Source organism: Notolepis coatsorum (genome assembly GCF_963971535.1).
Source record: "Notolepis coatsorum genome assembly, chromosome: 7".
NCBI lineage: Eukaryota > Metazoa > Chordata > Actinopteri > Aulopiformes > Paralepididae > Notolepis > Notolepis coatsorum.
In genome coordinates this window covers 102,968,714-103,098,641 of record NC_140171.1, presented here as the reverse complement: position 1 = coordinate 103,098,641, position 129,928 = coordinate 102,968,714, and the positions used below count along the sequence as shown (strand labels likewise).

General features: G+C 42.8%; 1 protein-coding gene across 1 annotated transcript; it reads right to left on the bottom strand.

The window, feature by feature from the left end:
* Positions 1-16,788: 16,788 nt before the first annotated feature.
* LOC311231868 (transcription factor AP-4-like) lies at positions 16,789-94,539 on the bottom strand. Its single transcript, XM_084318493.1, has 7 exons — positions 94,417-94,539; positions 73,457-73,658; positions 43,207-43,305; positions 28,790-28,960; positions 26,531-26,683; positions 25,293-25,457; positions 16,789-17,195 (listed from the first exon to the last, which is right to left on the bottom strand). The coding sequence occupies exons 1-7, from the start codon at positions 94,503-94,505 to the stop codon at positions 17,040-17,042; spliced, it is 1,035 nt and encodes a 344-aa protein (XP_084174619.1). The 5' UTR covers positions 94,506-94,539; the 3' UTR covers positions 16,789-17,039.
* Between the last annotated feature and the right edge of the window lie 35,389 nt (positions 94,540-129,928).

Genomic DNA, 129,928 nt, shown 5'->3' with positions numbered 1-129,928 from the left:
TGTTGTAATGTAACATTATGTAACTTAATAACTGCAGAAGAGTGCTTAATAAGCATTACTTAACCATAATTAAGGGGCGACAGTGGCTCGGGAGGTAGAGCAGTTGTCTGGTAATCGGGAGGTTCCCGGTTCAATTCCCACTCCTCCCGGGCAGCATGTCGAAGTGTCCTTGAGCAAGACACTTAACCCCTAATTGCTCCTGATAAGCAGATTGGCACCTTGCATGGTTACCTCCGCCGTCGGTGTGTGAATGTGTGAGTGAATGGGTAAAGTGTGAGGAACAAATTGTAAAGCGTTTTGGATAAAAAGCGCTATATAAATGCAGCCATTTGCCATTTTCCATATAATTAGCCACTTTTGGGGACAGAGCCCCCACCCTCTTGAACTCTCTCCTGGCTGAGATTCGCTCTGCCAAATCCGTGGACTCTTTTAGAACAGCTGTGGAAACCCACCTGGCCTCTAGTCGTCTCCCTGTCCTTCATTGTTATTACTATTTCTTCTACTTGCGTTTTATTTGTCTTTTAGTTGATTTGTAAAGCATCCTTGTGTTTCATGAAATGCACTATATAAATCTGAGCTATAATTATTATTATTATTAATGATGAATGCTCTTTGTGATACTTATTGTAAAGTTGAAAACATGTACAGCATAGAAATGCTTAATACGCATTCACTGCATTCGGACTCGGAAGGTGCAAACGAGGACTCTGACTTGTTAATTGATAAATACAGTTTTCTTTTTTTGCCCTAATCATTTGGCATACGATATTGATGGCTAGTGCATTTGTTTGGCTATTGTGTCACAAAGTAAATAAACTCCCTTTGAAATGGTGACCACTGTGTCATTTATGTTTAATGTAGACCCTTTTTATTTGTATGTCAGCTCTTTGACTGCCAGAGTGGAGTGGACTCAACCTTGATGACTCGGACTCAGACTCGGACTAGCGTAATGGGGACTTGAGACTCGACTCTGAGATTTAGTGACTCGACTACAACACTGGCCACAAGCATTTTTGCCCATTCACCTGGTCTTTTAAACGAGGACCACAATGGAAATATGTTTTTGAAACTTTACTGTGTTATCCTCAAAGACTTTTTTAAAGAACCAGTATAATGTTAATTCAGTCAGAACAAGCGTATTGTGTTATGTTAATGTTATGAGTGTCGTTCTGTTATGGAAAATATTAAAGGACAAAAGATGAGCCGTTGTATAAATCATTCTGAGTCGAGTTATTAAAAAATAGAAAGCATAGTTTAATTATTTCCTCTGTGGCCACAGCAGAAAGGACAGTTTACAATCAGAGACAACATGTTCACACACAAGCGTCTGACCATAAAGTGACCCAAGTCAAGTCAAGTCAAGAGTTTTATTTGTCACGGCATACGAGTATACAATGAAATGCGGGTGGTCTTGCCCGCAACGATGTGCAATACAGTGGTACAACATATAATAGAATCCAATAAAAAAAACATTGTGCAATAACAGGTAACAGGTAACAGGTAACATGGTGTGACATCTCGGTATTTGTACATAGTTATTTACAGAGCATATAGGACATGCTAGGTAGCTTTGGTAGTGCAATACACTGTTACTGTTGCTAATACTAATTTAAAGTGGCCTTTCCTTTTGGCAATAAGTGTGGGTGTGTGCGGCATGAGTGTGTGCCCGCTCATGTTAAAGTGTTAAAGTGGCTGCTAGTGTGTGAGCGTGCACAGCGTGCGTGTCGTGTGTGTGCTCATGTGTGCTTATGTGTGGATAGTTCAGTGTTCTGTGGTACTCAATGTTCATTGTTCAAGACTCTGATGGCCTGGGGGAAGAAGCTGAGCCTAAGCCTCTCTGTCCTAGTAGCTGGGGTTCGCAGGCGTCTGCCTGACCTCAGCAGCTGAAACAGGCTGGTCTGGTCTGGTCAGCACGTACATTATACACACTTGCAAGACGTAACATTATACATCAGATATGATGATGAATAGTAAATAAAAATGGTTCCCAGTTACGGGAAGTAATAACACAACCTTGCTTTGGCTGGCTGGGAAGATAACCTTGGTAGAAGAGGAAAAGATTTATGTCAAAAGTCATCCTCTCTCAGTGTCCTTAAAGGAACAGTCGAATATGTATTTTCACACAGATGTATAGATAATATTTCCACGACAGTTCTTTCAGCCTCCGATGCTCATTTGATTTGTTATTATTATTAAGTGTTTTAGTGCTGAACACAGCACCAACTCTAAGTAGGTTGAGGGGGCGTGGCCTCTGTTCATTGAAAGGAGATGTCAAGTTAAGTATCAATACATGAAGCTTTCAGATGTAAACAAATTCATGGGACCAGTGTTATCGGTTACTACGGGAGATTAACACTGGCCAACTGTGCTAGCAGGTGATACATAAATTGTCACAGTTGCTGTGGATGTTTTTGAACCACTAAAATATTACTAAATTATGGCAATTTCATTGTCCATAGTTCACTTGTTTGTAGACTAGCTTGCTGATATCCTTTACAACTACTGACAACTGACAGGACTGATGGGCCAATGAGGGTAACATGATACTCAGGTATTCAGAGAACAAGATATCTAAAAAAGCAATGGCTAATTTACCAGCAACCCGCTCCCCCCCGCCCTCCTGGTGCAGCTGTCTGCCCCCCACAGCTCGACGACCCACCCCTCCCCCGAACACCTGAGACCCCACAGTGTGGCTTTCTGCAGGCCAGGTGAATAAACAGCTGAGCAAAATGGCATCCAATGTAATCAAAAAAGTCAACCAATGAACTATATTCTTGTACCGGATCTCCTCCTAAAAACAAAATTACATACATCACAAAACAAACTGGTCAGACTACTGCTTGACCTTACTACTAGAACCCACCTCACCCCTGCCCACTTTGACAACCTAGGATGGCTTAAGAGTAGACGACAGAGTACAGCAACTTGCAATGGGCCTGGTCTATAAGATACACTACACCACTAAGGTACCCATGTACATGTCAAAATACTTCCCAACGGCCAGTGAATACCACGACCACAACACCAGAGGGAGCTCCACAAATCATGTTAAACCCAGATTCGGTTCAAACAAGGGACTAAACACGTTTCGCAATTATGCCACAACAATGTGGAACGCCCTACCCACAGCTGGGAATGTGAATCACTACCCACCTTCAAAACCTCTCTCTTACAAGTTTTGTACAAGAAGACAGCAGTAAGGGTACAACTCTATCAGCTGAGTAACAATGTTCATCTATAGGTCATGTTAAAATTGTATGTGGTCCAGTTATGCTGCTCTGATTGTGTCCTCTGCGAAAGTATATAATCTTCATACATGTTTGCCATGTTTTGTATGCTAAATCCTTTTCTTCAAAGTAACTAGTAACTGATGGGTTCAGATAAATGTAGTGGAGTAAAAAGTACAATAATTCTCCTTTGAAATGTAGTGGAGTAAAAGTATAAAGTTGCCTAAAATGAAAATACTCACGTAAAGTACAAGTAGCTCGCAAATTGTACTTAAGTACTGTACTTGAGTACAAATACTTAAGTTACTTTTCACCACTGTTTAATATTGAAACACATAGTAACTACATGTAGATGAGCTTTGGTTGGGTTTTCCCTGCTCACCTTAGGGAGAGATGGGGACACTGAGGGGGGGGCTTTAGCCCTCTTGGCTCTCACCAAGGTGTGAGATTTAACCCATTGTTGGGACAAACAGAGGGATTCCTCCAGGTGGAAATGATGGACAGGCAGGCAGGCTGAGATCCGTTCAGAGCACCTACGGGAGACTGCAATTCGAAACTGGCCCCTTAATGGAGTAGGGGATATCTGCAGAGCCACAGAGCCCAGGTGTGGACGGGTTTGAGGTGGGGCTTCATGGCGTAGACAAGTATTAGTGGCCTGGACAAGTATTTGCACTACTGCGCATGCGGATGAGGGGGGGGGGGGGGGGGGGGGGGGGGGGGTTTCTCTGTATAAGAAAAATGACATAGAATAGAATAGAATAGAATAGATCTTTATTTGTCATTGTTGGTACAACGAAATTTGTTAGGAACATCACCACTGGCATGTGACATGTGAAGTATGTTGTGTGCCAGGTTAATGTACTCTACTATTTTTGATTGAAAAACTGATTTTATATGTCTGAGGAGAAGACTGGTACTCATCATCTTCGTCTCCACAAAAAGAAAAATGACATGTGAAGTATGTTGTGTGCCAGGTTCAAACAGTGCTGTATATGTAGTTTATTCCTACTCCTATCCAAGCTCCGGGAGGGTCATCAAAGAGAAGTCGCCTATTCTCAGTCCTTGCCCCACAATGGTGGAATGAACTACCCACCCCAGTTAGGACAGCCGAAACCCGTCCAATCTTTCGCCGTCGACTAAAGACGCACTTCTTCAACCATTATCTGAATAAAAAAAAAAAAAAAAATCTAACCCTAACTAACCTTACTGTCATGCACTTGTCCTAATAAACTAACCTACACTGTAGCACTCAACACTTTATGAACATTGTTACTCAGCTGATAGAGTTGTGCCCTTCCTGATGACTTGTCGTACAGAACTTGTAAGTCGCTTTGGATAAAAGCGTCAGCTAAATGACTAAATGTAAATGTAAATGTTTCCCCCTCAAATGTATATACTCTATTATTACTATATTTTTGTATCACAAACAGTGCTGTATATTTGTAGATCTGGTATGTCATAAATGTCTAGATGTTACATTACTGTCTATGTAAACGAGACGAAAGTTAAGTTGAAAATGGGGAACCCTGATGTAAACGAGACGAAAGTTAAGTTGTGTATGTGTGTCGTAAACGAGAGAGGGAGCGAGCGAGAGAGCCCCCCCCCCCCCCCCCCCTCATCCGCATGCGCAGTAGTGCAAATACTTGTCCAGGCCACTAATACTTGTCTACGCCACGAAGCCCCGCCTCAAACCCGTCCACGCCTGGGCTCTGTGGCTCTGCAGATATCCCCTATTGCCTTAATGTCCAAACCCAACCCCCCCCGCCTACCCCCCCCCCCCACACACAACCACCTCCAATGTATAATAACATTTTCAATCAACCAATCAAAAAGCAAAATACAGGCAGAGTCCGAATGCAGTCAATGACTTACTTGACTTTACGAAGACTTACTTTACTTACTTATCCTCTTTACCCCGTTGGGGGGCAGGCGTCCACCAGAACTCTCCATCTCACTCTCTTCTGGGCCAGGGCCTTTGCTTCTGCTTGCAGTCAATGCTCGAGTCCAAGTCCGAGTCATCAGTACTCAAGTCCAAGTTTGATTGATTGATTGAAAACTTTATTAACAGATTGCAGAATGGGTACAGTACAGTACAGCTCAATACATACAATTGTTAAGGGGATGCAGACCAGAGAAAGACTTTCGTCTTGTTTACATCAGGGCAGACCAGGCTGCAGAAACAAATGAGTGGGGGGGCATAAAATGTTCTCGGGGGGGCACAATAGTTTTTCAACACAGGTTCCCTTTTATATGTTTCAGCTGGGACAACGGCGCTGTGGCTTGCTTGGCACTGCCCACGGTGCTGAACTAAACAGCAGAGAGGCAATTGAAAAATCGAATTTCTCTCTATCTTAAGAACATTCACTTATACAAAAACAGACTGAACGGATATATATAACAGACCTGCTGGGGCAGCGGACTGAGAGCAGGGGACACAAACAGGCTGGATAAGATGGTCAGGAAGGCCAGTAGCGTGGTTGGGGTGGAGCTGGACTCTAGCGAGGGTGGCGGAGAGGAGGGACCTTGCTAAGCTCCAGGCCATCAGGGAAATCCCCTCCCACCCACTATACACAGACTTGGCTGACAGGAGGAGCATGTTATAGGCTCACACTACCTAAATGCAGCACTGAACGGCACAGGAAGTCCTTCATTCCGACAGCCATCAGACTATACAATGCATCACTGTGCCTCACTGCATCACTGAGCACAGAGTGACAGTTACGATCTTCCTGGACTCTTACTTTCTAAACAGCACTGTGCAATATTACACCTACTGTAGACTTCAGTATATTTTTACTGTATTTATTTACTGTATCTTTTATTCTATTTTTATTCTATTTCATTTTATTCTATTCTTAGGCCATTTGTTTTGTTATTCTTATTCGTGGCTTGTTCTGTCTAAATGTTTAATGTTGAGTGATTTGTAATGTCAAATTTCCCTCAGGATAATACATTTCTATTCTATTCTATTCTATATCTTTGAGAAGTCTCCATTTATTCAACACTTCTGAATTCACTGACAAATTGAACTGAACTGACAAAAATAAGGTGCATAAAAAAGCAAAAAAAATCCTCCACAGGCTACTCACCATCATTAGTAGAGCGGCAAGCGGCGTTTGGGGACAGAGTGAAATCTTCTTAAAACACTGCCCCTCCACTCATTCCTGAACTTTTTTGTTAAGTCCTTCTCAAATGCCAACTGAATTAAATTGGCCTTGCGTCGATGTTCTGTAAAGACGTTCTTGAGGGTAGAAAACGAATTCTCACAGAGTGCCGTGCTAGCTTCAGTAGTGTTGTTGTTGACATCAGTGCCCACTAGGGCTGTCCCCGACTAAGGATTTGGATAGTTGACTTTGATTGACAAAAAAAAAAAAAAAAAAAGGGCACAGCTGACTCAGTGGGCGGGCCCGGCCCCCTAATGCCCGCCCGCGGCCCCCCTAATGCCCGGGTCTGCATCAGGGTCCCCCATTTTAAATTCATCATAAGTTTAACATATATGACATACATGACATACAGATACAGTACTGCTACATCTATACATTTATGACATATCAGATTTGCAAATACAGTACTGTTTGTGATACCAAAAGAGTCCAGAAAAGAGAGTATATACATTTGACGTAGAAACTGTACATTGGAGGGTAGGTGGGGGGGTGGGGGGGCTGTACATTGGAGGAGGTTGGGTGGGTGGGGTGGGACACTGTACACCTGTACAAGCAAAACTGTACATTGAAATATTGACAAAACCCTACTTGGTCATTTACTGTACATTGGGTTGGGTTAGGACATTTACAGGGGCCAGTTTAGAATTGCAGTCTCCCGTAGGTGTTATTTGAGAGTGGTTTTGAAAGTGGGTAGTGATTCACATTCCTTAACAGCTTTGGGTAGGACGTTCCACATTGATGTGGCATAATTGCGAAACGTGTTTAGTCCCTTGTTTGAGCCGAATCTGGGTTTAACATGATTTGTGGAGCTCCCTCTGGTGTTGTGATCGTGGTATTCACTGACCTTTGGGAAGTATTTTGACATGTACATGGGTACCTTGGTCGTGTAGTGTATCTTGTAGACCAGGCCCATTGCAAGTTGCTGTACTCTGTCGTCTACTCTAAGCCATCCTAGGTTGTCAAAGTGGGCAGGGGTGAGGTGGGTTCTAGGAGTAAGGTCAAGCAGTAGTCTGACCAGTTTGTTTTGAGATGTTTGTAATTTTGTTGTGCTTTGGTACCATGAGGTGCAAGCATAGTTGTAGTACCCTTGAATGAGTGCTCCTGCCAGAGTCTTCAGGGTATTCTAGTTTACCAGAGAGGAGATCCGGTACAAGAATCGTGTTTGTTGGTTGACTTGTTTTATTACATTGGATGCCATTTTGTCACAGGAAAGATTTGCCTCTAGGATGGAACCCAGGTAGGTAATTTCTTCTTTCCTTGTGACAATATTGTCACCCACTGTAACTGAGAAGCCGTCGGTCTTGCTGAGTTTGTTATTTGAGCCGAAGAGAATGGACTCTGTTTTGCCCATGTGTAATGATAGTTTGTTATTAGCGAGCCATATGCAGATTTTGCCTAGTTCCGAGCTGAGGGTATTTTCAACCTGTAACTTGTTCTTGTCAGAGACCAGCAGGGCTGAGTCATCCGCAAACAGGAACAACTTGCAGTCACAAGCTGACGACATGTCATTTGCATAAATTAGGACCAGTAGCGGTCCTAGTATGCTTCCTTGTGGAACACCACAGCTCACTGTGAGGGGGGGGGGGATAGGGTACCGTTTACCTCCACCATCTGTTCTCTCCCCTCCAGGTAGGATTGCATCCAGCTCACTGATAGACTATCAAAACCAATCGCTTTTAGCTTGTCAATCAGAATGGTGTGATTGACAGTGTCGAAGGCCTTTTGTAGGTCCAGCATGACCATGCCGCAGTATTTGCCCACGTCCACCTCTTGTTTGATGTGGTCGTTTAAATAGAGAAGGCATGTGTCAGTGGAGTGGGATGTTCTGAAGCCAGATTGGAATTCGTAGATTTTTTTCCGCGAGGTACTTTTCGACCTGTTCGAAAAGTGAATGGGTAGTTGAAGTAAGTGGGTAGTTGAAGTGAATGGGTAGTTGAAGTGAATGGGTAGTTGAAGTGAATGGGTAGTTGAAGTAAGTGGGTAGTTGAAGTGAGTGGGTAGTTAAAGTAAGTGGGTAGTTGGAGTGAATGGGTAGTTGGAGTGAATGGGTAGTTGAAGTGAGTGGGAAGTTGAAATGAGTGGGTAGTTGGAGTGAATGGGTAGTTGAAGTGAATGGGTAGTTGAAGTAAGTGGGTAGTACTAGTTGGAGTGAATGGGTAGTTGGAGTAAGTGGGTAGTTGAAGTGAATGGGTAGTTGAAGTGAGTGGGTAGTTGAAGTGAGTGGGTAGTTGCAGTGAGTGGGTAGTTGCAGTGAGTGGGTAGTTAAAGTAAGTGGGTAGCTGGAGTGAATGGTTAGCTGAAGTGAATGGGTAGTTGGAGTTAATGTATTGGATAGTTGAAGTAAGTGGGTAGTTGAAGTGAATGGGTAGTTGAAGTAAATGGGTAGTTGGACGTTTTAGAGAAAAGGGGTATAAAGAATTGCAGTAACTACAAAATCACTGGATACATTTCACTGGCATTTCTCTCAGTTACAGTTTGCATAGTTACTGCAGTATCGTCCACAAGCCTTTCAGGTTATCGTCAACTATTTGTATGCACTAAAGTTGCAATGCAACCCAGTTCTATGTAGCATCATGTCGGACTGACTGAGCTGTCATCACCTCATAACTCTCCATCTGGAGGTCAAGATCACAGCAGCACACAGGCTGACAGAGACCAGGTGGCAAGCACACGTTACACCAATTTTAAACTGCATGCACTGGTTGCCAGTTACGTTTTAGATTTTCTTTTTAAATAAATGACAATGCACCTGCCTATTTATCTAAAATGCTTTTGAGGTATGCGCCCAGCAGAACCCCTAGTTCCTCGGACGCTGGTCTCCTAACTCCTAACAGTGAAACCCCCCGCATTTCACTGTATGCTTGTATGCCGTGACAAATAAAACTCTTGACTTGACTTGGTCCACAGGCTGGAGCACAAAGGCATGGAGAAGCAGCTTTTAGCCATTATGGTCCTATAGCCTTTGGAACAGTCTGCCAGAGGATCTACGAGGATCTCCTGAATCTGTGGAATTTTCTTTTAAGAAATCTTTTATTTATTTGTATTATTATTTGTTTGTTCGTTTCTTGCCTTTCTTTTAAATTATTCTTTGCACTTATTTTCTGTGAAGTACATTGAGTTGCACTGATTGTATGAAATGTGCAATACAAATAAAGTTTGATTTATTGATACATCTGAAATATGAACCCGGGGAAAAAAAGTGAGGTAATTCCAGAAGATCAAGCGTCACCTAACTGATGTGGCAGTAACGGTTGCTTTGATCTCTGTTGGTGAACGTTATGCTCCATCCTACACCCAGCGTGGGCACAATCACAAGACACAAATAGCTAGCATGCATTAGACTAGCATACTTTAGCTGCCTTGCTTTGGTTAGGGGTTTCCTGTTATTCTAACTACAATCATAGTAATCATAATAATCACAACTACCTACCTCTGTGTGATAGCATGTAAAATAGTGCTGTATATTTACACATGTAAATAAACATAAAGTTTGGAAATTTGTGTTGTAGATTATTTCTCTGTTGTAACAATGCTTCTTGGCAATACATTTTATACCGTTCGAAAGCCTGTTTATTTACCTTTTAAATGGTGCCCCATTTGTAAGGAACATGCATTTGTGGGATGAGCAGCACAGCTGAGTATGTGGGTGGCACCCATGAAAAATGTGACAAATCTTATTCAAACAGCTTATGCTGCTGTTGCTATTGACTCTTGTTTGGTGGATTGGATGATTGAAGTCCATCAGTAACAAGGAAGAAATGAGACATATTGGCAATTTTACAATTTGTTAATTTAACAGTCAGGAGCCTCAGTAGCGTGTGGAAGAACCATACACAGCAGCCTGGCACCTCCTCATGCTGGACACCAGCGTGGTCACACACTGCTGTGGGATGGCATTCCACTCCTCAACCAGGATTTGTCACAACTCTCAAGTCAGCCAACATGGTTGTATTGGTCACCCTAGCACGCCTAAGCTGATCCCACAAGTGTTCAATTGGGTTGAGGTCAGGACTGTTGGCAGGCCATTCCATTCTCTCTACTCCCAAAGTCTGGAGGTAGTCTCTGATAAACCCCGCTCTGTGGGGGCGAGCAGTGTTATCCTGGAGGATGAAGTTCGGTCCCAGACTGGAGATATGGGGTTGCCACTGGTAGGGGGTAGGTGTGGAAAAGTGCCCATAGCTCAGCGTAGGAAGGTCAGACCGAGGTCCATATCTGAGGCTGTTGTGACCGTGTATGGTTCTTCCACACGCTGAGGTTTCTGACTGTTTATTAAATTAATAAATTGTAAAATTGCCAACATGTCTTGTATCTTCCTAGTTACTGATAGACTTCAATCATCCAATCCACCAAACAAGAGTCAATAGCAATAAGCCGTTTGAATAAGATTTGTCACATTTTTCTTTGGCGCAACCCATAACCTCATCTGGTCTTTCCAGTTCGTTTTTAGAGGAGTTTGATAGTATTTACTGAGGATGGCCAGATAATGTTGATATTTAAACTTAAAAAATAATTATACAGAGAGAAGCTTCAGCAAGTACAAAACGCTGCTGACGACAAAAAAGAGAATCCACAAAGGCCTAACCATCATGTATCACAATGGTGATGTCAGCCAGAGATGGGGAGGACATCTCTTTGAAAGAAATTACATTTGAGTTTTTTTATGATTTCTTTTAAACAAATGATTATTTAACTATTTAATTATTATTTAGTTATTGCACTGCACTGGCAGTTGAACTGCATTGCAAAAAATAAACCTCATAACTGAATTGGCACTGTTTGCAGATGTACTGTTATTAAAGTTAGTTAAAAACATAATTTTGTAGTTTTTTTTTGTTAAATCCAAAAGGAAAAAATATAAAATCAGAGAAATCCGAAAACGGGAAAAGATAAAAACGGATTTCATAGGGCAAGGCGAGTTAATACATTCACTCTGAAAATCTGCTCCGCTCTGATAAACTGACTCTTTGGTCAGAGCGTCCAGTGTGCACTCTGAGCCCTCAGAATTTCCGCACAATTTGAGTATGCTCGCTCTGACACTGGTTGTAAATAGTTGTGTTGTATGTGCCTCCCTATATTGTAAATAGTTGATGTGTGTTGTCACTACTGTATGTAGTGGACTGAGAGCGGGGGACGCCAACAGGCTGGATAAGCTGGTCAGGAAGGCCAGCAGCGTGGTTGGGGTGGAGCTGGACTCTCTAGCGGTGGTGGTGGAGAGGAGGAGCCTTGCTAAGCTCCAGGCAATCAGGGACAACCCCTCCCACCCACTATACACAGACTTGGCTGACAGGAGGAGCATGTTCAGTGTTAGACTCCCAAGATGTAGTACTGAACGGCACAGGAAGTGCTTCATTCCAACAGCAATCAGACTTTACAATGCATCACTGTTTACTGTGAGCGATTTGTAGTGCCAAATTTCCCTCAGGATGATTAAAGTATTTCTATTCTATTCTATGTATAATTGTAAATAAGTTAATTTGTGTTGTAAATAAATATTGTTAATATTTACCTAATTTGTATGCAATCGTTTCTGTGTAGAGAAATGCACCGATACTAACAACCGCCTTACTGCGAGCGTCAACACTGTTGACACCATGCATCTGTGACACGCGTGCAGCGCGACAACAATAGTAGTTTCGGGGGGCCTACCACTCCCCCTGAAAAAAATCCTAGGGGAAACACTGTTACCCAGAAGAATAAGACATCACCCAAAAAGGGCATCAAACAGTAAACATACCAAGCATGGTGGATAAACAGGCAAGCAGAAGAATGATTCGACAGACATCGGCTTTAACCAAGCAGAAAAACTCCCGTCACGGCTGTGTTATAAAAACAAAGTACAAATTTTATTTTTTGTCTGTCCTTACAAAGGCCTGATTACCCAAGTTTTTTTTCTTTTTTTTTTTTTTATATAAACAAAATATAAACAGCTTCTCAACAACCTGGACTGATGAAGAAAATAAAAAAATAAAAAGGAAATATAAAATGTTTTGTTGTTAAAAATGCGACAACAGGACAGATAAGGATGAAAAGGAAAAACACAGCTGTTCGGTTTAAGTCACAGCAAAAGAGCAATAAAAAAAGGCAAAAAATCTTCCATATAATTGATTCAGGCAGTACAGAACAGCAAGTGCTTAATATAATCAATTATCTCTTCCATATTCCACCAATAGACAGCAGTGCTGTGATACAATGTACACAATTTTGGGGCCTTGGGTTTCTCTGACTAATATGGAGCCTGAACCTCGACAGAAACACACACGCACACACAAAGGAAAATAAGGAAAACAACCTGTTCTACTACAATCATCTAAGGCTAGGCATAGTATGTCAGTGAAACTTCCAACGCTCGATAAAAATAAAACGCTTTACATACAAAACATGTAAAAATAGCCTCCCGTTGCGGTCGGCCAGGAGTAGAGAAAAACTGAAAAAAAAAAAAATATTCTATCGTTCTCAAGTACAGAGTGAAGAGCATCCTCTTAACACACATAAAACAGGCATATTTCATGTCGGATGATTAGCCATGCGAAACCTGTATAGAAAAAACAAGAAAAAGAAAATCCTGTAAGAAAAAAGAAAGAAAAAAAAAACACACAAATTACTCTGAGAAAGAACATCGCAATCAAATAACACACGTCAATTGGCAACAGAACATTTATAAAAAAAGAAAAAGAAAAGACGAGAAAATTATGAAATAAAAAGCGTACAAGTCCAAACAAATGGAATGTTTTACAGCATCAAGTCAGTATGGAGACGGAGCGGGAGAAACAGAAGAGGCGCTCCGTGTGGGGATTCCAGTCCCGTTCCCAAGACAAACAGAAGCAAGTTCATGTGGAGGGTACAAGCTCGGTATAGAGGAGGGGGGTGGGATCTAGTTCAGTTCAGTGCATTTACACCTGGCTTTCGGTCACACCACAAAACATCGCATGGCATTTGATGAATTTAAAGTGTACAGCAAAGTTAAAAAGGTAATGGTTTAGTTGTAACACCATTTCTAAAACGACACTCCTATTTGTACCTTTTCTCTTTTGATCACTAGTGTTTATCTCTGCGATAATAATAATAATAATTACAGAAAAAGGTTACAGAGGTTAAAATGATGAGGTCTGGGGGGCGGGGGGCAAGTTCCCTGCTAGGCAGAAGAGCTCCGGGTTGGCAAACGAGCACCTTTTAAAAAAAAAAACTTGAAGATTACATTCTTTGATGTAAGTAAGCATGTCAACTTAAAGTTACATTATGGGTGTTACGTCGCGCTCGTTAATGGTGCATAGATGACCTCTCCATTCCACCTTATTTAACAAAAAAAAGATAACAATACACAAGCATATATACTGAGGATGGAATTGCATAAATACCAAAGTGCATAGTCACTGAAATGAACAGAAGTGAGACTAGGAGTCTTTGGGACAAAGTTGAAGCCTTCGGACATACAGAGAGAAGTCCATTAAAAAAAATGCACAGACTATGATTTTGGATCCCTCGTTCCCGACATTAACCCTTTCACTACCACACGACAAAGGGTTAACCATTTCACAACCACACTACAGACGGTTGTAGTGTGTGGAAACACCAAGCCACCACTGGGGTTGGTGATTGAAGGGCGCTACGTAACGGCCCAATGGCTAGGTGCTGCCCATATTTGGGTGTCCGCTTCCAGGCGCACCTGCCGCTAGAAGGCCATCAAGACCAGCTAGCGAATTACGACGTGATGCGCGTGTTGAGGAGAGTCAACAAAATGGGCCCCAAGGACACACGCTCACTCCCTCATATCAGGGCGAGGACAGAGACCGGTAAGCGGAAAAGCCGCCCGGCAGACAGTCTAAGTTGAAGTCAGAGAGTAGGGAGAACCGTGAAATGTTTTGTTTGATTAGATAATAAAAGAGAAAGTATTATTTTGGGAAACAACTTGTCTGTCTGTTGTTTTATTCTGCCACCCCTACACGTGGTATTGCCACAGTGGTGGAAAATGCGGGCAACTATAATAAGACCGGCAATAAGGGGCGCAGAATAAAAAAAAAACAGTTGAGAAAAAGCATGGAGGCTCTTGTTCAGCAGCTGGTACAGGCGATTCTGGATCAACAGGCCCGGCATGAGGAGGCAATACAAGAGCAGAGGAAACAGACAGCGTTGATTCAAGCGGAGATCCATGAGGATGTAGAATCCCATCTCCAAGCATTTGAGCGAACCGCCAACCGAGAGGGCTGGCCCAGAGGAGAACTGGGACACACACACACACTACTGGCCCCCTTCCTGTCAGGTAACGGCAAAAAGCCTACCAGGACCGACCACCGGAGCAAGCAGACAACTATACCAGGCTAAAACGCTTTTAGCCGCTATGGCAGTGCCTTGCGCAATGCTTCCATGACTGGGCACATGAGCCCCAGGCCTCCCCGTGCGACTTGTCAAGAGTAGGCCAAGCCTGGTTAATAACTGACCCTGGGGGCCCACTGTCTTGGAAATAATTGTTATGAACCGCTTCGTTAGAGCCCTCCCTTATGACACAAAAGAAATATGCGAGAGCAGCTGGTTAACATTGTGGAGGCGCACCAAGTTACGTGGAGAAAAACTGGAGAGACTGAAAACAAGGAGGGGCCACGACGAGCCAAGCCCAAGGGGCCGGGTAGAGGGCGCAGGTGATCCGAAACTACTCCGGAGAAGGCCACTGTTTGACCGGGACCAAAGGCGCTGTTATGACTGTGGCGAGCCAAGGCACTACTCGTGGGCCTGTCCAGGCAAAGATATGTCAATGCTATCGGCTTCAGCTGCTTTTTAAATAGCAACAATGACAGAGATAACCTTCCCTGTCTACAAAGCTGATGCTATAGTAACCTTTTTCCACATATGTGCTCACTCACTGGTCAAGCCGCTGAACATTTAGGCAAAAATTACATCACCCTCATATACATTTATTGTACACACACATGTATTGCAGCTGGTGTATGGTTTCCAGCGCTCTGGCCGGTGGTAAGAGAACATAATTATGCAACAGGCCCAAGATGCACAGAAGTGCATTTATGATCGGGGTGCACAGCTGTGGGAGTTTAATGTGGGAGACCGGGTCCTCATACTTGTTCCGACCGCGGAGTGCAAATTCCTAGAGAAATGGCAGGGCCATGCTGGTTTACACAAGGTGTGACCAATCCATCCCCACTTCAGTCTCCGGATCTGGCTCTCTACTTGGTCCTGGCTCCCTCTCTGCCACAGCTCCTTATTGCACCGGATTCTGAAGATGCGCCTCAAGACAGAATGTCTGGATCTTCTGCAACGTCTTTTTTGTCATTCTCCATGTCTTTGCAACTCGTCTGTCTGTTGTTTTATTCTGCCACCCCTACACCAGGAATTGCCACATGTGGTAGTGAAAGGTTAACCTTCTGTAGTGTGGTAGTGAAAGGGTTAAGGACTAAATTACATGCTTATTCAACATGGCCCTCGTTTCACAATTGAAAATCTTAGTGCATCTTTTAGTTTTCAGATGAGTGACTTTTTTTTGTTGCCCAAATCTCATTGTCTTTTAAGACTGTAAACTTTGAGCGTTGTGTGTAAATTCATAATTTAAGACAGTGATGTTGGAACATTCACACAATAAACTACAATTACGTTGGCGATTTGAAAACGAGCTTCGTAACTTCGAAAACAAGGACTTAACATGTTTTTAGTCTTGGGCTTCAGTTTCCTCTTGTAAATCCTGGCAGAAACCTCCCAACTTTAAAAAAAATAACAAAAAAAGGTTAATCTTCTACATTCAGTAACCCTGACACAAAAACTAAACCAAAAAGAAAACAGCAAGTTTAAAAACCAGAGAACAATCCATTGTTTTCCAAATAAACCGAGGAAAGCTTATATTCACACTTAGAGCCGTATATGAATTTGGCTGTAGCCAGGTGACCGGCCATTGGAACCTAAGAATGTAGCCTAACCGACAGGGGGTAATGTTCAAATCGGTAGAAATAGGTTAGAAGTGTACCTAACCGTTTGCCAAAAAGTTGTTTTGCTTTTTGCATACTCACTTTCAACTCTCAGTTACATCGATGCCTTATAAATTTCCAATACAAATAATACTGTCAGTGTGCACATAATTGGGGATGACCATGATTGTATGAAGCACACAAATAAAAAAAAGAATTTAAAACAAGGGAGGGACGGACAAGATGGCGATAAGTTTTACATGCAGAGACTTTCAAGTTTCTGGTTTCGTCCCCCAACAACAGGGACTGTGTTCCAATGTGTGCACTAACACGCGACAGATGGAGCTCTTTCGCGCTGGACTCGTGTCGGAACAGAGCCTGTCCCGCTATAGCCTACACCGTGCATGTTCGTTATCCCAGGGTCATCGACCCACACCCGATTTTACAGTACATGATTGACAGAGAGCTTAACCACTGGATTGGGGATTAGGGATAATGCCGAATAAAACATTTCTATAAAAAAAAAAAAAAAAAGAGAGTAGTCGGGCTCCTGGAGGGAATCATTCTTTTACAGTGGGTAGGTATTGGCAATGTGTGCGTGTGTGTGTGTGTGTGTGTCGTCTGTGAGATTGAGGTCTTGATGGAGCACAAGTCTTTTAACCTTTCTCTCTGACTTGTTAGGATGCATCTATTGTGTGTGTGTGTGTGTGTTTGTGTGTGTGTGTGTGTGTGAGAGAGATGGATTAGTTCATGGAGCAGTCCTCTCCCTCTGTGTCGGTGTCTGTGTCCGAGCACGCGGTATCCATGGCGACGTGGGCGGGGCTAACGATGACGGCTCGTCTCTGCTCCTCCTCGGCGCTGGCCCGCCTCTCCTGAGTGCGCTCGATGTGCTGGATGGCCTGCAGAGGGGGGACAACACACCACGTTAACACTAGGGCTGACCTTCGAAGCTTTTTTTGGCAATCGAAGCTTCGGGGCCAAGCTTCGATTTTAATTCAAAGCTTAAAAAAAATTAAAAAAAACATACTTATTTTATTTAATTTTTTTATCTTATGTTGTGGGATTTGTACAGCACTTTGCTAAACTTTGTTGTTTTAAATGTGCTCTATAAATAAAGTGGATTGGATTAATTAATTAAGTAGCCCCTTTCGTGACTGTGACGCAGCCAACAAGGTTTCACTCGGCTGCCCTGCCTGGGTGCAGTGGGGCTTTTCTCACAGCCAACGACATGACATTACATAATTATGTTGCAACCTTCGTCTATCAAGCAAACAATTATATAAATATTTATATGTAGTTGATAGAGACAAAGGCAGAATTCGACTTAATTAAGCACGTTTTATTAAGACATATTTTTATATGGGTCTGGACACTTTAAAAAAGCAGCACAATGAACACAAATCTGTCCGACAGTCTTAAATAACAAACGGCATTGCTTCGCTTCTTCGTCGACATGTCTGCTGCACATGTCCTTGTTGTTTTCAACACAGATAATCTCCATGTGCTTGTTGTAGAGAGGTGGAGTCGAGGCGCCGCTTACTTTCGTTTCATTGGAATGGAGGCGGGAAGGCGCCGCTTACTTTCATTTCATTGGAATGGAGGCGCAAGATTTGAGGCAAAAAATTATAATTAATTTTTATTTTTTATTTTTTTAAACTTCGATCTTTTTTCTTATGTTCGAAGCTTGTGCCATCGAACAAAGCTTCGAAGTATTTAAGACAGCCCTAGTTAACACTCACTCAGTCCAATAGACCAGAGGGGGGACAACACACCACGTTAACACTCACTCAGTCCAATAGACCAGAGGGGGGACAACACACCACGTTAACACTCAGGCCATGGTTACACTGGGCTAAAACAGCAACGTTTTGTTGCTGAATGATTACGTTTGCATGTCCAAGTTAAAAAGAAACACAGTTTTGGCAGGAAAGCGCGTTTCCCTAGCGGGAACGCTGAAAAGGTGTTTTCGTTTTGGAAACTCGCCGACAATGGTGCCATGTAATCTGCGCAAGCCGGATACGGAGCCGTTCTGCCCAATGCCCATGCGCAGTAGAGACCCGCACGGTTATTTCCAGTGTTTACAGCAGAGCTGTACCAAGTAGCTGCGGCTACCAACGTGTTGTCAAGTTATTGTTATAAGGAGCCCAGTCCAAGAACAGTCTGCATTCCCTTAACAATTGTTTGTATTGAGCCGTATTGTATTGTACCCATTCTGCAATCTGTTAAATAAAGTTTACATCCATTCATTCTGCTAGCGTTAACGTTACCAAGCTGCTAGCCACAATGCTATACCGTTATAATGGCATATCCCAATCACGTTAGCACGTAAGCTAACAAAATCGGCGATATTTTTGTGAGACTAAACTCCGCTCTTGGTGGTCAATTGTGTTGTCAAGTTATTGTTATAAGGAGCCCAGTCCAAGCTACAACAGTCTGCATTCCCTTAACAATTGTTTGTATTTAGCCGTATTGTACCCATTCTGCAATCTGTTAAATAAAGTTTACATCCATTCATTCTGCTAGCATTAACGTCACTACGCTGCTAGCCACAATGCTATACTGTTATAATGGCATATCCCAATCACGTTAGCATGTAAGCTAACAAAATCTGCGATATTTATGTGAGACTAAACTCCGCTCTTGGTGGTCAATTGTGTTGATGTTAGTTTTGTTTCATCAACAAATCATCAACAAATGAGGCAGAACACAATGTGAATGTATCAGTTTTTGTTTATTGCACTTTATTTCTGGCTCATGCGAGGTATAAAGATGGTGGCTCTCTGAGATTTTGAGCAGGATGTGGAGTGACGCGTTCAACCTTTTCTGATTGGTTGAAAATGGCCTTCATGTTTGAACTACATCGCCACCTACTGCTTTGGCATTGTACTACATGTATATAGTAGATGTGACAAAACGACGTCTAACTTAACGCTTAGTTGCCTGCCAATACGCAGCGTTCTCAAAAGCGAAATGAAACTAAATGAAATGGCCCTAGTGTAACCGCAGCCTCAGTCCAATAGACCAGAGGGGGGGCAACACACCACGTTAACACTCACTCAGTCCAATAGACCAGAGGGGGGGCAACACACCACATTAACACTCACTCAGTCCAATAGACCAGAGGGGGGACAACACACCACGTTAACACTCACTCAGTGTGAGTCTTTCACCTTTTAGATATCTAGCTTTGGCATGGATTGATTGTTTAGATCGCTAGCATGGCTAAAAAATGCAAATATATTGTAGTCTGCCCCGTTGTTCTGACCAGGATTACGTTCCTTTCTGACGTGGACAGCGAACAGGTTTATAAGAGGATGATGACACAGTGAGGGGCGACTAGTGGCTTGAGAGCAGTCGTCTGGTAATCCGGAGGTTCCCGGTTTGATTCCCGCTCCTCCCGGACACCGTGTCGAAGTGTCCTTGAGCGAGACACTTAACCCCTAATTGCTCCCGATGAGCAGGTCGGCACCTTGCATGGTCGGCTTGGTCGCCACCGCCGTCGGTGTGTGAATCTGTGAGTGACTGGGTAAAATGTGAGGAACAAATTGTAAAGCGCTTTGGACAAAAGCTGCTATATAAATGCAGCCATTTATGATCGATGGGACGGCAACTGACTAGATGGCGGATAGTGTGGATTTGTTCCTAAACTCTACGCTGACAAACGGGACCATCGGAGCGGTCAGAAGTAGGAAGAATGTGAATAAATGTGATAAAAACTTGAGTAATAAAGAAAGGTCGGGGTGCTCCAGTAGCACACCATGTTACCGCGCTGCGTCGCGGGACTCCGTGCTGCGTCACGGATCTGGTTGACTCCGAGTTCGATTCCCGGACTCGCCGTCATTTGCCGAATGTCTCCCCCTGCTCTCTCTCCCGTTTCACCCTACAACTGTCGGTCATGCTTGACCAGAAAAGCGATAAACGCTAAAAAATAAAGTAAAAAAAAATAAAAAAAAAAAATAAAGAAAGGTCCCCTCTTTGCGATATATGGTCACAATATAGTTAACATTATTAGTCATTATTAATTAACATTATTAGTCTATGTCCTGTACATAGACACAGGATGATCTGTTGCAACTTTGCCTTCACACCATGCCTTTTGCCTTGGTTTTGCAATGTCCAATGAAACAAAAGATTGTATCATTAATCGATGCTTGTAATCTGTCTCAGATGATCTCTCAACCAACCAGAGTCTTCACTAACAGTGCTGGCCATACTTCTGCCACTTGCATAGACCATATTTACACAAATATTCCTGAATGCTGCATTAAACCGGTTTCTCGATCTGTGGGCTTTAGTGACCATAATATTATAGCAATTACCAGGAAAACAAAAATTCCTAAATGCAAGGTCAATATAATACATAAAAGGATGTTCAAGAAATTCATTCCTGACAGTTTTTTGGCAGATGTTGGTGATATTGACTGGGCTGATGTGTATACTGCTGAGGAGCCTGAGGCCTCCTTAAATATCTTTATGGAACGCTTCATGAAGATTGTTGATAAGCATGCCCCTATGAGAAAGTGTATTGTAAAGGTTAGACCAGCTCCATGGCTGAATGAGACTCTAAAGAGGCTCATGAAGGAAAGAAATGAAGCAAAATCTACATTAGTAATGTCTGGATTAGTGGAGTTAATGTACAGTCAACTGAGAAACCAGGTTACGAAATTGAATAGATCAATGAAAAAAGAATATTACATGCAAAGAATAAATGCTGTAAAGCAAGATAGTAAAAAGCTCTGGAAAACCCTTAATGAAATAATGGGGAGAAGGACAACTGGTGGGGTTTCCTTTGTGGAATCAGAAGGCACGTTTCTGACAAAACCATCTGATATAGCAAATTATTTTAATGATTTCTTCATAAATAAGGTCTATGCACTAATGCAGAAGATGGACAATACTGATTATGATTATCTAAAGCTCATAAAAAAGAATGTGATGTTAGACAAGAGTTGCACTTTTAAGTTTAATTGTGTAGATGAGCGGGAAGTAAGGAAGCTGTTGAAGTCCCTTCCTGAACATAGCTCAGTAGGTACTGACATGCTAGATAGTAAGGTACTTGGTCTGGCAGCTGACTATGTTTATGGTCCGATATGTCATATATTAAATGCATGCTTAATGAAAGGTGTTTATCCCACTGTCTGGAAAGATGGTAAAATTATTCCCTTACCTAAAGATGGCAGACTAGCACTGACTGGGAAGAACAGTAGACCCCTCGCTATTCTCCCAGTTCTCAGTAAACTGATGGAGAGAATAGTCCACTCACAAATACAGGATTACTTTGACTGTAATGGATTGAACACAAGTTTTCAACATGCTTACAAACCTAATCATTCCACTTGTTCTGCCCTTACAGTAATGACAGATGACTGGCTCAAGGAAATTGATAACTCAAAGATGACTGGTGCAGTATTACTTCATTTTAGTGCTGCATTCGATGTCATAGACCATGATCTGCTCATCGGTAAACTAGAATGCTATGGGTTTTGTCCAACAGCCATCATATTTATGAAGAGTTATCTCACAAGTAGGACACAAAGGGTTTATTACACTGGCAGTAGGCTTGGGCGGTATCCTTTTTTTCACACCGTTATACCTTTATCACATCATACCCCGGTGCACGGTATTTGACGGTATGACTTTCATTTTCATCAGCGGGGGGGGGGGGGGGGGGGGGGGCAACGCGTGTTACCAAGTAAACAAATCATCGTCAGCTCTCAGATTGGTAGTCAGAAGCCTGCACCGTTAGCGTTACTGCGTTAGCATCTAGCCTTGGCAGACTATTTGATTCGTTAAGGGCTCGAAATTGCATGAGTTTTGGTCATATGCTCCCGAAATGCTCCCGTTGTTTGGCTACTTCTATGTGCAGTGAAAACGACTCGAATGCTTTATAACCTAGTCATTGATTTAGTTCAGGGTAATCTAAGATTAGCCGCAGAGCTAACGCTAGTTAGCGTGAGCTAACGCTATCTAATCAAGCTCAGTATCTCACAGAGAGAGATAAACAGCTGACAGCGGATAGTACAGGACGATACAAATACAATAAAAAGGCGGGTGGGGGCTGTTGTGTAAACCTTGTACTCTTTAGTTCACATATAATAAGAGACGGAGTATTTGCTTGCTCCACCAGCGCACCACTCCACAACAACACACATCAACTCTCGTCACAACGCTTTACGGTATTTTCACAGCACTGTCGCAACATTACCGTAAAACGTGAACACCGTTGTGACCCACTCGCTCCACTAGACTGGTCTCGCCCTCTGCTGGCGCGTGTGTGCACTACACTCAGTGTGTGCACTACACTCAAAACTCAGTTTCACTGTAATAGAAGCTGAAGCGCATCTGTGATTTTGACGGTGACGGACGGTATTGATTTTCAATACCGTCTGTATTTCTAAATACCCCGGTATATTGTAATACCGTCATACCGCCCAAGCCTAACTGGCAGCTGGTCTCACTCTAAGGTCTTAGACTGCGGGGTCCCGCAAGGGAGCTGCCTAGGACCACTCCTATACGCCATCTTCACAAACGACTTACCATCAGTTCTGTGTAAAGCAACTGTACAAATGTATGCTGATGATTCCACATTGTACTATGCTGCAAAAACTGTCAGTGAACTGGACAATGTTTTATCAGTTGAGTTAAATATGGTGTTTGATTGGATAAAACGGAATAAGTTGGTACTAAACATCTCAAAAACCAAATCAATTATCTTGGGTTCGAGTCATAAATTGTCATCAATACCAAAAATGAGTTTGAACGTGTCTGACGAACCCATAGAACAGGTAAATAAAGTAAAATTACTGGGCATAATAATTGATAGCCAGCTGTCGTGGGCAGAACACATTGATACCATAGTGAATAAGATGGGGAGTGGTATCTCCATTGTGAGGAAATGTCTTTCTTATGTCCCTACATATATTGTGGGACAGGTGGCGAAATCTTTAATTTTATGTCACCTAGATTATTGTGCACCAGTATGGTCCTCTGCATCCAAAGGTCAACTAAAGAAATTGCAAACTGCCCAGAACAGAGCTGCAAGGTTAGTCTTACATTGCTCCATGAGAACAAACACTATAACTATGCACCGGCAACTCTCATGGTTAACAGTAGAGAATAGGCTGGTTTTCAACACAGTTAAATTTTTCGGGAACACTGTCTTTTCGTCTCAACCTGTTTTCTTATACAAACAAATTGTCAGATGCAGGCAGGTTCATTCTTATTTTACTAGGTCAGCTGATGATGGACAGATTATGTTACCACGTCCAAAATCAAATGCTTTAAAGAGGACTGTTGTTTATCGTGCCATCAATCATTGGAATAACTGCCCACTGAACATAAGTAAATTGAATAGTAAAGTGACTTTCAAATACCACCTGAGAATGCACTACTTAAATATGTGAGCAAAATATTCCGATTCTAATGATGTCTACAATGTTTTACCGTTTTTAGATTATCATTGTTAATTGTGATTGTCATATGTATCTCATGTTGTTAGGTTTTGTGTTTTCTGTTGTCTTTCTGTGTGGACCCCAGGAAGACTAGCTCGCCACTTAGGTGACAGCTAATGGGGATCCTTTTAAACAATAAAGAACAATAAACAATAAACACCAAGGTGCAAGGTCTGTAAACGGCAAGGGAGAACAATTCAGCTACTCTTGGAGAATGATGGGATGTTCAAAGATAATCTTTGTTTCGTACAATTACAGGGCATCTGCAAGTTACATTTAAGACCTTTTTACTATCACTTAGAGCTAAATCTAATACCAGTTTCACAACCATGCTAGCAAAAAGAAAACAACTCAGAGACACTGAACTAGTGGCTGCACTTGTGCACTAATTTAAATCCTTGCACGTTCCATACAAGCTCTCACTAGCTCCCGTTAGCCCCGCAAAAAACAACGACTGGGCCCCCCCCCCCCCCCCCGATTTTTTTTTAAAACCTATGTAAATTAAATGTAAGACTTTTAAATACCTTTTAACTCAATGGAGGCCAAACCCGAGATAAGTCAGGTTATCTCGCCATGCATTGAGCGCCAAGACCTCCGAAAACCCGAGATATCTCAGGTTTTGGTCGTTTATTCTTTTATTAGATATTTGTATTCATTATTCATCCGGGGACCTCAGTGTTACCATAGGGAATGAGTCCGAGATCGACAAAGTGCAATACCAGCCGCATCCAGCTAGACGGTGGTATTGAGCACCCTTTGAAACCTTGTATCTTGGCCTGTGCGTCGATCAAATGTCTCCGGGCGGACTTTTCTTTGTCGGGCGAGTGGAGCGGTTATAGCGATCGGATTGAGAAGCGTCAAATGCTCCCGATGCATGATGTGTGGTGGATTATGTTGGCGACACGATGGACATCAATACTTGGAATCGCGATCAGATAATTGGAATATTCTTTTTGGGGTACATCCTAGTGAAGGTAAGGGCTATATGATATCAATCCTGCTTTGATCCAACTATGACTTCACCTCGATCGCAACATGTGTGTGTAACGTTACTCCACAACGTATGCCGTAAGCATAAAAAAACTACCCCCCCTTTCATGCATTCATGATGAAACATAATACCTATTATATAGATTTGATTTGAGAATAGTAGCATGTCAAGGCAAGAAACGGCAACGGTTATAGTAGAATTGACGTATAAGGCTATAATTCAGCATTTCGGGAATTACCCCAGACCACCCTAAAAATATACTTATATTCACCACGGTATAACACAGGAACGTATGGATGAAGAAATTAATTATTTTTCACATATTGAACGATAGATAGTTGATGTCAAATGGGCCATAGTATTGTATCCATAGCTATAATATAGAATAGTTATAGCTCTACAAACAAGGTGACGCACTCCTATCTTTTAAAGCGCGGCCTAGCTACAACGGGCCCCGTCTAATGGCTGGCGCTGAATGAGTTAAGGCCTTTAAACTGAGAATTATGAATGTAATACTTTTTAATACCCTGAAAACACACAAGACACGCACATACCTGTACGATGGTGTCCAGGTTCTGCCGGGACGTGGACACTGTGCTGGCGTTAATGGCTGGACTCATGGTGACCACCGTGACGTGATGGTGCTGGGTCAGTGCGGGGGCGGGCACGATGACCGTGGGGTGGTGGGTGGGGGCGGGTGGTGTGGTTGGAGCAAGCACCTGGGGGACGAGACACAGACCAGAGCAAACGGGGTCAACCGGGTACACATTCCTTACCTGAACATTGATAAAGTATCAGTAATCGAATTACCTATATCTGACCATCACTGTTAACCTAAACTTAACAGAGACAAAAAAAAGGTAACCGTTGTAAAGCGAAGAGTACTAGATGACATCACAGAAGAGAAGTTCTCAAACATCATGAGACAAACTGAACCATCCATTCCAGCCTCTACTGTTCTTTAAACTGCATGGCTGAAAATCTCAACAACAACCGGCCTATCATATACACTGGATGCTGTCGCTCCATTAAAGGTAAAAAAAACAAGTCCAAGTGACTAAATCTCCCTGTGGTTAAATAATAGCAGTGTTGGTCAGACAAAGAGAATCTGTAGAGCTGCTGAACAAAAATGGAGGAAAACCAAGCTCACAGTCCACTGCGATATATATAAGGAAGCCATGACTGCCTATAACAAAGAAATACGAGTGGCAAGAAAGGACTATTTTTCTAATATTATCACAGAGAATGTTGGAAATTCTAGAATATTATTCTGAGCCATCGACCAGCTACTCAACACTGCCCCCACCCCTCCACAGTCATCTGCATCAAAATGTGAAGAACTAGCATTATTCTTCAATAACAAAATAACTTCAATTAGAGCCAGCATTAGTCCTGATACAAACATGGACACCATCAGCAACCATCTACGTTTACATCTAGATATTCCACTTCTACATCTAGATATATTCCACTTCTACATTTACATCTAAATATTCCACTTCGACATCTAGATATATTCCACTTCTACGTTTACATCTAGATATTCCACTTCTACATCTAGATATATTCCACTTCTACGTTTACATCTAGATATATTCCACTTCTACGTTTACATCTAGATATATTCCACTTCTACGTTTACATCTAGCTTTTATGCTTTTCACTGCTCTGCAGCTGCCTGCGAGTGAGTGACCACCGAACAAGAGCACTGTGTTGAATTGCGGGAAGAAACCCTGAATGACGTCACAAATGAATGGATACAAAAATAAATTATCGGAAATGTGCGTCTAACCTGTGTGCTCTGTGTGTGTCTGTCGGTGGCCTTCTCGTGGATCTGCTGCAGTCGTAACAGAGTCTGATTCTGGAGGTGGGCCTGCTCTTCCTGCACCTGCTGGGTGATCACCTTCAGGCGTTCTGGGTGTAGATGGCTGTCCAGAGCACGCACCTGGATACACACACGAGGAAGCGTTTAGAAATTTTAAGACATAATTCTCCAATATTTACTTTACCTATTAACTCATTCAGTGCCATCCACGTAATATTACGTGTTTGCTCGCCATGTGTTGGGTGCCAATCACGTAATATTACGTTTTTGGATCATTTGATCTTTTTACTTTGATCCCCGCTCTACAGACTTGCCCGGAGCGATCTGAATCACTTTGGCACATCCACATACACTAGAACTAAACTGGAATGGCTTGGTATTGATACGCGGCCTCCTCTTTTTTTCTTTTCTTGGTAGGGGCCCCTCCTCCTGCTTGAACATAGATTCACATTGATCGCCTCGAAATTCCGTTGCCTAAGCGTATTTTACCATTGAAACGTGTATAGACATATACACTGGTAATCATGATGGCGATGCGATCACTTGGAATTATTCTTTTTGGAATACCTTCTGGCTAAGGTAAGGTATATTCTATGTTTTTTTTTTAAATCTTTTTTTCCCCTCCTTTTTCCGTTGTTTTTTTTCTCCCCTCCCAATGTTAGTCGTTATGCCATTTCCCAATCCCCTTCCTGGTCGTTGCGCACTCTACCCCCTACCGTCGGTCTGGGAGGGCGGAGACTATCACATGCTTCCTCCGACACATGTGTACCCAGCCCACCGCTTCTTTTCACCTGGCAGCGCGGACTCTCACTGGGAGAGTGTAACTTGTGGAAGGTCACACTACCTCTCTTAGATCTTTCCCTCGCTGTGCAGGCGCCCCGACCGAACTGTAGGAGTCGCTGTCCACAACGACCCAGACCCACCCACCGGCTTCCCTCCCGCTGACTCTGCCAATCAAGCCAGTATGACGGCCGGCCAAGCCGGAAGCAACGCTGACAGCTGGATTCGATACCAGGGTATCTTGCGAGCGCCTTGTCCGCTGCGCCACCCAGCCGCCCTAATTCTATGTCTATTTGACCGAATCTGAAACGTGTTTTTCTACCGATCACAGTTTTGTGATCGTTTTGTGTGTTTCACCAGACGAAAAACATGCTTGGCAAAAATATATATATAAAATACTTGTAACCATCTTAGCCGATTTTCTATTCCTAAACCGTGTCTTCTTTTGTAAGCTCGTTGTCGCTGTAAATTAGGGTAAACTCAGTGTCTTACGAGTTGAAATAAAGGTTTGAAATTTCTGTCCCTCCACCATGATAATAACCTTCTCTCTGCTAGTTCCATGGTTCTCTCTCTCACCTGTCCCTCCATCATAATGATAACAACAACCTTCTCTCTGCTAGTTCCATGGTTCTTTCTCTCTGCTAGTTCCATGCTTCTTTCTCTCACCTGTCCCTCCACCATGATAACAACAACAGTCTCTCTGCTAGTTCCATGCTTCTTTCTCTCACCTGTCCCTCCACCATGATAACAACAACCTTCTCTCTGCTAGTTCCATGGTTCTCTCTCTCACCTGTCCCTCCACCATGACAACATTCTCTCTGCTAGTTCCATGGTTCTCTCTCTCACCTGTCCCTCCACCATGACAACAACCTTCTCTCTGCTAGTTCCATGGTTCTTTCTCTCACCTGTCCCTCCACCATGATAACAACAACCTTCTCTCTGCTAGTTCCATGGTTCTCTCTCTCACCTGTCCCTCCACCATGACAACAACCTTCTCTCTGCTAGTTCCATGGTTCTCTCTCTCACCTGTCCCTCCACCATGACAACAACCTTCTCTCTGCTAGTTCCATGGTTCTCTCTCTCACCTGTCCCTCCACCATGACAACAACCTTCTCTCTGCTAGTTCCATGGTTCTTTCTCTCACCTGTCCCTTCACCATGACAACAACCTTCTCTCTGCTAGTTCCATGGTTCTCTCTCTCACCCGTCTCTCCACCATGATAACACCAACCTTCTCTCTGCTAGTTCCATGGTTATTTCTCTCTGCTAGTTCCATGCTTCTTTCTCTCACCTGTCCCTCCACCATGACAACAACCTTCTCTCTGCTAGTTCCATGGTTCTTTCTCTCACCTGTCCCTCCACCATGACAACAACCTTCTCTCTGCTAGTTCCATGGTTCTTTCTCTCACCTGTCCCTCCACCATGACTTTCATCTCATCTCTCTCACCTGCTCCTCCAGGATGATACGTGCCGCACGCTCCTTGTCCAGCTGCTGACGGAGTTCCAGCATCTCCCTCCTCAGCTCCTCTCCCTTCTCCTCCTCCAGGGCATCCGGGGAGCCGATGCCTTCATCCTTCTCCTCCGCTCTCCTCCTCTTGGGTGATGAGCCACTGAACTCCTGGAAGGCAGAGAGGGTGTTGCTGCTCAGAATAACAGGCTCCACATTTACATTGTCATTTAGCTGACGCTTTTATCCAAAGCGACTTACCGGTACAAGTCAGCAAGAAGGGTACAACTCTTACAGCTAAGTAACAATGTTCATGAAAGTGTTCAAACTTGAGTGCTACAGCGTATGTTAGTATATTACGAAGAGTGCATGACAGTAGAGGACAGTAAGAAGGTTATTTCCCCCCCCATTTCAGATATTGATTGAATATGTGTTGAATATAACTTATTTTATTAACACTTTCTCTGCCAAGGACGCCTAAACTCGTCATTCCCCCGCCATGCTAATTCTGCCAATGACGCCGTAACACGTCATTGAGATCAATATTTCAAAAATCTGTGATCGCAATCATATTTCTCCCCCGGAGACTTGAGATCTACTGTTGATCCCCTCTCAACTCTCCAACGGTTCAAGAGCGCCATCTGGTGGCCGATCGGTGGATCGCCCAAACCGGAAACTGGTGCTCATCCAAATTCGGTCCGATCACTCGCTATAGGTGCCGGGACTCGAGCGCGACACAATGGATAGTGATCCGTTACCAATAACTCGATAAACAACATGATTTGGACGTATATACTATTATACAACCTGTAAATGGATCGCATATTTCAACATCCCATAATAGGAATATTTTTGCTCCACGCTCATCGCCCAACGCTACGAGGAAGCTGCGGTGAGTTTCAGGCAGCGTTTTTTTTTTTACCGTGTTCGATACAAACTGCTCTAATGATCATATCACCCACACTAGATGAATCATCTAACGTTGGCCACGGAATTATAAACGACCCCCCCCCATCCGGTCAACATCAGATGATAAGTAGTAACTTTTAGAAGCACGTCCATTTGAAATTTTTTATCTCGCGCAGATCGCTATCAAACTGTATTTGATCATCAATATAATGCATTTAGGGCTATAAATCACGTTCTGGAGAATGCTGCAGAAAACGATAAAAACATATTTATACTTTAGACCGTATTTTAGTATGAATATGTGAATGAAAAAGTATAACGTTCCTACGTCCTGAACGATAGATAATTGACGTTGAATGGGCCATAGTAATGTCCATTTAGCAATACAATTTACATTTTTTTTTTTTTTTTTGATCCACTTTTTCTCCCATTTTCTATATTTTCTCTTATCCCAATTTCGTATCATCCAATTCAACCCTCCCCTGTCACGAACGCTGTTTCTTGCCTCCCACAAGCCGGCTGCAATGTGGACTAAGTCATACATAGCACAAGTCCCCTCCGGTACTTGAGGTAACAGCAGTCGCATCTTTTCACCTGCGCAGCTCGATCTCTCAGTGGCGAGGAGTAACGCGTGGGAGGCTCACGCTGCCCCCGACACTTCCTGATTCTACTGCGCAGGCGCACCAACCGACCTGTAGGAGTCGCTGTCCACAACGCCCGATCCCCACCCATCAGTTTCCCACCCCCTAATACGGCCAATGTGTATTAGTATGAACGACCAGCTAAACTGAAAGCAATGTGGAGCGCGGGGCTCGAACAGGCGAGCCCAGCGTCTCCGCATTCGTGGCGAGCGCCTTGCCCACTACGCCACGTAGCCGCCCTACAATTTAAAAAGTTATAGCCCTGCAAAGAAGGGGAACTTCTCCATAGACAAATAGAGCTGGCAGAGGATGGTATAATTATGTACATAAGCCTGGCGAAGAAAGTGTTAACAGGACAACGTTTCGATCGCAATCTTTTTTTTTTTATTCAACAAACATGACCATGTTCACGTCTTAAACTCATACTGATGCCTTAGTTTTGGTTTTAAATTGCATATCATCATTCATTTATTTATTGTCACAGAGCAGAAGAATTTTGCCAAAACAAACCAATAGTATCCAGCTGCAGAACGGCAGACCAGCCAAAATCTCAGACCCAATTTTTTTAATTTTTTTTAATCCCAATTTCTCACATTACATTCACCCTGAATGTTGACGTTATCCAGGTGAAAAGTTAACTTCATTCAAGCGAGGCATTGCAATCCTTGACATAAATCATTTACGTATAATTAAATCAAAGGAAATGCGTTTGGGTCTGAGAGTGTGGCTTGTCTGCCGTTCTGCAGCTGGATATATATATATATATATATATATATATATATATTTTTTTTTTAGAATAAAGTTTCATGGAAATCTTAGTCAAACCTTTAGTATTATGGATATTAAACATGCTGGCAGAGTACATGCATCCATGTTACTGTGAACATTTTAATTAAATAAAGAAATTCCCCATCCATAGTCGCCGTGGGAAAGAATAAAATAAAAAAATTTAATAAAATAAATTCCCTACCTACCCATGCCTTAACTGACAACCAACAGGAAACAAACAATTTTTTTTTATGCCTAGAGACAATTCAAGATGAGCTTGGAGTAACAACGAAACGGTTCCAACAAGATGAGTACACGGTGGAACAGTACTTATGCTGGAAAGCCTCTTTGCTCAAAAGCGAACCTTGGCTACATACAGCGCAGATCATGATCATTCACTTCAAACCAGTGGATGTTAACACTTTGGATGCCAACGACGCTATAAGTCGTTAGTTCATGCCGCCAGTTGAGTGCCGCCAACGACATATAGCGTTTGTTTGTCGTATTTTTTTTATTGGCGATTTGAATTCATATTTCATCAATCGAGCCTCACGATAGTGTTGCAGAGTCTCTCTGAGCTCAATTGGGAAGATACCGCCCCCTATCGTCTCTCCCTGTGTAACTGCACCCCATTAGTTTAGACTGATGAAGGGGGGGGGGGGGGGGGCAGTTTCCTCATTTTACTTTTCCGTCAAGCCAACTGAAGAGACCAAGTGATCGCCGGCCCTCATAAATGTGTGGATTATGTATTTCCAGCACCCAACGCTGAATCAATAAACGCGATCGATATTTGGAATGGCGATCAGGAATTGGAATAATCTTTTTGGATAACATCTGATCTGAGGTAAGGAATCTATTTTACCAGTCTTGGGATAATCAGAGCTTTTTTCACAGATATATCAACGTGTCCCATATGTGTGTGTGTGTGTGCGATCAGGAAATGAGATAATCGATATTTCAGCCCGCTTCTATAGCGTGCATAAGTACACATCGATAATCTAGCGTTTATTTGAAAACAATTCATAAATAGGCCGAAAAATGACAACGTTTTTGTGTATGCCCGAATATTCCAGTAAATGCCGTTTATCACGGAATCTATATATTTTCCTGAAAAACGAGGGCTTTTCAAAATGCTATAAAACGGAAATGAACAGATTAAAAAACAATCCGTTTCGACAATGTTGACTGCAAACAAGTCAATGATAAGCGACGGGCAGATTAGACACATAGCCATAATTTAAGACAGAGATTATGCGTTCACAACGCTATCATTGAAGTGGGTGCTGGCATTTAACGGGGTTTTACCATGTTCACCAGTGGTAATCAAAGTGTTAATAGAGAACATTCACTCCATTCTTGCCCCACTTTTTTCTCCCAATTTTTTCCTATTTTTCTCCCATCCCAATTTCGTGTTTCCAATTCATCCCTCCCCTGTCTTGAACGTTTCTAGACTATGCCTCCCACTGGTAGGCTGTAGTGAGGATAGAAGCCTTGCATCACGCATCCCCTCCGGTACACAAGGAGGCAGCCTGTCGCATCTTTTCACCGCAGCAGCTCGAACTCTGTGGCGAGGAGTAACGCGTGGGAGGCTCACTCTGCCCCCGATATTTCCTGTTTCCGCCGCACCGGCGTCACACACAACGTCCAATCCCCACCCACCGGCTTTCCCACCCTCTAACACTGCCAATTGTGTTAGTATGACGGCCGGCCAAGCCGGTAGCAACGCCGAGAGCTGGGCTCGATACCAGCATCTCCTGCGTTAGTGGCAAGCGCCTTGCCCACTGCGCCACTCAGCCGCCTTCATTCTTGCCCCATTTGAACAGCTAACTAGAGAGATTAACTCATCTGACGCATCGGTGGCAGACGTCGTCCCTTTAATTGCGGCTCTAAAGCGTCTTCTAAGGAAAGAGGTTGAAACGGACCGCGGAGTAAAAACTATGAAAAGTACACTCTTGGAGTCTGTCAACACACGTTTTGCTGATATCTACTCTGATCCCCTGTACTGTATCGCGACTGTACTTGACCCATGATATAAAGATCATTATTTTGATGGAGGGAAAAAGCAAAGCGCACGAGACATGATCCAGGCTGTGTTGGAGGAGAACCCACTTGGAGAGGAGGCTGCTGCGCACAGCACAGGAGACGTGACGCAGACCACAGAAAAAAGGGCTCGTCTGTCTACAGCAGAGGCAGAGGAGGAGGAAGAGGAGAGAGGGGAACCACCCTCGTTGTCTGATATGTTCAACGAGATCATGGAAGAGAATAGTACCCCAAATAGGTAGGCTACTCTGTTGTGACTTGGTTACTTACTGTACTATGTAGGGCTGTACCGAATGCTTCGATCATAATGTTGACATTTGAATTCTAAATCAACATTCGAATTTTTAATACATTTTATTTTAAATTTTTTATTATTATTATTATTATTTTCTATCTGTTTAACCCAATGGGGGTTTGGCTACACTATTATTATAATATTATACATAAGACGTCACCATCACTTTCATACCAACCGTGCCCTTATTGGATTATTTATGTTGATGAAACTGGAGTTATATTCATTAAAGAAAGTTGATTTAATAAAAGAAAAATACTCATTTAATCAGATTAATCACTTTATAAAAATTGAGGATTTAGTTTAAAGTAATTTTTTTTTAATAGACATTCGAAGCTTCGTTCCAATACTTCAATCGAAGCTTCGAATGTTAAAAAATGACATTCGTTACAGCCCTAGTACTATGTGCTACTGAATGTGAGATTTATTAGTACTGTATGTGCTGCTATGTAATATGCTCCAAATCTTGTAAATTTCTTTTACATGTCAGATGATTACATTTTTCTGCCAAGTGATCTGGCATGCGTAAATACATTTGACTAAATCTTCATTATGCACTGTCCCTATTTTAAATAAAATCTTAAATCCTTCTCTCAAACGCCAGGCTGGTGACGAGCTCAACCGCTCAACAGTTAGATGATTATCTCTCAGAAGTACCCATCCCCAGAAGCGAGAACCCTCTTGGATACTGGAGAAACAAACAAGACCGCTTTCCTGACCTGGCCAAGGTGGCACGCAAGTATTTGAATGCTCCATGCACAAGCACTGACAGCGAGAGACTGTTCAGCGCTGCCTCTCATGTGCTTGATGAGAAGAGGAACAGACTTATGGCTGATAAAGCAGAGAAGCTACTCAGTGTTCATTAAAAAGAACCTCCCACTTTTCCTTAATAAGTAGACAAGGCTGGCTTACCATAGGTTTATCATAAGCTTATCTAGTTCTACATGTCTACTCTATACCCACTTTCCTGAACAATTTTCATTGTGAGCTATAGAGCTGCAACGATTAGTCGACATAATCGACAGCGGCGATCATAAAAAATCGCAGACGGGGAATTTTTGCGTCGTATAAAACAAATCTTAGATGCAAATGTTCATTTGTAACTGCAATGCACTACAGGAAGTGCTGGGGGCAGTATCGTTTCCATTGTCTGACTGCATTCTGTAGTAATGGCCCGGGTAAGAAGAAGAAAGAATGCACGCACCCCGGAGCTTCGGAACATGGGTAGATAGTTAGCCATAGTATTGTATTTTTTACGTTAGCTTACATGTTGGAAAACAGAACGTCTCATGGATATGGATAATGCTTGCTAAGCGAACTCTATTGCTGGGGCTTATAGAGGCTGCGGTATGTTGTTGTTGTATGTAACATTAAACAGCGCCAAGCTACAGCGTTGCTGCACGCTATTTCAGTTATACCGAGGCTGCGGTATGACATGTTGTATGTAACGTAACGTTAGCTAAACAACAGCGCCAAGCTTACAGCATTGCTGCTTTTATATACACATATACTCAATGTGGCAGTGTGTGGCACAATCTTACTTAGCTAGTCAGTCTGCAAAAACACGACACTCTGTGCTAACGTGAGCTGTCTGTAGCCTAGCCAGCCAAGTTCCAACTAGCTTTCCCATGGTTTAACGTTAATGGCATTATGCAGTACATCATCTAAAATAAAGTTTCACACATACACACACACTCCTCTCACACACAGTAAGCAAAAGACATAGAAGTCTGTCTGATCTGTCATCCTCCTCTCCTCTCCCCCTACAGCTGTTCCAAGTCACCCTACTGGACCAAGTTACATCCCCATCAGCTGCGGTGCTGGGGGCAGATGCTGCTAACTATTTTCTTTCTTTGTTTACATTTAAACACTTGCACTTTAACACTTTGACTGCCAGGAACCGTCTTTAGACGTCTTTGCTGGCCATGCTAAAGTTGCCGGAGGACGCGTTACGTCGTCCTTATATCAATATTTCAAAAATCTGCGATCGGATTCATATGTCCCCTCCGCTGGCCTGAGATCCACCAGCAGGACCCACTGAGCTCTCTGGCGGTTCAGGAGCGCCATCTGGTGGCCGATCGGCGCAATTGCCAAACAGGATGTTGCATAGAGGTTGTCCTAGACGTCCGTAGTACTTCCGGGCGCTCGCTATAGGTCATGGGACTCTGGCTCGTCACGCTACACGGTGATCGATTGGCAATAACACGATAAACAACATGATTTGGACGTATATACCATTATACAAGCTGGAGATGGACCGGGTAAAAATATATCCCATAATGATAAGATTTCTACTCGACGATGATCGCCCAACGGCGCGCGGAGACTGGGGTGAGTTTCAGCGTGTAACGTTACCGTCTTCGATACTAACTGCTATTATCAACATTTGACCCACATTAGATGATTGGTATAACGCTGCCCACGGAATTATAAACGCCCCCTCGCCCATCCGGTCAACATCAGATGACGTGTAGTAACTTCTAGAAGTACGTCTAGTTGGAATTTTTTATATCGCGCTGATTGCCATCAAACTGTATTTCATCATCAATATAATGCATTTGGGGCTATATATCACGTTCTGGAGAAAGCTGCAGAAAGAGATGAAAACATACTTATACATTAGACCATACTTTACTATGAATATGTGAATGAAAAAGTTTAACGTTGCTACACAATGAACAATACATATAGGACTTTGAATGGGCCCTAATAATGGCAATGTAGCAATAGAATTTAAAAAGTTATAGCCCTGCAAAGAAGGGGACTTTCTCCATAGACAAATAGCGCTGGCAATCTATGGTATATCATGAATTTAACCTTAGGCAGCCAAAGTGTTAATTTGTATTATTTTATTTATTTATTTAGTTATGATTGATTGTTGTATTGTATTTATGTTATTCAAATACATTTTGATTTAAGCAAGTTGCTTAACACTTTCAGTGCCCAGCAGGGGGCGCACATTTAGTGCTTGAATGCCCACCATCCACTTCAATGTTAGCATTAATATCGCCTAATCTATGTTTTAAATTATGGCTATGTGTCTAATCTGCTCGTCGCTTATCAATGACTAATTTTCCAGTCAACATTGTCGAAGCGGATTGTTTTTTTTATCGGTTCATTTCCGTTTTATAGCATTTTGAAAAGCCCTCGTTTTCAAGGGGAAAAAAAAGAATCCGTGATAAACGCCCTGTACTGTAATATTCTAGAACGTTGTAATTTTTCGGCCTATTTATGAATCGTTTTCAAATAAACGCTAGATTATCGATAGTATATGTGTACGTATGCACGCTGGTGCCGTGCCGCAAGCTGAATATCGATTCTCTTAGTTCCTGATCGCTCGCAGTCAAACAGCCATATCACATATAGGGGAAAAGCTTATATCTCTGTGAAAACGGGTCTGATTATCCTAAGACTGGTAAAATAGATTCCTTACCTGAGATCAGATGGTATCCAAATGGATTATTCCAATTCCTGATCGCCATTCCAAAAATCGATAATTTTATTGATCCAACGCATATACTGTAAAACACATCCATTTTCATCCATTTTCATTGAGTCCAATCCAAAAGGGTGCAGGGTTAGAAATTAACGGGGGCTTGGGGCAAAATGCCCTCGAAAATTGACCAAATGCCCCCGAATATCAGTTAAGGGGGGCAAAAAAAGCCCCCGACAGTTTACTAATTATATATATAATTATATATATGCTCTACAGTGCGAGCATTTCCCTCGTATTGCCCCTAATAATGTGTGTGTGCAAACCGGAAAAATCATTTACTTGCAGTGTGCGAGACAGACAAGTGATTGTGAAGAATTACAAAACAGCTCCGCTGTTAATAGTTCAGATTGAAACTGGACTGAAATTCAGTTTTTGGGTGGAATGTTTGTTCCAAGGAGGAGGGAGGCGGGGCCCGCTGCGTGTTACAGGCACTTGAGAGGTGCTGCGAACACAGAGAGAGCGCTCTGCTCTCATCAAGCATTACACTGCTATCTTAACGTTAGCAAGCTAAGCATCTGCATAGCGCGACCTGGCTGTGTAACGTTAAGTAACTTGTGTTCGGCGGGGAAAGACCATTCCATTTGTAACACAACTCCAAAAGAATAACATCCAAATCCGATCCCGATGCGCATTTCCTTCATTCCACAGCGCTGAGCGTGCAACGTATTTCATTGATCGATCTGGCCAGAGCCTATACTCACAAACGTTGCGTGTGTGGGGTTTTTCATCAATTTGAAACAAGCCTCTTGACTGTTGGAATTAGGGATGTTAAAAATAAAATATCTAATATTGTTATTCAATATTAGACATTCATTGATCCAGAGGCAACCGGTTATTATATCAAGACAACAACACAACTTGCCCTCACTCAGGGACAATAATATGTAATCTATTTAGATAGAGTATGTATGTATTATTTACAGATAATTGAAGGTACCTCAAAACATGAAACCAAGCCATGATGTCACACATCGTGTGTGTGTGTGTGTGTGTTACTTGAACAATTGTCACTGTGCTCCTAAATGTCTGTGTGCTCCTAAATTTGTATTTAGATTTTATTTATTAACATTTTATTTAGGAGCACATGTGCTCCTTGGGAAAAAGGTTAGTGTAGAGCCCTATATATGGAGACATTAACATTACGTTATCAAACATAGGGACGAAGACTGTAAAAAAAAGTGTCAACAATGTTTTATAATCTTTGTTAATTTTCATTATAAAAATGTTGTGCCCCCGAAATACAAAAAAAGCCCCCGAAAAGCAATTAAGGGGGGCAAAAAAAGCCCTTGAAAAAAAATGTTAATTTCTAACCCTGAAAGGGTGCATTACCATCTGGGAGACGATAGGGGGCGCTTTTTTCCACATCTGAGCGCCTGGTGGGGCTGGTTTACCAACGGTAGACTCGGTTGATGAAATATGAATTCAGATCGATAATAAAAAAAATTAAACGACAATTCTCGTGATGGGCATTCAGGGGCGGGCTGATAACACGAGATATCTCGTGATGTGCATTCAAAGTGTTAAGATCCAAATTCAAATGTTTCATGAGTCATTATTTTTATTTGCTATGGAATCATGTTATGTAAGGGATAATGTATAGCTACGAGGTCATTGTCGCAAAATAATTGACCGACACTGCGTTCTGGAACGCAGTGAAGGTCAATTATTTTGCGACAATGACAGAGTATAGCTATACATTATCCCGCTTATTACATGGCTAACTCGCCAACAATATACCTAATTCATTTGACATCATAGACAAGACGAGATCAAATGCAGACGCAGTTGTTCTGTGGCTCCTCTGTCATCGGTGGCAGGTGTGGACTTGATTTAACCTGATGTAGTGCAGCTGTGCGAGATAAAGCTGGGAACGAGGTTATAGCTTTCGTGACTGTGATCAAAATGCTTGATTGTGATTGGTCAATAGCGCTCTGTTACCCCTAACAGCGGTCATTATTGCGCGTTACCCATAGCAGCGGTCAATTATCGAGAAATAATTGACCGCTGCTAGGGGTAACGGAGCGCTATTGACCAATCACAATCAAGCATTTTGGCGAATGTTAAAACGCCATGTAATAAGTTAAGTTAACTGTTAAGGCAGAGGGACTGGACAACAGGGTGACATTCACAGGTGTGCAGACTTGAGCATGTGAGGTAAAACATGCACTGGAGCCCGGAAAAGGAGCCGTGCCCACTGCCCACAGGAAACAGAGATGGAGGGTGTGACAAAAATAATCGTTAGTAGACTAATCGAAAAAATAATTAGATTAGTAGACTACCAAAATAATCGTTAGTTGCAGCCCTAGTGAGCTATAATTCACCATCTCAGGTTATCATTAGGAGGAAATGACAGCAGTGTTCAATATATTGTATTTTCGGTATCTAAATGATACAATGTTTACATTGCTCATGAGGACAGACCACCTTATTTGCAGATTCTTGAAATTTTATTTGTAGGGTGTAACGATGCGACCTCACAACAATTAAATTCGATTACGATTCTTCAGGCAACGATTCAATGCATCATGAAATCTCTTCATTTGACCACGATTCGATTAGATACATTTTCTATCAGTTAATTCCCCAAAAAAACTTTTTATACACAAATGTGGCTGGGGGAACTGATTCACTCAGCATGAATGGACTATAGGTCAAAAAAACAATAAAAAAAAAAACATAAGAAATTAAATTTTTCTCTTTTTCTAAAAATTTCAAATCGATGCAGTTGAATCGTCACATTAGGATCGATGCATCGTTACATCCCTATTCATTTGTAATTGATTGTGGATGTTGTATCCAGTTTGCACTTTATGTATCTAAATGATACAATGTTTACTACTTTGCTTATGAGGACAGACAGCCTTATTTGCAGATTCTTGAAATTCAAATTGTAATTTAATTTGTAAATAGTTACATTGATGTGGATTTATCCAGTTTGCACATTTGTATGCATGCACGTATAGGTGCATTTGTTGTTGTTGAAGGCCCGGCTGTTAGTCTTTATTTACACAATTTTGTTGTAGGCCTACTGACCTAGAACTTTATACAGTTTTAAAGCACCTTGGCTTTGTTCTGAATGCACGTTGTTGTAGTTATCCTACAGAGAAAAGAAAATATGAAAAGAAAATGCACTCGACTTTAATGCACATTTTGAGAAAATGTTTAAATTGTACAATCTTTCAGCAGTCAGTCTGGAATTAATGTATGCATTCAAATCTGCTGAATAAATGTTTTATGGACCCATAATAGTGATTATTATTTAAGTTAAGTTTTGCCATAATCATGTCTTGTGCCATAATCGGGTAGCTGAACAACATTGGTAAAAAATAAATACATTATATATATATATATATATTATATTAACCCATTCTCTGCCACCACTTTGATCATCCTAAACCCTTCTCTGCCAGCGCTATTTGTCTATGGAGATGTTCACCTTCTTTGCAGGGCTATAACTTTTTAAATTGTATTGCTAAATTGACATTACTATGGCCAATTCAACATCAATTATCTATCGTTCAGGATGTAGGAACGTTTTACTTTTTCATTCACACATTCATACGAAAATACAGTCTAGAGTATAAATATGTTTTTATCGTTTTCTGCAGTATTTCATAGAACGTGAGATATAGGCATACATGCATATATTAGATTATCAAATGCAGTTTGATACCGATCCATGCTATATTAAAAATGTAAACTGTACATGGTCCTAAACGTTATGACTGATCATCTGCGGGGTGAACGGAGGGGGGGGGGGGGTCGTTTATAATTCCGTGACCGACGTTAAATGATTTATGTAGTATGGGTGATATATTGATCAGAGCAGTTTGTATCGAAAATGATAAAGAAAAACGCTGAAACGCACGTCCGTCTCCTCGTACCGTTGGGCGATGAGAGTGGAACAAACCGATCCCAGTTATGTGGTGGGGATCGAGGCGATCCAGTTCCGGTTTGTATAATACTAATATACGCCCAAATCATGTTGTTTATTGAGTTATGGCAACGATCCATGTCCACGGTGTGTGGATTGAGTCCCGGGACGATAAACGAGTGGCCGGACGGAATTAGGGGACGGACCGAACTGAAACGGGCATTTCCGGTTTGGCAACTCGCCGATCGGCCACCAGGTGGCGGTATTGAAGCGTTGCAGAGTTGTGATGGCTCCCGCAGCATATGACAAGGCTCCGTGGGTGAAATATGAATTCCATGACGAAAATATGAAATATGACCTTGAAACACGCTGTACAGCGATATTGGCAGACAACGCATGGCGGGCACAGACAACGCATGGCGGGCAATAACGCTGAACAGCGATATTGGCGGGAGATGGGTTAATCATATTTAGCCTTTCGGCATTCGGCCAACTGTTTCCTATTTTCGGTATTCGGCCAAGAATTTCCCATTCGGTGCATCCCTAGAATAAACCAATTTACCGGCCACAGACTACATCTAGTGGCGAGTCCTTTTATAACTAACTAGTTTTATAGACTAGTCATTTTCCACCATGGACCAGAAGCTACTACGGTTTCCTATTGCTAGGTTTTTAGTAGGGCTGGGCGATATGGCCTAAATATGATATCACGATATTTTCTGACCTTTCGGCGATACACGATACGCATCACAATGTTTTTCTTTTTTCCCCCAAAATTCATTATGAGGCTTACCAAGACAGTATTTGAGTTTGCAAGCTAACATTAAAGACAAAATAAAATACCCATGCATTTAGCATTTTTATATTATATGTTAGATTTAGATTATTGGATTATTAGATTATATATTGCATATATTTAGCAATGAGATATTATATGATTTAGATATGAAATATGATGAATTGAAAATGGGGGACCCTGATGTAAACGAGACGAAAGTCTTTCTCTGGTCTGCATCCTCCAGTCCGCTGTTGACTGTTGTTGTATTGAGCTGTACTGTATTGTACCCATGCTGCAATCTGTTAATAACGTTCTATATGCTATATGAATTGAAAATGGGGGACCCTGATGGAAACAAGACAAACGTCTTTCTCTGATCTGCATCCCCTTAACAATTGTATGTATTGAGCCGTACTGTATTGTACCCATTCTGCAATCTGTTAAATAAAGTTTTCATTCATTCATTCACTCATTCATTCAGTCGGCAAACAGAATCATTTTGATTGACAGTCGCGTCTGCCAATTACGTCACATCGCTTGCACCCGCCCTGCTGTTCTTAGCACCAATCGGCAAGCGCGTATTCATTTTTTACTTCCGCCATTGGAGAGCTCAATGACAATAACAATGGCAGCGGTAGCTCGCCGCGGCCGACGTTTAGCTTTTAGCTCCGCAGAAGGACTAAACGACTGGAGGCATAATGATTTTACTGCAACGGATGTTATAATAAAAGCCTTTCCATACATCTGTCTGATTGAAAACTTTATTAACAGACCGCAGAATGGGCACAACTGAGTCAGCACAGGCTGAGATATGAACGACTAATGCTTGCTATATAGGTCGACCTCGGTCGTTGCTATGTAAATACGCTAATGTTATTGAAAGTGTAACTATATAACGTTAATGCCACAAAACTAATGCCTTTGTTATCATAAGTAGTAACTTTTGATGCAGTAGTGTGTGTGTGGGGCGGCGCTGTTCAAAAGTGTCAACGTGTGGACCAGATTGACGCGACACAAGCCTCTTGGGCAAAACATCACGATATCCACGATACGTTTAAAAAGTGTATCGTTAATGAACTGTACCCGATATTTATATAATATCGTCATATCGCCCAGCCCTAGTTTTTAGTGAGTTGTTCCTTTTTTTTTTTTTTTAAACTTTGACCAGTCACCTGGTTCTTTTAGCGTTTATCGCTTTTTCTTCTCATTCATACTTGGTCAAGTTCGACCGACAGAAGCAGGCTGAAAGGGTTCAGATGGGGGGGTAGACACTCTGGGAAAGGCACGGCTGCCGTCCGGGATTCGAACGTGCTCAGCCCCAGATCCGCGCGAGCGCGGTTGTCCACGGCGCTGAAATAGCACTCGCGGTACGTGGTGAGCTACTGGAGCTCCCCTAGTGAGTTGTTCCTTATCTTCATTGGGGAAAGTCTGGGAGTGTTGCATATTTGGATTTGTATGGTGTTTATTTGTTTTTGATCTATTGTGATGTTTCTTCTAGATTTGTACAAGACGACTTGTACAGCCCATGGGGGCTATTCCATGTGATCTTGGGATATATATACAAATACATTTGATTTGATTTACTGACTATAAAACAAGGCAAAGCGGCTGCTGACCTGGATGAAGCGCTTCAGCTGGTTGTTCTGCTGCAGCAGCTGAGTCTTCTCCTGCTCCAGACTGAAGATGTAGTCGGATGTCTGCTGCAGGATGGCCGCCTGGCAGAGACAACCCCGAAAAGGTAAAAAACACAATAGTTATACACACACACACACTGCAGGTTTCAACAAGTTAAATCGAAGACTTTTTAATACCACTTAAGAGTAAAATCGAATACTAATTTCACAACCATACTAGCGAAAAAAGAAAAGAAAAACACAGCGACACTTAACTGGCGGCTGCACTTGGGCGCCAATTTAAATTCTCACGTGTTCCATACAATCTCACGTGTTCCATACAAGCTCTCGCCAGACCCACAAAGCTCCCGGTAGCCCCGCAAAAAACAACAACTTGAATACAAAAACATAGTGATGCACGATATATCGGCCGCCGATATAATATCGGCCGATATGGCAGTTTTTTTTTTACACATCTGTATCGGTCCGATATCAAGATAGGGCCGATATTAAAAAATATATAAATATTTTTTTTAACTTTTTAAATATTTTTTACATGTATTTACATTTATCTTTTTACATTTGGCCTTAAATAGTTTCAAAATATCAGTAATTTCTGAAAATAAGTTACAAAAGTAAAAAAAAAAAAAAAAAAAAAAAAATATGCATTTTGGAAAATAGCTCTTTATTTGATTATCATAAAAAAGTGTTTTCTATACAGAGATATCGACATCGGTAAATATCGGTATCGGCCAGAACAGCAATATCAATATCGGTTATCGGCATCGGCCACAATTTTCACATCGGTGCATCACTACAAAAACACATCATATTTAATATAATCTCATCTCCCGAAAGCCGGGCTCCCCCCAAATAATTGAACACCTGTGCAAATGACATTGAAGTATACCTTTTAAGCAGTGGTGGAAGAAGTACACAGTTCTTTTACTTAAGTAAAAGTAGAAATACTTAGATAAATGAGTACTCTGGTCAAAGTAAAAGTCCTCTATTCAAATTCTGCTTAAGTAAAAGTAGAGAAGTATTTGCTATTGAATATACTCCAGTATCTAAAGTAAAAGTACACATACACATTCTACATGACGTTTGTGTATCCATTGACCTCTATAGGTTATGATAAAGTGGTATGTGGTCCAGTTATGCTGCTCTGATTTAGGGCTGTCGCGGTATGACATTTTCCCACCGCGGTTGTGTGTGTGGCTAATCACAGCGGGATGTGGTGGTACCGCACTTCTATATTTTTTTATTATTACGACATGCAAGTTTACCCACGATCGTGATTAGACAAAGATTCTAAGGTCGTAGGAGTCCTGAAACTATTTTAAACATGTTTGATAATCGATCTATTTGTCCCTCAACGTTCTGAATGTGATAAAAGTAGTAGGGTGTTGCCTGCTCCTTTAAGAGTGATGCATTGTGGGATATATACTGTATATGGCTCTGGTCTGGTCTACGCAAGCAGCCCACACATCCCTTCTCCAACTTAAAACGAACGTTATTTGAGCGAACATTTAACGTTATAACACTATTTTAACGTTAGTGAATTTGAATGCACATACATAGCTAGTTAAATATCACAACTCGTGTCATTGTTCATCATTGGGGGAAACTAGCCAATAGCTAACGTTATAGATAGCTAGCATATAGCTAAGGCTGTCTTAAATACTTCGAAGCTTCGTTCGATGGGCTTCGAATATGAAAATAAAATTTGATTATGTAAAAAATAAATAAAAAATGATTACTTTTTTATTTTTTTGTTTGTTTAGCAAAATCAGCTCTGCCTCTCTTTGTTAATTACAACAAGCAATGCTGTTTGTTATTTAAGATGAGGTCGGACTCTGCACTGACAGATTTGTGTTCATTGTGCTGCTTTTATAAAGCCTCAAATGACTGCTTACAATATTTCATGGAAGCAAAGTAGGGGTGGACGGTAAACGGTATACGGTATAAACGGTATGAATTTGCTTTTTAATGTATAATAACCCTTTAATCGCCGTTGACGCTTTTCAGCGTCATTCCCCGCCATGCTTATTCTGCCGATGACGCTGTACAGCGTCATTGATATCAATATTTCAAAAATCTGTGATCGAAATCATATTTCTCCCCCGGAGACATTATATCTACTGGTGAGACCCTATCAACTCTCTAACGCAGGGGTGGGCAATTATTTTTCCCGGGGGGCCGAATGAGCAACTGAAAATATGTTGGAGGGCCGGGCCAAAATTCCAAACTCAATTATGCATAATATACATTTTATTTATATATAAAAAGCAGTAAATGGCATTGTTTTGACCCCTGGTAAGAGTGTATGTTATTATTTGGCTATTAAAGGTGAGGTTAGCTTTCAAAAATATCATTTATTCAAATAGAATTTATTTCCAAAATGATAAACAAAATGTGAAACATTAATAACAAAGGGTATGTATGAAAAAGTGCTATACAAATACAGTTATTATTTTGAGTTTCATATACTATTGAAACAAGGATTTTCTTAGCTTTCTAAAGACATCACATCATCTTATAGCCAAAATAAACAAGACATGTCACTGAACTGTGTAAAGAAAAGTGTCCCAGTAGCCTTTTTTACTTTACATGCCTATATTAAACATTTAATGTTTTCAGAACTGTGCAAAAAAAAGAAAAAAATATATCAAGTGTCCCATTTCACTTGTTATATTTCCACATTTTAGCGTTCTTCAGCTCTTTTTTTTTTTTTTTCATTCAGTGTGATAAATCCAGTCTCTGTTGAGCTTTAACAAGTCCATCAAAGTCAGGTTGCATGTCTGAGGTGGAGATGCGAAGCACAGCTGCCAGATGTTCATCAGTGAGAGAGGATCTGTACCTGGACTTGGTAAACGTCATGACTGAGAATGTCTGTTCACAGGTGGATCCAAAGAGAACCAACATATTCTGAGCATGTAGAACTGCAGAGTAGAACTCTAGCAGTGATGCTGACTTAAAGTGCTCTTTCAGTAGTGAATCAGACTGCAGGTCAATGAGGTCAATCAGTGGGTGCACTATCAACACTGCAGGTAAAGGGAGAGGAAACCAGCTGCATTTCATCCTCAACCTTTTTGAAATCTTGAAAACGCCTTGAAAATTCATCATGCAGTGCTCCCAACATGGATGAGTACCTGTGCCGGTGATCAGCTGATGGTTTGACTTCTTTCAGGGTTTTCATGTGTTTGAGATTGTTGCTGCCTAGTTGCCTTGAAATTAATTGCAACTTTGTCATGAAGGCTTTCACATGGCTATGCATTTCATGAGCAAAAATGCCCTTGCCCTGCAGTTGTGTGTTCAGTAGGGATGGGTACCGTTCACATTTGAATCGATACTGGTACCCAACAGTACCCTTTTTCTGTACTTTAGTCTCTAAAAATGTAATCTACCTACCTCAGTTGTGAAAAAAGAAATCCAAACTTCAAATAACCACACTTTCGACCGTTTTCGGCTTGCCCCGACTGCTTTGTTGTTGAATCAAGTAAAATCCTAGGTAAGCGTATATTGTGCGTGTGAACGTTGACATGAAAAGAAAAAGGGAAAAAAATAATAATAATAAAATGTAAAAAAAATAAAAAATAAAACAATTATTATCATGTAATCTTTCGCGGGCCGGTCAGAATCATCCCGCGGGCCGTACAATGCCCAGGTCTGCTCTAACGGTTCAAGAGCGCCATCTGGTGGCCGATCGGCCGCTCGCCCAAACAGGAAGTGATGCGGATGAAGTGGTGCTCACCCATATTTCGTCCGGGCACTCGCTATCATTAGCAGGACTCCATCTTGACACAATGGATGGCGATCGGTTACCAATAACTCGGTAAACAACATGATTTGGACGTATATACTATTATACAACCTGTAAATGGATCGGATATTTCGACATCCCATAATATAATTTTTTTTGTTCCACGCTCATCTCCCAACGGCGCGAGGAAGCTACGGTAAGTTTCAGCGTTATTTTTTTAATTTCTTCGATACTAACTGCTCTGATGATCATATCACCCACACTAGATGAATGATATAACGTTGCCCACGGAATTATAAACGACCCCCCGCCCATCCGGTCAACATCAGAGCATACGTAGTAACTCCTAGAACCACCTCCAGTTGAAATTTTTTATCTCGCACAGATTCCTACCAAACTGTATTTGATCATCAATATAATGCATTTGGGGCTATAAATCAAGTTCTGGAGAAAGCTGCAGAAAACGATAAAAACATACTTATACTTTAGACCGTATTTTAGTATGAATATGTGAATGAAAAAGTATAACGTTGATACACCCTGAACAATAGATATAGGACTTTGAATGGGCCATGGTAATGTCAATTGAGCAATACAATTTAAAAAGTTATAGCCCTGCAAAGAAGGGGAACTTCTCCATGTTAAATAGGGCTGGCGAGGGATGGTAAATTATGAATTTAACCCCGGCGATCAAAGGGATAATATTTTTTTTTTTTTTATCATTATAATTTGTTTATTTCGAAGCTTCGAATTAAAATCGAATCTCGGCCCTGAAGCTTCGAATTCCAAAAAAAAATCGAAGGTCAGCCCTACATATAGCTAACGTTATAGATTGCAAACAAAGCTAACGTTATCCAGTTGACATTACAGATCATAATATCTATGATAACGTTAAGGAAGTGAGAGTAGGGAGGGAAACGTTAATGTAGTCCAGAGTGTAACGGTAGAGAGAGGCAGCACTTCATTTGCGTGTAACATTAGTCAATAACATTGAGCAAGTTACATGACCGGCACTTCGGCCCGGGAGTGTTGGGAGAACGCTCCCCTGTACTCTACTGCAGTTCAGATTAACTCTTTCAGTGCCACTCACGTTTTTTTTATAGGTGGTTGCTAGCCACTCACGAGATTTCTCGAATTTTTTATTTTTTTTTGCGATCTGAACAATTATTGCATCACCCGAGCCTACCCGAGTATAGCCGAGGGGCGCCGACAATCACTGTGGAAAAAAGCGCCCCCTGTCGTCTCCCAGATGACATAAGTGATTTTGGAATGGACTCAATGAAAATGAATGGGGAAAAAAATCCGGTACTCCACATTTTCCAGTTCACTGATCCAGCCGGGGTTACCACAGTTCATTCTGGAGCCTCAGAACCCTGCGGATCATAGAGATCTACTGTGTCGCGTTGGATCCATACACTTATCGATTTTTTCGAATGGTGATCAGGAATTGGAATATACCAGTTGGATACCATCTGATGTCAGGTAAGGACTCTGTGTTATCAGTGGTAGGATAATCGGAGTAAGTTTGATGAAGTTATAAGCTGTTTTGTGAAATGTCTTCTTTTGGTTTCATTGTAAAAGTCCGAGAGGAAATCAACGGGGCGATTATCAGTGCACGGCCGTAATGTGCGTGCGTGCACGTATAATATTGATCATCTAGCGTTTATTTGAAACCGATTTCATAAAAAGGCCGACGAATATCAACGTTGTGGAATATTCCACTAAAAGACGATTTTCATAGAATGCTCCAGAATGAGCAGTTTTTTATATCAAAACGGGGGCTTTTCTAACTGCTCTGAAACGGAAACGACGCGATAAAAAAAGAATCTGCCTTCACAGCACTGACTGGAAAATAGTATTTGATAATGCGATGGGCAGATTAGACACATAGCCATAATTTAAAACATAGATTAGGCGATATTAACGTTAACATTGGCGCGGATGGTGGCATTCAAGCGGTAAAACGGAAAACCAGGCATGGCATTGAAAGAGTTAATACAGGAAAAGGTATACATTGGGGGCTCGAGTCCGGGATATGAAAATAAATCCTGATTTCATCTGCGAGTTGTAAACTGTATGGAAACGTGAAGTTAGCTCATGCTACTGGAAAACGGACGCCTCGTCATTAAATGAACCGAGTTAAAAATGATGACGCCCCTTTTATTTTACCCGCGGTTGTCTGTTCTACATCCGCGGGTGCCTTGACACACCGCAGGATTGCGGTGATGCGGTTACCGCGACAGCCCTACTCTGATTAAAGGTCATGTTAAAGTGGTATGTCGTCCAGTGATGCTGCTCTGATTAACACTTTGTATGCCCAACCCGAGATTTCTCGGGTTTACCCCCCGCAGGTTGAATGCCCATAACGAGAATATTCGTTTTTTCTCGTTTTTTTTTTTAGCGATCTGAATTCATATTTCATCAACCGAGTCTACCGTTGGTAAATCAGCCACCCCAGGCGCTCAGATGTGGAAAAAAGCGCCCCCTATCGTCTCCCAGATGGTAATTCACCCTTTTGGATTGGACTCAATGAAAATGCATGGGGGAAAAAAAACCCGGACTCCACATTTGACTTCTCACGCATGTAACCGGGGCCGATCAGCTTCATGCTGGACCCTCAGCACAGCGTGTATACGCTGTTTGACAGTATACGCGTGGGATCAATAAAAGGATCTATTTTTGGAATGGTCGATCAGGAATTGGAATAATCCATTTGGATACCATCTGATCTCAGGTAAGGAATCTATTTTACCAGTCTTAGGATAATCAGACCTGTTTTCACGGAGATATAAGCTTTCCCCCTATATGTGATATGGCTGTTTTGACTGTGCGAGTGATCAGGAAATAAGAGAATCGATTTACAGCTTGCGGCACCAGCGTGCATACGTACACATATACTATCGATAATCTAGCGTTTATTTGAAAACTATTCATAAATAGGCCGAACAATGACAACGTTCTAGAATATTACAGTACATCAGCGTTTATCAGGGATTATTTTTTTTTCTTCTCGAAAACGAGGGCTTTTCAAAATGCTATAAAACGGAAATGAACCGATAAAAAAACAATCCGCTTCGACAATGTTGACTGGAAATGGGTCATTGATAATGCGACGGGCAGATTAGACACATAGCCATAATTTAAAACATAGATTAGGCGATATTAACGTTAACATTGAAGTGGTTGCTGGGCATTCAAGGGGGTAAAAAGGAAAACACGGCCGGCTCTGAAAGTGTTAAAGGTTATATGTTAAAGTGGTATGTGGTCGTTATGCTGCTTTGATTACGTACTCTTGAAGTTGACATTTTCTTTATCCACTTTTTCTCCCCATTTTCTATTTTTCTCCTATCCCAATTTCGTATTATCCAATTCTTCCCTCCCCGGTCTTGAACGTTGCTAGACTATGCGTCCCACTGGTCGGTTGTAGTGAGGACAGAAGCCTTGCATCACGTGTCCCCTCTGGTACACGAGGAGGCAGCCTGTCGCATCTTTTCACCGCAGCAGCTCGAACTCTGTGGCGAGGAGTAATGCGTGGGAGGCTCACGCTGCCCCCGCTACTTCCGCTGCACCGGTGTCACCAAACCGACCTGTAGGAGTCGCTGTCCACAACGTCCAATCCCCACCCACCGGCTTTCCCACCCTCTAACACTTGCCAATTGTGTTAGTATGAACGACCGGCCAGCCGGTAGCAACGCTGAGAGCTGGGCTCGAACCCAGCGTCTCCTGCGTTAGTGGTGAGCGCCTTGCCCACTGCGCCAATCAGCCGCCCTACATTTTCTATAGGGATGCACCGATATGAAAATTTGCCACCGATACCGATTGTTCAACTAACACAATCGGCCGATACCGATATTTGTGGCAAAAAATATATAATAATTATAATTCTTTTTCTTATATATATATATATTTCTTATGAAACTACTGTATATTTGTATGTCTCTAAATGTTTTGATTAATTGAAAATGGAGGACCCTTATGTAAAAAAGCCGAAAGTCTTTTTCTGGTCTTCATCCTCCAGTCCACTGAGCTGTACTGTATTGTACAGTATCTTGTATTGTAGTGTATCTGTCAATAAAGTTTTCAATCAATCAATCAGACAAATGTATAGAAAAGCTTTTATTATAACCATATAACAAAACATTATATTATTGTTTATGAAAATGTTTTAGCCCTATGCTTGACTATTATTTTAGGCATGGCAACAAATAAAATAATAATAAAATGAATAAATAGAATATTAAATAAATAGGCTACACGTCTCTCTTTTTGTGTTACAAATTGTGCTCACCAATATGAACATAGGCCTCTTTACTTACTTAAAAAAATGAAACGTCAAGAAATATGTTTATGGTATTAATTCCACCATGCCATGTGTGTTTTTATTTTATAATGCTCATGAGTATTGCTGAAGTCTAGGGGTGCACCGATGTATCGGTCGGGTATCGGTATCGGCCGATAAGTGCCTTGTTGACTGCAATCGGCCTATAAGCTCGAATGTGCCGATGGCAGTGGCCTATAAATATCCATCAATTTGTGTAGCGTCAAAAGACAAAAAAAAGTTCACTTGCGACCTGCACAACGCCGTCCCCAGTCCCCCACACACACAAGCTACTGCATCAAAGTTACTACTTATGATTAACAAGGCATTCGTTTTGTGGCATTAACGTTATATAGTTAGTGTTACACGTTCAATAACATCAGCATATTATTTACCCGAACGTAGCAAGCATTACGCGTTCATACTAGCTCAGTTCCTTCCGTTGCTCATAGAGCCCTGAGTTTTACCCATTCTGCAATCTGTTAATAAAGTTTTCAATCAGACACATGTATAGAAAGGCTTTGTTTTATTATAACATTCGTTGCAGTAAAATCATTATGCCTCGTTTAAGTCATCCTGCGGAGCTAAAAGCTAAACGTCGGCCGCGCCGCCATTGTTGTTGTAGAAGTAGAGCTGCCGCGATTACCGCATTACCGCGGTATCGCTGTTACATCACGGCCACCGCAGAGTAGGCTGAATACCGCGTCACCGCTGTTTTTTATAATAATAATAATAAAATACCCTCCTCTCGTTGGGCTTGCGGCTCTGCAGATATACCCTACTCGTCTATCGAGGTTCCAAGCGACCCTATTGGGTACCAGAAAAGTCACGTGAAACATTGCAGACCACTGATTGGTCAGAAGAGAGACGCGTCACACGTTTTTACGTCCTGAATGTCAGGTCATCACAACACGGCTAATAACGTTAGCTTTAACTCTCCGCCGGAGTGGACTATCATCGCGCCTCAGGAGTACTAAACGAGACATAATGATTTTACTGTCTGCAACGAATGTTATAATAAAAGCCCTTCGTTCTATACACTTGTCTGATTGAAAACTTTATTAACAGACCGCAGAATGGGACAACTCAGCACGCTCTGAGCAAAGAAAGGAACTGAGATATGAATAGAGTATTGCTTGCTATGGTCCGGTAAATACGCTGATGTTATTGAACGTATAACTATATAATGTCAATGCCACAAAACGAATGCCTTTATTATAAAGTAGTAACTTTATAGTAATAATAATAAGAAAGGGTCGGGGGGGGGGGTAACCAGCCCTGCCCGCGACACCGAGTGAACTGCGCATCCGTGTTTCACTTTCAATAACTAATGCGTGCTTGCCGAATCCCAAACAATATTCATGCTGCAAAGTCATCCTCTAAAGATAGACATTTAGACTAGAGGCAGGCTATATGCTATAAAGAGTAGACTACTACTAAAAAAAAAAAATGCATTCAAACGTTTATTTTTTTATTTTTTGTGTGCGTGCGGTAAAAACCGCGGCGGTAGGAAATATTTTGCAAATTTGTGCGGTAAGGAAATAATCAATACCGCGGCAGCTCTATGTAGAAGACCTCTCGTCAAAATCAATGGCGGACAAAAGCGGAAGTAAAAAATGTATACGCGCTTGCCGATTGGTGGTAACAGCAGAGGCGGGTGCAAGCGGTGTGTGACGTAATTGGCAGAATCGACTGTCAATCAAAATTTCATTGGTTGAGAGCTCTGGTTGAGACAATAGTATCCAGCTGCAGCCCAGCCGGTAGACCATACTGGGATAACTAGTATCTAGCTGCAGCCCTGCAGAACATACTGGGAGAGAGATATTTCTTAATGTTTCCTTTTTTTAAGTAAGTAAAGAGGCCTATGTTCATATCGGTGAGCACAATTTGTAACACAAATATACAGTAGTTAAAAAAAAAAAAAAAAAAAAAAAAAAAAAAAAAAGATATTACCAAAAGAAAAGATTTTAATTTTTTTTTGCCACAAATATCGATATCGACCGATTGTGTTAGTTGAACAATCGGTATCGGTGGCAAATTTTCATATCGGTGCATCCCTACTGAAGTCTGAGTCATACAATACTCACTGGCTTTCATAACAGACTAACTTGTCTTGCTCAAGACTTAGCACTATCTCTCAACCAAAGCAATGCAACAGAACAATTTTGATTGACAGTCGATTCTGCCAATTACGTCACACCGCTTGCACCCGCCTGTGCTGTTCTTACCACCAATTGGCAAGCGCTTATTCGTTTTATACTTCCGGGAAGTCCGCCATGATTTTGACGAGAGCTCAATAACAAAGTTAATAAAGTTAGCTCCCCGCGGCCCACGAGTAGATTACCAGCGCTCCACAGGAGTACTAAATGAGGCATAATGATTTTACTGCAACGAATGTTATAATAAAAGCTTTTCTATACATTTGTCTGATTGAAAACTTTATTAACAGATTGCAGAATGGGTACAATTCAGTACGGGCTCTCTGAAAAAAAAGGAAGGAACTGAGATATGAATGAGTAATTAGGGCTGGGCGATATGGAAAAAAATCATATCGCGATAAGGATATGATAATTTTATTTTATTTCTCGATGTCGATAATTATCGGATTGTTATAAGTATAAATTTTTTTTTAAAAATTTAACAACAGTAACAATAATAAAAATCTTTTTTTTTTAAGGGGAGACACTGCAGGTGAATAGGGTAAAATCTTTTACTAATAGATATCACAATTAAACTTCCCCAGTTGATTAGTTATATTAAGACAAGACTTTTTTGTATTACAAGTTTTCTGAAATTGTATGTTTAAATATGCAAATGAGGCATGCTCTACTTAAATATGCACTAATTTGCATATAATTCCAGGACAGAAATCTGAACATTGGATAAAGCCATTTTCAAAATTATAGTTTCATTTTGTTGACATATTAGAGCCAAAGGTTATTACAGAGGGGATTTTGGATATCTCTTTTTATCACTCCATAAATCAGAAAATACTCCATTCAGTCAATTTTTATGGTAAAATTCCATATTTCGCCATGTTTTTAGGAATAAAATGTGATATAAATCAGGGTATGAATGCGATATCAACAAACCCTTCTGTAAATACCTTCAGAACATAGATATGAATAGAACTGGAAGGTTTGGTGTATGTGAGTGCTACTGAAGTGGAGATTTCTGGCTCAGAGTATGAGGAAAAACTCTTAAAACTAATTTTTGGGAAAACGCCTTCAAAGTTCTGTATGGTAAAATGCCATACTTTTTTTTTTAAACAGATATTTACAAACACAATACCTAATCAAACCATTAGTAATAGACAACCTAAACACATGCCTGATAACTGAATAGTAATAATAATGATGTTATTGAACTGAACAGAACTACACACAGGCTACAAACAGTGTAGTACAGTGTAGTACCCCCTAATAGGCAAAAAATATTTGAATAGATATCACTATGAAACTTTCCCAATTTGTTATGTACATATAAACTAAGAAAAAATATATTGCAAGTTTTCTGAAATTTATGTTTATATATGCAAATGAGGCACTTCCCCATTAAATATGTGCACATTTATGGATGCAATAAGGCAAAATGATGTAAAATAAACAACTAAATGTGTGTTATTGACGTTTTATTGTCACTAGTTTCATAGAAGACATGTTTAGGAAGCAAAATATAACAAAATCTCAAAATCAACAAAAAAAGTATATTTGACTTCGCGTTAAATTTCGATATTCGATATCGATTATTAAAATATATCGCGATATTTATCGTTATCGTTATATCGCCCAGCCCTATGAGTAATGCTCGCTATGTTCGGGTAAATACGCTGGTGTTATTGAACGTGTTACTATATAACGTTAATGCCACAAAACTAATGCCTTTGTTAATCATAAGTAGTAACTTTGATGCAGTAGCTTGTGTGTGTGGGGGCGGCGTTGTGCAAGTCGCTTGACTGAAACTTTTTTCAAAGTTTGAATGTGTGGACCAGATTGACGAGACACAAATTGATGGATATTTATCGGCTACTGCCATCGGCACTAGGGATGGGTACCTTTCACATTTGAACCAATACTGGTACCTGTGAATCGATACCGGTACCCAACGGTACCTTTTTTCGGTACTTTAGTCTCAAGAAATTAAATGTAACTACCTCAGTCGTAAAAAAAAATCCAAACTTCAAATAACTACAATTTCGACAGTTTTCGGCTTGCCATTGCTCCGACTGCTTTGTTGTTGAATAGAGTAAAATCCTAGGTAAGCATATATTGTGCGTGTGAACGTTGACACGAAAAGAAAAAAATGTAAAAAAAAAGGTAAAATAAATTTCGGTATCTCACTTGAATTGATACTCGGTAGTACCGACGTGTTTCGGTTCGGTACCTCAAAAGTACCGAATTCGGTACCCATCCCTAATCGGCACATTTGAGCTTATCGGCTGACAGGCCGATGGCAGTCAACAAGGCACTTATCGGCCGATACCCGACCGATATATCGGTGCACCCCTAATTTTCTATTTTGTATATATTATGTTTTCTATGCAAAATCTTTTTCTTCAAAGTAACTAGATGGGTTCAGATAAATGTAGTGGATTGAAAAGTGCAATATTTCCCTTGAAATGTAGTGGATTAAAAGTATAAAGTTCCCTAAAATGAAATGTACAAGTAGCTCGAAATTGTACTTAAGTACAGTACTTGAGTAAAAATACTTACTTGTTTCCACCACTGGACATGACAACGGAAAACTCTTCGACTTTGGCGTTTGTCCGACATGCTCACTGATCGTTATATATACGTTAGGGCTGGGCGATATGGCCTCTAAATGATATCGCGATATTTCTTGGGCATAATCACGATATATATCGCAATATTTTGACATTTCCTCTAAAGCACTTAAAAATGCTTGATTTAACCCTTTGATGCATACAGTCACGCCAATATGATGATTATAATAAGTCCCTGCAACATATGTTTGCATTATTAAATCATGAAGATGCTTTAAAAAATAATTAAATGAAAATGTACTAAGAGTAGTCTACTGACACTAATAAAAAAAGACAATTTATATAAAAACTCTTGGGTGCCTAAGACTTTTGCACAGTACTGTGTTTTCTATCCACTTTAGCCAAACACACACATTTATATTATATATATATATATATTAGAGGTGGGCATAGATAATTTTTTTTAATCTAGATTAATCTATCTGCAATCCTGGATTTAATCTAGATTAATCTAGATTAAAATGGCTAAAAAAAAAAAAAAAAAAAAAATGCCGAAGGCATTCAAAATATGTGTGTTCTACACAAATAATGACCAGAAGTAAGTCCTTACTTTTTCTTTCCTCCTTATGTTACACCATGAGCCCATCTCCCGTTTCCAAAATGCATTACAGACTATTTGAAAAAGCAGTTTTGCTATGATAATTGGAAATTAAATATCAAAATAATGTTCAATAAGATGTACTTGTGTTTAATAAGTTGTTTTATTCAGAAGTTAACACAAATAAATAATATTACCAGTACAGTATCTAGCACACTCTCAGGTGCAAAACAGAAAGAAGCATTTCAAACTTGAACTATGTGACATGGCTTGACTCAATCAGTCCAATCTCTATGTCTCCTTCTTCCACCAGTCACTCAGGCAGACCAGCTTGTTTTATGTAGCGATGTCTACTTATAGTGCCTATAATATTTTTCCCGTTGGGTGCCAATGCAAATCAACTGCTCCAGTGGAGTTGCTCAGTGGCCAATGGTGTCAACTGTGGTTGTACTGGGCAGCTCCCAGGTGTGAATGGAACTGTGTGAATGTGAAGCAGGGCGTTCCTGAAAAAGAGCATCTGTGCTCAGCGAACCTACCCTGGGTAAATAACTGTAAAAAAAAATGTAAAAAAAGAAAAGATTTTATTTTTTTTAGATTAATGCGTTAATTATATTATCACGCGATAATAGTATCGCGTTAACGCAGCACGTTAACGCCGTTAACGGCCCAGCTCTAATATATATATATATATATATACAGTGTGAGAAAATAATAATCACACACAAAGGGATAATGGCTTATAGCAGACTTAATGATTTTAGAATATTTCAGATAATGAAATTAAATGTTTATATCATCAACTATCCAGTTAGTATTTATTAGGGCTGACCCCCATTAGTCGATTAGTCGACTAATCGGTCGAAAGGAGCCGTAGTCGACTGGCCAACCTCTTAGTCGAATATACAAAAAAATATTTATAATTATTATTATTATTTTTTTTTTCATCACTTTCCAAAAGAAAAGAGGCCTAGAAGTGTGGCTAACGCTAATGGCACGCATACCAGAGGCTAACGGCCTACGAAAACAGGCACAGAGGCACTGAAAGAAGATTTTACCCATCTAATGAACACACTAGACTAGACAAATATCAAGATGCATCCATCAGTGGACCAATTGCATGCTTTTGCAGAGGACAAGAAGCCTTCAGTCGACTCCTTCAGACATTAAGCACCCCCCACAGCCCAAATGGAATGATTTTTAAAAAATTTAAAATATAAACGGCAAATTTTGGCCAATCATAGTCGACCATCCAAATCCTTAGTCGGGGACAGCCCTAGTATTTATACTGTAACGTTTGGCTACTTTAAATCATTGAATGTAGAGAGAGCGAGAGAGGGCGAGAACGCGCAAGAGAGCCAGCCCCCCCCTCGGGTTTTGTCCTAGGTTTGCGTTTTGAGCGTCTAAGGCTGCGGTTACACACAGCTGACACGGGTATTTTCGTTTCGTTTTCAAGGTCAGTTTCGCTTTCCAGAACGCAACGTAATGGCAGGCAAGTTAGACATTGGTTTTGCCTCCTGAGCACAGTGATTTAGTACAATGCCAAAGCAGTAGGTGGCGAACATGAAGGCAATTTTCAACCAATCAGAAGTTGAATGTGCCAATACACTTCCTGCAAAAAAAACAACAAACCACCATCTTTAAATGCCTCGCGTGAGCCATTTAGCCAATGTAGCATTTATTTTTCAGCAAAGAAAGTGCAATAAACAAAACGGATACATTCACTGTGTGTTCTGCCTCTCATTTGTTGATGAAACAAAACTATCAACACAATTGACCACCAAGAGCGGATAGTAGGGCTGGGCGATAAAACGATAACGATAACTATCGCGATACAATTATTTCCTCGAAATAAACATGAAACGTGGTCGCAAAGTTTCGATATATCGATTTTCCAAGCTTGGATATGAGCACACGCATTAACAACCAATCAGTGAAGGAGATGGCCGACAGCGGAAGGAGACCCGGAAGTAGACCCGGAGGTAGGACTCAGTAAACAAGGCTGGCTAGGCTAATTAGCTTGCACGGCACTATTTTACAGTTTACCTGCCGAGTTGGTGTGTGTTTTGAATTCTGAGGGTAACTGTTATAGTAGTGTGGGGTATACGGTGGATGTCGTTGCAATGTATTGGGGCGGAACAGAGTATTTTATGGTCATATTTAGTACATTGTCATGGAATACACCGCTCGGAAACGAGGCTGGCTAGGCTAATTAGCTTGCATGGCGCTATTTTACAGTTTACCTGCCGAGTTGGTGTGTGTTTTGAATTCTGAGGGTAACTGTTATAGTAGTGTGGGGTATATGGTGGACGTCGTTGCAATGTATTGGGGCGGAACAGAGTATTTTATGGTCATATTTAGTACATTGTCATGAGATACTCCGCTTGCTTTGGCTAACTGCTAACGTGCGTGGACTGATGACGACATCAACTCGACTCTCGAGACATTCGCAGCAGCAAAACAAGTATATTAATAGCCCGTCCATCGGCGCCGGGCATAATAAGTTAATTAAACTTGACAGACATTATATCGACGATAATTATCGATATCGAGTTATATGAAAATAATTTTATAATTTTATCGCGATAACGTTTTTGGCCATATCGCCCCCAGCCCTAGCGGATAGTTTAGTCTCACAAAAACATCGTTGCCGATTGTTAGCTTATGTGCTAACGTGATAGGGATATGCCATTATAAAAGTATAGCATTGTGGCTAGCAGCTTGGTAACGTTAATGCTAGCAGAATGAATGGATGTAAACTTTATTTAACAGATTGCAGAATGGGTACAATACAATACGGCTCAATACAAACAATTGTTAAGGGAATGCAGACTGTTGTAGCTTGGACTGGGCTCCTTATAACAATAACTTGACAACAGATGGTAGCTGCAGCTATTTGGGACGCGTCTATTCGAAAGGCAACCGGAGCTCTGCTGTAAACACTGGAAATAACCGTGCGGGTCTCTACTGCGCATGGGCGTTGAGCAACAACGGCTCCGTATCCGGCTTGCGCAGATTACATGGCACGTTGTCTGCGAGTTTTGGCGAGTATCCAAAACGGAAACACAATTTCAGCGTTGCCCTACTGGCAATGCGTTATCCTGCCAAAACGGCATTTCTTTTTAACTAGGACAGCAAACGTAATCATTCAGCAACAAAAACCCCAGTGTAACCATGGCCTAAGCTGCCGTAGGTGATGATGTCACACTTGAATGAATGTCAACACAGGAAGAGTTGAACAGACAGAGATGGGAACTGGATGCCCGCTATAAAGAAACGAATAACCAATAAATATGAAGTTATGTTTAAACCTCTGTTGACAAGCGTTGTCAATATAACCCACCCCCTTTCCTCACAAATGGAACTAGTGTTGTGGAGTCCGCTTTGAGCGTTTCCAGGGTTAGCAGCTAACGCTAGTTAGCTTAGCCTAGTCATGGGATAACTTAGTTAGCAGCTAACGTTAGCCCATTGCTTGCGTCAATTAAATTGCATGTCATTAAAAGGTCCACTCTAGTCTGTGTCTAATGAAATTACAATTGCATGTCATTTACGGTCCGCGCTGGTCTGTGTCTATAATGAAATGAGGACAGCTCTGCGCTAAAGCAAGTCTCATCTCAGCCGCGACATGACAACATATACTCGATGTTCACAATATAGTAATTTACTACATCTCATGTAGAACAAGCCGCGATACATTGAGTATACTCGAAATATCGCCCAGCCCTAATATACGTTACGTTATATACAACAGTATTAGTTAGTGAAAACACAGCTAACATGGTTGACAAACACAAACATGATCGCCAAGGTTACTCGTTTCCTGAGCTCTGAGAGACCGGACCATGTGTGCACTGAGCTGGGGCCATACTGTTTTTTTTTTTTATATATATTTATCTTTTTCCTCCGTTTTTCTCCCATCCCAATGTTAGTCGTTATGCCAATTCCCAATCCCCTTCCTGGTCGCTGCGCACCTACCCCATACAGTCGGTCTGGGAGAGTGGAGGCTATCATATCACATGCTTCCTCCGACACATGTGTAGCCAATCAACCGCTTCTTTTCACCTGGCAGCGCGGACTCTCACTGAGAGGGTGTAACGTGTGGAAGGATCACACTACTACCCCCCTTTAGATCTTTTCCTCGCTGAGCAGGTGCCCCGACCGAACTGTAGGAGTCGCTGTTTACAACGACCAGTACCCACCCACCAGCTTTCCCACCCCTAACACTGTCAATTGTGTTAGTATGAACGACCAGCCAAGCTGGTAGCAACGCCGAGAGCTGGGCTCGAACCCAGCGTCTCCTGCGTTGGTGGCGAGTGCCTTGCCCACTGCTCGAACCCAGCGTCTCCTGCGTTGGTGGCGAGTGCCTTGCCCACTACACCACCTAGCCGCCCGGGGGACATACTGTTCTATCAGGCTGTCCACCCCCACCCCCCTGGTCTGTTTATTTCAGTACTAGGGGTTATTCCTGACTCCTTACTTTACACCACTGCTTTTAAATGGAGAATTATCTTACTTTAAGACTTTTTGATGCACTGCACATAGCCTGCACAACGGTGTGTGTGTGTGTGTGTGTGTGTGTGTACCTTGCTGAGTTTCTCTCCGTCGGTGTGTGTGTGAGAGAGCATGCTGTACCTTGCTGATGTTCTCGGTGTGTGAGAGAGAGCATGCTGTACCTTACTGAGCTTCTCTCCGTTCATGTGTGTGATAGAGAGTCTAGAGCCATATGAAATCCGTGTTCACGGAATCGCGGACGGAATCAACCAATAAAAATGGAATCAACTGCAAAACATGGAATGTTGCAGAATTTGGCCTAATCTGGACTGAAATTCCGTTTTTGGGTGGAACGTTTGGTGCACACGCGACCGGGGAGGCGGGGACGCTACAGCGGGTTACACACAACACGCAGCAGTGCTCAAGCGTCTGGCTGCTTCAGTCTTAACGTCGTCAAGAAGCTACGAAATTCCGCAATAAACCCTAAATTCAGAGCAGAGCAGTATCCTAATGACTTTTATGCCTCCGGCGATAAGGTGTTTTGCTAATTCTGTCAACGTTCCGTGGACTGGACGCGCAAAAACACTTGCGACACTATTGTGATTAAATGGCTATGTAACGTTAGGACATGATAGCTTCTAGCTAAATCTAGTGCACCCATCCATTTGTTTAATGCAAACGATTGTCATTATACACTGCCCTTTATAATCTAAATAAACTTAAATAGCTATGTAACGTTATAGGACTATAGATGGAAATGATAGCTTCCAGCTAAATCTAGTGCACCCATCCATTTGTTTAATGCAAACGATTGTCATTATACACTGCCCTTTATAATCTAAATAAACATAAATAGCTATGTAACGTTACAGTACATAGGACTATAGATGGAAATGATAGCTTCTAGCTAAATCTAGTGCATCCATCCATTTGTTTAATGCAAACGATTGTCATTATACACTGTCCTTTATAAACGAAAGGTGCCTAAATTATGCATTACTATATTTCATCACAATATAATACGTATATATAGCTAGGCTACTGACATTGTCATTGTGATAATGTCAGTAGTAGCTAGCTGTATATATTGTTTACACTTGAAATGTGTATTTTTATTTTGTCACAATATTATTTGAAAAATAGTGTAAAATTTAACTGTATTTCTGAGTTGCAGCACTTAAAAACATTAAATGGACTGTTATATCTTATTCAATTGTGGACATTTATTCATTCCCACTTATTAGACACTATTTCTGATGGTAAAATGAGCATAAAAAGCAAAATACAGAATTCTGAAATATTAAAACGGAAAAAACTGAATTTGGGAAAAAATATAATGGAATTTGGAAAATAATAAAACGGATTTCATATGGCTCTAATAGAGAGCATGCTGTACCTTGCTGATGTTCTCGGTGAGTGAGAGAGAGCATGATGTACCTTGCTGATGTTCTCGGTGTGTGTGAGAGAGCATGCTGTACCTTGCTGTCGAGCTTCTCTCCGTCGGTGTGTGTGTGTACCTTGCTGAGCTTCTCTCGGTCTGTGTGTGTGTACCTTGCTGAGCTGTGTGTGTGTACCTTTCTGAGCTTCTCTCTGTCTGTGTGTGTGTACCGTGCTGAGCTGTGTGCGTGTACCTTGCTGAGCTTCTCTCTGTCTTGTGTGTGTGTGTACCTTGCTGAGCTTCTCTCGGTCTGTGTGTGTGTGTACCTTGCTGAGCTTCTCTCGGTCTGTATGTACCTTGCTGAACTTCTCTCGGTCTGTGTGTGTGTGTACCTTGCTGAGCTGTGTGTGTACCTTGCTGAGCTTCTCTCCGTCTGTGTGTGTGTGTACCTTGCTGAGCTGTGTGTGTGTACCTTGCTGAGCTTCTCTCTGTCGGGGTGTGTGTGTACCTTGCTGAGCTTCTCTCGGTCTGTGTGTGTGTGTACTAGGGCTGACCCCTATTAGTCGATTAGTCGACTAATCGGTTGAATATATATATATATATATTTTTATATATATATTTTTTTTACTTATTATTATTTTTTTCATTATTTCCAAAAGAAAAAGAGGCCTAGAAGCGTGGCTAACACTAATAGCACGCATACCAGAGGCTAACTGCCTACGAAAACAGGCACAGAAAGATGATTTCACCCATCTAATGAACACACTAGACTAGACAAATATCAAGATGTATCCATCAGTGGACCAATTGCATGCTTTTGCAGAGGACAAGAAGCCTTCAGTCGACTCCTTCGGACATTAAGCACCCCCCACAGCCCAAATGGAATGATAAAAAAAAAATGTCATTATTATTATTATTTTTTTTGTCGACCAATAGTCGACTAACGGCAAATTTTGGCCAATCATAGTCGACGATCCAAATCCTTAGTCGGGGACAGCCCTAGTGTGTACCTTGCTGAGCTTCTCTCCGTCGGTGTGTGTGCGTTAGGGCTGGACGGTATGGTCTAAAATGTATATCACGTTATAATTTGAAGTATAGACGGTAACGGTATATATCACGGCATATTCATTTATCTTAAAATTTCTATATAAATGCTTCTGAAGGGGTAAAACACTGGTATGGCAGCTAGAGTTGTTCCGATACCGATACCAGTATCGGAAATGCCGCCGATACTGCCTAAAATGCTGGTATCGGTATCGGCGAGTACCCTCTAATTCTGCGCTCCGATACCATATGACGTAATTCATCAACAACACTGCGGTCTGCTGAGTGAGCAATGAGCATTATAAAACAAACGTGTTTTTAACCGACCTTGAATTAAAGTGTCAATGCCATTTGTCATTTTAACAGCAGATACTTTCTTAAATGCCACATCGTCCCGACAGAGCGCTGTTGACGGGGAGCTCTGATGGGTTAGCTTGGTGGTAGGGCTGCCGTGGTATTGATTTTTTCCTTGCCGCACAAATTTGCTAAATATTTCCTACCGCCGCAGTAACCGGAAAAAAAAAGTAGTCTACTCTTTATAGCATATAGCCTGCCTCTAGTCTAATGGCGCTTTCCCACTGCATAGTACCTACTCGACTCGACTCTACCCGCTTTACCTGGTACTTCGTTCCTTTTCCTCTGCAGGTACTACTCCATTTGTCTCCGTGTGGGGAGACGGGGCCGCTGGTGTACAGCATGAAAGCTCCATGAGCATAGCTATGTCCGTGAGGGCTTGCAGCAAGGCGCCAGAGTTTAACACAGTTTCAATCAATCAATCAATCAATCAATCAATCAATAACAACATTAACCAGACTCTCGTTGTGTCTATTCTGCTAAAGCTAACGTTACCTCTCATTGTGTCTATTCTACAAGCTTTAACGTTACCTCTCGTGTCTATCTGCTGACGTTAGTGTTAGCATTAGGCTAACAACAAGCTTAACACATCAGCGATCTTTTTGTGACACTAAACTCTCCGCTCGGTGGTAAATTGGGTTGATGTCGGTTTTGTTTCATCAATAAATGAGGCAGAATACACAGTGAATCCATCCTTTTTTGTTTATTGCACTTGTTCCTGCTGCAAACAAATCCTGAAAACAAATCCTGAATGAAATTAATCCTAAGCGAGGCACTAAAGATGGCGGCTTTCTGCTTTTGTGCAGACCCTCTCTTCTGACCAATCAGTGGTCTGCAGTGTTTCGCGTGACTTTTCTGGTACCACTTCTACCCGCTTGGAACCTCAACAGAGCAGGGTACTTTATTATTATTATTATTATAAAAAACAGCTGTGATGCAGTATTCAGCTTAACTCTGCGGTGGGCGTGATGTAACAGCAATACCACGGTAATGCGGTAACCGCGGCAGCTCTACTTGGTGGTGTTATTAGCATTGAACAGCTAATTGAAAGCTAGCATTAACTAACGTTAAAGTTTTAGCTTTAACGTTACCTTGGCTAAAGTTGGGGCTATTCATAATCCAGCAATAATGGCTGCAGACCTGCAAGCAAAGTACAGCAAGTTGGCAAAGGAGTATTCCAACGCAAATCACATTTTCACCAGTAACGTTAGTCTTTCCATCTACCGGTAGCTCATGCTAGCTAACCTAGCTCACGTTAACGTCGTCACTGATCGACCACCTCCGTGGGTGAACTCATTAAGATAGTTTTCAATTACTGATACTAATACTTAGGGGTGGGACGATACATCGATCCAGATCGATACATCGATGTAATTATCAACGATCGAATCGGATCGATGCAATGTAATAAGATCGATTCATATCGATACTCTTATTTTGAAAATCCTGTGGCGAGTCTCATATCCGCCCAAGAACAACAGCAGTAGCTCCGTGTGTGTAGACGTTACAGCATAGCATTCTCCCTTTCTGTGTGTGTGCGCGCGTCTTTGGAAAGACCAGATGAGGTCAGAGGAGTTTGATGTTTAAATGTTATTTAAACATAAACAATATAATACATAATAAATGTAGGCCTATACATGATCATGCAACATCAACAAATTGTTGTAGGAACGGTTTGGGAGAGGAAGGTAGGGAGGGGTTTTAGGTTGAGTTTTGAGTTCCAAAAAATGGAGCTTAAAGTTTAAAGCTCAATATATCAAAACGTGGCACTTTACAGTGAACAGGAGGTCTATTTGTATTAAAAACAATAGATTGATTTTCCTTTAAATGTCTGGAAGAGCTCAAAAATACAAATGTCAAATGATATTTTTGTTACCTTTTTTTAGTTGATCTAAATGTTACCGATTGTGTTAAATGGGCATATGATATCATCTCATATCGATTGCAGGCACCTGAATCTAATCTAATCGTATTGTATCGTGAGAGACTTTGTGATATCGGCAAATATCGTATCGTTGTCCAAAGAATCGATATCGTATCGTATCATGATGAAACTGGTGATTCCCACCCCTACTAATACTAATCTATACAATCACCTGTTGTTGAATAAATACCATTACTTTATAGTTATTACTAAAAAACAGTATATATAAAACAGTAGCTGTATAAAAAAAAATGTAAAAAAAGTTTTATAATTTATATAATATATATATATATATTTTTTTTTAATGTATACTATGCACTGGTATCGGATCAGTATCGGTATCGGCCAATACCCAAAGCTTAGGTATCGGAATCGGATCGGGAAGGAAAAAATGGTATCGGAACATCTCTAATGGCAGCTATTACTGTACTCTGGTATTACTAGGACATAGGGCTGCAACTAACGATTATTTTGGTAGTCGACTAATCTGTCGATTATTTTTTCAATTAGTCGACTAATCTAACGATTATTTCTGTCACACCCTCCCTCCATCTCTGCTTCCTGCGGGCGCGGCTCCTTTTCCGGGCTCTTAGCAGACTTCTTAGCTTAAAGGCCAACTTGCAGGTTGTATTTTTGTTCAATAAACAATGTGACTAAGCCAACGCTGACTTCATGAAGAGGGAAAAAAAGATAATTATCGAAATTGACCCAGTTTTAGCGTTTTTATCAAACATTTTGTCTACCAAACCACAACCTCACGCACATGCATATTTTAATCCATGGTTCATAGCATGCGTGTGTCATCTTAATGATGACGTCACATCAGGTGCAGGGCAGCGAGGGGCTCTGAGAGTCACAGGCAGGTAGTGGCAGGAAGCAGAGCCTTCTTATTACTACTAGCCGAGGAGCTAGTCTCTGTTTCACCCAACACTATTGCTCCGTGATCATAGCCATTCATCTCTAAAGCTAACCACTATTTGTAAAAGCCACAACCACGTTACCATATTTGTAATAATGTAAATCATTGTGTCGTTGTACATATTGTGTATATAACCATGGAGAGGGACCCTGTCGGCCACCCGCCCCCTGCGGACGGGTGTCCCCCAGGGCTCGGTTTTAGGACCCCTTCTCTTCTCCCTCTACACTAAATCACTGGGTAACATTATCACGTCTCATGGCTTCTCCTACCATTGTTATGCCGACGATACTCAACTCTTCCTCTCCTTCCCTCCCTCAGATATCCACGTCTCTGAGCGGATCTCGGCCTGTCTGTCCGACATCTCTGCCTGGATGACGTCCAACCACCTCAAACTGAACCTAAGCAAAACAGAATTGCTCCACCTGCCGGCCAAATCCTCCCCCCTAACCGACCTTTCAATCACAGTCGAGAATGCAGCTGTGACTGCGTCCCCGACCGCCAAGAACCTTGGTGTTGTCCTCGACGACCAGTTGAACTTCTCTGCTCACATCGCAGCGACGACCAGAACCTGCCGATTCCTCCTGAGCAACGTCAGAAGGATCCGCCCCTTCCTGACAAAAGAAGCCACCCAACTCCTCGTCCAATCAACAGTCATCTCCCGCCTCGACTACTGCAATGCACTGCTCGCTGGCCTCCCGGCCACTGCCACTAAGCCTCTTCAACTCATTCAGAACGCAGCGGCCCGCCTGATCTCAAACCTACCGAAGTCGGCCCATGTCACCCCACTTCTTAGGGACCTGCACTGGCTCCCCATTGCTGCACGAATCCGCTTCAAGGCCCTCGACCTAGCATACCGTGCGGCAAAGGGAACCGCTCCCGCCTACCTCCGGTCAATGGTCTCTAACTACACACCCTCAAGACCCCTACGCTCTGCATCTTCTGGCCGCCTCAGACCTACTCCTATCCAAGCTCCGGGAGGGTCATCAAAGAGAAGTCGCCTATTCTCAGTCCTTGCCCCACAATGGTGGAATGAACTCACGAATCATGTCCAATCTTTCGCCGTCGACTAAAGACGCACTTCTTCAACCATTATCTGAATTTTTTAAAAAAAAACTATAAAAAAAAAAAAATCTAACCCTAACTAACCGTACTGTCATGCACTTGTCCTAATAAACTAACCTACACTGTAGCACTCAACACTTTGATGAACATTGTTGCTCAGCTGATAGAGTTGTGCCCTTCCTGATGGCTTGTCGTACAGAACTTGTAAGTCGCTTTGGATAAAAGCGTCAGATAAATGACTAAATGTAAATGTAAATGTATAACGTTAGTAGCTAAGTTAGCTAACGTAGCTTAGCTTAGCTTGGTAGCCAGCATTCTCGAAACTCCTAACAATGCCCGATTTAAAATGGTTCTCTCCTCTTTGTATACCTTTGTCCTCACAAGTATTCTGCCAGGGAACTTATGGACACGACAATAGTAGTAGTTATAAGGTGTTTGAGCTTGTAACGTTAACGTTAGTTAGCTAATAGCTATCGTGGTAGCCCGTGTTGTGACTGTGATGCACCGAGTGGGCTACTATTGTGCTATCAACATGCCGCGACGTGTAGCTTGCTAGCCGGCATGATGCGTGCAGTGCTTTGCCCCACAGGTCTGAGAAGAGGACCTGCACATTTTACTCATTCCCCAAACTCCTCTACATGCCCCGATCTAAAATGGTTCACGACAGTAGCCATAATGCTATTGCTAACATTAGCGGGGTAACGTTAGCCAGAGCCATATAGCCAGTAGTACTATGACCCGGACGGGCATAAGTTGCCTGAAGTGACGTCACGGCCCTGCTAGCGTCTGATAAGCTTTTAGATGTGCTCCGTGCATGTTATTCGTGCGTGGACCTTTTTAACCCTTTCTGAGTGGCATTTATGGCGTCAAATTGGAAAAAATAAATAATGAAATTAGATACCAAATGATGTAAACTACCCATAACTGAAGAGTAGGGTTTAACCTGCAAGTTGGCCTTTAACATAACAGACCGACAGTACGTTTGGGGGAACTAATGGGATAACTGGGGTTGCAACAAAAGTGCAACTAGGGCTAAAAACACAATGAAATTAAATAATAATAATAATAATAATAATAATAATAATAATAATAATAATAATAATAATAATAATAATAATAATGAATAATATATCCTTCTTAGCAGACTTCTTAGCTTAACATCCCAGGGAACTAATGGGATAACTGGGGATGTTGTTTGCTCCTGACAAGAGTCTCAAAGTCTGGGGTGATGGTAGACAAAGCAACTCTGAGGTCATGCTCAATGTCCAATCTGTTCCTCTGCTTTGTCTTCAGCTGGACCAGAGCTGAGAAGCCACTTTCACAAAGATAGGTAGTGCAAAAAAAAAAAAAAGGTAAAAAAAATTATAATAATAAATAAAGATGGGCGGGGGTCCGGGGTGCGAGCAAGAGCATATGTGTGTAGGGTATTAGATAGCAGGTATTAGGGGTATATCTTGTATAAGACATTTAACTAAATGGTTGATTTCATTGGATGTGCACTGTTAATTAATGCTTGTATATCTAATCTTGTGTTGTCATGTTTGTTTATGTGTTTGTTTAAAAAATAATAAAAAAATTAAATACAAAAAAATATATATATATATATATATTTTTTACGACGCATCGACGCAAAAATTCGGCGTCCACAGGTTTTTATGATCGACGTCGTCGATTATGTCGACTAATCGTTGCAGCCCTACTAGGACATATGTTACATAGTACAGAGGTATTTTAAGAACATTTATTGTGTAAAACTGCAATAGAAAATGCAATACCTTTTCTCAAGTGTCTGCTGGCAGGTAATGCATATCTTGGATCGTGTTTTGACCATGTCTTTAAAGCCCTTTCTATCGACAGTTTGTAAAGGAACCATGTCCTTACACAAGTAAACAGTGACAGCGTTTGTTATGTCGGTCCACCGCTGGTTTTTTTTTTGTCGTTGTTGAAACATAATACAAATTAAAAAAAGATTCTGTTACAGCTGCTGACCTATATACTATAGCTAATGTCCATCAATATATTCCTTTGGAATGGAATAGGTTCAAGAATCGAATCAGGATTGTTAGCAGAGGGGCGGCTAAGTGGCGCAGTGGGCAAGGCGCTCGCCACTAACGCAGGAGATGCTAGTGTTAGGGGTGGGAAAGCTGGTGGGTGGGGATTTGACGTTGTGGACAGCGACTCCTACAGGTCGGTTGATGCGCCTGTACAGCAGAATCAGGAAGTAACGGGGGTAGCGTGAGCCTCCCACGCGTTACTCCTCGCCACTGAGAGATCGTGCAGTACAGGTGAAAAGATGCGACAGCTGCCTCCTTGTGTACCGGAGGGGACACATGATGCAAGGCTTGGTCCTCACTGCAGGTGACCAGTGGGAGGCATGGTCTAGCAACGTTCGAGACAGGGGAGGGAAGAATTGAAGGGAGAATTGGCAAGACGAAATTGGGATGGGAGAAAAATAGAAAATAAGGAGAAAAAATGGATTAAAAAAAAGGATTGTTAGCAGAGAGAGAGAGAGGGAGGGGGGAGAGAGAGAGGGAGGGGGGAGAGAGAGCTGCTAGGAGTAGCCAACGTCAGCTTGCTGAGGCTACATCAACAGGCTGCTAGGAGTGGATCTAACGTTAGCTTTCTGAGGCTACATCAACAGTTAACGTTACTTACGATTTTAGCGTGACTTGCTTCTAGAATTGAAGGTCCGCTCTGTTCCGTGTCTATTATGAAATGACAATTGCGCGTTGACACGCCCACTATGCAAAGCCTCTGTGCTCCACACTGTGGTTACGTCATTGCTATTTTAGAGTTGCTCTACCGGTCACAAGGTATAGTCAAAATCCATACCGTAGCGCAAATTCCTACCGTTTATACCGTATATATAGAGCTGCCGCGGTATTGATGTTTTCCTTACCGCACACATTTGCAAAATATTTCCTACCGCCGCGGTTATTACCGCATGTACACAAAAATTTAAAAAAAAAAAGTTTGAATGCATTTTTTTTTTAGTAGTAGTCTACTCTTTATAGCATATAGCCTGCCTCTAGTCTAAATGTCTATCTTTAGAGGATGACTTTGCAGCATGAATATTGTTTGGGATTCGGCAAGCACGCATTAGTTATTGAAAGTGAAACACGGATTCGAAGTTTCCCCTCTGGTCGTGCGCAGTTCACTCGGTGTCGCGGGCAGGGGTGGTTACCCCTAACCCCCCCGACCCTTTCTTATTATTATTACTATAAAGTTACTACTTTATAATAAAGGCATTTGTTTTGTGGCATTAACATTATATAGTTATACGTTCAATAACATCAGCGTATTTACCGGACCATAGCAAGGCTCTATTCATATCTCAGTTCCTTTCTTTGCTCAGAGCGTGCCGAGTTGTCCCATTCTGCGGTCTGTTAATAAAGTTTTCAATCAGACAAGTGTATAGAACGAAGGGCTTTTATTATAACATTCGTTGCAGACAGTAAAATCATTATGTCTCGTTTAGTACTCCTGAAGAGCGATGGTAGTCCACTCCGGCGGAGAGTTAAAGCTAACGTTATTAGCCGTGTTGTGATGAGCTGACATTCAGGACGTAAAAAACGTGTGACGCGTCTCTCTTCTGACCAATCAGTGGTCTGCAATGTTTCACGTGACTTTTCTGGTACCCAATAGGGTCGCTTGGAACCTCGATAGACGAGTAGGGTATATCTGCAGAGCCGCAAGCCCAACGAGAGGAGGGTAATTTATTATTATTATTATAAAAAACAGCGGTGACGCGGTATTCAGCCTACTCTGCGGTGGCCGTGATGTAACAGCGATACCGCAGTAATGCGGTAATCGCGGCAGCTCTACGTATATACCTTCCACCCCTATTGTGTGTGTGTACCTTGCTGAGCTTCTCTCCGTTGGTGTGTGTGTGTCGCAGGGCTCGAGACTAACGATGTCCCGTCGTCCCGTGGACGATCAAATATTGATTTGGGACGAACAGAAATCTTTTTTGGGACGCAACCGGGACGGGGAGGATTTTTTCTTTTTTTTCACAGGAAATGTAAATTAGCCGACTGTCAGTGCGCGCATATATTGCTGTCAAATGGTGAATCTAAACGTTGCATGATTAGCCGAATCCAATGTCTATCTCCGTCTCCCAAGGCAGCGATACGCTAATCCAACGTCAAGCTCCTACCCACCTCTCCGCAGCCAGTCGCGCTGCTGCAGCAGCAGCAGCATCACACCCCAAATGAATCTCGCTCCAAAAAATAAAAAACGTGTTATCAGGTGAGGGAAATCTCTCTTACCTAGGCTTTCTCCACTGTACAAAAACACTGCGAAAAGTAAAATAAATAAAAAAACACGCTATACTGTCACTGTGGCATCCTCTCAGTGAAGCGAGCACTGTAAACAATAAACATGCTGCGCTATTTGAAGAGGGTGAACACAGCAGAAGATGGAGAACAGTCCCAAACTGACCAACAAGGAACTGCATCCACATCCAGCAATACTACCCCAGGCCCAGGGCCTGAGTCTAAGGTGAGGACACATTTAAATCACAGAAGTGTAATGTTAGTCTATTGGAACTGTATAGAGTTATCGACGCGTTCTAGTTATAGCTGCTTATTATAGCTAACGTTACTGACTAACGTATCAGACTGCCACTGATTAATCCATAGTTCACACTATTTTATTCTTATTGTTAATATTATTATATTGTTATTCCTATTTTAGTCCTATATTGACCTAATGTTTATTGTTGTTCAATGTGAGCGATACATAGTCTGCTCTGTAGTGCCGAATTTCCCTCTGGATTATTAAAGGATTTCTATTCGATTCTATACTAACACGTAATGTTACTACCATTGCGAGTTAATTGGCATAACGTTAAATTTATCGAAACGAACGCGGAGAAATAGACGACAGGCTATAGGCAAACTTCACTTCAGCTACACAATGAATCCATATTCAGTGAGGAGGGCCCGCTGGAATTTAGCAGCAATTATCAATATCGACCAGGAGGACAGCGCGATCTAAGGGACATGTTTCATTACTAGTCAAGTGTCATTACTTTAGTTATCAAAGGTGGAATCTCTGGACGCAATGACATTATGTAGTTTAAAGCTAAACTACGTTTTTCTTTCTTGTTAGAAGAGGGATACCTTATTCAGTTAGATTTGATTTGATCTTTATTTATATCTAACATTTTCAACCATAAACACACATTTGTAATAACAAAAAAAACTAAAACGAAATAAAATACATTTAAATATATTTTCCTATGGAAGGAATAATCAAAATGGCTCCAATTGGTTGACTATAACAGCACCGTGACCAAATATCCCTATACTAGCACCTTGTTAAACACTTTTTTTTATATTTATTTTTAATCATAATTATTCTTGTGAAATCTTTCCACCATGGGAGCCTTTTGACTAAATCAATTTATTCTCCCCTTCTCTGAATGGTGTTTCTTATGGCAATAACAACTATAGACGACAAAACCAAAGTAAAGAAACTACATTTGATTTTTGGGACGGTTACATTCACTTTGGGACGGTTAAAATTGTATTTCGGGACGGTTCTGGGAAGGTGGTGAAAAAAGTTAGTCTGGAGCCCTGGCATGTCGTACCTTGCTGAGCTTCTCTGTCGGCGTGTATGTGTACCTTGCTGAGCTTCTCTCTGTTGGTGTGTGTGTGTGTGAGAGAGAGCATGTCGTACCTTGCTGAGCTTCTCTCCGTCGGCGTGTGTGTGTACCTTGCTGAGCTTCTCTCCGTCGGTGTGCGGCAGGAGTGTCTTCAGGGACTGGAAGCCGGCATTGATGCTCTGCATGCGGCGGCGCTCGTTGCTGTTGGCGATCTCGCGGCGGATGCGCCTCTCCTGGTCCTGGGCAGTCTCCGGACTGAGAGGGATGTTGGCCAGGCTGAGAGAGAGAGAGAGACAAGGTGGTGACCATTAGGGTTGGGTACCGCTCACATTTGTACCTGGAATTCGGTATCAGTACCAAACGGTAGGGATGGGTACCGAACTCTGTACTTTTAAGGGTACCGATCGAATTACGTCGGTACTACAGAGTATAGATTTGCGTTTGATCAATCGGTGCCACATTATGATACCGACTGTAAGCCATCACTGGGAACGCTCAGAGGCATAGTGAGGGAAGGGGGGGGCTGAGAATCTCTGTGTCTCTATCTGTGTGTGTGTCTCTCCCTCTCCACATCTCTCTCCTGAACTAATTTCATTTAAAAGGAAGAGTATATAGCTCAGTAGCTGTAACAGAATAATTGTATAATACAGCGTGCACTGCATTCCGAGAGAGAGAAAGAAAGAGAGAAAGAGACTCAAAGCGCGCACTGCGTTCCGTTGTCCCGGAATGGATTTGGTAGCTGTCATTTCTGTGTCTCCGTAGACCGTGCAGCGTCACCGTTTTAGAGCCGTAGTATGAAAACCGGTTTATGTATAATTTAAGCAAATTCCACGCCATTCAGAATTCCGTGTTAATATATCAATTCCATGAAATTCTCCGCAATTCCACGATCGCGGATTCCATAGGGCCCTAGTGCAGGGCTTTCAGACAAGAGAGAGAACAAAACATGATCACCATGCTATAAGTGTAGGTAGGTGCAGGCAGGGGGCGAAACTAGAGCCCGCCACCCGCCATTGGCGCTCAGTTTTTACGTTTGGCACCTCCCACTGAGAGGTCTGCCCGCCGTGTGGCGGGCAATCAAATAGTCATGTGAAAACCGAAAATCATGATCCAATTCTGAGCGGAGTTCTCACTCGCTGTCTCAGCACAGACACGCAGCGCATTGCTGCTCCTACCCCTCCCGCACCTGTTTCTGTATGCTGCTGCATGTAAACAGAGGCTATTGCCTCGGACAGTCACCGTGACATTAGTCTAGTCAGAGGGACCTCCGTGAACTAATGTTAGCTACTGTTACAAAATGACCCAGTCAACTATTCACTTTTAGTTTAATACATGAGGCATTGTGTAATGTTATCCAGCCGGCTAGCTACTGATAGCTCCCGACATCAACAACTGCTCCAGCAAGTGTCCAGTGCATAATACCTCCGTTGGCTAGGTAGCTCGTGTTAGCCCACGTTAGCTCACTAGTCACTACGAAATGTCCCAGTAAACTAAATAGTTCAGAGGCGTTGTCCCAACGCCATCCAGCAGTAGCTACAGATAGCTCCTGACATCAATGTCCTACAACATGCGTATTAGGGTGCATCAAATTGCAATGCAAAAATGTAATCTCAACATATCAATCTGTGTGGGGTTGCATTCTGTTCGGACAAACATAAAAATGATTTGTGCAAAGTTTGGGAAAGATTCGTTGAGATTTAGAGGTAGCACACAGCATGTGAAATATATGAAAATTGGCCTTTTTGGGCGTTTTACTAGATAACATGACAAGGCAATTTCAAAAACGGCAAGAAATAGTTTGAGAACATTTATTAACCCTAACATTTAAGAACAAAATGTTTGATAACATTGAAATAGTCTTTCAAACATGTCTCAAGCATCCTAGAGTCCTAGACCTGGTCCAGCTTGTGCTTGCAGCAGCGAAGATGTTGCCGTGTTAAGCGGTCATGCTCAACTGCCTGTAGCACATTCTGCAGGTGCTCCTCGCTCCTGGCTGCTGCCACAAAGTCTGACGTCAGTTTGACGCCACGCTCGGCACAGTCATTCACAACATTGATGGCACGTACATTCACTGCACCCATCTGAAATGCTGTACTGGTAACCCAATCCTCTACATCCAGTGAAAGAAACGCGGGATCGATGTGCAGCAGGTGCATGCCGAACCAGCAGTCTGGGTTGGCGAGGTCAGCCAAGCTGGTGGTCGGCGAGAGGGTTGGAAACTTTGGCTTGCCGAAGCCAGTGCCAAAGCGGAGCTGTGGGGCTTGCATGGATATATCAGCCGGCTTGTGCTCCAATATAGCATCTGCAAGTGCGCGCCGCTCGCCAACTGGCACCTTGGTGCTGAAGAGTGCCAGGGGCAGCATCTCGCCTGACAGGTACCATGGTGTTCGCTTTCCAACACCACCGGCGCCATGCTGGACCTCGCAGTCATCTCCTGCTGCTCCTTGGTAAAGCATGCCTGCATGCCTGCTGCGCTGCTTCACGCTCCTGTCGCCGCTTCAACTTGGATTGCAGATTGGCATCCAATGCTCCAAATGTGGCCACTCTGTCGCCCTTCATGCTGGCCAGGAAAGCAATGTCCTCTGGATCACAGATCAGCTCCTCTGCATTTGGAGACCACAGCGGGAATGTGGCATCCAGCTTGTGCTCCATTGCGTCCACCAGTCGAGCTGTAGCCTCACTGGAGCGCCTGGCCTTTGGAATGTGCCGCAGCTTGTTGCTAGCATCGACAAGCGCTACTATCTTGACGCATGACGCATGCTCGACGATCACTCACCATTGGAATATTGGCCTTTCCATAAAATGGCTGCACCTGCTCCAAAACGTCCTTAGCCGCATGGAACCGTGACAAGGCTCCGGTCAAACCTGGCCGCTTGGCATGCAGTTGCGTGTCGCAGTTGTACAGCATGCACTGCAAGATCTGGCGACCACTTGGCAGTTTGGCACCAGTGATGATGGCATCTGCATTGGTTATGCTGGTGCCAGACCAAAGACCAGGCTGCGGCTGCTCTGGCGGGAGCCTAAGGGCGTCATTCACGAAGCTTAGCGTACAGCCCTGAGACAGTGGAGCTGTTTGCAGACAGCGAGGTGGCGATGTCTCGCAGATAATACAACTACAAGTATGATTATATAATATATATATTTTATAAAAAAAAATGTTTTTATATAAAATAAATAATAATTATTATTTTTTTTAATCAAAAAAAAGTCCCATCTACCCTCCACTGGCCGGTGAGTCAAAAAGTTAATTTCGTGCCCTGGGTGCAGGGCTTCCAGGCTGAGAGAGAGAACAAGACAAGGTGGTCACCGTGCTATAACAGGGCTGTACGCTGCGATGATCTCATCGCAAATTGCCCCTTTAATTGGCCGTTGCGATTGGTAAATAATGTTTGGGGGCGGGCTTGCGAGTAGGGATTTCAAGCCTTGCATTCGCATTTCACTCCTAAATGATCCAAGGCGTGTGATGACGCTGAGCACTCAGGTATGATCAGCGGGGAAAATCAACTGAGCACTCACTCTGATAGACTGGCTGACTGTCTGATTTAGCTATGAAGAAAAGTAAAGTTAGTAGTAGGGATGGGAATCGATGGTTCCTAACTGGGTTTTGGCCATATGCTCCCGAAATTCTCCCGCTGTTTGGCTGCAGTGAAAACTACTCAAAATGCTTTAGAACCTACAACCTAGTCATTGATTTAGTTCAGGGTTAGCCGCGGAGCTAACGCTAGCTAACGCTAGCTAACGTGAGCTAATCAAGCTCACAGAGAGAGATAAACAGCTGACAGCAGGTAGTACAGGTACAAATACAATAAAACAAGGGGTGGGGGCTGTTGTGTAAACCTTGTGTCGCGTCAATCTGGTCCACACGTTACTCGTTCATATCTCAGCCCGTGCTGAGATATGCCCATTCCGCGGTCTGTTAATAAAGTTTTCAATCAGACAGATGTATGGAAAGGCTTTTATTATAACATTCGTTGAGGTAAAATCATTATGCCTCATTTAGTCATCCTGCAGAGCACTGGTCTCCTACTCGACGGCCGCGGGGAGCTAACGTTAGTAGCTTTGTTGTTGTCAACACACAGGGCATTCAGGAAGTCAAAAACGAATGCGCTTGCCGATTGGTGCTAAGAACAGCAGGGCGGGTGCAAGCGTTGTGACGTAATTGGCAGACTCTACTGTCAATCAAAATTATTCTGTTTTCCGTCAGAATGAATGAATGAGAACTTTATTAACAGATTGCATAATGGGTACAATACAGTACAGGAGGATGAAGACCAGAGAAAGACTTTCGGCTTTTTTTACATAAGGGTCCTCTATTTTCAATTCATCAAAACATTTAGAGACATACAAATATAGTTTCATAAAAATGCTAAAATGCTATTGATTGATTGATTTAAAACTTTATTAACATATTGCAGAATGGGTACAGTACAGCTCAATACATACAATTGTTAAGGGGATGCAGACCAGAGAGAGACTTTTGTCTTGTTTACATCAGGGTCCCCCATTTTCAATTCATCATATTTCATATCTAAATCATATAATATCTCATTGCTAAATATATGCAATATATAATCTAATAATCCAATAATCTAAATCTAATATATAATATAAAAATGCTAAATGCATGGGTATTTTATTTTGTCTTTAATGTTAGCTTGCAAACTCATACTGTCTTGGTAAGCCTCATAATGAATTGTTTGGGGTAAAAAAGAAAAACATTGTGATGTGTATCGTGTATCGCCGAAAGGTCAGAAAATATCGTGATATCATATTTAGGCCATATCGCCCAGCCCTAGTTGGTTCATTATAAAAGATACAAACCTGACAACAAAAGCACTTAAATGTTAAATAAAAGGACCACAGTAATGAGGCAGGAGGAACATATTTTTTTGCACTATAATGGTCAAATTGTTATTTAAAAATTTGCCCCTAAAACATATCTTTTGCCCCTAAATTTCTAATTTAGGGGCAAGTGTGCCCCTAGTGAAAAAGCTTAGCGTACAGCCCTGTATAAGTGTAGGTGCAAGCTCAACGGTCACAAAAGCCGACTGGCCCCCAGACTGACCTGAGGTCAGTGTAGAAAACAGTGATTCTCCACAGGGATTAATACATTTGTCTAATATAATATAATCTATGTGTAGGTGAGGTTACCCAAAATCTAAGGAGTTTCAAAATAAATAGTAGAATTCCAACACAGCTAAAATAGGTCTAGGTTTTGGTAACACTTCCCACATGACAACCTTTGACCCAGTGACTTAACAGGCTTCAGTAGCAACATCCTACATTCCTCAGATACCTAGAGGTCCTGGAGTTAGCATGAACTTCAACTCAGTGCCCCCATACACACACACCTCTAACCATTAAAGCAGGCCTTATGGTAGCAAACCCCTTCCAGCAAATGTTGCTCAATTAAGAGCATTGCGTGAAACATAAAGACCAAAGGTGGCAATGGTGTACAGCATTTAAAAGAAGCTGGTCAGCTTTTCAGACAAATTAAGTGAATGAAAACTTTATTTAACAGATTGCAGAATGGGTACAATTAGGGGTGGGGGGAAAAAATCGATACGTAGTAGTATCGCGATACTTTGCGTGGCGATACTGTATTGATACAGGGACGCCAAGTATCGATATTCATACATTTATTTTAATTTTTTTAGGAAGTTGCACTGTTCATTTCAATACCTGTAATAGTACAGTAGTCCACACACACACATGTGCATTCAGTTAAGTTGGAATATGACTGTAATACAAACAGTTCAGTTTGTCAGGTACATGCAACACAGATTACAGTGTTTACATCTGTCTGCTTGAGAAAATACCATGTTCTGCAATAAAAATTATTGAAGTGAGATGAACAGACTGAACTTTATTTTATTAGATAAAACATGTTGAAAAATTTAATTAAATTTGATAAAAATTTCGCATGACGCAAGTATCACGATAGTATCGTATCGTGAGGTCTCTGGCGATTCCCACCCCTAGGTACAATACAGTACGGCTCAATACACACAATTGTTAAGGGGATGCAGACCAGAGAAAGACGTTTGTCTTGTTTACATCAGGGTCCCCCATTTTCAATTCATAGTGACATTTATGACATACACAATACATGACATTTATGGCATAGGGACAGCAGGGCTGTACACTAAGCTTTTTCACTAGGGGCACAGGTGCCCCTAAATGAGAAATTTAGGGGCACAGAATTTTTTTAGGGGCACATTTTTAAATAACAATTTTACCATTATAGTGCAAAAAAATATGTTCCTCCTGCCTCATCCTTTTATTTAACATTTAAGTGCTTTTGTTTTCAGGTTTGTATCTTTTATAATGAACCAACTGAGAAAGTGTGTAAATCACTAATAGAACAAAAACAACAAACTGTGTGTGTGTGCTCACGCTTGTAGTGCTCCTTGAATGAGATCATCACAACACACACACACCATTGCATTAATCAGGACAAGAAACTCTGCATACCTTTGTTTCACAAGGAAAAGTGCTTTATAAATAAAATGAATTATTATTATTGTAAATAACCCCATGCATGAATGAATGAATGAATGAAAAATAACGGATTGCAGAATGGGTACAATACAGTACGGCTCAATACACACAATTGTTAAGGGGATGCAGACCAGGGCCCCGTTCCCCATACCTGGATAACTGAGTTAGCCGGATAACTTTAACTGGATAACTGAGTTAGCCGGACTTTCCGGTTCCCCGTACCTGGATTTTCCAAATCACCATGACAACAGATCCAAAAGTTTGAGCCTGGTCGAAAGCAGAGTTTAAGTTCAAGTTAGCCTGAACCATCGCCACGCCCCCGCAAAGAAGTGACAGCCCGTTTCCTGAAATTATTCCCACAGTCTACGATCTGCATTATACCATTCTGAATTACGTTTTTGTGCTCCATTCTTCCAGAGGGGGCTTTTGAAATGTAAAATAGACCCAAAATGCTGATACTAAATTCACTTTGTCCTAAATAATGCACGTTATATATACCGTGGCGCTCGCTTGTGCGATGTACACATTATGTGGTTATTTTAATTGTAACTGGGATTAAGATGTCTGATGAGATGCGCTGTTTGACGGATTTGAGAAATTGAATGAGCCGTTGACGTCACATTAATGAATGAGGATAAAGAGATAAAACTTCCTTCAAAACAAAGAATATTCTAAACACGGGTCTCTCGTTCATTAATGTATAAACAATGAATTTATCCCATCTGCCACAGTGGCTCAGCGGTAGTGCTCAATCCTGGCAACCCGGCGACCGGGGTTCGAATCCCCGTCTTTCCAATATAAATTTTTGGAATATAATATTAATGATTATACGCAAAGGTAGCATAGTTTTAAGTTAAAATATTATAAATCTACATGCATTGAGGATGTCATTCTTTATATAGCTCTCAACGTGCACCAAATTGAATTATTCCTATATTGCAAAAAGAAGGAGACGACCCCGGGTCTCGAACCCCGGTCGTCTGCGTGAAAGTCAGAAGAACAACCCGTTAGACCACAGAGAAGATAAGTAAAAGATCGACCATACATCAATCAATGGGTAAGGGAGCCGTATCGTTATTCTGTATGACAGTTTTACTAATTATTTTCGCTAGCAAGATCTCATTTGATTATTCAATCCAGCAGGCAAGTTTAAAGAAATATAATCTGATTGATTGAGGTAATGAGGGACTTGAAATTAGCCTATAGATAACGCATTTAACTTGTCGGCGAGGCGATTGAGCCGTACTGCAATATGTTAATAAAGTTCTAAATCAATTAATCAATCAATGCCGCTAGAGAATCAGATTCTCTGCTATCGATACGTGCTGGCTTTTCAACTGAAGCGGCCGCGCGCAATCCGCGCATTTAGCCTGGGTCGCAAGTCTGGCTTGAGTTAACGAGACTGAATCCACCTTCGAGGAACAGGAAAATCCCGGCTTCAAACATCGGGTTAACTGAAGCTGGATAATGACATCTTGATCGACTTAGTTGAACCAGGTACAAGAAACAGGGCCCAGAGACAGATCAAGATTCATAGTGACATTTATGACATACACAACATACATGACATTTATGCAGGGCATGAAATTAGAGCCCGCCACCCGCCATTGGCGGGCAGATTTTAGGTTTGGCGAGTGAGACTGAGAGGTCTGTCCGCCATGTGGCGGGCAACCAAATAGTCATGTGAAAACTAGGGCTGTCTTAAATGCTTCGAAGCTTCGAACGTTCGATTCGATGGCACAAGCTTCGAACATTAAAAAAAAATCGAAGTTAAAAATAAAATAAAAAAAAATTTACTTCGATTTGTGTGTGTGTGTGTGTGTGTGTGTGTGTGTGTGTGTGTGTGTGTGTGTGTGAACTACCCATCCCAGTTAGGACAGCCGAATCCCGTCCAATCTTTCGCCGTCGACTAAAGACTCACTTCTTCAACCATTATTTGAAATGATAAAAAAAAAAAAAAAAAAATCTAACCGTGACTAACCTTACTGTCGTGCACTTGTCCTAATAAACTAACCTACACTGTAACACGCAACACTTTGATGAACATTGTTACTCAGCTGATAGAGTTGTACCCTTCTTGCTGTCTTGTCGTACAGAACTTGTAAGTCGCTTTGGATAAAAGCGTCAGCTAAATGACTAAATGTAAGTGTGTGTGTGTGTGTGTGTGTGTGTAGGTGTGTGTGTGTGTGTGCGCGCACCTTGTAGAATTCCACACATAAGAAAGAAAGATACTGGGATGAATAAACAAAATAGGAAATAAAATGTAGAAATGCATGCAATACATAAATAAATATGAATCTCCATATATGAAATATAACATTTAGATAAGGTGCTACTGAGATGTTTTGGTGAGTTCTTTGTTTTTTTGTGGAAGTTGCCCTTCTTAAAAATGCATGAACATTCACTGATAATTGGTCTGTAGTGGAGTCTACAAGGTCTACATTGCCGGACCATGTAGAATCCGGACCTTGTAGACTGACATAATTCTGTGCATAGTTTAGTCTACACAGGCCATATTTCAAATAATCAAAATCTTACTTCATTCATCTTAAACATTCTTGATTTGGGGGATTGGTAGTTCCCATGAAATCTGAAGTTGTTCAAACGACAACAGCGATCCACCTTGAATTAAATCACACAGCCGAGTGAAACCTTGTTGGATGCGTCAGTCACGAAAGGGGCTACTTAATTAATTAATCCAACCCACTTTATTTATAGAGCACATTTAAAAACAACAACGTTTACGAAAGTGCTGTACAAGTCCCACAACATAAGATATAAAAAAAAAAAAAAAAAAAAAAAATTATTTATTTATTTATTTATTTTTTGAAGCTTCGAATTAAAATCGAAGCTCGGCCCCGAAGCTTCGATTGCCAAAAAAAGCTTCGAAGGTCAGCCCTAAAAACCGATCGAAAAACATGATCCAATTCTTAGCGGAGTTCTCACTCGCTGACTTCTGTCTCAAGCACACAGACCTGCAGCGCACTGCTCCTCCTCCTCCTACCCCTCCCAAACCCGTGTAAACACAGAGGCTATTGCCTCGGGCTGTCTGCTGACTGCTCTAGTCTAGTGGGACCTCCGTGAGCTAACGTTAGCTACCGTTACAAAATGACCGAGTCAACTATTCACTTTTAGTTTAATACATGAGGCATTGTCTAACGCAGGGGTGGGCAATTATTTTTCCCAGGGGGCCGAATGAGCAACTGAAAATATGTTGTTCCAAACTCAATTATGCATAATATATATTTTATTTCTATATAAAAAGCAGTAAATGGCATTTTTTGACCCCTGGTAAGAGTGTATGTTATTATTTGGCAATTAAAAGGTGAGGTTAGCTTTCAAAAATATAATTTATTCAAATAGAATTTATTTCCAAAATGATGAACAAAATGTGAAACATTAATAACAAAGGGCATTTTGAGTTTCAAATACTATTGAAACAAGGATTTTCTTAGCTTTCTAAAGACATCACATCATCTTATAGCCAAAATAAACAAGACATGTCACTGAACTGTGTAAAGAAAAGTGTCCCAGTTTTGTAGCCTTTTTTATTTTTTACTTTGCATGCCTATATTAAACATTTAATGTTTTCAGAACTGTGCAAAAAAAAGAAAAAAATATCAAGTGTCCCATTTCACTTGTTATATTTCCACATTTTAGTGTTCTTCAGTTCTTTTTTTTTTTTTCATTCAGTGTGAGAAATCCAGTCTCTGTTGAGCTTTAACAAGTCCATCAAAGTCAGGTTGCATGTCTGAGTTGGAGATGTGAAGCACAGCTGCCAGATGTTCATCAGTGAGAGAGGATCTGTACCTGGACTTGGTAAACGTCATGACTGAGAATGTCTGTTCACATGTAGGTGGATCCAAAGAGAACCAACATCTTCTGAACATGTCTCCTCATGTTTGGAAAGTTCTCCTCCTTGAGAGCAGAGTAGAACTCTAGCAGTGATGCTGACTTAAAGTGCTCTTTCAGTAGTGAATCAGACTGCAGGTCAATGAGTTCAAGCTGTACAACTATCAACACTGCAGGTAAAGGGAGAGGAAACCAGCTGCATTTCATCCTCAACCTTTTTGAAATCTTGAAAACGCCTTGAAAATTCATCATGCAACATGGATGAGTACCTGTGCCGGTGATCAGCTGATGGTTTGACTTCTTTCAGGGTTTTCATGTGTTTGAGATTGTTGCTGCCTAGTTGCCTTGAAATTAATTGCAACTTTGTTATGAAGGCTTTCACATGGCTATGCATTTCATGAGCAAAAATGCCCTTGCCCTGCAGTTGTGTGTTCAGATACGGTACCGGTACCTGTGAATCGATACAGGTAGTGTACCCAACGGTACCTTTTTTCTGTACTTTAGTCTCTAAAAATGTAATCTACCTAGTACCTCAGTTGTGAAAAAAAATCCAAACTTCAAATAACAGTACAGCTCAATACATACAATTGTTAAGGGGATGCAGACCAGAGAAAGACTTTCGTCTTGTTTACATCAGGGTCCCCCATTTTCAATTTATCAGGACATATATGACATACTGATAGACAGTACTGCTACATCTATACATTTATGACGTACCAGATTTGCAAATACAGTACTGTTTGTGATACAAAAAGACCCATAATAGTGATTAATTATTTATTATTCAAGTTAAGTTTTGCCATAATTAGGCCTGCCGCGATAAGCAATAAATCGATTAATTGCCGCGATAATTAAAATGAATGCAATGATTTTGACGGGCGCGATTCATTGCTATTTGCGCGTTTGTTTTAATTAATGAGGCGGAACCAGTGCCCCTTGCAGTCTCTCTCCGTGTGGGTTGGCCGCTGGCGTTACTACAGAGCACAGCACGGGAGCTCCGTGGGGCAGTAGCAACGCCACATATAGCTTAATACATTTCTCAATAGTGTTGCTCCTTTTAACCAAGTAGCGTTATTTGTAGTGTAACGTTAGAATAACACAGAATAACGTTAATACAATTACATGCATCATTGTTTACAATGAACGGGTGGGGCTAGTCAAAGCACTGGAGACGGGGACAAGTTAAACATGAATTAATTTATTATAACGGGTCGTTTTCGAGTCGTGCTGCAGTGCCTACGCACCACAGCTATTCTATTATATACTGCTTTGGCGCTTCATCCTCATCGTTGATTGCCTGTAGTAGCTGCATCTAACGTTAGTAGCTAACGTTAAAACTAAAAAACACAACCGGACGAGACAAGTTGTCGGCTAGGATAATCACAACAATACTTCCGGTCCGGTCGGTGGGCTTCAAAATAAAAGTCTTAAACCGGAAAAGACGGAGCGGTGGGCTTCAAAATAAAAGTTTTGGGAAATAAATTTCTCAAAAAAATTCTCTAACCGGTCGCAATAATATCGCTTATCGCGATATTTTCGGGGGCAATTAATCGCCCAGCAAAATGTGTTATCGTGGCAGGCCTAGCCATAATCATATATTTTTCCATAATCAGGTAGCTGAACAACATTGGTAAAAAAATATCTATTCTATGAATCATTTTCGGCCTTTCGGCATTCGGTTTTCGGCCAACTGTTGACTATTTTCGGTATCGGTTTCGGCCAAGAATTTCCCATTCGGTGCATCCCTAGTCTTAACGTTATCTAGCCGGCTAGCAGTAGCTACAGATAGCTCCTGATATCAATGTCTTATAACATTGATTCGATGCATATTCGAGCTGAGGGCATGCTGAATGTGATTTGACCAAAGCACAGTATACCAATAGGGTCCAGCTGCAGCGCCGGAGAATCCTGGCTGCATCTGGAGGCTACTAAGTATACACACAGACAGTGGAGCTGTTTGCAGATAGCGAGAAGTCACTTCAGAGAGAGAGAGATAGTACAAATTTAACTCTGGCCTCTTTAAGTGTCTATTCTTCAACGTAATAGCTTATCTACTTGAAATGTACTGAAAAAAATGCATATATGTGACACAAAAATGCGTTTTTTTTTGCCGGTAAGAAATATGCTTGGCGGGTAGAATTTTCCCATCTACCCGCCACTGGCCGGTGAGTCAAAAAGTTACTTTCGTGCCCTGGCTCCGGGCTTAAGAGGTTAATACACAAGGCAACAAAATGGACAGTTAATATACTGAGAGCCATAACCTTCACTTACCTCACCCTGTTGTAATTTATACTGTGATTAACTTGGTAGTAAGAGACTAGAATTACGGTCATTTTAAGAATGCTTTTATTTTATATTGTTGGCAAATAAAATGACCATGGTATTTACATTTAGTCATTTAGCTGACGCTTTTATCCAAAGCGACTTACAAGTTCTGTACGACAAGTCATCAGGAAGGGTACAACTCTATCAGCTGAGTAACAATGTTCATCAAAGTGTTGCGTGTTACAGTGTAGGTTAGTTTATTAGGACAAGTGCATGACAGTAAGGTTAGATATTTTTTTTTTTTTTAGATAATGGTTGAAGAAGTGCGTCTTTAGTCGACGGCGAAAGATTGGATGGGTTTCGGCTGTCCTAACTGGGGTGGGTAGTTCATTCCACCATTGTGGGGCAAGGACTGAGAATAGACGACTTCTCTTTGATGACCCTCCCGGAGCTTGGATAGGAGTAGGTCTGAGGCGGCCAGAAGATGCAGAGCGTAGGGGTCTTGAGGGTGTGTAGTTAGAGACCATTGACCGGAGGTAGGCGGGAGCGGTTCCCTTTGCCGCACGGTATGCTAGGTCGAGGGCCTTGAAGCGGATTCGTGCAGCAATGGGGAGCCAGTACAGGTCCCTAATAGTTGGGGGCCTTAGGGATATTTCCGTGCAAATTTGTGCAAAAGCACCACATTTGGCCCAGATGTAGCCCAGAGTATGCTCAATTGATTCAGCCAGGGCGCCCGAGCCGGCGACCCCCGGGGCCACCCTGGTGGCCAAATCAATATGGCCGCTGTCCGAAAAAGGTCTTGGCTATAACTTTTGAACCAAATTAACTAGAAATACAAACTTGATGTCTATTTTAGGTCTTTTGACTATTAGAAACACATTGGAATGCTTATCTTTACAATTGGGTGTGTCTGGACCCCTAATTTGCATATTTCCAAGATGGCGACTACTAGGGATGCCCCCCGGACCCCGGTTTTAAACGGGAACCGGTACTATATTAGAAAATACCGGAGTATTTATAAGCTCCGACGTCCTCGGTACTGCTATCGATACTCTAGAGAAATTATTATTATTATTTAAAAGTTGCGAACGATCTCTCCTCTCTCTGTCTCTGCACGAGAAGCGAGCCGCAGCGAGTCATTATTACACACACTCCTCGCGAGTCGCGCTACACATACGGGTACTTCTTATACATACGGGTAGGGGTGGACGGTATAAACGGTATACGGTATAAACGGTATGAATTTGCTCTACGGTATGGATTTTGACTATACCGTGTAACCGGTAGTGCAGCTCTAAAATAGCAATGACGTCATGTAACCACAGCGCGACTATTTCACTCGCATTTGCCCCTAAAAATAGATAGAATTAGTCATAGATAATAGATATGTGCGAACTGGAAAAAGTTATTTAGGAGGCTTCGCGCAGTGGGCGTGTTAGCCCCTACCGCACGCATGTAAACACGGGTCTAGTAGTCTAGTGGGACGGGACACGGGAGCTGTCGGGAGCCTGAGCTAACGTTAGCTTAGCTACCGTTACAAAATGACCCAGTCAACTATTCACTTTTAGTTTAATACATGATGGGGCATTGTCTAACCGAACGGTATCTAGTCGGCCAGCTACCGATAGCTCCTGACATCAACAAACGCTCCACAAAGTCTAGTACTAGAGACGTGTATGCTACCTGTTAGCTCACGTTAACGCAAGTTAGTTCACCGGTCAAAACGAAATGTCCCATTGAACTAAATAATTCACTGAGGCGTTGTATTAACGTTATATATGCAGTAGCTACAGATAGCTCCTGATATCAATGTCTTATAACACTGATTCGATGCGTATTCGAGCTGAGGGCTTGCTAACGTTATACCAATACAATAGGGTCCAGGTGCAGCGCCGGAGAATCCTGGCCGTAGCTCTGCTCGAGGCTACTCGAGTATAGGTCCAGGCAGGGAGCGAAATTAACTTTTTGACTCACCGGCCAGTGGCGGGTAGATGGGAAGAGTCTACCCGCCAAGCATATTTCTTACCTGCCAAAAAATGTTTGATTAAAAAAAAATATATATATATATTTTATATACAAATTCTTTTTTAAATAAAATATATATTATATAATCATACTTGTAGTTGTATTATCTGCGAGACACCGCCACCACGCAATAAGTCAAAATGCTTGCTATCTGCAAACAGCTCCACTGTCTGTGTGTATACTTGAGTAGCCTCCAGCTCCAGCAAGGATTCTCCGGCCCTGCAGCTAGACCCTATATTCAGCTAGACCCTACATTCAGCATGCAAGGATTCTCCGGCGATGCAGCTGGACCCTATTTAGAACGTTACGGTTCTTTTGTCAAATCACATTCAACATGCCCTCAGCTAGAATACGCATTCAATCAATGTTATAAGACATTGATATCAGGAGCTATCTGTAGCTACTGCTAGCCCGGTAGATAACGTTAAGACAATTTAGTTTACTAACTAACGAGCTAGCTAACGAGGGAACGGAGGTATTATGCACTCGAGTAGACTATTGCTGGAGCATTTGTTGATATCAGTAGCTAGCCAGCTAGATACCGTTAGACAATGCCTCGTCATGTATTAAACTAAAAGTGAATAGTTGACTGGGTCATTGTTTAAACAGTAACGTTAGTTCATGGAGGTCCGATATAGACTAGAGCAGACAGAAGTAAACAAGCCAAATGGGAGCTTCCGATTGGTCATTTGCCTTTTTTTCTCATGAAACCAGTCACGTCACTCTACTGTGATTGGACCGTTGACTTGAGTGCAATGTGGGACTTGTAGTTTTTTAACGATCTCGCGGCGGAGAAAAAAAAGACGAGCGGCTATAATCTGTACTCGCACACGAGTATCGTTATGAACATAGATATCTATGGTTATGAACTACACGTCTACACGCCACACGGCGGGCAGCCCTCTAAGTGTCATGCGCCAAAGGTAAAAACAGACCGCCCCTGGCGGGCGGCGGGCTTTAGTTTCGGTCCCTGGGTCCAGGTGCAGCTCCGGTGAATCCTGGCCGTAGCTGGAGGCTACTAGAGTACACACAGACAGTGGAGCTTGTTGCGTGGTGGCGATGTCTCGCAGATAATACAAGTACAAGTCTAATTATATAATATATATATTTTATAAAAAAAAATATATATATATATAAAAAAAAAAAAAAAATTATCAAAAACGATGATACCGTGATATATATAGCTACGTCTATGCTTCAAATTATACCGTGATATAAATTTTAGACCATACCGTCCACCCCTACATACAAGTACTCCTTAATGAAAGAGCTGTCTCCGTGCTGAAGCGTGCTGCACACAGACAGCTCTGCCTCTGCATGCACTGAGTCGTGATGGCGGATAGAACGAAGCGTTCTAAAGTATGGATATACTTTACAAGGGTCAATACCGACAACGCACGTTGCCACAAGTGCAACAAAACATTTGCCAGTAAGGGTGGCAATACGAGCAATCTATCAAAACATTTGTTGGCAAAACACGATATTAGTGTGCAGAAATGCGCCGTATTCGACTGCCTTGCGCGCAGTGGTCCATCTGCATCCACGTCCACTGCAGCCGGTAAGCCAAGATACGGAGTTTCCTAGGCTAATAACGAATTATTACAAATAGGCTAATAAACAAAATAATTGTTTAGCTACGAATACTACAATCTAAAAACTTTTTATAGATCGTCAAGCTGAGGCGTCAGCCACCAATGTGTCCCAGGCCAGTGAGCCCACCACACACATCCTCCCTCTACCTCCACCACCCAAAGTCCTTTCTCCCCCCTAGTAGCTAGAGGAAAGATGACAGAGGATAGGGTGAACGAGTGTCACAGGGCTGTGACAAAGTTTGTTGTCAAAGGCCTGCACCCGTTCTCTACAGTGGAGTCCAAGGACTTTAGGTAACAACTAATCATTCAGTGTATATCGTTTTTTTTGTATACATAGTTGTCTAACTTGTCTGTTGTTGTTATAAGTTATTATTGAAGCAGCTATTCCCACCACTCCACACACAAATTTAGAATAATTCAATCATTTCTAATCTTTACTGTAGGGAGATGACCAATGCTCTCAACTGCAAATATAAAAATCATAAAAAAATAATCAAAAAGAACCGATAAGAGTATCGATAAAGTACCGAACCGTTAAGCAGTATCGATAAGAGTAGTAGTATCGATAAAATCCTAACGATACCCATCCCTAGCGACTACCCGGAAGTGAGTTTTACCAGAACTTTTTCTGTCTATAAAAGTGAAATTCTATATAACATATAATTATATCAGAATCTGAATCAGACACGTTGATTGCCAGGCAATATTTATAATGTCAAATAAACCTAAACAACAATTGGTTGTCAGGTGTAACAACAACAACAAAGGCGAAAACATGACAGAACAATAAATACTGCACAATACACAATCATACCCTACATTAGCCCAAAATGACAATCCACATACCACATCAAGGTGCTCAGTCTATAGATATAAGTTTATGGGGATGGATGTGCTCAGTCCTTTTTATTTACCAGGGTGAGTGATTGTGGATAGAAGCTGTAGGTGACGATTTTTATATCATAATCACACAACCAGATTACTTATTGTCGTCTCATTGTAGTCTCGACCCGCATTGTTGGTACAGGCACCCTCACAGCCACATATTGAGGTGCAATGGACTCCAGTTTTAAAGCATTTGCAGCGCCCTCTACATGACTTTTTGCAGCCGCAGTGGAGGAGAATGGGGCAGGCTTTACTGGCATCTGCAAGATGAGTCCAGTAAGGTTCCCAAGTCTTGGTCGTGGAGTCCCAGTACCAGCTCTGTACCACCATTTTGCTGGACAGAGGTCGCCTGGTTCCAGTAAAAGGGTTATGCCAACTTCGTGAACCTTTGCAAGTGTTAGCATGCAGCATATCAACACCAGCCATGGGAATACTGTTTTCTAAATTGGGGAGGCTTTTAATCGTCAAGGTAATTTTTTAAGGATTTTAAGTCATGGTATCCATAAACTTCAATCGGTTCGGATCCTTTGAATGAAATGATAATGTAAACAAACACGGCGTCACGTTAGAAAGTAGCACTGAAATCACTGTGCCCAGAGAGGAGTGGTTAGGCAAAAAATAGTTCAGAGTATATTTGCTTATAAAACGTAAAAGTCGAATTCAATTATTTTTTATTTCTCCAGGTGGTAAATACACAGGTCACAACATGTTTACAGGAACGTTTTGGAGTTGTATTTGGAGTGTATTTCGTGACTGTAGGGCACTGTAGGGAACTTCAGGGTACAGGTATGCCCCACTTCCAGTGATGAAGCTTGACTGCACTGCACTAGTCCGTACTGGATCTCTGCACACTTCACTATATATATATATATATATATATATATATATATATATATATATATATATATATATATATATATATATATATGTATTTTATTTATTGATTAATCCCCCACTGCACTGTTTTCGTTTCTTGTCTGTGTTGGTGTTTGTTTACTGTGAAAAAAGAAAGAATGCATACACTGTATTGCTGCAACAATTACCAATGTGTTTTACACAAATGGCTCAATAAAGGAATCTGAATCTGAATCTGAATCTAAGCTAACAGAGCGGGCGTTCCCTAAGCCTAACACACGCACAGAGACAACAAAGGTATGTATCTTCTTGTCTAACTCCAGGGAAGATGGCAAATAAGCTAATTTCCCAAAATGTTGGCGTTTTCCTTTAACACTTTGACTGCCATGAAACGTCTTTTCACGTCATTGCTGGCCATGCTCAAGTTGCCGGGGGACGCTGTACAGCGTCCTTATATCAATATTTCAAAAATCTGCGATCGGATTCATATGTCCCCTCCGCTGGCCTGAGATCCACCAGCAGGACCCACTGAGCTCTCTGGCGGTTCAGGAGCGCCATCTGGTGGCCGATCGGCGCAATCGCCAAACAGGATGTTGAATAGAGGTTGTCCTAGACGACCGTAGTACTTCCGGCGCTCGCTATAGGTCCTGCGACTCTGGCTCGTCACACTACACAGTGATCGATTGCCAATAACTCGATAAACAACATGATTTACACGTATATACCATTATACAAGCTGGAGATGGACCGGGTAAATTTACATCCCATAATGATAAGATTTCAACTCGACGATGATCGCCCAACGGCGCGCGGAGACTGGGGTGAGTTTCAGCGTGTAACGTTACCGTCTTCGATACTAACTGCTATTATCAACATTTGACCCACATTAGATGATTGGTATAACGCTGCCCACGGAATTATAAACGCCCCCTAGCCCATCCGGTCAACATCAGATGACGTGTAGTAACTTCTAGAAGTACGTCTAGTTGGAATTTTTTATATCGCGCTGATTGCCATAAAACTGTATTGCATCATCAATATAATGCATTTGGGGCTATAGATCACGTTCTGGAGAAAGCTGCAGAAAGAGATGAAAACATACTTATACATTAGACCATACTTTACTATGAATATGTGAATGAAAAAGTTTAACGTTGCTACACAATGAACAATACATATAGGACTTTGAATGGGCCCTAATAATGGCAATGTAGCAATAGAATTTAAAAAGTTATAGCCATGCAAAGAAGGGGTACTTCTCCATAGACAAATAGAGCCGGCAACCTATGGTATATCATTAATTTAACCCAAGGCAACCAAAGTGTTAAGAGGGAGAGGGAATCTTAAACAACCAATGGCACACACTACGCTGAAAAGCATGTGCATATCTGTTTGTGGAGTGAAGTTGTGGAATAATTTACCTGAATACATCAAACTGAGTAAACATATGGAACAATTTAAAAAGCAGCTTAAAAAACACACATTAGAGAAATACAGAAATTAGTAACGCGGATAAACAAAGTTATGTTATGTAGTGTTGTATTTACGGCTGTCAAGCTAATTACGTTTTTTCTTTTTGTATTATCAGTACTAGTATATTCTATAATGTTTTATACTAAATTATGTTATATCTAGTCAAATTAATGGAAGAACAAATGTAAATGTAAGAGGGTAATAAGATTAACTTCCCTCTACTCCTTTTTTGAACATGTCAATGTCAACTAACTAAATACATTGCTCTCTTGACTTTATTTATATATTTATTTATATAATTATGATTATTCTGTTTGACAGAGCTAGATACTACTGTGCTTTGTTTGGAGGAATATGGAGAATACATGATCAAAAATAAACTTTCATTAATTCATTCACACACTACACTTGGGATGAGATGTTCTTGGTGGATACACAATCATTTAGGAGGATGTGTCTATCTATGTACTTTCATTTTGAACACGACTTTCCCCGCATTCAACTCCATTCATGTCAACGCAGTTCCCAGTTTAGATCCTGGTTCCCGTGTCGCTGCGGTTCCTGCTAGAACGCTGTTATTGTTATGACGTCGGGACATATCCTTGTTAAATACTCTTTGTTTTCCACGCGAATGCAGCCATAAACTAGCACCAGCACACTCTCCACGCAGGGCTAACGCCGCCCCGCTGCCTGCTGCTCGTAGTGAAACCCGACACCCCCACTAGGCCGCCCCCTTGGCAGCACGGAGAACAATGCTTTTCCCCCAATATTAGCTTGAAGCTAACATGCATGTTTACATGCTTTATGTAAAGCCTGCCGCGCCACACGAACCCTTACATTTCACAGACAACATATCTCGACTGAAGCGAGTACGGCGCACGATACGGGAGGTTTTAAACGACCAGTTATGGTTCGAAAACACGTGCGTTTTCCTGGGACGAGTAGCGAGCTAAGCTAGGCTAACCTCAGCACACCACGACACACACAACAAGCATGGCTGCTGCGAGGCGACGCACGACCTAGCTGAGGAGCTACTCGAGAACACCGCCGTGGGTTATTCCACCACGCGTTGTCTTGTCAATAATACACCTATTTCGATCGTCCCCCGCAAAGGTGAACCGCCGGCCAACGACACACATAAACCCCGCGGTGACTTCGGCCGAGTGTTATCGTGGAAAACATCGTGAAAAACATCTGCTTCGGTTTACAGGGCAAAGCAGCGTGATAGTAGTAACCACGTGGTTGGTGCTGAACTACACACATATCGATTTTGTCTGCTTGCTTTACATATTTCAAAACCGCGATATTGTCATTGAAGGTATCGTGTGATGTATTACAGATGTCGCGTTGGGTTGTCGATGAAACGCCACGTTTTTAATCAATCCACTGGGGTATTCCTCCTCGTAGCATTAGCTGGCACCAGAGGCTAGCTAACTAGTAGCCCACTGGAGCCATGTTGTCGGTGGTGCGTGCTGCAGGAGCTAGCGGAGCTAACGTGTACTTTAGCCAGATCGCACACAATCGCCAGAGACTCGAGAGGACGCACGGTGCGCGAATCGTTTCACAATAATAACATGCTCTTGTACCTGCAGAGACCCCCGATTACATCCTTCTCTGATTTCTTGAACTGTTGCAAGGACGGTATCTTCTCGGTTGGCATCATGAAATATTCCATGCTTTCAATCAAAGCCCCCTTCTGAAGAAGTCCGTATTTGTTTTTTTCCCACTGTAATCCTTATTGGTGATCTAAAAAAAAACACGTAGCGAGTTGCTCTCACTGCACCCACTGGTACATGGCTAAATACTGTGGGCAAAATAATAATCCCTGTTCAGTGCAGAAGGCTGTAAACGGGTCGCAAACTATATGTTGCTGCTTCCAGCTGATGGGGTTCCCTCCTCCGTGTGTGGCTGCTGCCTCCGCCTACTGTGTGTGTTGTGCAGCTGATCTGTCTCGAGGCGGGAAACAGCTGGTTGGAATAGTTTTTTCGAAATGGTAGCAGAAAAACACAGCCCGAAACCAAACGGTGTCATATTATCTTTTTATGCTCGTTTTATATGTCATTTTATGCCTTTTTAAAAACTGAATCAAACTGTAAAACAGATAGGCCTATTGGGATGTTAGATCCTAAGGACCTACTAATGTGAAAAACTGATCTGCCTTACCTAACTGCTATCTTTTTTTACGCTCGTTTTATGTTTTATATGTAGTTTTTTACAGCTGTGAAGCACTCTGAGCTGCAATTTATGTATGAAAGGTGCTATACAAATAAAGTATTATTATTATATTTTAGAATGGAAGTTCTAAGCCAAAGATGAAACATTTTGCAGTTTTTGGTAAGAAACTGAACACATGGGGGGGGGGGGGGGGGATAGGTCTATTCATAGTATTCGATTACATCATCATCGTTAACATCTTGGTAGGCAGAAAAGTGATAACATTCATAATTGAATGACGAACCGTGGCCGATTAGTTGCGTTTATGGCACTGCATGACTTGTCACTAGATCTAAGGGGGAAAATAGGTCTCTGAACTACGAAGGAGGCTGAACGTTTTGCTGTTGTAAGGCAACCATCTACTAATGGACTTTTCATATTTTCAACGGTGAAGCGTGGACAATGTCGCCTTTTGACCCCCGTTATGGATTTGCATTAGGTTTTGCACGTATAATAATAATAATGCGGGACCTGTCGCAGAGGTCTGTAATTGGCATGCAGACGACTCTCAATATTAACACAGCGGTTAGTTTAGCACACACACTCATGCATTGTTTTTTGTAGGATCGCCAATGCGATACTCCTCTGCGCTTAACCCATCCCGTCGTCCTTCCCCCCAGGGGCAGCCGGGAGCAGACGAGGGCTCCTGCCCGTCTTCGTCACGGACGCAATCTGTTGTTGTGCATGTTTTTCCATTGGGTTTCTCTTATCGGGGGGGGGGGGGGGGGGGGGGACCCTTGCGAGCACGGGGAGAACATGCAAACTCCACACAGAAAGGCCCGGGAGTATACCCCACCTGGGTACCTGGCATCGCGGAAACCTGCTCCCCAAGCGGGAATCGAACCCTGGACCTTCTTGCTGTGAGGCGACAGTGTTAACCACTACACCACCGTGCCGCCGTATCCTAATATACATACTGTAACTACCACCCTCGGCCGTGTCATCAGCCAGCATGGAGCCAGCATGGAATTTCCTTCCATTGCTACGCTGATGACACACAACTGTACCGTAAGACTGACTCACCCCCCTCTGCAGCCCTGAGCCCTGCCATCACCATCCCATACCTGTCAACCCTCCCGGTTTCCCCAGGATTCTCCCGTATGTGACACTTCTTTCCCGCCGTCCTCCCGTTTCAATATTTTCCCGTAAATGTCCCGTATTTTCATTTTGCCCTTCAGTTCTTACTAAAAAGGCTACATTACCCGCTGACGACAGGCAGCAGCCTGGAGCCCCCGCCAGTAGGGATCCCCCCCCGAGGGCTGTACTGTACTCAACTGTGGCTGTACTCAACAAAAGCGACAGCAGTTCAAATTTCAAATGGATGATATGCAATGAAACGACAGTAGGAAACCCCCTTAGCACTTGTGTTTGGGGGGATCTTCATGTGTAAATGAAACTGAGCCAGCAATACCTACGTATAATAAACAAGCAGTGGTAAGTAGAGCATAAAAGCGACTGTTTACTAATGGTATAGCCTTAATTAATGGGCGAGATAGTTCAAACTCTCCAGCTAACATTAGCTATCTAGCTAGGTCTCACATTGTTTTCAGACAGTTATCCTAGCTAGCTTACTGTAAAGGACAGGGACGCGTGAATACTTTCGGCAGCCCACTTGTCCTTCCGCATTGCTCTGATTGGCCAGCGATCACGCAGCCTTCTACGCTCGTTTCGCCCGTGCGAGCACGCATGCGCTATGACCGCCCTACATAATAACCACACGCGTTAATCAGCAGGTTAATCAGCAAAGGTGCAGGTTAATCAGCAAAGGTTAATAATAATCCGCCCTACATAACCACACGCGTTAATCAGCAGGTTAATCAGCAAAGGTTAATAATAATAACCACGCAGGTTAATTAGCAACGCTCGCACAATACCTGTGGTGCTCAAGTGCAACATCCATGGGACACTGTGAGCCTTCAGAGCTGCTCTTATTTGTAAATAGAAGAAAAGGGAGTTTTTCATTGTTCAAGAGTGGATATATGTTGCAGAACATGCCTGTTAATTACCTTTTAAATATCTGTTATGTGGTTAGGGTATGTATGTTTTTTAAATAAATGCCCAGTCTTGTGCTTTGTTTTTTTTGGAACAAATGTTTTTTATTTTCTCTTTTTTTACATGAAACAAGACAAACAATACAGTAACAGTAATAATCAACAATAAATCACAGGACAATAACAGAAATAATAATAACAATAATTTGTGAAACCTGTGGTGCTCAAGTGCAACATCCCATGGGACACTGTGAGCCTTCAGAGCTGCTCTTATTTGTAAATAGAAGAAAAAGGAGTTTTTCATTGTTCAAGAGTGGATATATGTTGCAGAACATGCCTGTTAATTACCTTTTAAATATCTGTTATGTGGTTAGGGTATGTATGTTCTGTATCGTTAGTGGCTTAGCTTGGCATCGCCTTCTGCACTATCTCGCGTACGTGCACGCGTACTGAATAAACCACAAATGTACCTCTAATACCAGTATTAGTCTGACCACACCCCTCATCAGCTTACCTTCATAAGCAGGTGTGTGGTCACCTGCTCTCCTCCTTCTCGCTTTCACCACAAGGAAGAGGTGCCTCGGTAGATCCCCACACTTGACACCATGATGGAAGAAATTGGATTAGGAACAGCTTGGGAAACAAGGATACGTTGACATCATATCTTTATTTTCTCTCTCACTATTTTCGAGAAAATACGGCGATATTGTCTTCGTACTGGAGTGTCTAGAAGATGATGATCATTCTACAAACCCTCCACCGGTTTTCGTATTGGGAGCACGCCGCTGCATGCTTCTCAACTGCAGTTCCTTGCTGTGTTTGTTGGGGTGAAACCTGTCAGGCCACAGCTGAACTGTCGGACATGCCGCTGAGTAGTGTTTGCTGGCGGGCTCCACTTGTCTGTTAGTGCTATGGGGGCTACTAGACAAAGTTTATGGAAACCGGCCCCAGGCTAGGGTCCTTTGTTTAGCCGTCTAGGCGACAGAAGGCCTTGGTCTGGCGACCATTATAGTTTTAACTAGTGGGCCGCGACCATTGACACTGGTGATCCCTGTGTGTTCTGGACGAGTGGATTCTCTCTGTCACCGTGTTAAGACCCCATCTTTCATATCCAAATGAGAGTATTCCTTCACGAGGGGATATGTGCATGTAATGTGCGATAGCGGCAGATTCATGTTCAAAGTCAGCTATACAGGCCAGTTGGTACTGTGCTGATTCCGCCGGACGTGTTAATGTCACCGTTGTGAAGCGGTGTTGACGTCTTGTTTTCTCTTTTCTCTTAAAAAGTGAGGAGGGTTCAGAACGGCGGCCTGTCTGGGTGAGTGTTATGTCATTGTTTACATGTTCATAGCTTACGGTTAGCCGGTCGGTGGCCTGGCGCGGGGTAGCTTGGCTTCTCGCGCGCCGCCGGGAGCTCGCTCCTGATCGCGTGCGTCGTAGATCGGCGTCTCGCGAGCGGAAGCGATAGCACCCGAACGGTTGGAGCAGCCGTTAGCTTGATGCTATTCTGTTGAACGTGCTTTGATTTTTAACATGTTTTACACTCTTGACCACGACGTCATCCTTGACAGGGGATGTTCGTCAACCCTGCCTGAGCCTAGACGGGGATTGCGTCAACAAAGAGGGCTGTGTTCGACGGTGGCTTGTGACTGCACTTCGCTGATCTGCGTTCCGGGCAGGTACGGGGTTGGCCAGACCCTCATAACACGTCTTCTGGTTTTACCTTGCTAAATGTATTGTGAATGACGGTGTTTTTTCCCAAAACGTGTGTTGTTGCAATGCATTTGAGATACGTTGCGGGTTGTGTGTGAGCTGTTTTTGTCACTGGCAGTAGCTTCTCCGTGCAGGTCGTGATGTATTGATCTGGTTGTTGTGTGAGAAACATCATGGTGTTTATGTGTACCGTGTACTCACTACTAAGGCAACTAACCTATGAAGCTATGCTTGGTGACGAGTGAGTAAAAGAATGTTCTTTCTCAGACTGTAATGACAATGGACAGTGAGTTCACACATTAACAGGTTTTCCTGTTTTAACTGGCCGTATTGAGGGTAAAATAGGAGGATTGTGTTTTTCCCCCCCCGGTTCCCTGGGGACTTTATCACCTCCTATCAGACATGTTGTGCATTAATTGTGTCTTTTGTGTGGTAGGGATACGATGTAACTCTCAGCTTGATTGCTGAGGTTGTGCTAAATCTGCTGGAGAAACTTATTTCCTAAAGGGAAATTGGTTTGGTTGCTGTCGTGTGCTTAGCAAGGCCTGTGGTCGATACTAATCAAGAATGATGTATTCTCTCATTGTGATGATGATGGGTTGTGTGTGTCATGTGACCTACAACTGGGTTGTACTGGCCACAGAAGCACATGTGTATGTTGGACCGGGGTTCTTAGAGCCCTCTCTATTCTGTGTTTTTCCTTAGTAAAAATCAGATAGCAGGTTAGCTCGTGCGCTGTGTGGAGCTGTGAAACGCTTCATAGAGCTGACTATGACTGTGTCATATTCTCTTTTTGTCGTTACGTCGTATCATGGGTGTGGGGTCGTAAAGGGGTGAACTGGTAACCTTTCCTCTCCCCATTGTTCTGTCGGTCAGGGGTACACCCCCTGTCCTTCAAGGTTCCCGTCACGTGGCGGTTCGGCACGTTACGGGGGGGGGGGGGGGGGGGGGGGAGGGAGTTCCTGGTCCCACGGCCTGGTATATTGGGCGTGTGCACCGCAGGAATTCCCCCGCCATAGAGTACGTCACCGTGCGCGTCTCTGTTGGTAGGACTTCCGTGTGCTGTTCAGGTCCATGTGATGGATCTGTTTTCAGGGGGGGTGGTCAGGGCTCCTCCTCACCAAGCGCCTACTCAGGCCTTCTGTGAGTTCGGACTCCTTCTTCCATGTGATCCATGTGAGGAAGCCTCCATCAGAGTACAGAGCCTTCCTCCTCAGATTGTCAAAGTGAGTGGACCCTCTAGAAGGGTCCTTTTCTATTGTATGTATATTCGATTCAATTCGTTTATTGAGTGTGTATGGGTTCGGTGCCTCTTCCCCGGAGGCCCTAAAACCAGTTTTTTACATGGCTCAATGTGCAATATATTCTTTTCAATCTGTACAGCTCGCGTGGGAAGTCTCTCTGGGGATCCCCGTCTCTTTCCTATGGGAGGGTGGTGGGATGTAAAAATGTGAACATTTTTTACCCCGGCTGTGTAGACTGGGATACATACTGTTGATGCTTCCTTCTTTCTATTCCAGAAGTGTTGGAGTTAGGGAGTGTCACACCCCTCTTGTCGTTCCCCTGGGCGCCTTGGGGATTCAATGACAGGTCTAAATAGCCTGTTCATTGATGGGGGTGTGTCCCGACGCACGTATAGTGCTAGCTCGCTGTAAACAGGCGATTGACTGGCACGCCTTAGTTGCTTGTGGTTGAAACAGCGTTTTTATAAAGCAACTGAGATGGGGGTTTTTCCTCTTCCGGCGACCACATCCCATGACCTGGGTGGGTTGTCGACGGATCCTCGTTCATGTCTGGGGGATGATGACGGGATGGATCTGAACATATGTAGTGGGGTCTCACGCCCTTGGGGTGGGCCACCAGGCGCGGTTCGTCCCGACGTCTGGGTGGCGCCTTCTTTTCATGTTAAGATCAACACGCATATCTGCCCTTCTCCTGGAGTAGGCATGTCGGCGTGGTTAGGGCACGGGACTGGTTCTGGTCACGCTGGTCCAGATCAGTTGAACCCGTTGTCCGCCGGGGATGCAGATCTGCTGTTCTGGTACCCTGAGGGACTTGGGCTTTTTTCAGGGGGAAAAATGCCAGGTCGGTCTGGGTGTCACAGGGTTAAGCGCTATGGAGACCCTGGTTGGGTATGTTTTTACTCAGCACTGTCGTCATGGCTTACAGCCATGCCATTCTGTACGCGCTCGATCTCGTCGGATCTCGGCCGCTACACAGGTTGGTCCTGGTTAGTACTTGGTTGGGAGACCGCCGGGGAATACCAGGTACGGTGTGCTTAGGGGCTGGTTCTCCATTGTTTTTCGCTCCTCTCTCACGCATGGCGAAGAGGGGCCTGTGGGGGTGGTTTTTTGACCTCCTCTGGTGACCCTGTGCTTCCCGTACCGCCAGGCCCGGTCCGAAGTGATGTTTGCGACCCGTAGGCCTGGGTTAACCCTTTTTGGAAACTGAAACGCTTGTACTGCGGTATAGCCGGTGTATACCCGCAGGTGTGTTTTGGAGTTTTTTCTTGAGGGGTTATAGGAACAACCACCGCATTGGGTAACACCGAGGTGGTTGATTCCCTGGTGTGTTGGAGCAGTGTCAACTCCCGGGTTCACCGGTTGAGGGTGCCCCTGCACGTTCATGACGTCTGCCAATCGTGTCAGCCTTCTCTGCCTCGACCCCTCTGGGTGGGGGTTGTTAAATGGAGGCTTGGTCATGCAACACCGCCAGCTTACGCTCCTTCCGCCGGGGCGGCTGTGTTCAGCTGTCCCCTCTGGCGCCTGTCTCGTCCGCAGTCTCCAGGCTAGGGTTAACAGCCTGTTGCCTGGTTTTTCCCCGGTGCGCTGCCTGCTTCCGTTGGTTAACCTTTTTTGTGTGCTTACGGCCATGCTGACTGCCTATTCTGCAGGGTCAGTGTGCCAGGCGGTGTACTATTGGGGGGACGGGGCCCGCTCGGCTTACTGGCCTGGTTGGTTCCGCCTGGGAATACCAGGTGCAGTAACTGAGGGGCCTTTGTCCGAATACGCTGGCGATGTGGGGGGCGGGGCACTACGTGCCCACCTGGTGGGGTCTTGATGCTGGCATCATGGACTTCTCCGGGCCCCCATTCCAGGGAGTCCAGTCCTTTTGGTGGGTCTGGGTCTTCCTTCGTGCTCCGCTGCTACGGCCTTGCCACGGGGTTGGGTTTGCCCTTGACCCCGTGATTCTGGGGGCAGTAACGAGGTTGTTCCTCCGTTCGTTCCCGGGTGGCATGCGGGTTGTGCGTGTGTGTAGTCGTGGGTCAAGCCACGGTCTGCTCACCCTGTGCGTTGAGTTGCTTGAGTGCCTCTTCGCACGGTCGGGTCCGTCGCCCTCCCGTGACGTCCCTAATAGGGGGGCTACCCTCCATTAGGGGGGGTCGGGGGGGCTCGGCCCTCCCTGTTCTGATGGTTTTGGGGGGCTGTCAGCGGGGTGTATTTGTCAGCCAAGTGGCTCCGCTTGGCCTCCCTTGTGCAGAAGGCGATGCCAAGCTAAGCCACTAACGATACAGAACGTTAGGTTATGACTATAACCAAGTTCTGTTAGTTAGGGGCGATGCTTGGCATCGGACGCCGCTGCAGCCCTTGTCCTCACCTTGTGGTGAAAGCTTGGGAAGGAGGAGAGCAGGTGACCACACACCTGCTTATGAAGGTAAGCTGATGAGGGGTGTGGTCAGACTAATACTGGTATTAGAGGTACATTTGTGGTTTATTCAGTACGCGTGCACGTACGCGAGATAGTGCAGAAGGCGATGCCAAGCATCGCCCCTAACTAACAGAACTTGGTTATAGTCATAACCTAACGTTTTTTTTAAATAAATGCCCAGTCTTGTGCTTTGTCACCACCTGTCGACCTGTTCTGTTATTGGTCCATGATGGCAATAAGTGGATAATTTTTACAGCCTGCATGGTGGGCGAGATTATGCATGACCAGCCTGTGATCTAAATATTACCTATGTGTTGATGGAATCGCGTCAATATAGAGAGTAGTGACGGATGCATAATGCCGCGGCGGCAAAACCTATTAATATTACCTATGTGTTGATGGAATCGCGTCAATATAGAGAGTAGTGACGAATGCATAATTTCCACTTGTGCCAATTGCGTGCGTTTGTCTAAGTATAAAACCTATTAAAACCTGCTTGTGTGTGAGCTTGTGGCTGTGTGGCGAAAAGCGGCTTGGCGTGTGAGCTTGTGGCTGTGTGCCGTCAAAAAGAAAATGCGCATGCGCCGTCAAAAAGAAAATGCGCATGCGCGCGTTACCGGCGTAGGGGGAAACCAGCGTGTTTTTAAAGTCTATGTTTTTACGCTGTAGTATTTTGAGACTTGGTTCCAAATTTGTGCACTACAAATTAAATGTATGTATTATTATTATTATTATTATTATTATTATTATTATTATTATTATTATTATTATTATTATTATTATTATTATTATTATTATTATTATTATTATTATTATTACCAATGGCCCATAGACTCATGATTTGCTGTTGTGAGGGGGGGGGGTAATTTTGTCCTGGGTCATTGTATTACCTTATTTTTTGTGGCTTTGAAATAAGCCTGTCAACAGATTTTGAAGAGCTTAGTCCCCATAGGCTAATGATCTTGACCAAATATTGTTCTAATTGGGCTAATGATTCAGATTCAGACAACTTTATTGATCCCGCGTGGGGGCAATTCATAGTGATTGTAGGAGATGGCTCGCTGATAACAAACTATCATTACACATGGGCAAAACAGAGTCCATTCTCTTCGGTTCAAATAACAAACTCAGCAAGACCGACGGCTTCTCAGTTACAGTGGGTGACAATATTGTCACAAGGAAAGAAGATATTACCTACCTGGGTTCCATCCTAGAGGCAAATCTTTCCTGTGACAAAATGGCATCCAATGTAATAAAAAAAGTCAACCAACGAACTCGTTTCTTGTACCGGATCTCCTCACTGGTAAACAAGAATACCCTGAAGACTCTAGCAGGAGCACTCATTCAAGGGTACTACGACTATGCTTGCACCTCATGGTACCAAAGCACCTCAAAGGCGCTAAAAACAAAATTACAAACATCTCAAAACAAACTGGTCAGACTACTGCTTGACCTTACTCCTAGAACCCACCTCACCCCTGCCCACTTTGACAACCTAGGATGGCTTAGAGTAGACGACAGAGTACAGCAACTTGCAATGGGCCTGGTCTACAAGATACACTACACGACCAAGGTACCCATGTACATGACTAAATACTTCCCAAAGGTCAGTGAATACCACGATCACAACACCAGAGGGAGCTCCACAAATCATGTTAAACCCAGATTCGGCTCAAACAAGGGACTAAACACGTTTCGCAATTATGCCACATCAATGTGGAACGCCCTACCCAAAGCTGTAAAGGAATGTGAATCACTACCCACTTTCAAAAACACTCTCAAAAAACACCTAAGGGAGACTGCAACTCGAAACTGGCCCCTGTAAATGTCCGAACACAACCCCCGCCAATGTACAGTAAATTACCAAGTATGGTCTTGTCAATAATCCAATGTACAGTGTTGTTTGTACAGTTGTACAGTGTCCCCCACCCACCCCTCCTACCCACCCCCCCCCCCCCCCCACCCACCCAACCACCTCCAATGTACAGTCCCCACCCACCCCTCCTACCCAACCCCCCCCCCCCCACTCCTACCCAACCCCCCCCCCCCCCCCCCCCCACTCCTACCCCCCCCCCCCCCCCCCCCCAACCACCTCCAATGTACAGTCCCACCCCCACCTACCCAATCCAATGTACAGTTTCTACGCCTAATGTATATACTCTTTTCTTTCTGGACTCTTTTTGTATCACAAATACAGTACTGTAATTGCAAATCTGGTATGTCATAAATGTATAGATGTAGCAGTACTGTCTATCTGTATGTCATGTATGTCATATATGTTACGATGAATTGGAAATGGGGGACCCTGGTGTAAACAAGACGAAAGTCTTTCTCTGGTCTGCATCCCCTTAACAATTGTATGTATTGAGCTGTACTGCACTGTACCCATTCTGCAATCTGTTAATAAAGTTTTCATTCATTCATTCATTCATGCCAAAATATCTTATTTTAGGAGATGCCAAAGATTTGTTTTTTTGTCGCCCCCTATTGGTCAGTTCAAAACAGGTTTGCTGAGATGTTTGTATCCTCAGATTTGTACATTTCTCTTTAAATTCCATCACGGTTGGCATGTCCTTATTTATCAATTAATATTTAGCCCACATTTAGCCTAATCTGTCAACAATAGCTAGGCCTATATCATTTGTAAAATTATAATGCCACAAATATTAAAGGATTTCTATTCATATGCCCAAGTTGAAGAATTTTGTCTGTAAACTTGATTTTGCAATATTAAATGCCCAGTCTAGGATTTTTACCATATACATTAGGGTTATATCCTGAAAGAGATAGGTTTGTAAATAGAAAATATATTTAGAATTTATAACCCATTGTAGATTGTAATATATATATTATATATACTCCAATGTTTACAAACATTACTAATGTAAACAAACCTTTTACAGACACGAAATTACAGTAAATGTAATTAAAAAAAAAACATATTTACCTGTCTAGTGTTGTTAGTCCTTTTATCCAGAGCTCAATCAGTCCACTAGAATGAAAATGTGTCCATTTCTGTTTCACATTCTTTGTGATGGGGATGTCCATGTGTACAGTAGATTCAGATTCAGATTTATTGTCACGTCATTCATACACTGTTACAGCGTAGAGGAATGAAATTCCTTTTGTTCTTGGCTCCTCTGCCTTGCAGCAGCAGCATCAATAAAGTAGGATAAAAAAAAGAAAGTAATAAAAATAGCAGCATAAGCAATGATAAAATAGCACTAACAACTGACTGCTGCCAGCAGCTGGAGAACTAACGGCTGCAGAACTTGAGAAATATTAGGAATGTAAATGGCTGCATTTATATAGCACTTTTATCTAAAGTGCTTTACAATTTGTTCCTCACATTTGACCCATTCACTCACACATTCACACACAGACAGCGGAGGCAACCATGCAAGGTGCCAACCTGCTCATCAGGAGCAATTAGGGTTAAGTGTCTTGCTCAAGGACACTTCGACACGCTGTCTGGAAGGAGCAGAAATTGAACCAGGAACCTACGGATTACCAGACAACCGCTCTACCTCCCGAGCACACTGTAGAATGTCTGACCACTAAGTGTGTCTGACTCTTAACCACCAAAACCTGCATGCACTACAATGTATGACTTATATCATGCTAGTTAGGGTACCTTGTGTATACTGCACCTGTGTCTACTGTTTACTTTACTTTACTCATAGTATATATTCAGATTCAAATAATATGTTTCCTATATTTATTGTAACGTATAATATAACCGATAGGGCATACAGACTCTCATCTGTACCTTTGTTTCCACTGTTTATTTTTCTCATATTTTTATATTCAGAGTTAATTATATTGTTTACACTCTTTATTTTTTCTCATATTTCTTTGCCTATACTTATGTCTTTCTACTATTACCCTGCCTATACCTGTACCTCCCCTCCCCCCTCCCCATGCTGCTATGACGCCTACATTTCCCCAAGGGGACCAATAAAGGAATATCTTATCTTCATTTACAATACAATAATCACAGTGTAATAATCACAGTGTGGGTGCAAAGTGGCAGTAGAATCAATGATAAAATAGCTAGACTATAACATAACAGTCAGTCCATTGGGGGTAGTGTGTGCAAATCAGCAGCAGAAACGGTGATCAAACAGCACTAGATTACAATACCACAGTCACAGTCAGGTAGCCGGCCATTAGTGTTATTTGTAAGTCTGACTGCCTGGGGTCTGCTTTTCTGGAGTCAGCTGGTCCGGGTCTTAAGGCTGCTGTTCTGGAGTCAGCTGGTCCGGGCCTTGAGGCTGCTGGTCTGGAGTCTGCTGGTCCTGGCCTTGAGGCTGCTGGTCTGGAGTCTGCTGGTCCGGGCCTTGAGGCTGCTGGTCTGGAGTCTGCTGGTCCGGGCCTTGAGGCTGCTGGTCTGGAGTCTGCTGGTCCTGGCCTTGAGGCTGCTGGTCCGGGCCTTGAGGCTGTGGTACGTCTGCCGGACAGCATCAGCTGAAACAGTTTGTGTTTGGGGTAGATGACTCCTTTGTCCGCTGTAGATATATCTGGCTGCCTCAGATCCGCTCCTATCCAAGATCCTGCTGGAGGGTCATCAAAGAGAAGCCACCTATTCTCGGTCCTCCCTCCACAATGGTGCAACAAACTTCCCACCACAGTCAGGACAGCCAAAACACGACCAATCTTTCACTGTCGACTAAAAACACACTTCTTCAATCAATATCTGAAATGAAAAAAATATTACTGTCCTCTATCATGCACTGACTCCTCCTACTACTAATATGTCTTTACTACTATGCACTCAACACTGCAACACCCAAGTATCAGCACTGTTTGATGATCAGTGTTACTCAGCTGTAAGAGTTGTACCCTTCCTGCTGACTTGTCGTACAGAACTTGTAAGTCGCTTTGTATAAAAGCGTCAGCTAAATGAAATATATATCCTGGATGGAGGGAAGCTCACATCCACTGATGTCCTGGGCTGTCCGCATGACCCTCTGTAGTGCTTGGCAGTTGAGGGCAGAGCAGTTCCCATACCAGGCGGTGGTATGGAAACCATTCAGTCCGCTGTAGAAGGCCCCGTAGGATCTGGGGCCCCCGTGCCAAATTTCTCCAGCTGGCTGAGGTGAAAGAGGTGTTGTGCCTTCTTCGCCACCTGGCCGGTGTGCATGTTCCAGACGAGGTAGTGTTACGATTCTGGTTCCTGACTACGGTCGGGAACCACCCACCTTCTCTGTCATCTGTCACCTGACTGCTGTCACTTGTTTTTCCCTGTCATTTAGTGCTGTCACTTAGGGGTTGGCTTCTGATTGGCTGTCACGGGGGTGTGTGTGGAATGTTGGTATTTGGTGGCTATTTAACATTGGTTCTCTCGGATAATGGCCCAACATTCACCAGTGAGCTGTTCAGTGAATTTATGCACCAGAACGGCATTAATCACATTAGGACGGCGCCGTTCCACCCAGCCTCAAATGGTTTGGCTGAGCGGGCTGTTCAGACAGTGAAAGAAGGGTTAAAGAGGATGACAGGAGACTCTCTAAACACTAGACTTTCACGTTTCCTGTTTACCTATCGCCTCACGCCTCAAACGACAACGAGGCGCACGCCAGCAGAGATGCTGATGGGGCGTAGGCCCAAGGCGAGATTGGACTTGCTGCGTCCAGACATGAAGGCGAAAGTACAGAGGAAGCAGGAGAAGCAGAAGGAGCGTCATGATCAGCACGCAAAAGAGAGACAATTAGGACCTGAGGACAAGGTCTATGTGAGAAATTTCAGTACTATCAACAAGAAACAGTGGCTGCCTGGCGTTATTCTGAAACAGAGTGGCCCAGTTTCCTATGTCATTCAACTGACTGATGGACGTGTTTTCCGTAGACACCAGGACCATGTACGCCTACGCCACGACACCAGTTCAGAGACGGATCGCACCACGGTGGATACCCGTGGGGAACAGACTAGGGAGAATGTTGTTTGCCAGTGACTACTGTACCAGTGACAGACTCCCCAGGAGAGGTGTCTGTGTCCCCAAGTAGAGTTGACACTCAGACCCCTCTCATGCTCTCAACACCAGAGCATCGGCGTATTTAGACCACTATCACTAGGGCACGTGCCCTAGTGATCATAATTTGTGCCCCAGTGATTACATAATAATTTTTTTTTTTAACTTCGCTTTGAAATATTATAGTGAAATATTTTGCACTGTTTTTGATTTATCTTGTTGAAATCCTCCAACAGGCTCTTTTTTGTAGGTTGAATGGTTTGCACACCCCTATGACAGAGGCTGAGCATACTACATGGTACATCCCACCAGCTGACTGAGTCAGCTGGCAGCGCAGTTGAGCCAGGTAAACAGTAAACACACACACAGTGCTCGATGAGGCACCACGTTTCAAATGGACATCAGAAAGTGCTTCGCCAAAGCGTTGCAGAGTAAAAATGAGAGAGGTAAGAGTTATAAGGCTGTCAAGAAAGCCTGCATGAATTTGAAGAATCTCCCATCCCTTAAGTTTAACCACAACGTTACCGGAGGAATTAGCTGCTAGAATAGGCACAGACTATATCTGGTAAGCACGTTGTCGTATGGTCGTAACGTGCGTGCATACCAGATATAGGCTAGCCTAGCTAGGACCTTTATACAGTAATAGCCTATCTATCTGCCTATGCCAGTAATTTTTATATTCTGCAGTTGTCTTTTGGAACAGTCTGCCCAGTGACTTGAAAATCGTCAATGCTGTTAGATTCAACTAAGTCCAGCCTGAAGACTGAATGAATGAATGAAAACTGTATTTAACAGATTGCAGAATGGATACAATACAGTACGGCTCAATACACACAATTGTTAAGGGGATGCAGACCAGAGAAAGACGTTTGTCTTGTTTACATCAGGGTCCCCCATTTTCAATTCATAGTGACATTTATGACATAGGGACATACATGACATTATAGGTATTTTAGTACTGTTACATTTGTGACATATACGATATGCAAATATAGTACTGTTACCCATAGATCCTGACAGAGTATATGATGGGCAAGGCTCAAAAGGGACTATAATTAACCTAGACACTCAGCAAAAAGGCACCCTTGCATGTTTATGAGTCTGTTATGTATAAATAGTAAATGGTATATGTGATGTGTTGTGATGTGATGTCATGTCTGTATGATGCATGTCTAAGCCTGTCATTCCTATCTATATATCTTTTTAAATCTATTCTATTCTATAATGAACACTACACAACAACCATCAAACGCACATAGCACACACATCCACACGCACACACTCACTTTAAACAAACACACTGTAGCACCCACTCCCCACACTTTATAGCACACACTCACTTTAAACAAACACACTGTAGCACCCACTCCCCACACTTTATATTTATTGATAAAGGATTGCACTACAACTCGTACACCTTACTGTAAATTGTACCTAAATTGTACCTCATCCCATTTCTGCTTTGCACTATATAGTATTGTATATTAGTACACTGCATAGTATTGTATATTATATGGTAACTCAGTTACGTCTATTCTGCATCGAACATTGTACATATGTCTATACTGAACACTGTGACCTCATTTTCTACTTCTAATTTACATGCTATACTATGTTATTTGATACTTATCTTGTCTAGCACAGTCTCTGGAGCGTAACAGTAAGAAGCATTTTGTATAAAAGTATTCTGTACTTCTGTATGACAACTATTAAAGAAACTTGAAACTTGCAATGTTCAATGCAAGTAAAGCACTTTAAACTTTAAGTATGACTAAATGCTTTCTTGACTATATATATAGTAACTGTTCCAAAATGCATAGATTTCTATGTATTTTAGGGGTTTGGGGGGCTAGCTCTTTTTAATATAAATGTCAGATTGTTTTATTTATTTCATAGATTTCTATGCATTTCAGGAGTTTGGGGGGCTGGCTCCCCAAAATAATTAAATAACATAACCCTAACCTAACCCTAAAACCGAAATAAAGTTAAAAAAAAGTTACAAAATCCACCCATTTTCGCCCACAAACCGGCCAAAACCGGCCAAAACCGGCCGCTTCAGAATTATTTGGTGCCCTTCTGTGCCCTAGTGAAGTGCTGGGTCTAGATACGCAGAGCGCCACCCAAACCTCAGTCACCTGTGGTGTGTCTGAGGTCACCAGCGGTATTGCGCAGGTCACAGCGTGATCGCAGACCTCCCGACAGACTGAACATTTAACGAGACAGTTATGAGTGTAATGACTGTTGGTAATATGTTTTCCAAGTGCCTTATTTGGTAAGCTGTTGCTAAGTCCTTTATTTGGTATATATATTTTTGGAAAGTGTACAGACACTTAGTATTATTTTTGTATTACATGGACATTGGGTAATGTTGAAATTTAAAGGGGGAGGGGTGTTGTAATGTCAGCCTTATATATATATCTAGGATTAATATGGAGGCAGTATCTATATTCCCCCACTAGAGGGAGCTATTGCTCAAGGGATATTATTTTGTGACTACAGATATATACGGGAGGTATTCTCCGTATCCGGTGCCTGCGTTCTTACCTGTATAACGTGCGCAGAGTGTAAGGGCCCTTTCTCACTCACTCATTCTGTCCGTACCGCCCTCATTCCGGGTCAGAGTGCGAACCCCCCCCCCCTCTCCCCCCTCTAGTTTGTGTACACACTGCAGTCTTGGTTCGCTTCGGGTTCTGTTTACGGTTTGCCTTTTGAGCGTTTACGCTTGCCGTAGGCGATGATGTCACGTTCGAAAATGTAAACAGGAATGTCTTAACAGACTGCGGACTCTGGATGCTGATATAAAATGAACAAATTGCCAATAAATATGAAGTTATATTTGAACCTCTGTTGTCAAGCCTTGTCAATATAACCCACCCCATTTTATCACGAATGGATGGTGTTGTAGAGTCCGCTTTTGAGCGTTTTAACGATAGCGCTAGTTAGCTTAGCCTTTACTAGTAACATTGCTGCATCGATTATATGCATTATATTGAATGTCATTGATCTACTGGTCGACCACGGCCGACTGGTTGGGCACCACTGGTCTAATAGAAATAAAGAGTAGGGGAGTATAGGAGGAGAGAAGGGGAGGAGAGGACAGGAGGAGAGAATGAGAGGAGACGGGGAGTACAGGAGGAGAGGACATGAGGAGAGAAGGGGAGGAGAGAGAAAGGAAGAAGCTCAACGGCACTCGAATTAACTTTAACTGTTAAACTGTTTTATGAAATAAAAATGTTAAAGGTGTATTGTTCCCTGTGTGTTTTTATCATAGAGGTGTGGTTATACTATTAATCTGGATTGTCTATGTTATTCTAATGTTAATCTTAATCAAGGATGAAGACTATTTCATCATACATGACGCATCATAGCTTTTTGCTTACTGATGGGGTCCCATGTTGTTCAGTAGGTGCCCTTTTTTTTTTTTTTTTTTTGCCCCTGCCCTTCAAACCATAGATATCTATAGAACACTAGATAGCTTAAGGCGGAGTCACCAGCGTCACTGAACCGCCGCCATCTTGCTCCAGTTAGCCTTGAGTGAGAGTGAGTGAGCTGCACAGACAAAAATACTCATAACTCACTGAAATATTGACGGATTTACAAACGGGTTGGTTTGCTATAAACATCAACGATGTAGTTATGATACTGCATACTTATAAAAAAAGAAATTTAAAGATGTTTTTTTTTACAAACCGCTTGAATCATAGCCACGTTAATAATGCTTGTAATAAACCAAACCGTTTGTAAATCCGTCAATATTTCAGCGAGTTATGAGTATTTTTGTCTGTGCAGCTCACTCACTCTCACTCAAGGCTAACTGGAGCAAGATGGCGGCGGTTCAGTGACGTCGCTCTCCATTGGCCGGCAGCGCGAGCAAGATATCTAGTGTTCTATATATATCTATGCTTCAAACAGCCTGAGTCCGCCACTGTTACAGGCTGTGCCGTTGGAGGAAGCTGATTGGCTGGCTGGCGCATAGGGGCGGTGCCCTGGAACCCCGCGAACTCGCTCAAAAGGGTGGCGAGTATTGTCAGCTGGGGGCGAGACACAGAAGGACGAAACCCGGAGCAGAGGAGGAAGGAGAAACCCGTGGACGCCGACTGGTGATATTGCTGGTACACACGGCGCTATTGCTGCTCCCTGCTGTAGAAACGAGAGTCGAGAGGACGACACCGGAGGACGCGGAGCTGCGGGAATACGGGGACACAAAACCCTTTGTCTTGTGCTTTTCTCCAGTGGAAAATTTTTCTGTTGCAGACTGCGGTGTTCACCCTGCTGTGGAACGGGTGGAGCCTCAGACAGGAGAGACATTGTCACAACACTGCACGCCGTGAGTACATGGATACAAGATATCAGAATACGCGCCTGACAAGCAAACTGTTTCCCGAGCGGTCAGTGGAGGAATAGAAGAACAGTGACTGCATTGGAATTGTGAATGATATTAACTGTGTGGAGCTGTGGATTATCAGATACGGCATGCAGTAAGCCAGTAAACTGTGGAAGATTGGAGCACAGTATTTGGGATGCTCCACCCTCTGCCAACTGCCTCTCCTTTTTATCGTGTGGAGGATATATAATTGTGCATTGTGACTAACCCGCGAACGGGGGACTTTGCTGTTACTGACTTTGCTCTCCATTTCAGGCGGGAGGACATTACTATACGCCCTCGCTTGGAGTACACTAAAAACCCCATTACCGACAGAACGGTTTTAGCCCGAAGGCGTGAGGGGCTACGGGAGCAGAAGGGGGAGGAGTCCTTCCGGCCCTCACCTTCGGGCCCCGGTCATAATTAACCTTTTTGTATTGTTTGTAACTCAGCGCTTCCACTGCCCCAAACCTAGGTTAGGATATGAGAGGAGTATTCTAGGCCTGGTCATAACCCCTAGTGGTGAGCAGCACCCACTATCCTATCCAAGCCCCCTTAGTTTGCTGTGTGACACCCAGTGTGTATTGACATAACATGTGTTCTCTATAATCATTTGCCGTGACTCCCCGAGAGATGGTGTGATATATATATATATATATTTTAGGCTATTTGCAGTGAACTGTGTTTTAAGGTGTAGTGTGATTCTAGACTAGTTGTGTGATAGTCATAGACTTGTGTGCAGTGTGAGCACTCTTATTCACATGTGTAGTGCTTCAGGGGCGGGGATAGGTAGCGTGGGTGGGAGTAACAGCCTGGGGTGGGCCATCAGGGCATTGAGCGCTTCCTCATTTTAATTACCCTAGGCCTAGGGGCGTGGGTATTTTAATCTAGTCTAATAGTGTTTAGGTAGATTTATGAATTTGTATATTATGTAATAAAGTATTACTTGTTTTTGCTAAACATTCTCTCCTTGTCTGTCTGTGGTCCTGGGGAATCTGTTATGGTAGTGTAACGGACGTTCTGCCCGTGAATTCTTTCTGCGTTGTGTTCTGTGGTGTGAGGCTTAGGGATGAGTCGGCACACGTGGACACTTTCAATCATTTATTGGTGAATCTGCAATGGAGACCACCTGTGTAGAACGAATGGCGAATACACAAAAGGAAACAGCGTCAACACATGTGCTCTCAGTCATGTCTCCACGTTGAGTTTGTGTCGTAAACTTCCATAAACAATATATTGCACAATAAACACATATTAAGGCACAATAAACACATATCGGCACATACCTGTGTAGAACGAATGGCGAATACACAAAAGGAAACAGCGTCAACACATGTGCTCTCAGTCATGTCTGTGGACAGAGAACACTAGTTGATTGATTGATTGATTGATTGAAAAGTTTATTAACAGATTGCAGAATGGGTACAGTACAGTACAGCTCAATACATACAATTGTTAAGGGGATGCAGAGCAGAGAAAGACTTTCGTCTTGTTTACATCAGGGTCCCCCATTTTCAATTCATCATAACATATATGACATACATGACATACAGATAGACAGTACTGCTACATCTATACATTTATGACATATCAGATTTGCAAATACAGTACTGTTTGTGATACAAAAGTGTCCAGCAAAGGAGTGTATATACATTTGGCATAGAAACTGTACATTGGAGGAGGTTGGTTGGGTGGGGTTGGGTGGGTTGGGTGAGGGCTGTACATTGGAGGTGGGGGGGGGGGGGGTTGGGAAGGGGACACACACACATTTTACACTGTACATTGGAATATTGACAAAGCCTTACTTGGTCATTTACTGTACAACTAGGTTAGGACATTTGTAGGGGCCAGTTTCGAATTGCAGTCTCACGTAGGTGTTTTTTGAGAGTGTTTTTGAAGGTGGGTAGTGATTCACATTCCTTTACAGCTTTAGGCAGGGCGTTCCACATTGATGTGGCATAATTGCGAAACGTGTTTAGTCCCTTGTTTGAGCCGAATCTGGGTTTTACATGATTTGTGGAGCTCCCTCTGGTGTTGTGATCGTGGTATTCACTGACCTTTGGGAAGTATTTTGACATGTACATGGGTACCTTGGTCGCGTAGTGTATCTTGTAGACCAGGCCCATTGCAAGTTGCTGTACTCTGTCGTCTACTCTAAGCCATCCTAGGTTGTCAAAGTGGGCAGGGGTGAGGTGGGTTCTAGGAGTCAGGTCAAGTAGTAGTCTGACTAGCTTGTTTTGAGATGTTTGTAATTTGTTTTTTAGTGCCTTTGAGGTGCTTTGGTACCATGAGGTGCAAGCATAGTCGTAGTACCCTTGAATGAGTGCTCCTGCTAGAGTCTTCAGGGTATTCTTGTTTACCAGAGAGGAGATCCGGTACAAGAATCGCGTTCGTTGGTTGACTTTTTTTATTACATTGGATGCCATTTTGTCACAGGAAAGATTAGCCTCTAGGATGGAACCCAGGTAGGTAATTTCATCTTTCCTTGTGATAATATTGTCACCCACTGTAACCGAGAAGCCGTCGGTCTTGCTGAGTTTGTTATTTGAACCGAAGAGAATGGACTCTGTTTTGCCCATGTGTAATGATAGTTTGTTGTCGGCGAGCCATATGCAGATTTTGCCTAGTTCCGAGCTGAGGGCTTTTTCAACCTGTAACTTGTTCTTGTCAGAGACCAGCAGGGCTGAGTCGTCCGCAAACAGGAACAAGTTGCAGTCACAAGCTGACGACATGTCATTTGCATAAATTAGGAATAGTAGCGGTCCTAGTATGCTTCCTTGTGGAACACCACAGCTCACTGTGAGGGGGGGGGATAGTGTACCGTTTACTTCCACCATCTGTTCCCTCCCCTCCAGGTAGGATTGTATCCAGCTCACTGATAAACTATCAAAACCAATTGCTTTTAGCTTGTCAATCAGAATGGTGTGATTGACAGTGTCGAAGGCCTTTTGTAGGTCCAGCATGACCATGCCGCAGTATTTGCCCGCGTCCACCTCTTGTTTGATGTGGTCGTTCAAGTAGAGAAGGCATGTGTCAGTGGAGTGGGATGTTCTGAAGCCAGTTAACTATATTGCCTCTGTGAAATACACCGACTAAGACCTTCAATTGTGCATATTATATAACCACACCGTTCGTACCAACACTATCAAGTAATTATTATCTATCAACATTCAAGTCTTATACAAAATATATATACAACAGCATGAAACACAATATTGCGACGCGCCACAATAATAGACATACCTCTCACGTTGGGCTCGTGTCGTAAACTGAACCCAAACCGGAAGGCTGCTCCTAACACGCGCGAATATTTGACCCAGAAGTGCTACACTCTTGAACGTGAACTTTCCAAGTTACGTTCAGATAAAAGTGCCTTTGGTATAAAGAAATAATAAATAATAATAACCACTTGGAGACATTTGTAAACAGGATTTGGTAACATTTCAATCCTTAATAAAATAATAACAATAGTAACCACTTGGACATTTATAAACAGGATTTGGTGACATTTCAAACCTTAAATAATAATAATAAACAATGTTCAATTGACCTGGTTACATTCACCCCTCCTGAAATTTCACCAACATTCTGTGTCAGCAGAGCAAGAGGGACATAAAAAGAGAAGAAAAAAAATATAGGTAGTCCATCACTGACCTAAACTGGCACAAGATACAAGGACCTAGTCCCCTAGTGAGTCAAAAGTCACCCCCCACAAGAGGTTCAGAGAATAAAAAAGATTGATCAAGTCTCAGAATTCCCTTAGACCAGCACAACGCCTGATACGCCACACCATTCTTGGCACTTATTAAAGAAATGATAGACACCTACTAAGATTTTTTTTTTATCTAACCGGGTCTCTAGTGCTCCAGGCTTCAGCTCCATCCCTCACACTCGTTCCTGAGCTATCACTCCTGCAACAGGAGGTCTCTAGCATCTGAGTGTATCGAGAAAAAAAAGAAATCCCCCACTAACACCCACTGGCTCCAAAAAAAATTATATACTGGGTCTCTAGTGCTCCAGGCTCCAGCTCCATCCCTCACACTCGTTCCTGAGCTATCACTCCTGCAACAGGAGGTCTCTAGCATCTGAGTATCGAGAGGAAACAGAATCCCACACTAACACCCACTGGCTCCAAAAAAAAAATTATATACTGGGTCTCTAGGCCCGGTCTCTAGCTCAATCCCTCACTCGTCTCTGAGCTATCACTCCTGTAATAGAAGATCTTTAGCATCTGAGTATAACAAGAAGAGCTAGAAACCCATTACCAACACCCACTGGCTCAAAAAAAATATCACGAATGTATAATGCTGTACAAATTGAATCCATCATTATATCATTACTATAAATTAACCTGCAATGTCACCGTCACTAATGTCCCCTCTGCCATGCTCCTAACCCTCAAGAGACCTAATACGGTCTGTGCTCCTGCTAGACTGTAGCTTAGCCGTGATGGACTCACCAATCACCTCTGCCAGCTGTGTGATGAGTGCACTTAACCCCAACTGTTCACCTGTTAGCCGCCCACTAACTGGTGGTAGACCTGGCCTGGCACGGTCCACATACTCTGTGGAGGTAAGCTGTGGAGTGTCAAATGTGACTGGATCTGGTCCTTCTGTCTCTGAGAGCAGATTGTAAAATCCCCCTCCCACACCCAACTCTATATCCACCCCCTCTGCCATGCTCCTACCTTTCACACAGGCTTAACAGAAGAAAAAAAAAATTAAATAACCTGTTCAGGTCTTTTAAATACCGTAGTAGAAAGAAAATGAAAAAAAAAAAGAATAGGAATGAATTTACATAAAGGGTTAACCAATCAAATAAATAAACCCTTATATATTATATATACAATTAATATCTAAATGTCTTCTGCACATCCACTGACATGCATCTTCATCTTCATGTCTTTCTCTTCTTCAGTTCATTCATTGTCTGTTCACAATTTACAAAACAGTGGCCTGTCCTTCTCCACGTAGGGTGAAAAGTTCTTTCGGTGAAAAGTTCTTTTCACCGGCCACTAGATGGCAGCGTCGACATACCTTCACTGTACTGAAGCCTCGTAGGGTGAAGTTCTTTTCACCGGCCACTAGATGGCAGCGTCTCACCATTGATGAGGCTGTGACTGTGGAGTCACTGTGACTGTGGCTGTGGAGGTAAGCTGTGGTCTGCAGTCCCCGGTGAACGATCAGATGACGTTCTCCCTTCTGCCTTTGATGAGTCTTTATCCGAAGGTCGACGGCACCAATGTAACGGACGTTCTGCCCGTGAATTCTTTCTGCGTTGTGTTCTGTGGTGTGAGGCTTAGGGATGAGTCGGCACACGTGGACACTTTCAATCATTTATTGGTGAATCTGCAATGGAGACCACCTGTGTAGAACGAATGGCGAATACACAAAAGGAAACAGCGTCAACACATGTGCTCTCAGTCATGTCTCCACGTTGAGTTCGTGTCGTAAACTTCCATAAACAATATATTGCACAATAAACACATATTAAGGCACAATAAACACATATCGGCACATACCTGTGTAGAACGAATGGCGAATACACAAAAGGAAACAGCGTCAACACATGTGCTCTCAGTCATGTCTGTGGACAGAGAACACTAGTTAACTATATTGCCTCGGTGAAATACACCGACTAAGACCTTCAATTGTGCATATTATATAACCACACCGTTCGTACCAACACTATCAAGTAATTATTATCTATCAACATTCAAGTCTTATACAAAATATATATACAACAGCATGAAACACTATTGCGACGCGCCACAATAATAGACATACCTCTCACGTTGGGCTCGTGTCGTAAACTGAACCCAAACCGGAAGGCTGCTCCTAACACGCGCAAATATTTGACCCGGAAGTGCTACACTCTTGAACGTGAACTTTCCAAGTTACGTTCAGATAAAAGTGCCTTTGGTATAAAGAAATAATAAATAATAATAACCACTTGGAGACATTTGTAAACAGGATTTGGTAACATTTCAATCCTTAATAAAATAATAACAATAGTAACCACTTGGACATTTATAAACAGGATTTGGTGACATTTCAAACCTTAAATAATAATAATAAACAATGTTCAATTGACCTGGTTACAGTAGGTCAGCTGGGCTCTTTGGAAAGTACACCTGTGCGCTTGCACTTCCTAGCGGCAGACTGGGATACTTTTCATTGGGGTCTGGTGACATGGACAATAAGTTGTTACATTTTAATCAGTTAACTTTGTATCTGGCTTATTAAGGTCTTACTTTTGAGGTACTTAGTGATTGATTAAAAAAATATACATCAAGGGGCGGTCAGGTGGCGTAACGGAGATTGCGTTCGTCACCAACCCCGGAGCGGCTGGATTCGCCTGTTCGAATCCAGCTCACAGCTCTGGGGTTGTCACCAGCTTGGCTGGCCGTTCACACTAATACAATTGGCAGTATTAGAGGGTGGGAGAAACTGGCGGGGTGGGTCCGGGTCGTTGTAAACAGCGACTCCTACAGTTCGGTCGGGGCGCCTGCTAAGCGCGGATAGGATCTAAGTGGGATAGTGTGATCCTTCCACACGCTACGCCCTCTCAGTGAGAATCCGCGCTGCCAGGTAAAAAGAAGCGGTTGATTGGCTGGACGTGTGTCGGAGGAAGCACGTGGTAGCCTCCACTCTCCCAGACCGACTGTGGGGGGTAAGTGCGCAGCGACCAGGAAGGGGATTGGGAATTGGCATAACGACTAACATTGGGATGGGAGAAAATCGGAGGAAAAAGGAGGGGGAAAAAGATAAAAAAAAAATATATATATACATCAATAGTAAATGAAACAGTGACTCAGAAGGTAAAGCGGTCGCCTGGTAATCGGATGGTTCCTGGTTAGATTCCAGCTCATCCCAGCAGCATGTCCTTGAGCAAGACACTTAACCCCTAACTGCTCCGAATGAGCAGGTTGGCACCTTGCATGGTTGCCTGCACCATCTGTGTGTGAATGTGTGAGTGAATGTGTGAGTGAATGGGTAAAATGTGAGGAACAAATTGTGAAGCGCCACAGTTTTGTTCCTGTGTAAATCCAAGTCAAGGCTCATGAGGTGCCTGACCTAAGCTGGGTCGTTAGTCTCTAGCCGTTAATGGCAATGTTTTAGCTTGTAAACGTCTCCGCCAGGCAGTGAGCAGCTGGATATCAGGGGGCGACAGTGGCTCAGGAGGTAGAGCAGTCGACTTCCGGTTCCGTTGCACAGCGCATGGCTGGCTGATTTTTCGGAGCTCGGCAACCGGGCCACATTATCCCTGAATACGTTTTATTTTTTTATACCATTTGATTTTCCAGAAGTTGGAATTATGTCTAAACCTACGCAGAGCAAGTTGGGAACCCTGAACGAAGTGGATAGGGATCTCATCAGGTCGATATTCCGAGAGGAAACGGACGCTATCTTGGCTAAGCTATAGCGGGCAGGGTGGATGCATTGCAGGAGGAGGTGGCTGAAATAGGCACTCGATTAACCGTGGCGGAGGAAGATATGTCCGCGGTCGTGCAGACGGCTGAGACCAACGTCGCAGGAATATTAAACTTGGAAGACAGGCTACGTGATTGTGAGATGAAGGCGGCAGACCTGGAGGACCGTGGTAGGAGATGCAATGTGAGAATTTATGGACTGCCTGATGAAACGGAGGATGACGACCCGATAGGGTACCTTGAGGAAATAGTCCCAAAATGGTTCCCAAAGCTAGGTCGATCTGAGATCGAAAGAGCGCATAGGATCTTTAGACCCGCTACTCAGGTGAAGGGCGGACGTGCAAATCCTCGCACATTCATTTTCTGCTGCCTGAGATTCCAGACGAGACAGCATATACTGAGAGAGGCCAGACAGAAACCTCCGATTGTGAATGGCTGTACATTGAGATTCGCCACTGACTTTAGCGATTACACAGCTAAACGGCGAAGAGCATTCGCAAGCGCTATGGATCTGGCACGAGAGCGAGCTGTGGAGGTGTTTCTGCTATTCCCAGCAACGCTAAAGGTAAAGACGGGCCGGGGAGAGGTATCGTGTAACCGGCTGTTCAAGTCACCATCCGAGGCGGAGGACTACATCCGAAGAAGCAGCACGGTCGCTCCGACGGGGGGGGAGCGGACAGGCCGCGGTGGAGCATGCGCCGAGCGATGGGCAATGAGGGGCTGGAGCGGGTACCTGCGGCGGGCTTCACGCGTGGCCTGCTAACATGCTAGCTATCCAGGCTAGGTTCCCTATAGGAGCGGAGCTGATTCCACGTGTGAGCGGCTAGCATACAAGCTAACCAAGCTACCGTCCTCACTGCACGTGTGCTTTTAGCACACCGGCTAGCTAGCCAGCCCAGCAGGGGCGTTTTTAGGGTTAGAAAACATTGGGGGCTTCAGCTTCTTTTCTGTTTTCTTTTTTTTAAGCACAGAAATACGCAATTTTAGAATAATTAGAGATGAATACTGAATAACTAGAATCATTAGAGGTTCTCCAAGTGAGGTCCAGGTCCATGAGAGGGATCTGGGCAGTCCCCATAGAAAATTCAAAGTTAACACTTTGACTGCCGGGAACCGTCTTTAGACGTCTTTGCTGGCCATGCTAAAGTTGCCGGAGGACGTGTTACGTCGTCCTTATATCAATATTTCAAAAATCTGCGATCGGATTCATATGTCCCCTCCGCTGGCCTGAGATCCACCAGCAGGACCCACTGAGCTCTCTGGCGGTTCAGGAGCGCCATCTGGTGGCCGATCGGCGCAATCGCCAAACAGGATGTTGCATAGAGGTTGTCCTAGACGTCCGTAGTACTTCCGGGCGCTCGCTATAGGTCATGGGACTCTGGCTCGTCACGCTACACGGTGATCGATTGGCAATAACTCGATAAACAACATGATTTGGACGTATATACCATTATACAAGCTGGAGATGGACCGGGTAAAAATATATCCCATAATGATAAGATTTCTACTCTACGATGATCGCCCAACGGCGCGCGGAGACTGGGGTGAGTTTCAGCGTGTAACGTTACCGTCTTCGATACTAACTGCTATTATCAACATTTGACCCACATTAGATGATTGGTATAACGCTGCCCACAGAATTATAAACGCCCCCTCGCCCATCCGGTCAACATCAGATGACGTGTAGTAACTTCTAGAAGTACGTCTAGTTGGAATTTTTTATATCGCGCTGATTGCCATCAAACTGTATTTCATCATCAATATAATGCATTTGGGGCTATATATCACGTTCTGGAGAAAGCTGCAGAAAGAGATGAAAACATACTTATACATTAGACCATACTTTACTATGAATATGTGAATGAAAAAGTTTAACGTTGCTACACAATGAACAATACATATAGGACTTTGAATGGGCCCTAATAATGGCAATGTAGCAATAGAATTTAAAAAGTTATAGCCCTGCAAAGAAGGGGACTTTCTCCATAGACAAATAGCGCTGGCAATCTATGGTATATCATGAATTTAACCTTAGGCAGCCAAAGTGTCAGGACCAAATCATCAGTTTCTTATTTATTTATTTAGCCAGATAAAACATTGATCTGGTCCAAGAAGCCCCAACAGGAGTACAAATATACATATATATATATATATATATATAATATATATATACATATACTGTACATACATACACATATACACCAATAACAAAATAAAAACACAGTTAAGAATCATACACATAAGCAAATAAACAAACAAACAAACATATGCACAGCCTATGTACAAAATAAATAAACAGTTCATCTCTAGTCTTTACAGTTTTCTTCAATTGCATAAACACTCAAATCAAAAGTATTACACAATTATCAAAACCTTACACTCAAGGAGCAAAATATAGGCCCAGATTTGCACCCCTACAATGTCAGCCTCACTTTTTGCAAAACAATAGACACAGTGATTTGCAAAACACTAAACACACTTGCATTACATTAGACACAGAATGTCAAATTACCACACATATGAGCCAATTGCTTAAACACAGCCATCAGATGCACAAACACACCATTGCTTAATTGTAGATACACAATCAGGTTTAAGCACTATAAAAATGCAGCAGGTGAGTTCACCTGTCTTCAACCAAAATGGAAGGAGAGTGAAGTACTGTACACAGAGAACGTGAAAATATACAATACATTCACCAAACACTACACAAGACAACCAACGATGCAGACTGATGAAAATATACATTTTCTCCCATTTTCCCAAATCAGTCAACATGTCAACATGGAGAATCACAACAAAAAATTATCTTGCCAGGGCCCTATTCCCCGTACCTGGTTCAACTAAGTCGATCAAGATGTCATTATCCAGATTCAGTTAACCCGATGTTTGAAGCCGGGATTTTCCTGTTCCTCGAAGGTGGATTCAGTCTCGTTAACTCAAACCAGACTTGAGACCCAGGCAGTGGCGGCTCTACCACTAGGGGCGCTAGGGCGCCGACCCACCTGCTGGCCAGCTGCTGTTAAATCAGAGAAGAAGACAATAAAACTTTTTCGTTTTTGTGTTTTATAGCCCTATAAATAATATAAACATGTTTAAAATTAATAATATTTACTCATTTTAAGTATGTTTGTATTTCCAATGCACAATATAACGTTATTATCTAAATTTAAAAAACATCGTTTTCCAGAGCAGGAAGTGACATCACGTTTTTTTAAATTTTTTCGTATTTCTCGGCCCGGGCTATACGCGATAGCGCTCTGAGTGCGCGTCACAGTTTGATCGCTGTCTCCGTCACAGCCAATCAGTGCATACGGCGTTGTGCGTTGAAATATGACTATTATGTTGGAATCCGAGCGCGATTTGAAGCGGTCTAGGCAGCAGCATGAACTTCCGTGAAGAATTTCCATAGCCGCATTTCGCGGAGACGCTCTCTGATTGGCCGACGCCAGTATTTTTTTCCATGGCAGAATTTCACAGAGACGATCTCTGATTGGCCGAATCCAATTTCTAATGTTCCAATTCTAGCTTCTAGCTTGGTTCCTAGGTTGGTCTAGGACTGTTGTTTGTCTTAGAGCGTGCCGTGCCGTGACTGCAAGTTCTTTAGACTGTTAAGCTTAGGCACTCTTTCAAAGTTGGTTAAGGTTAGAGTTTGTCTTAGAGCATGGCGATAGAACGCCAGGTAGTTTGCAGTCTGTTCGAGCGGAAATGGACAAAGGAATGTACTTGTTGAGTGTTGTGCTAACGAGCTCAGCTGAGCTAACACTTGGCTAACAACAAGCTATATGGCGGATTATACACGTTTATCAAGCTCTCCTGCCCTGGACGTTTCAACTAAACAGTGAGTCTCTCTCTCTCTCTCTCTCTCTCTCTCTCTCTCTCTCTCTCTCTCTCTCTCTCTCTCTCTCTCTGTGCTTAACGTTAACGTTTGTAAATAGTTTTTTTTAGGAGCAGTACTGTTAGGCTACTGCTGTGCTGGCCATTCATGAAGCGAGACATTGCTGATTGTTTATTTATTTTATAACACAAGACTATGACTACCAACTGCCTAGCCAGCCGTGTATCAATCTTGGATGCAATAATAACGTTACTTACCACACTGACTATGTCGATGGCTCATTGATTTAACTACTGCAGCTCTCTCGGATTGAAAATACGTGGATTATGGCTTGTTCAATATCGTCTATGTTTGAATGAATGAATGAATGAGAACTTTATTAACAGATTGCAGAATGGGTACAATACAGTACGGCTCAATACACACAATTGTTAAGGGGATGCAGACCAGAGAAAGACGTTTGTCTTTGAAGTGAATTCCCAGCTTAAATTCCCTATCTATTACTTCTTTCTGCGTTGTGTTTACAAGCTCTTGGGATCCACTCTGTTCTAAATGCAGATAACCAGTGTTTTAACTTGGTTACTGCCTTCTATTTACCCAGATTGAAAATACGGCGCGGCCGTTGAAATGAAGCGAGATCTGAGCAGTTTGAAAAGGAACCCGTTTTTTAATGAAAAAAGGATTTCAATTAGATGTTACAAAAAGAAATATTGTGCAATGAACCTGCAAGACGCATCCAATATGCCGGATGTTTGCAGAAATTCAGACTAATTTCTCAATAAAAAGCTCTGTCTAAAAACATGTCTCGTCTCGTTCTTCAATTCTGCTGCGTCGATTTCTCCTCCTGCTGGGTCTGTTGTGGAGAAAAAGGGTGTGTGTTCTTTGTTGCTTCCTGGGTCTTGTTCGGTTGTGTTGTGACTCTACTAGCACGGAGTCTTTGCTAATATCAAATTTAGGCTCCGCCTCTAGTTTTACGGCAAGCGGGCGTTTTCCAAACTCTCCTCGAGTGTTCCTATTGGAGGACACTTACTCTCAACTCTCATTGGCTAACTCCTTATCGTGACGTTTTACATCGAATTGCGTCACGATGTGGATTCTAGGTCCAAACCCTTTGATCAACTGCCCCTTTGTATAGAAGAGACTGTCTGGCGTCTCTCAAAGCAGTCCCTTTGTATTGGACCATTTGCCTCGAACACTTAGGGTGAAAAATCACTCAGTTTATTACTCCCAGGAAGTCCCAACGAGACTATCTCTTCGTTTGATCAACAGCTGCCTGTCTCAATCACTCTGGTTCAGAGCCTTGAGTCCACGCAGCTGTTTCAAACCACAGATACGTCTTGTTGGTTTTGTTGAATAGAAATGGATAGCGGCAGAGAAGCCAGGAGAATTTGTGAATGCATATTACCTGTCGGTGTTGTGCCATTCTGAGCTCCATGGTATATAGTGCAATAAACACAGTTTGACTGGAATTCTACTACAGTTTCCCCGGTTTGGGGATTGATAATCCCCAAGATACATGTTAGTAATTCCTCAAACAAACTGTTTACACTTACCTTAACCTTACTGTTTAACCTAATTACCTCAGAGCCAAACCTTTCCAGAATCCTTCTGACTCATTTTCCGTATTTGTTAGTATCATTTACTTTCAACACCCACATTACTCCCTCCCCTACTGACCGACTATGGACCCATCTTTTATTTACACAGTTCTCTATTCACTCACACCGTTTAACAATTTCCACTCATTTTGCAGGTTATATACAATGTTATCAGTTATATCAATTTCACTTCAGTCTAGGTCCGTCCCTTTATACAAAAAGATGATCGTACCAATTACCAGGTTTAGACTATACTTTATGTGTTTTTTATCCAAATGTGTCTGTTTTGTGCAATTCACTCTGAAAGAAAAGACCTTACTTTGCATTTACTATCTAAACATTTCTAAAAAAGGAGAGAGCTTAGCTAATGAAAAATCAAAAATTAATATGTACACGCCCTCTCCAAGGCCTATCAGTTACACTATCCCTTCCTTTGCCTATGTATATCGTTTAGGCTTCTTGATGACTCGTTGTGGTCGAGTATCTTGTTCCGGGCTTGTGCTAAGCACTGGTTCCTCTGGCTCTTCTGGTACCTTCTCCATGTCCACAGAGGAGAAGTTATTATGTTCCAATTCATAATCCTCTCCTCTGTCTGGTTCCTGTAAAAACGCTTTGACCCTTTTAACCTCCTTCCAGTTAAGAGTACCCTCCTCCCGTTCGGATGCACTCCTTTCCCTACTTAGATGCACCTCTCCCCTCCAGGATCAGGAGATACCACGTGTGGGGAAACCGGCTTTTTCAGGGCCGCATTGCCGCCTACACTGGACCCCCTCTCACCCAACCAAGGATACAGGCCTCCACTTCCAGGCTAAGGTCTCCTCACATGAACAGAAGAAGTCCCCTTATTTTACCTTCAGGTGCAGTTTAAGGCTGGGTCCCTTTCCAATCTTAGGAGAGACAATTCAGATTCCTCTGAATTGACACCCCTCATCCCTCTGCTTCCCAGCATTTTCTTTTCAAAAACACTGATCACAGAAGCACAGCTCGCCTACTAACCCTGTATCGGCTAGTAAGGTTACCGTGGCCTGACTGTACATTGAGCCAAGTGCATTTATGCCCATACTGTCCAGTCACTCACGGTCCCCGTCCCGCTATCTGTGACTATAAGCAGGGGTCATAACGCTCTCCTGACCGGCTGGCGACCCAGTCGATAGCGACCTCATAGTCCGTCATCGAGTCAGGACCCCAAGCAGCTGACTGTCCGTAGTACCTATCAGCCACTCAGTTTAGAAACCGACGGTCTTGTCCCCACCCCGCTTGCTCTGGGCATGGAAATATTGACCGTTTTCGCCAGCCTTGCCTGTTCATGGCAGGAGCTGTGCCCCCTACGGCGCACCACCCTGCTCCTAGGTGTGGACTGTCGCCCACGTACCACCCAGTGCCCACACCAACTTACGTGCGACGTTTCCTGGGCCGACTAGGCGGTGCCACAGTGGTATGTTATTTCATACCTCGTTACGCACGAGGGCCTTCAGTTTCTCCCCAGCACTATAGAATGTGTTTAACGTGCGCCCAGACTCTTGCGAGCCCACTGCCGCCTGTTGAAGGCTAGAGGTTCGGGGTGCCTAATCCCCTCCCTAACCTTCATCTTCTACTGGTGGCCAATCGTGGCCCCCTCGGTCTGGCTCGCCATAATCATCCGGGTCTTCCCCATCGTTTGGGGTTAGCGCCGCCTTCACTTCGCCTTCGTGTAATGGTTGCGACGCCCCGGTTTTACCGTCAAGGTCTTGTGGTTCAGGTTCCCATTCTTGGTCCGTATTGGTTGCTTTTACACAATGAGTAACGTGAAACCACATAGGCGATCCTTCAACTTGTAAAGCCCTCTCGGTGGCTCGAACGACTTTGTATGGCCCTTCCCGTCTCGCGCCAAACCACTTGCGTCTAAATACTTTGACATAAACGTAGTCGCCTGGTATGATTTGAGGTGTAGTCTGCCTATTCACCTCCTCCCCGGTTTCATGCTCCTGTCTACTGGAGACATGAACCAGAATACTTTTGTGTATCTCTGACATGTATTTTACGTACTCACGCATGTCGTTGTCCAGGATGTCCAAACTCGGACCTTTGCCTGTCGCGCGCAAACCTGGTACTACCATGCAGCGACCTAGCATCATTTCGTGCGGTGTCAAACGCAGACCGCGAAGTTCGCACGAACGACAAGCCATCAAAGCTAAAGGAAGAGCGTTTAGCCAATTCAAGCCTGTGTGTTGACAGATCTTTACCAATTTGTTTTTTAGTGTCCCGTTCATGCGTTCCACCAACCCCTGGCTCTGCGGATGATAAACGGCCCCCAATCGCTGTTTTATGCCTAAGTGTTGGAGTATTAAACGTACAGTTTTGTCAACAAACTCTTTTCCATTGTCCGACGAGATTCTATCTGGTAAACCAAAACGGGGAATTACCTCTTGGCACAGGAACTTAGCCACAGATGCTGCATCCTTGTGCCGGGTGGCGCACGCCTCCACCCACCTTGAAAAACGACAGACAACGACAAGAATATATCTCCTCTGATTAATGGGCTTAATCATGTCAATGTAATCAATTACAAGGTCTCGCATTGGGCCATTGGGCGTGGGGATATGTCCTGGTGACACACTAATCCCCTTACGTATATTGTTTTTCAAACATATTACACACCTTTGTAACACATGATCAATTTGACTGCCCAAATCTGGCGCCCAAAAGCCATATTCTCTGATTTTTCTCCTTACCTCTCCTTTATGCGCATGGCAAAAGTCGTGCGCCGTGTGGATCAGCAGTCCGACCAGGCCAGCAGGAGCCACCACAAATCCACCGGCGTCGCGCCACAAACCTGAATCATCCTGACTAGCTCCCCTGGTTATCCAGAGGTTCCGTTCCACCTGACTAGCCTCCTCCTGGAAAGTCAAAATCTCTTTGTAGGTTATCTTGTCCTCCAACTCAACTCTGTGTGTGATAACCAATACCTTGCCTGCTCTGTCAGCCCCTGTCACTTCCTTGGCAGCTTCGTCCGCTCTTCTGTTCCCTCGAGACATCTTGGACTCGTCTGACTGATGAGCAGCACACTTGATTATCGCAACCTGCTTTGGTTTCATAATTGCTTCTAACAAACGTTTAATCTGACTACAATGTTTTATGGCGCTTCCGTCGGCTTTCTTGAATCCTCTCCCTTTCCACACTGTGCCAAACAAGAAGGCGGTACCATGTGCATAGGCGGAGTCTGTTACGATATTTACAGTTCTGCCCTCTGCCATGTTACATGCTTCCGTCAGTGCGACCAATTCTGCTAACTGGGCTGAACAAGGTTGTGATAATGCTTCGGCTTTTTCCACCACAAATCCTTCGCCCTGTGACCTTACCACGGAGTAACCTGCTTTTAGTCCCTCGCCAACATGATAACAAGAGCCGTCAGTCCATAATTCCAGATCTGGACTGTCAAATGGAAATGCCTGCAAGTCTGCTCTGAGTTTAGAGTACCTCTCGACTTCGACTAAACAGTCGTGGGGCTCTCCATCTTCAGGCGTAGGGATGTCAGCTGCCGGGTTCGTTACGGAACACCTGACCAACGTCACATCTTCCTGTTCCAAAAGTCTGTAGTAGTGTTTAATGCGAGGCATCGTCAGTGCATATTTACCGGACTCCAACAGACTCTTCAAGTCATGCCTCACCATGATATCCACTGGATATCCCATCGTAATACTTGCGGCTTTTTCGTACATCGTATACACTCCAGCCATTTCTCGGTAGCATGGAGCCATCCCCATCTCTACTTCCGAGTAGGCAATTGAGTAGTACGCCATCGGCTGTGGCCGCGCCCCCACCCCTGTGTCCTGAGCCAACACCGCACACGCCTGCTTCTGATCTGGTGAAGAAGAGACGTATAGTACGAATTTCTTGGTATAGTTAGGCAACGCCAAGGCCGGCGCCTCTAACAGTCGGGACTTGATTGTTTCGAATGCCCGTGAGCCATCTTCGGTCCATACCACTTTACTGCTCAGTTTATCAACGCCCGTTTCTTTCAGCATCTCTCTCAATGGTTTCACTATTTCCGTATAGTTCTCGACCCACGGAGAGCTGTACCCCATTATACCCAGAAATCCCATTAGCTGTCGTACCGTCACAGGCTTGGGTGCCGTCCTTATGGCCACCAAATGTTCTTCTGAAATAGCCCGATGGCCCTGTGAAATTGTTTGTCCTAAATAGACCACTTTAGGTTTACAATATTGCAACTTTTTCAACGACACCTTATGGCCGTTTTTCGCCAACAGTTGCAACAGTACCACGGAATCGCGATGACATGTTTCCTGATCGTCCGCGCACAGTATCAGATCATCCATGTACTGAATGACCC

Coding starts and splice junctions, on each gene's coding strand:
- LOC311231868 (XM_084318493.1), bottom strand. CDS start 94,505: ATGGAATATTTCATGATGCCAACCGAGAAGATACCGTCCTTGCAACAG. Junction 73,659..94,416: donor GTAATCGGGGGTCTCTGCAG/GTACAAGAGCAT, acceptor TCTCTCTCTCAG/CCTGGCCAACATCCCTCTCA. Junction 17,196..25,292: donor ACCTGGACACCATCGTACAG/GTATGTGCGTGT, acceptor CCCCCTCTGCAG/GCCATCCAGCACATCGAGCG.